At 43.6% G+C, this 128797-nt stretch overlaps 1 protein-coding gene across 3 annotated transcripts; it reads right to left on the bottom strand.

The window, feature by feature from the left end:
* Positions 1–30923: 30923 nt before the first annotated feature.
* On the bottom strand, positions 30924–106157 carry GAN (gigaxonin). 3 transcript variants are annotated; one of them, XM_002826681.5, is made up of 11 exons: positions 105795–106157; positions 69255–69369; positions 66460–66810; positions 64201–64418; positions 63862–63983; positions 59190–59302; positions 57862–58011; positions 56691–56827; positions 56324–56452; positions 44312–44421; positions 30924–44225 (listed from the first exon to the last, which is right to left on the bottom strand). In XM_002826681.5, the coding sequence occupies exons 1-11, from the start codon at positions 106154–106156 to the stop codon at positions 44044–44046; spliced, it is 1989 nt and encodes a 662-aa protein (XP_002826727.3). In that variant the 5' UTR covers position 106157; the 3' UTR covers positions 30924–44043. The 3 variants fall into 3 exon arrangements, with proteins under 3 accessions (XP_002826727.3, XP_054390166.1, XP_063573439.1); XM_054534191.2 differs by lacking the exon at positions 105795–106157 and adding an exon at positions 101576–105609; XM_063717369.1 differs by lacking the exon at positions 105795–106157 and having other exon boundaries at positions 69201–69285.
* Between the last annotated feature and the right edge of the window lie 22640 nt (positions 106158–128797).

The raw sequence follows: 128797 nt of genomic DNA, 5'->3' as shown, positions 1-128797 counted from the left end.
TCCATAACCTTGGTATAGGGAGGCATTTCTTAAACAAGATGAGCCTTGAAGCTGGAAGCATTTGACTATATTAAAATTATAGAAAAAAAAAACCTCTGAACATCAAAGGGTACCATAAACAAGTAAAAAGACAAGCTCCAGACCAGCACAAAAGTCTAGCAATGCAAATTAGTAACCAGGATTTACAAAGAAGCCCTGCAAATCGATATGCATGATCAACTCTCAACTCCAACTGCAAAATGGGCAAACATATGAATAGGGAATTCCCCAAAGCAGAAGCAATAAGATATGAAAAGATTCTCAATCTAGTCTGGGTGTGGTGAGATCACGCTTGTAATCCCAACACGCAGGAGGCTCAGACAGGAGGACTGCTTCAGCTCAGGAGTTTAAGACCAATCTGGGCAACACAGCAAGACCCTGTCTCTACAAAAACTCCTTTTTTTAATTAACTGGGCACGGTGGCACGCGCCTGTGGTCCCAGCTGCTTGGAAGGTGGAGACAGGAGGATGGCTTGAGCCTGGGAGGTCGAGGCTGCAGTGAGCCATGATTGTGCCATTGCACTCCAGCCTGGGTGACAGAGCAAGACCCTGTCTCAAAAACAAAAAATGATTCTCGATCTCACTAAAAAGTATTAGGGGGTACAAATTAAACAACAGTGATACTCCATTGCATCTTCATCAGATTGGTAGAAAATAAAAAAGTTTGACACGGCCAAAAACCGGTGAGAACATGGAGAGGCTTCACTGGCAGATGGACACTGGCAGTGGAAGTATTTGCTTCACGTGGTCTTATGGACTGAACTGTGGCCCCCAAATTCAAATGGTGGAGATCTATCCCTCGGCACCTCAGAATGAGACCATATTTGGAAATAGGGCCTTGAAGAGGTAATTAAGGTAAAATAAAGCTGTATGGGTGGGTCCTGATCCTGACATGTGTCCTAATAAGAAGAGGAATTAGGACGCAGACATATGGAGGGAAGACCACGTGAAGACAGAGGGTGAAGGGGCCATCTGCAAGCCAGGGAGAGAGGCCTCAGCAGCAGCCAACCCTGCCCACACCATATTATTATTATTATTATTTTTAAAACAAAGTCCCACGCTGTTGCCCAGGCTGGAGTGCAGTGGCGCGATCTCGGCTCACTGCAACCTCTTCCTCCCGCGTTCTAGTGATTCTTGTGCCTCAGCCTCCCGAGTAGCTGGGATTACCGGCTACTCAAGCATGCACCACAACACCTGGCTAATTTTTGTATTTTTAGTAGAGACAGGGTTTCACCATGTTGGCCAGGGTGGTCTCAACTCCTTAGCCTCATGTGATCCACCTGCCTCGGCCTCCCTAAGTGCTGAGATTACAGGTGTGAGCCACCACGCCCGGCCCCCTGCCCACACCTTCGACCAAAACTATGAGAAAAGAAATTTCTGGTGTTTAAGACACCCAGTCTGTGGTATTTTATTATGGCAGCTCTTGTCAACTAACACACCTTGTAAAGTTAACCATGTTCAAATCATCTCTGCAATTTAGCTCTTAGGTATAAATGTTAGGCCTTTGTTACTCAAAGTGTGGTCCCTGAACCGGTAGCATCCACGTCAACTGCAAGCTCCTCAGAAATGCAGAATCTTGGCCCCACACAGACCTCCTGAATTGGAGCCCACATTTTAACTTTGACTTTTTGTTTAGTTTTGTTTGTTTTTGAGACTGAGATTCACTCTTGTCACCCAGGCTGGAGTGCAATGGCACCATCTTGGTTCACTGCAACCTCCGCCTCCCAGGTTCAAGTAATTCTCTTGCCTCAGTCTCCCAAGTATCTGGATTTTACAGGTGCCCACCACCACACCCAGCTAATTTTTATATTTTTAATAGAGATGGGGTTTTGCCATGTTGGTTAGGCTGGTCTTGAACTCCTGACCTCAGGTGATCCACCTGCCTTGGCCTCCCAAAGTGCTGGGATTATAGGCGTGAGCCACCACGCACTTTTTTTTTTTTTTTTTAAGAGGTGAGGTCTTGCTGTGTAGCCCGGGCTGCCAGGCTGGAGTGCAGTGGCTATTCACAGGTGCGGTCATTGAGCTGTAAAGCCTTGATTTCCTTGGCTCCAACAATCTTCCCACCTCAACCTAACTTCGACTTTTAGCTAGTGATTCTTTTTCTCAAACTTTATTTATTTATTTATTTATTTGTTTATTTATTTATTTTTTAATTTTTTGAGATAGAGTCTCACTCTGTCACCCCGGCTAGAGTGCAATGGTGCGATCAATCTCGGCCCACTGCGACCTCCACTTCCTGCCTCAAGCCATCCTCCAGCCTCAGTCTCCCCAGGTAGCTGGGACCACAGGTGTGAGCTACCATGCCCAGTTAATTGTTGTATTTTTTATAGAGATGGGGTGTCACTATGTAGCCCAGGCTAGTCTCAAACTCCCGAGCTCAAGGTGATCAGCCCACCTTAGCCTCCTAAGGATTACAGGTGCGAGCCACCACACCAGGCCCTTTTCTCAAACTTTAACATTCACACACATCACCTGGGGGTCTTGTTAAAATGCAGATTCTGTCAAAGCACTATTCACAATAGCAAAGACATGCAATCAACCTAGATGCCCATCAACAGTGGACTAAATAAAGAAAATGTGGGCCGGGCACGGTGGCTCACACCTGTAATCCCAATACTTTGGGAGGCCGAGGCGGGCAGATCACCTGAGGTCGGGAGTTTGAGACCAGCCTGACCAACATGGAGAAACCCTGTCTCTACTAAAAATACAAAATTAGCCGGGCGTGGTGGCACATGCCTGTAATCTCAGCTATTCGAGAGGCTGAAGCAGGAGAATTGCTGGATCCTGGGAGGCAGAGGTTGCAGTGAGCCGAGACAGTGCCATTGCACTCCAGCCTGGGCAATAAGAGCGAAACTCCATCTCAAAAGAAAAAGAAAAAGAAAAAAAAAAGAAAACTTGGTACACATGCACCATGGAACACTATGCCGCCATAAAAAAACAACAAAATCAGGCCCAGCGCGGTGGCTCACGCCCGTAATCCCAGCACTTTGGGAGACCAAGGTGGGCAGATCACGAGGTCAGGAGATCGAGACCATCCTGGCTAACACGGTGAAACCCCGTCTCTACTAAAAATACAAAAAATTAGCCGGGCGTGGTGGTGGGTGCCTGTAGTCCCAGCTACTCGAGAGGCTGAGGCAGGAGAATGGCGGGAACCTTGGAGGCGGAGCTTGCAGCAAGGCGAGATCGCGCCACTGTACTCCAGCCTGGGTGACAGAGCGAGACTCGGTCTCAAAAAAAAACCAAAATCATGTCCTTTACAGCAACATGGATGGAGCTGGAGGCCATTATCCTAAGTGAATTAATGCAGAAGTAGAAAACCAAATACTGCATGTTCTTACTTATAAGTGGGAACTAACACTGAGTACATGTGGACATAAGGAAGGGAACAACAGACACCAGGGCCTACTTAAGGGTGGAGGGTGGGAGGAGGGTGAGGACTGAAAAACTATCTGTCACTTTTTATGCAAATTACCTGGGGGACAAAAATTATCTGTACACCAAACCTCCCAGACACACAATTTACCCATGTAACAAACTTGCACGTGTACCCCTTGAACCTAAAATAAAAGTTGGAAAGAAGGCTGGGCGCTGTGGCTCACACCTGTAATCCCAGCACTTTGGGAGGCTGAGGCGGGCAGATTGTCTGCAGTCAGGAGTTCAAGACCAGCCTGGCCAACATGGCGAAACTCTGTCTCTACTAAAAAATACAAAAATTAGCCATGTGTAGTGGCGCACACCTGTAGTTCCAGCTACTCAGGAGGCTGAGGTAGGAGAATCGCTTGAACCCGGGAGGCGGAGGTTGCAGTGAGCCAAGATTGCGCCACTGCACTCCAGCCTGGGCAACAGAGCAAGACTCCATCTCAAAAAAAAAAAAAAAAGTTGGAAGGAAAAAAAGAAATAAAACAAAATGCAGATTCTGGTCTGCAAGGTCTGGGGTGGGGCTGAGACTGGGCATTTCTCTCAAGCTCCTGGGGCTGCTGCTGGTCTGAGAAAACTACTTGGAGGCACAAGGAACCAAGCCACCATCCTCCACCCAGCCCTGACTGCATGCTGTGACAGAGGACTGTACCTGGGCCTCCCAAAGGCTAATTAAATGAGACTCCCCGGGTTGGGGGCTGGGCTTTGGCATTTTTTAAAAGCTCTCAGAACATTCTAAAGTGCTGCTGAGATTGGGCAGGCTGTCTTAGAGCTGTGAGTCACCTGGGAGGCCCCCAAAGCTCACAGGGGCTCGGGCACCTTGGGGCAGACTACGACATGGGCATTGTAGTTTCACCTAGTTCCCAGATGAACCCATGTGCCCTCCCCGCCGCCACAACTTTTGAGAGCCACTCTAGAGCAGTGGTTCTCAAACTTGAGCTTGCATCAGAATCCCTTGGAGGAGCCCTGAAAACACAGATTACCAGGCCCCGCCCCACAGTGTCAGCAGATCTGAGCTGGAGCCTGGCAATGTGCTTTGCTAACAAAATCCTAGCTGCTGCCGCCACCGCCACCCGGGACCACACTGTGGGAACAAGCTCTAGGATGCTGCTTGAATCAGTGCCCAAAGAGACTGTTTCAAATATTCACTGAAGCGTTTTTGAACGTTAAAAAATGAGAAATCATCCATGTGGCCATTGTTATGGGTTGAATGGTGTCCCCCCAACAAAAGATGTGGAAATCCTAAGCAGAGTATCTGTGAATGGACGCCGTGGCTCATGCTTGTAATCCCAGCACTTTGGGAGACCGAGGCAGGCAGATCACCTGAGGTCAGGAGTTTGAGAAACACACAGTGCTAGGTGGTGAAACCCCATCTCTATTAAAAAAATTAAAAAATTAGCCAAGTGTGGTGGTGCTTGCCTGTAATCCCAGCTACCCGGGAGGCTGAGGCAGGAGAATTGCTGGAACCCAGGAGGTGGAGGCTGCAGTGAGTTGAGATCCCGCCACAGCACTCCAGCTTGGGTGACAGAGGGAGATTCTGTCTCAAAAAAAAAAAAAAAAAAAAAAATTAGCCCAGCGTGGTGGCGGGTGCCTGTAATTCCAGCTACTCAGAAGGCTGAGGTATGAGAATTGCTTGAACCCAGGAGGCAGAGGTTGCAGTAGTGAGCCGAGATGGCACCACTGCACTCCAGCCTGGGCAGCAGAGTGAAACTGTGTCTCAAAACAAAAATTAAAAAAAGGCAATAGGGTATTTGGAGGTGATCAAGTTGAGTCATTAGGGTAGGCCCCAATTCAATATACCTGGTGTCCTTATGAATTGGGAAATTTTGGACACAGAGGCAAAAATGCATAGAAGGAAATGACTGACAGGCTCAGGGGGGACGCTGTTTCCAGGCCAAGGAATGACTGAGGCTACCTACTAGAACCCAGGGGAGTCGTAAAACAGATCCTCTCTCACTGCCCGCAGAAAGGACCAACGCTGCCAGCACCGGACTGCAGTCTTCAGCCTCCAGAACTGTGAGGCAGCACGCTGTTGTTGCTCGGGCCACCCAGTGTGTGGTAGTCTGTTACGGTTGCCCTGGGAAACCAACACAGCCATCTCCCAATGAATGACTCGTTCATGATGGTACAACCCACCCCATGGAATACCCTAGGAGAGTGGAAGTGACCCACAGAGGCAAGATGCAGGGTGACCCAGGCAGGATGATACCACTTACATAATGCTCTATCTGGTTACTGCAAACATGAGCGAGTATTAACAATATAAAAACACGCACACAGGGAGGGGAACATCACACACCGGAGCCTATCGGGGGGTAGGGGACTAGGGGAGGGAGAGCATTAGGAGAAATACCTAACATAGATGACAGGTTGATGCGTGCAGCAAACCACCATGGCACGTGTATACCTATGTAACAAACCTGCACGTTCTGCACAGGTACCTCAGAACTTAAAGTATAATAAAAATAAATAAATAAATAATTTAAACAAACAAAAACATGCACGGGAAGAGAAATACCAGGTTTTATCTGGAGAGCGGCGACACGTCCCTGGAGAGAGAAAACCTGGATGTAAAAGAACCCCTTGAAATCAGGGGTTTCAGCTGTATTCTATAATGTTGTATTTCTTGGAAAGGATTGAAAAGAATTAGATAGAATTCATTTGATTAACAAATACTATTTCAGTGCTGACTGAGTTGGGGCAGGGCTTAGCCCCATGCACAATTGCATCCAAGAATCCAGGGTTTTGCTCTGTTGCCCAGGCTGGAGTGTAGTCATGTGATCACAGCTCACTGCAGCCTTGACACTCCCCCACCACTTTCCCGCCCCCGCCCCACCGCCACTTCCCTGCCTCCCCCCGCCCTCCCTCCCCGCGGGCCGAGTACCTAGACTCCTGGGTTCAAATGATCCTCCTGCCTGGGTCTCCCAAAATGCGGAGATGACAGGCATAAGCAACAGTGCTGGGCCAGGAAATGCTTCTCAATTCAAGATCCCTCTTTGGGAACATACCACTGCCTTCTCCTCTCCAAACAATGTGTTTCTCCACACATAAGGTGAGTTTCAGAAAGCAGCAGTCTACTCACGTTTGCGAGCACACACACACACACACACACACACACACACTTCAAAAAGAACAACACAACAAAGGAATTTTCTCGCCACACTTTTTTTTTTTTTTTCCCATAAAGAAGCAGACAATTCAGATCCCTCTTTCACATCGTGGTAATAGAAAAGAACAAAAACACCACCAAAGAAAGAAGCCGACAGCGAGACAACCAGGCGTTTCCACCGAACAAGACATGCAAATCCCGGAACCTGCAGACCCTGAAGGCCCATGAGGAAATGCAAAGAGTAAACAAATTCATGGGAAAACATTCAATGAGTGTGGCCAGGATCCCCACCCCCACATATACCAGGAGAACCAGGGCAGGGTTGGTTCTTGGGAGCTGAAGTGGGCTCTGGGGGTCCCTGCCTGAGCTGTCAGCTCAGAAAGCCAAGAAAGAGGGAAGCCCTGGAGAAACTGCACTTGCTCTATGGAGCAAGCAACCGTCAGAGGCCAGGAGGCTGGGGTGTGGGTATGAGACCAGGCAGAAGGAGGTTGGCCAGGGGTCCCCCGTGATGGTCTCAGACACAGACTATTTGTGAGTGCCCAGCAATGAGGCAGTAGACTAGCAATGAAAGTGAGATTTAAGCACCATTTTATTCTATTTGTAATTTATTTATTTATTTCTTTTTTTTTTTTTTTGTGACAGTCTCACTCTGTTGCCTAGGCTGGAGTGCAGCGGTGCAATCTCGGCTCACTGCAACCTCCGCCTCCCAGGTCCAAGCGATTCTCCTGCCTCAGCCTCCTAAGTAGCTGGGACTACAGGCGTGCGCCACCAGACCTGGCTAATTTTTTGTATTTTTAGTAGAGACAGGGTTTCACCGTATTGCCCAGACTGGTCTCGACCTCCTAAGCTCAAGCAATCTGCCTGCCTCGGCCTCCCAAATCTATTTGCAATTTTTTGAATAACACCCAAGGCCAGGAAGATGCAGTGGAACTGGACAATGAAAGTTTACATGCAAGCAGGTGCTGAACCATCCTTTAACTCACTCAGCATCTGTTTAGTGAGCACCTACCATGCGCCAGCCCAATGCCAGGCACGAGGGAGCTGTGTGATGAAGGGCTCACATGGTGTCCATGTGTGGGGCGTTCCGGGTCTCTGGCATTTGGCAGCCTCTGATTTGCCACTTGCGTTTAGCAGCCGTGGATACAAAGTAGGGGGCCGAGAGTGTGCAGCTGCCATTTAATCCAGTCGGCTCATTTACCACGCACAGCAAGTCTCTGGGGAGAGGCAGCATTATTTGCCTTTTACTAGGAAGACCAGCTTGTTCTGATTTGCCTGGGTCTTGCCTGGTTTTAGCACAGAAAGTCCCACATCCTGGGGACCCCCTTAACCTGAGAAAACAGGGACAATTGGTCACTGTGCATTTTCCAGATGAGGGAACAAGGTTAGGGAGGTAAAGGGATTGGACCGAGGCTAATTTGCTGAGTAAGGGTTGAAAGCCAGGCCATCGGGTTTTGTAGTGGCCTAGGAGGGGAAGACAGACAAATCAAAGACCATGCGCCACCTCAAGGAAGCCCCCAGTGTGTTATTTTTGATGAAAGTAGCTGATGCTTAGTGCTGGTCAGGACAGGTGAGTGAGGCAGGACCAGGCGGCCCCTGTGTCAGTATCGAGCTGACTGTCTCCTTGGAAAAGCAATTTGGCAACTCGTATTAATGCCGTGAAATTGTTCATACTCTTTGACTGAATAAGAGTAAGCTTGGACACCTAAAGAAATTATCCTTTTCTTTCTTGTCAAAAAGCTATCAGAGGCCAGTCGTGATGGCTCACACCTGTAATCCCAGCACTTTGGGAGGCTGAGGCAGGTGGATCACTTGAGGTTAGGAGTTCGAGACCAGCCTGGCCAACATGGTGAAACCCCATCTCCACTAAAAATATAAAAAAATTGGCCAGGCACAGTGGCTCACACCTGTAATCTCAGCACTTTGGGAGGCCAAGGCGGGCGGGTCACAAGGTCAGGAGTTTGAGAGCAGCCTGGCCAATATGGTGAAACCCCGTCTCTACCAAAAATACAAAAATTAGCCGGGTGTGGTGGTGGGTGCCGGTAGTCCCAGGTACTTGGGAGGCTGAGGCAGAAGAATCACTTGAACCCAGGAAGCAGAGGTTGCAGTAAGCCGAGATTGTTCCACTGCACTCCAGCCTGGGTGACAGAGCAAGACTCAGTTTCAAAAAAAAAAATTATATGTATATATAAAAATTAGCCAGGCGTGGTAGTGTGTACCTATCATCCCAGCTACTCGGGAGGCTGAGGCGGGAGGATCACCTGAGCCCAGGAGGTAGAGGCTGCACTGAGCCGAGATGGTGCCACTGCACTCCAGCCCGGGCAACACGGCAAGACTCCGTCTGAAAAAAAATGTTCTCTGCAGAACTATCTGGAAGAGAAAAGAAATGTTAAGAGCCCAGGTAGGGCAATGGCTCCATACAGCATGAGCCCTCTGCCTCCATGGTTACACAGCTGTGAAAATGTCACTTTGATGACTGTGTAGCCACATGGAACACTCTTAGGACAGAAGCAGTATCTTATGGAACAGAATAAGAATGATGTGTGCCTTGGGTGCCTGCAACTTTGTAAAATGCTTCTGATTGAGGGCAAGGCTGGAATGGATTATGCTGAATGGGAGGTGTCGTGGGAATAAAGGAAGGTTTTTAGAAGTTATAAGTAGTGGCTGGGCCCGGTGGCTCTCACCTTTCAGCACTTTGGGAGGCTAAGGCAGGAGGATTGTTTGAACTCAGAAGTTTGAGACCAGCCTGAGCAATATAGTGAGACCTCATCTCTACAAAAAAACTCTAAAATTAGCCGGTGTGGTTGCACACACCTGTGGTAGCAGGTGCACCCTGGAGGCTGAGGCAGGAGGATCGCAGTGAGCCGTGATCGTGCCACTGCACTCCAGCCTGGGCAACAGGAGAGACCCCTTTGCCTCAATAATAATAATAATAATAATAATAATAAAATAAAATAAAACTAGTTTTACATCCCATTATACTTTCTTTTAAAAAGCATGGAAGGAAAGCTAGGAATCCTAGGCTTGTGCATGTGGACAAAGATATCATTTGTGAAACGGTCTTGGCTGCACTGGTGGAAATAGTAAATGATTGGAAGCAACCTGAATTCCATCAAGAGAAGAATGTTTAAATAAAAAACTTATTATTCCATAGAAGAGTGCTACTAAAAACAATGACACCAGGCACAGTGGCTCATGCCTGTAATCCCAGCACTTTGGGAGGCTGAGGTGTGTGGATCACCTGAGGTCAAGGGTTCAAGACCAGCCTGGCCAACATGGAGAAACCCTGTCTCTACCAAAAATACAAAAATTAGCTGAGTGTGGTGGCACGCGCCTGTAGCCCCAGTTACTCAGGAGGCTGATGCAGGAGAATCGCTTGAACCTGGGAGAGGGAGGTTGCAGTGAGCTGAGATCCTGCCACTGCACTCCAGCCTAGGTGACAGAGGGAGACTCCATCTCAAAAAAAAAAGAAAGAAAGAAAAAAAGAACATAAAAACCCACAAATTTTTACAAATTAAAAATCAAACATAAAAAATAATGGTGGGACAGCAGATTTGCCTACCAAGAGCTAGGGGAATCTCATGTTAAAAAATGCTTTGATGTGCAATGACCAAAAAAAGGCTTTTGTGTTTAGCACAAAAAAAAAAACCAAAAAACGCTGGTACACAGGAATTCCCAGGAACTTTCCAGCAGCAGTTGGGATTTTGGCAGGGATCATGCACGCCTGCCTGCCGGGGTGGGGGTGGGGATGGAGCCTGCATCCTCCATGGCTGCCACAGGCACCAACACTGACCCTGAACTTGGTTTGCTTTCAGCCTGTGCCACAATCTGCTGGGCCTGGAAGGAAGAACAGGGATGGATCCGGCAGAGAGGAAGGGGCAGAGGAAAGGCTTTTCTAGGCAAAGGGAACCACATGTGCACAGGCAGAGAAATATGGGGGAAAGAAGGTGTAGAATATCCAGAGAGTTACTGGCTGTGTCTGGGAGGGCGGCATAGTGGCAGCTGAAGAATGTGAACATCATCCTGGCCACCTGCAGAGCCCTAGCCACCCACTCACCATCTGGGTGCTCTCCCCTCTAAAAGGCAGCACTACTGTGGTCTGCCTACAACCTCGGGCAGGTGCTCGGAAGCTCAAAAGAGGTGACAGGAATGTCTTGTTAATTGCAACCCACTCCCAAAATATTTTTATTTTTATTTTTATTTTGAGACAGTCTCGCTCTGTTGCCCAGGCTGGAGTGCAATGGTGCGATCTTGGCTAATGGCAACCTCTGCCTCCTGGGTTCAAGTGATTCTCCTGCCTCTCAGCCTCCCGAGTAGCTGGGATTACAGGTGCACGCCACCACGCCCGGCTAATTTTTGTATTTTTAGTAGAGATGGGGTTTCACCATGTTGGCCATGCTGGTTTTGAACTCCTCACCTCAAGTGATCCACCTGCCTTGGCCTCCCAAAGCGCTGGAATTACAGGTGTGAGCCACCATGCCCGGCCTCAAAGGATTATTCTTGTCTGTCTGGTTCTTCAAGAGTTGAGGTCTCACTCCGTTGCCCAGGCTGGAGTGCGGTGGTTCAAGTGATCCTCCCGGCTTAGCCTCCTGAGTAGCTGGGACTACAGGTGCGTGCCACCACGACTGGCTAACTTTGTTGCTGTTGTTTGTTTGTTTTTGTAAAGACAGGGTCTCACTGTGTTGCTCAGGCTGTTCTTGAATTGCTGGACTCACACAGTCTTCCTGTATTGGCCTCCCAAAGTGCTGGAATTACAGGTATGAGCCACCATGTCTGGCCCAAAAGATTGTTTTTATTGTGATTGTTCTCGGAATCTTGTTGAGGTTTGATAAAGACACTGGATGTCATGGAGCTCATTTGATCCAAAAAACAGTTCTTTTTTTATTCATTCACTTAACAAATATTTACTGAGCGCCTACCATGTGGCAAGCCCTGCTCTATGTGCTGGGTTAAAGCTCACAGAGACACACATCAAATCAAATAGATGAAATCACAAGTATATTAGGTGTTGCTAAATACTAAGGAGAAAACTTAAATGGAAATGGAGGACTGGGAGTGAGAGGTTGTAATCTGAGATTGGACTGGCTTCCATCATCCCCAAAGGCATCTTGCCTTTGAGGCACAAAGGTGCTCAAAAACACAGTTGTTGGATGAATCCTAAAACATCAAAATCACAGGAGACCTTGAAGATCGTCTCCTTCCAAACATTCAGTTTACAGGTGGGAAACCCAGACTCAGAGAGGCTAAAGTGTGGCTTGTAGCCATTGAGTGACCCAGGAAGGAGACGCCTGGGCCCCCTGCTTCTCCCAATGGCCCCCTCTAGATCCTCATCTGTGGCAACCAATGCAGGGTGACTCCAAATCTGCTTGGAGCTAGAAAGGAGCTGAAGTCAATAGAGCCAGATTCTGTCCTGGGTGAGCTGGACCAGGGCCAGCTCGGTGGTGGCCACTGGACATGGAGTCTCTTCTGGCCTCCAGCCCTGCCAGGTGCCCATGGCCTTGGCAGCAATGGCGAGGTGAGGAAGAGGAGGGTGGCCCACATGCATCTGTGCACCCACCTGCTCTCTCTTCCCTTCTACGCATCTGTAGTTGCTCGGCTCACACGGAGCTCAGCAAATGTCGGGGGATCGGGCATGTGATCGTGGGCTACAGGCCAGGCCCTGAGCTGGGTGCCCTAGGGAGGCAGTCAGGAGTGAGGAAGGCCTGAGCCCCACCTGGGAGATGCTGATATCAAAGGCAGGGACACAGGTTCAAACATCACAGCTCGCAGAGGAGACTGGGATGGGGAGAGTGGTTTTCGATGGTGGGGGAAGAGTTAGTTGCACTGAGATAGGCCTTGCAGGACAGTTAAGGTAGAGACAGTGGGGGAAGGAGAGGTAAACGCAGGGAGGCGGCAGTGCTCAGGAATCAGGAAGCAGGTCTGCGGAAACCCAGGGGCTGTACATCCGAAAGGGCTGGATGATTGAAGAGGCCGGTGGTGGTGTTGGGGGAAGGTGTGGGGTTTGAGTCTTTTACGGAAGGTTGCTGGGAGTGTTGAGGGGGGCAGTCACAGACTCTCTAGAGAATTTGAAGTTCTAGATTGGTATCTGTGTCCCCTCTGTGACCTTGGGCATGTCACCTGACCTCTGAGCCTCAGTTTCCCCATCTGAAAAATGGGACTAAGAATAGTCCTACTTTCTGGGATGCCTGTGAGTGAGCCCAGCACAGGAAGTGGAGCCACTGCTAGGATTCATGTATTTGACATTTGCTGAGCACCTACTGAATACCAGGCACAGAGGCTGAAGTGGGAGTTGACAGTGAAGGGTCAAGGCTCCTGGCTTCCCAGGGGTAGGTGTGAGTACAAAGACGCACAAGGTAACCAGGTTCTCGGGTTCTGGAAGTAGGGTGAATGGGGCCGTGGTGGCAGGAAGGGATGTTTCCCCAGCCTGCAGGAGTCAGGGTGGGTTTTCTGGAAAAATGAATAATGCATGGAGACTTGAAGAAAGAGAAGCCTCCTGGATGAAAAGGAGAGGAAGGGTCTGGGCACCGTGGCTCACTCCTGTAATCCCAGCACTCTGGGAGGCCGAGGCGGGTGGATCACCTGAGCTCAGGAGTTCAAGACCAGCCTGGGCAACATGGTGAAACCGTGTCTCTACTAAAAATACAAAAAATTGGCTGGGCGTGGTGGCTCATGCCTGTAATCCCAGCACTTTGGGAGGGTGAGATGGATGGATCACCTGAGGTCAGGAGTTCGAGACCAGCCTGGCCAATGTGGTGAAACCCCATCTCTACTAAAAATACAAAAATTAGCCAGAGGTGGTGGTGCACACCTGTAATCCCAGCTACTGGGGAGGCTGAGGCATGAGAATTGCTTGAACCCAGGAGGCAGAGGTTACCGTGAGCCAAGATCGTGCCATTGCACTCCAGCCTGGGCAACCAGAGTGAAACTCAAGAAAGAAAGAAAGAGAGAGAGAGAAAGAGAGAAGGGGAGAGAGAGAAGGAAGGAAGGAAGGAGGGAGGGAGGGAAGGAAGAAAGGAAGGAAGGTAGGAAAGAAAGAAAGAAAGGAAGGAAGGAAGAAAGAAAGAAAGAAAGAACGAACATGTGAGGGAAGACCTGGCAGGGTGGGGGCAGGACATGACCCACTAGCCAGGTTGCTCTCCTGGGGACGGGGCTGTCCCTACTGGGGTTGGAAATTTGTCTCCATAACGTGTGAGCGTGGGAACCACTGGCATTTGGTGGCGTCAGTGGGCAGGAAAGCTAGACGGACAGCCCCCAATGACAAGAATGGGCCCTCGGCCCCCAGGTTGGGCTGCCGTCTCTCAGGACATTCACGTAGGCGAAAACCCTGTTGAAATTATCTGTGTCTGGAATCTAACTTCACTTTACATAAAAAGGCCGTTTTTTCCTGCTCAGTTTTCATAGTCCCTGCATTTCCCAGGAGCACAACCACAGCGTAAATGGAGGCAAGGTTGTTCTTTGTTTCATTTGGACGTTAATCAAGAATTGCTCACCATTTTGGAAAATCATGTCACCGAGAGCCTGCTGGCCTGTGATGTTTGAGTCACCCACAGGCACACCTGTGGCCATCTGTGCTGTGGCTGCAGCCTTCCTGGGGATTCCTGAGCAGGAGCAAGTGGCTCACTACTTCTTTATGTCTCTGGGGTAGAGGGGGGTCTAATGTCCCCACATACAATTTTATGTCAAATTAATTTCCTTTTTATCCTCCTTTGTATTGTAAATAGGCATGATATTGATGTATCTGAAAGCACATGTATAGCTAAATTATATACCTGCGAATTCGACTTCAGAATAGAAAGAAACATTCGAAATATTAGTTTTGGCCGGGTGCGGTGGCTCACGCCTATAATCCCAGCACTTTGGGAGGCCAAGGTGGAGGATGGCTTGAGGCCAGGAGTTTGAGACCAGCCTGGGCAACATAGCAAGGACCCATCTGTGCGAAAAATACAAAAATTAGCTGCATATGGTGACATGTGCCTGTAATCCCAGCTACTTGGGAGGCTGAGGCAGGAGAATTGCTTGAGCCTCGGAGTCTGAGGTTACAATGAGAGCTGTGATCGTGCCACTGCACTGCAGCCTGGGTGACAGTAACAGAGCAATATTTTATACATATATTTTGGAAAAATATTATATTTTGGCAGGATGGGGGCAGGACCCGACCCATATATATGATATATATATATTTTTTTTTTGGCCGGGTGCGGTGGCTCATGCCTGTCATCCCAGCACTTTGGGAAGCTGAGGTGGGGGGATCACGAGGTCAGGAGATTGAGACCATCCTGGCTAACACGGTGAAACCCCGTCTCTACTAAAAATACAAAAAAAGACAGGTGTGGTGGCGGGCACCTGTAGTCCCAGCTACTTAGGAGGCTGAGGCAGGAGAATGGCGTGAACTCGGGAGGCAGAGCTTGCAGTGAGCCAAGATCACACCACTGCACTCCAGCCTGGGCGACAGAGCGAGACTCTCTCAAAAAAAAAAAAAAGATATATATATATATATATACACACACATACACATACACACACACACACACATATATACACACATATATACACACATATATACACACACATATATATACACACACATATACACACACATACACACATATATGCACATATATATACACACACACATACACATATATATACACACACACATATATATGTGTGTGTGTGTGTGTGTTTATGCAAGAAGCACTGGGTCTGAACGCTCACAAGGCACTGCATCAGGAGCCCAGGAATGTGTTGTGTGAACCAGGGCTGAATAGAGCACCCAGCTTGCCTAGCAGCAGCTGGGGGCATGGCCATAAGCAGTCCAGATTCCAGGGAAATGAATCAGTAACTTGGGGATGAATCAGGAAACGGGAATTGCAAGTCATCCCACCTCCACCAGGTGGAAACTTAGCCAGCACCTTTGCCCGGCACTGACCCACCCGTATTCTCGTAAGAATGTCTGGCGGTGGAGACACTGATCCTGAGAGGAACCTCAGGCACGCAGGTTCCAACCCGGAGTTGGGCTGGAAAAGTTGAGGCTCTTCAAAGAGACTACGACTTTGAACCTGGGTCCACGTAAGCTCCAGTCATCCTTCAAGGAATGTGACTAACGTCATCCATGGATGAGGGCAGGAAAATGTCAGATAAAAGACATTTTCTGATAAGTTAACAGGTTACTTTCACAGTATGCACGTTCTAAAGCCCTTATTTTCACCCAGAGAGAGGAATACCTTTTATGTTAATAATAAAAAGTAGTTTCCCTGTTTGATAAATGTGCAAATATTTAAGGCTGTGGAGAAATAGGAACATTTTTATACTGTTGGTGGGAGTGTAAATTAGTTCAACTGTTGTGACAGTGTGGCGATTCCTCAAAGACCTAGAACCAGAAATACCATTTGACCCAGCAATCCCATTGCTGGGTATATACCCAAAGGAATATAAATCATTCTGTTATAAAGATACATACATGAGTTTGTTCATTGCAGCACTATTCACAATAGCACAGACATGGAATCAATCCAAATGTCCATCAATGACAGACTGGATAAAGCAAATGTGGTACATATACACCATGGAATACTATGCAGCCATAAAAAGGAAAGAGATCATGTCCTTTGCAGGAACATGGATGGAGCTGGATGCCATTATCCTCAGCAAACTAACACAGGAACAGAAAACCAAATACTACATGTTCTCGCTTATAAGTAGGAGCTGAACATTGAGAACACATGGACACAGGGAGGGGAACAACACACACTGGGGCCTGTCAGCAGCGGGGTGTGAGGTGAGGGAGAGCATCAGGATAAATGGCTAATGCATGTGGCGGCTCAATACCTAGGTGACGGGTTGATAAGTGCAGGAAACCACAATGGCAGACATTTACCTATGTAATAAACCTGAACATTCTGCACATGTATCCCGGAACTTAAAATAAAATAAAATATTAAAAAGTGGAATTTGGGGGTGTCACAGTTCCTGCCTGGGCCCCCCGTGGTTGGGCTCTGGCTGTCACTCAGAGGGATGAGGCTGGAGTGCCAGGCTCCAGCCAGATCAGGAAAGGCCTCAGAACTCACATTAAGAAGCTTGAATTTCATCCCGAGTTTATTGGGAAATTGTTGGTGGATGTTAAGTAGGAAGTAATGTGATCAGATTTGCATTTTAGAAAAATCAGTCTGGCTGCAGAGTGGATGGTGGAAGGGAGCGGGGCAAGGCTGGAGCCAGGGAGGCCAGTTAGGAGACTGCTGAGGCCATCAGGGTGTATGTGTGTGTTGGGGAGGGGGCAGTGGTGGTCCGAGTCATCCAGAGGGCATATTATGGTGGCATGGATCATTTGGGGGGGGTATGGTAATGGCTTGATTCATCTGGGATGGGGTGGGGTGTACGGTGGCCCCCATCTTCTGTGGGGCTGGGGGAAGAAGTAACTGTGAGGTGGATTGATAACTGGGCAGTGGGGAAAATAGCCATATACAACCCACCCTCTGTGGCCCGTGCCAGGTGCCGCTCATGTAACCCTCCTAGCAAACCTCTAGGGTAGCTCCGCTGTGATTACTGTCAGCCTTTTACAGGCAAGGGCACAGGTGCACAAAGGGCTTACCCTTGCCACGGTCACATCGGCGGGGCCCCAGCCTCAGTAGCGGGACATCAAAGTCTGAGTTCCGGCTCAGAGAGACGTCCCCGCGCTCTTTCAGAGGCAACACTGTGGGGTCTCAGGGCTGGATTTCTGGCTCGGGGGCAGGGGAACTTGTGTCTGGGTGGACTATCCATGGGCTGCCCACCCTCACATGTGGACAAAGAACTCAGGTCCTTCTGTTTAGCCCGGAGCCGCCACCTCAGACCTGCTCATGCTGCAAATGGAGGGAAGGTGGCCCTGAACTGGGTGGGTGCGGAGGGGGCGCAGCTTCCCCAAGGCAGGCACGGACCAGACCGAGTTCTGACGCTGAAGGTCATGGGCAGCCCCGAGTCAGGGCCATGAAGGGTGCGGGGGGCCCGGCCCACCATGCCTCTCCACCATCGCCAGTGTCCAGTGATCCCTTCTGCACCGGACCTGCCTGGGAGGGGAGAGGACAGCGGCCGCTACCTTCTTCCTCGCCGCGGCCCTCGTGGGTTTGGGGCGCCCTCTGCTGGACGCTTTCATGGCCTGCGGTCTGATGCCAGGACGGCCTCAGGGGTTTGGTGCCAGGACTGGGAGGAAGTCACAGGGAGAAGGTGGCCGGCCGATCCCCTGCCGTGAGAAGGAAGACACAGGGCAAACGAGCCTATGCTTTTCATCTCCCAGTTTTCGTGCCCCTTTCAATAGGGGTCTACCCCATCGGCACCCCTAAATCCCCCACCCCATCACCCACTACAGACTTTTAGTGCATTTTTTATTTAGAATTCATTGATCCCACAATAATCAATTCAAATAATATTATTTATTCAAATTATTCAAATATTATTCAAATTATTTTAATGGTTGGAAGTACTCTTCCTGCTTACGTATTGATTTATAGGCTACTATTTGGATGCACAGAACCACTCCCGCTAACAGCTCTCCCTGGAGTGGCCATGGTATGTCCCATTCTCCATCACCCAGCTTAATCTTCACTTCTATTTTTTATTTATTTATTTTTTTTGAGACAGAGTCTTGCCCTGTCACCCAGGCCGGAGTGGAATGGTATGATCTTGGCTCACTGCAACCTCTGCCTCCCGGGTTCAAGCGATTCTCCTGCCTCAGCCGCCTGAGTAGCTGGGATTACAGGCACCCACAACCATGCCCGACGAATTTTTATATTTTTAGTAGAGATAGGGTTTCTCTATGTTGGCCAGGCTGGTCTCAAACTCCTGACTTCAAGTGATCTGCCCGCCTCAGCCTCCCAAAGTGCTGGGATAACAGGTGTGAGCCACTGCACCCAGCCAAATCTATTATTAAGCCCATTATTTAGATGAGAAAACTGAAGTCCTGGCAAAGATTAAGTCCCGTGTCCAAGGCCCTCGATCAACGCTGGGCTAGATTCCGAGGTCAGTGCTCTCTCTTGCCTTGCCAGCCCTCCTGGCAGAGCTATAGCAGGCCCTGGCTAACACACAGGGATCCCCCACTTGTGCCTGCTATACTTCAGTTTCCTCCTCTGCAAAATAGAGATAACGATAACAGCACTTACCTCAGAGGGATCATGTGAAGAGGAAAAGAACTAATATTTACGTATATAACATTCTTGGCCAGGCGTGGTGGCTCACACCTGTAATCTCACCACTTTAGGAGGCCAAAGTGGGAGGATCCCTTGAGCACAAGAGTTTCAGACCAGCGTGGGCGACGTAGTGAGACCATCTCTACAAACAATTTACAAATTAGCCAGGTGTGGTTGCATGCACCTGTAGTCTCAGCTACTCAGGGGGCTGAGGGGGGAGGATCGCTGCCCGGGAGGTCAAGGCTGTAGTGAGCTATGGTTGTGCCACTGCACTCCAGCCTGGGTGACAGAGCAAGACCCTATCTCAAAAGAAAAGAATAAGCATTAAAATACTTACATATATATAAAATAAAATCCTTAAAGCCTGGCACAAGATGACTTCTCAACAAATGTGGGGGCCAGACGCGGTGGCTCACACCTGTAATCCCGGCAGTTTGGGAGACCGAGGTGGGCGGGTCATCTGAGGTCAGGAGTTAGAGACCAGCCTGGACAACATGGTGAAACCCTGTCTCTACTAAAAATACAAAAACTTAGCCAGGCGTGGTGGTGGGCACCTGTAATCCCAGCTACTCGGGAGGCTGAGGCAGGAGAGTTGCTTAAACCTGGGAAGTGGAGGTTGCAGTGAGCGGAGATTGTGCCACTGCACTCCAGCCTGGGCGACAGAGCAAGACTCTGTCTCAAAAAAAAAAAAAAAAATTAACCAAACAAAAATGTGGGGTTTTAGTATCCACCAGCCTAGTACTCTCAGCCCTGGCTGCAAATCCACCTGGGAGATTGATTTTAATTAACCAATTAGAGCAGGACCGCCTCTAATTGGTCTCAGGTGGAGCCCAAACACGGGCGTTTGTGGGAGCTCCCCAGGTGGTTCTCATGTTCAAGCAAAGGTGTGAAGTGCCAGGCCAGAGCCTCCACCGCAGGGCTGACGTCCTGGGTGCCCAGAACAGTGGGCGGCAGCTGGCAGGTGCCAGGAAATGCTGAAGGGCTGCTTCATTGCCCTTGGTGTCTACATCGCTTGTTACTCAGCATCGAGAGTTTAGATCTCATCTCCCATCAGTTAGGAGGGAGGTCACCCACTCAGACCTAGGTCATCGGCTCTGAAATAAAGATGGGCTTTGTCCCATTCTGAAATTCCCTAATCCAAACATGAAGTCATCCCAGCCCTGCCTTTGGAAGTTCCACTCAGGACTGAACCGAGAAGGAGCCCGCCTCTTTCTAAAGTCGCAGGCTGCGGGGCTCTGGATTCCTGGGATATGTCCAAAGGGGAAATTTGGGTCTAGCAAGGATATGGGGTTGAGCAGAGGTCATTGAGCTCCCTCCCGCCCGGGGCTTGGGTCCGGGCTCACCCCTGCCAAGTTTCTTGAATCCCTCTCCCGGAAAGGATGATAAATATGAGTCTTCATTTCCTCAACCGAAAATGCCCTGCAGGTTCAGGATTGGAATGATGACGCGGGGCTGGGCTGCGTGGGGTGGGGCTGCCGCACAACAGTCATGCAGGCTGGTGTGTGAGCCTCCTGGCAGCTCTTCCAGGATCAGCCGGTCCCCACTTAAAGACAGCTGTGGCTTGGAGGGGTTAAGTGCTCCAGAATCCAAGCACAATTTGTTGGAGTGTGAAGCTATCCATACCTGTTCTAGTCTGTCTATATGGCAGAATAAGATGTGGCTGAAACATCAGGCAGGAGCCCAAGATACTTTCTTAAGTTGTCTCTTTAAAATAACATGATTTCCATCCTGGGCAACAAGGCAAAAATCCGTCTCTACAAAACGTACAAAAATTATTACTAGCTAGGCACGTGCCTGTAGTCCCAGCTACTTGGGGTGCTGAGTGGGGAGAATCTCTTGAGCTTGAGAGGTCAAGGCTGCAGTGAGTCATATTCATGCCACTGCCCTCCAGCCTGGGTAACAAAGTGAGACCCTGTCTCAAAAAAAAATAGCAATAATAATAACATGATTGGCTAGGCAAGGTAGCTCATGCCAATAATCCTAGCACTTTGAGAGGCCAAGATTGGAGGATCACTTGAGGCCAGAAGATCAACACCAGCCTGGGCAATAAAACAACACCCTGTTTCTACAAATAATAAAAATAAAGTAAAATAAAATAACATGATGGAAGATGAGGAACAAGTCTGGGAAGCTATGTGTTTCCTCATGGAGAGATTGGATCACCCTCATCTCCACCTTGGTGTCTTGTGACAAGAGGATGGCACCGCAAATGTTTGTTGACCTAAACATTTATTTATTCACTCTTCGAAAGATATTTATTGAGTGCCTACTGGGCATTGTATGAGCACTGGGAACTGGAAAAGAAACAAGACTGACAAGGTCCATGGGCTGATGGAGCTGACATTCCAGTGAGTGTGTGGGAAAAGGGGTGGGCAGGGAAGAGAGACAAAAAAGTAAACAAATAAACAAAGATGATGAAAGATCATAATAAGGGCTGTGTATCAGTTATCTATTGTTGTATAACAAACACCCAAAAATGTATGGCTTAACACAACCTCCATTTATTTCCTCACAATTCTGCAATGTGGGCTGGGCTCAGCTGGGTGGTTCTTTTGCTGGTCTTGTCTGAGGTCACTCATAGCCTCAGTTGTCTGTCATCAGGTGGCTTGAGAAGGACTAGTCTGAACAATTAGACTTACTTTTTTGTTTTTTTAAGTTGAATTTACTTTAAATGCAGAAACCAAAGCATTTCACAGAAACCTCCAGCTTCTTTGGAAAAATCAGAAAGTACGGCCATCCTGAGCCCACATTTCTGCATGGCAGCAAAGCATATGCTGCACAGTGGCTGCACCCAGGAGATGGGGCATTGCTCCCCAGGTTCCCACAGCCCTGGCTTCTCTCTGGAGATTTCTAACACTGAGTCTGTGTATCCACTGCCATTAAGACCCCTCAGTGATTGTTGTTCTGACTGTACAGCTGCGAGGAAAGTGACACCTCTCTCCAACCCATGGCTCTAATCACAGTGGAAAGTGAAAATGGGCTGAGAAGAGCCTGCTTTTGGTTATTTGTATTTGTTATTTTTCCCTACCTTTGCTTCATTTTTGTAACCACTTTGCCCTTTGCAGCATTTTAACCCTTCTGATACAGAGTGGGAGGAGAGAGGCAGAGAAGTCTTCTATAAACAGGTGACTTTGATGCTGTGCCCTGAAGGATGAGAAGTTGGTAGCTGGGAATAGTGCTGGGGGAGATGCAGTACCAATGTCCTGAGAGAGCCCTGTGGCTGGAGCTGGAGGTAAGGGACTTCTTGCAGGGTCTCAGAGGGCATGTGCAAAGTTTGGGTTTCATTCTCAATGCAGTGAGACAGGAGCAGGAGGTTAAATGGTGCAGCTGCCATGGAAAACAGCTTGGTGGTTCCTCCTGCTAAACATGGAGTTACCATATGATCCAGCAATTCCACCCCTGGGTATATAGACCCAAGAGAAGTAAAAACAGGGACTCAAATACTTGTACTCAAATGCTCACAGCAATGCTATTCACATTAGCCAAAAGGGGAAGCAACCCAAATGTCCATCAATGAAGGAATGGATAAACAAAATGCAGTCTGTCCATACAATGGAATATTATTCAGCCATTATGAAGGAATGGGGTGCTGACCCATGTGACAATAGGGATAAACCTTTAAAATACCACACGAAGGGAGAGAAGACCATCACAAAAGGCTACTTACTGCGTGGCTTCATTTATATGTGTCCAGAACTGGCACATTCCTAGAGACAAACAGCAGGTTACTGGTTGCCAAAGGCTGGGGACAGGGGGAATGAGAGTGACTATTCATGGCCACGGGGTTTCCTTTGAGGGTAACAAAAATGTTTTGGAATTCAATCGATGAATGCCCAACATCATGAATGTGCAAAATGCCACTGAATTGTTCTCTCTAGAATGGCTGACATTTGGTCAATTTTACCTCAATTAAAAAGAAGAAAAAAATGAGGCCAGGTGCAGTGGCTCATGCCTGTAATCCCAGCACTTTGGGAGGCCGAGGCAGGAAGATCACTGAAAGTTGGGAGTTCGAGACCAGCTTGTCCCAGATGGTGAAACCCTGTCTCTACTAAAAATACAAAAAAAAAAAATTAGCCAAGTGTGTTGGCGTGCACCTGTAATCCCAGCTACACGGGAGGCTAAGGTGGGAGAATCACTTGAGGCAGAGGTCGCAGTGAGGTGGTGTCACGCCACTGCACTCCAGCCTGGGCAACAGAGCAAGACTCCGTCTCAAAAAAACAAAACAAAACAAAACAAACAAACAAACAAACAAAAAGGAATAGAAGATAGGGAACAAATAAGACCAACAATCAACACTCCGGTTGCTACGTTGCTGGTGATATTGAGGAAATGAGGAATCCATTTTCATACCCAAAGTGGTGTTTCCTGTAGATGACCTAGGGGTGTGAAAGACTCTGGCTGGAGAGGGGTGGGTTAGCGGCACCAGAAGGGGTCCACCCACGTGTGCACCTGCCAGCTTTCCTGGTGCCCCCCCCCACCCCATCTTGCCCCAGCATCAGGGAATTGGAGGGAACCTGGTCAGGCAAGTCTCCTATAGCCCTTAAATCCATGTTTCTGAATTGGATTCAATGGGAGGCAGCTTTCCAGTTAAAAGCCCAGGGCCTGGAGCTGCGGGGTGACAAGGTGGGCCTCCCAAAGACACCGAAGACTGAGGAACAGAACGCAGAGGCAGGGGCCAGGATTGGGCAGGCAGTTTACAGAAGGTGAGCAGGATCAGCAGGAATTGCTGGTGAAGGCAGGAGGGTGCGTCTGTCGGGACTTCTCACCCTCACTGCTGTCTAACAAGAAAGCCCGGGTAAGAAGAGGCCTCCAGCAGCTCAAGTGGGCCCAGGGACTCAGGCTGTAGCGTCTGTGGAGCAGGACATTTGAGTGGCTCAGATCTAGGGAGAACAGGACCAGCAGGCTCTGACCAAGGAAAGCCATGGCAACGTCCGGCCAACTCTGGAAGCAGATGGGTCATTTCCAAGATGTCCTGAGAAGGGTCCTATTCCCGAGTCCCTCCCCTCTGGACTCATCAGATTCTAACTTAGGGGGTGGGCTGCATCGTTTTCCTGCGGCTGCTGTAACAAAGTCCCACACACGCAGTGACCTAAAGCAACATGGATGTGTTATCTCGCCGTCCAGAAGGGCAGGTGTCCAACGCTGGTCTCGCTGGGCTAGAATCAAGGTGTTAGCACGGCTGGTTCCTCCTGGAGGCTCTTGGGAGAATCTTTTCCTTGCTCTTTGCAGCTTCTGGAGCTGCCGCAGCCTTGGCCTTCAGCCCTGTGCCCTGCTCCAGCCTCTGTGCTGCTTGTCACATTTCTCTCTGGCCCTCTTGCCTCCTTGATAAGGACCTTTGTGATTGCAGTGGGCCCTGAGAGCGTTTGGATGTCTATTCCCTCCAAATCTCATGTTGAAATGTGATCCCCAGTGTTGGAGATGGGGCTGGTGGGATGTGTATGGATCATGGAGGCAGATCCCTCATGAATGGCTTGGTGCCCTCCCCATGGTAGTTAGTTCACGCGAGAGTTGATCATTCATAGAGCCTGGCACATGGCCGGGCATGGTGGCTCACACCTGTAATCCCAGCACTTTGGGAGGCCAAGCGGGGCGGATCACTTGAGGCCAGGAGTTCGAGATCAGCCTGGCCAACATAGTGAAACCCCGTCTCTACTAAAAATACAACAATTAGTTGGGCGTGGTGGTGGGTGCCTGTAACTCCAGCTACTCAGGAGGTTGAGGCAGGAGAATCGCTTGAACCTGGGAGGTGGGGGTTGCAGTGAACTGAGATTGCATCATGAGGTCAAGAGATTGAGACCATCCTGGCCAACATGGTGAGACCCCGTCTCTACTAAAAATACAAAATTTAGCCAGGGTGGCATGCACCTGTGGTCCCAGCTACTCGGAAGGCTGAGGCAGAAGAATTGCTTGAACCTGAGAGGCAGAGGTTGCAGTGAGCCGAGATCATGCCAATGCACTCCAGCCTGGGCAACAGAGCAAGATTCCATCTCAAAAAAAAAAAAAAAAAAAAGCCTGGCACCTCCCACCTCCCCTCTTCTTGCTCCCTCTCTTGCCATGTGACACCGTGTGACGCACCTGCTCCGCCTTCACCTCTCGCCATGACTACCAGCTCCCTGAGGCTCTCAAGCTGATGCTGGTGCCATGCTTGTACGGCCTGAAGAACCGTGAGCCAAAAAACCTCTTTTCCATGTACATTACCCAGCCGCAGGTATTCCTATTTATAGCAATGCAAAACGGACTAACGCAGGCCCACTTTGAAAATCAAGAATAATTGCCTCATCTCAGAGTCCTTAATCACATCTGCAAGGCCCTTTTTGCCATGTCAGGTGACATATTCAGTGGTTGTAGGAGCAGGGTATTTGGGGAGGAGTCGATGTATTTGTGGGGGGCGGGTGGCAAAGATCAGGAATCTCAAGGTTTTTTTCCTGCAGAGGTGAGAACTCTGAGAGGGAGGCCCCTGAGTGCGGCCGGGCTCTTCTGGCTGTGTCTCTGGGGCCCACTGGAGCAGAGGAAGCTTTGTTGGTGCCGGTCTCATTGTACTGTGTCTAATGACACAGAGACGGCATAAAGGGGAAAGGACAGCCAGAGAGAGAATACAGGCCTGGGTATCACACAGATGTGGGTCCGAATCCTGGCTCTGCCTCAGACAAGCCATGAGACTTGCAGCAAGTTTGTTTTTCTTTTTTTTTGGAGATGGAGTCTTACTCTGTTGTCCAGGCTGGAGTGCAGTGGCATGATCTCGGCTCAACATGACCTCTGTCTCCCGGGTTCAAGTGATTCTCCTGCCTCAGCCTCCCAAGCTGGGATTACAGGCATGCGCCACCATGCCTGGCTCATTTTTGTATTTTAGTAGAGATGGGTTTTCATCATGTTGGCCAGGCTGGTCTTGAACTCCTGACCTCAAGTGATCTGCCCACTTCGGCCTCCCAAAGTGCTGGGATTACAGGCATGAGCCACCGTGCCCAGCCATAGAATAAGTTTCTTAATAGCTTCTGACTTTCTCATCTCATCTCATCTCAGGAATATTCTGAGTGTAATGACTAAGTTTAGCAACCCCTCCACAGGGCCTGGTAGGGGAAGCGTTTGATGAATGCTGGCCTTGGACAATCGCTGGGGAGTGCAGAGGACGGGAGACGAGGGAGACCAAGGCAAGCTGCACCTCCCTCTTCCTCTTCCGCCCTGCCCCACAGCTTTGCTGGGCACACACAGGGCGGCTGTGGCAACTGTTCTCTGGCCGTGCTGGAATTGTGAGTTTCTCCTTTCCTGGTCACAGCTGATAAGTATATCCTGCTCGATACAAATACATCCACCCTTATGGCAAGAGTCCCAGGCTGGGAAATCTCTGAGCACCCCACCTCTAGCCCAAGGGAGTGTGCACTGCCTTTCCCCATAAATAGTTCAGGAGTACACAACTGTGGATGGGTGAGGGGGTCTTCCCACCTCCTGGCTCCATGCTCTGGGATGCTGCTGGGGAATACGTAGGCTGGGCTGGCAGTGGCGACTGTGCAGAAGTGGCGACTGTGCAGAAGTAGGTAGTTTGTAGCTATCAGCACTGATGGGGCTCAGAGCTGAAGGCTTAAAGGCCAGCAGGAGGAGGTCTCTACTGCATCAGCCACTGTTCTCTGCACTACCATGCATTAAACTCACTGAGTTCTAGCACAACTCTGAGGCTGTGGGTCCTTGCCACTCACTGTCCCCAGGAAACCTGAGGCAGAGAAAGGACCCAGCTAACAAACAAGTTAGTGCTGGAGACTGGATTTGAACCCAAGTTTAGCTCCAGGACCTGAGCTTTAACTGGAAGGTTGGCTCCTACATGAATTTAATTCAGAAACATGAGTTTAGAAGGCTGTAGGAGACTTGCCTTCATAGGTTCCTTCCAATTCCCTGACGCTGGGGTGAGACGGTGGATCACTGGGGAACACTGGTTGGTGCACACGTGGGTGGGCTCCTCCTGGTGCTGTTAACCCACCCCTCTCCAGCCGGAGTCTTGGCCACCCCTGGACCATCTACAGGAAACAGCACTTTGGGTATGGTTGGGCTCTGTGTCCCCACCCAAATCTCATCTCAAATGATAATCTGAATTGTAATCCCCACATGTCAAGGGAGAAACCTGGAGGGAGGTGGCTGGATCATGGGAGCGGTTTCCCCCGTGCTGCTTTCATGCTAGAGTCCCGTGAGATCTGGTTGTCTGGTAAGTGTACGGCTCTTCCCTCTTCTCTCTCTCCTGCTGCCACGTAAGACATGCCTTACTTCTCCTTCCACCCATGACTGTAAGTTTCCTGAGGCCTCCCCAGCCAAGTGAACTGTGAGTCAATTAAACTTCTTTTCTTCATAAATTACTCATTCTCTGGTAGTTCTTTATAGCCGTGAGAAAACGGACTAATGCAGGTATAAAAGCGGACTCCTGGCCTGGTGTTGGGGCTCATCCCTGTAATCCCAGCATTTTGGGAGGCTGAGGAGGGTAGACCGCTTGAGGTCAGGAGTTCCAGACCAGCCTGGTCTTGAACATGGGGAAACCCCATCTCTACTAAAAATACAAAAATTAGGTGGGTGTGGTGGTGCATGCCTGTGATCCCAGCTACATGGCAGGCTGGGGCATGAGAATCGCTTGAACTCAGGAGGTGAACGTTGCAGTGAGTGGAGATCGCGCCACTGCACTCCAGCCTGGGCAACAGAGCAAGACCCTGTCTCAAAAAATAAAATAAAATAAAATAAAGACAGAAAAAAAGAGTGGATTCCATATTTCCTCAATATCACCAGCGACGCAGCTACCGGAATGTTAATCACTTTTCTTACTTGCCCCGTCTTCTATCCTTCTTGTTAAAAATTGAGGCAAAATTGAACAAATGTGAGCCATTTTTGAGAGAACAATCCTGTGGCATTTAGCACACTCACAATGTTGGGCATTCATCTATCCAGTTTCAAAACAGTTTTGTCACCCTCAAAGAAAACCCCGTACCCATGAATAGTCACTCTCATTCCCCCTCTCCCAGCCCTTGGCAACCAGTAACCTGCTGTTTGTCTCTAGGAATGTGCCAGTTCTGGACACTTAAATAAATGAAGCCACGCAGTAAGTAGCCTTTTGTGACAGTCTTCTCTCCCTTCCCATGGCATTTTGCAGGTTTATCCCTATTGTCACACGGGTCAGCACCCCATTCCTTCATATGGCTGAATAATATCCCATTGATGGGCAGACTGCATTTCGCTTATCCATTCATCCACTGATGCACATTTTGGTTGTGTGGGCACATTTGGGTTGTGAATAGCCCTGCTATGAGCATTTGAATACAAGTATTTGAGTCTTCACTTCTCTTGGGTCTATATGTCCAGGGGTGGAACTCCTGGGTCATATGGTAACTCCATGTTTATCATGAGGAACCACCAAGCTGTTTTCCACAGTGGCTGCACCATTTACGTTTCCACCAGCAGTGCACGAGCGTTCCTGTTTCTCCATATCCTTGCCAACATTTATTTTCTGCTTTATTAAAATTAAAAAAAATTATAGCTATCTTAGAGTAGAGAGTGTTTATTTTTATTTATTTATTTATTTTTTGAGACAGAGTCTTGCTCTATTGCCCAGGCTGAAATGCAGTGGTGTGATCATGGCTCTGTAGCCTTGACCTCCTGGCCTCAAGCAATCCTCCCACCTCAGCCTCCCAAGTAGCTGGGACTACATGCATGTGCCACCACACCTGGCTAACTTTTAAATTTGTTGTAGAGACTGCTGGGGGTCGGGGGGAGGTGGGTGGTCGCGTTCTGTCGCCCAGGCTGGTCTGGAACTCCTGGATTCAAGTGATCTTTCTGCCCCAGCCTCTCAAATGCTGGGATTTACAGGCGCGAGCCACTGTGTCTGGGCTTATCCTTCACTTTTAAAAGCAGAGCTAAGATACCACTTGGCCCCACCTCTACAGATCCAGTTGAGGAAATGGGTTTTTCAAGTCCAGTGCCCTTGGTAGAGAAGGATCATTGGTGTCAATGGACTGGGGCCGGTGGAACCAGCTGACCCAACCTTCAGAGGAAACCCAATCTTCTCCTTGGCCCAGTAACCACGGAGACAACCCCAAGCACGCCCTGCTCATACCCCAACTCCAGAGTGGGCACAATTCATGTGAATGGACTCCCTCAAGTTCTCCAGAGAGGTAGAGGTTTCTCTAAGAAAGTCACTCAAACTTGGTATTTAAGAAAAAAAAAAAATCTTGGCTTCCATCAGCTCCTATTCTAGCTGAAGGATGGTGGTCCTGACTCAGCCCCCAGCAGGATTCCCCGACCCCTTTGCCACATACTGTCTGACTTTGCACCCTCGGCTGTTCCAACAACTGAGCCAGTTTCAAAAAAGGTCTGTCCCCTCTCCGGAGAGACAGGCCGGACTATGACATCATTCATTACGGGTGTGGACGTTGGAACTGGCCTTGAATCCCAGCTCTGCCCTCTGCATTGAGCTATGAGTTTGGCAAAGTGACTTCTCAGTGCCTCAGTTTTCTGTGCTGTAAAATGGACAGAATGATACTGCCTTCTTCCTAGGGCTGTTGCAAGGATGAAGTGAGTTAACACGTGAGGTGCTGAAGATGGGCTCCGTCATGTAGTTTTTCAATATGAGATCCGTCATCACCATTGAGAGCAGTCAACAGGGTTAAGGATGGTGACAGTCAACCCCTCACCTCCCCACCTGCAAAGTGCCCTTCCCCATAGACAGAGTATCCCTCTGTCTCAGGCACTGGTTTCTGGCTGAGATTCTGTTAGCAACTCTCCCTCACCCTAAAGATAAAAGGGCTACAGGCCGGGCATGTTGGCTCATGCCTATAATCCCAGCACTTTGCGAGGCTGAGGCGAGCAGATCATTTGAGGCCAGGAGTTCAAGACCAGCATAGCCAACATGGTGAAACCCCATCTCTACTAAAAATATAAAAATTAGCCAGGCGTGGTGGCATGTGCCGGTCATCCCAGCTACTTGGGAGGCTGAAGCAGGAGAATCACTTGAACTCAGGAGGTGAAGGCTGCAGTGGGCCGAGATCGTGCCACTGCACTCCAGCCTGGGCAAGACAGCCAGACCCTGTCTCAAAATGAAATTAAAATTTAAAGGGCTACAGGTCACTGGACCATATGACCTCGTTATGAAAGGTGGAAAAAAATTTAAACCCACTTGCCACACCTACGTTATGCCATGCTGTGTGACCGAAGATGAATATACTGCCTCTTTTCATGTGATTTCAGGAGGGAGTCTGCAGACGGCCCGTGCACTTGCCTGTCCTTACCTAACCTGGACCTTATGGTAGAGTTGCTAAGCTCTTTACCCCTTGCCTTCAGTGGAGATCTGTATTTGAATTATCTTTTTCAAGTGCTACCAATCTTTGTAGGTTTATTGTCTCTGGACAGCGCAGTAAGAGGGAACTAGAGAAATCTGCTTTCTGTAGATGGAATTCTGCCTCATATTACCAAGCCCTTAATATCTAGGTCCTCTAGTCCTCTGAAATCTATTTTCTTTCTGTCTTCTGAGGAAAGCCAGTTTGAAACCATTTTTCAGGGAAGACAGCAAGGAGACTTATGCTGACGGCGATGGAGAGACTCAGGCAGTCAGCGATGGAGAGACTCAGGCAGTCAGCGATGGAGAGACTCAGGCAGTCAGCGATGGAGAGACTCAGGCAGTCAGCGATGGAGAGGCTCAGGCAGTCAGCCATGGAGAGGCTCAGGCAGTCAGCCATGGAGAGGCTCAGGCAGTCAGCCATGGAGAGGCTCAGGCAGTCAGCGATGGAGAGACTCAGGCAGTCAGCCATGGAGAGGCTCAGGCAGTCAGCGATGGAAGAGGCTCAGGCAGTCAGCGATGGAGAGACTCAGGCAGTCAGCGATGGAGAGACTCAGGCAGTCAGAGATGGAAGAGGCTCAGGCAGTCAGCCATGGAGAGACTCAGGCAGTCAGCGATGGAGAGACTCAGGCAGTCAGAGATGGAGAGACTCAGGCAGTCAGCCATGGAGAGGCTCAGGCAGTCAGCGATGGAGAGACTCAGGCAGTCAGCGATGGAGAGACTCTGGCAGTGACTGGGGTGTGGCTGCCAAGGGACAGATCTAACATCACAAGCCACGGTCTAGGAGCTGACACCCACACCATGTAAATGACAGAAACGACAACGTTTCATTCTTAAATCAAATCAAGCTGTATTGATAACGCTGATTTAGCAGGAACCACTCTAAAAATCAGAAACAATTAGAATGCCTTCCCCATCAAATTATTTTATTAGGTTAATTAAACAGCTTAAAGATGATTCATTTTGTGTGGTACCCTTCTAGAAAATATTTCAAGTTTTTAAGTGAACTTCCAATACATAAAACAAAATTACTTTAGCATACACAAATTTCAGATCAAAATACAACACTCTGTTTCTGTTTTCTTACAGTTATAAAATCCAGTCAATACAAACGACATAAAAAAGATAAAACACTTTCACTGATCCTTGGTACAAGAGAACAGCATGATGGCAAAATGTTCCCCAAGCACAGGTCCTGGGTTCGTGAGAAGGGACCAACCCCACAATATACTGAAGCATGTAAACAAAGTGCGTGCTACTTAATTTAGGTTAACAAATCCTTTTTGCATCAGTATTACTTGTAAACCATAAAGCAACTTTTTAAAAGAAAGGTTATTAATTAAAAATTACTTCTGACTGCTAGATTTCTTACCAGCAAGTGAACAGAAAATTATCCCACAAAACAAACTAATACCTTTGGACTACAGGATGTGAGACGTGACAGTTCAATGAAATCAACTTAGCACAACTTCTCTACTATCCTACTGAACTTGGGGAGTACAATTTTACAAGTTGCAGCCTTCTAGCACTTCCAATATTTTGAACTTTCTCAGCCTGTCTTTCATTTAGCTATTATTTTCATTGCAAATCCCTGTTTTTCAGTAGTAGGACTTTATTAAAGATAGGATATCACACACAATACAATCTTAACTGAATATGTGTCTAAGCAGACCTACTTGGAATTCTACTAGATAATAAAGTTGCAGGATTTAAAAGAAATACTATTCTGCAGGTCCCATGTCAGAAAACACAGATATGTTCAACAGGTTTGTGTCGAACAGGATGAGTTTTGGTGTGGTATTTATATGGTATTCATGGCATTTTCCTTACAGCATTCAAAGCAGCAAAATGACGAATCAAGACTGCTAAAAACCAGTCTTGGACAAGGGTGACAGTCACATATTCGAGGGTCCAGCACAACACCGGCATGAGCCAACAGGAGCCACGCTGGCCACCTGCTGGGCCAGGGACCACTGCGAACAGCAGCCCTGAATTTGGGAGGGTCAAATCGAATTTATAAATCTCGTTTTCAGGAATTTCCTTGATAGTTCTCTTTCATGGCAGAAGACCTATACCAGTGATGGAAAACAAAAGAATGTACACACTTCTAGTGTGTCATGAATGGGTCTCACTCACAGACAGGTACAGACATCACTGTCACTAGTAACACACAATGAAGTCTGCCTACGCCTACCTGAGGAGCATCTGTGATACCGTTTCTGATGAGGACAGGACTGTGCGGAGGTGGGCAAAGCAGGGGGTGCTTTCGTCAGCTCTGCTGATCACTTCCAGGCTGCTGGTACACACCCCAACAGTGGCTGCAAAGATTGTTCAAAACTTCTGCTGAAGCCACAATGATTACTGGATGGTTGTCACAATTCACAAAAGGTATGATACAAAAAACAAAGGGGTATCACCATTATGTCGCCGGCGAACTGAAGGGGTACAAGACCAAGGAACCAAACACAAGCTGAATTCAAAACGAAAAGAACCCCAGTGGCAGAAAAAGCCACGAATTATTTAATTAAGCAAGTTGTGCTAATAAACAGCCTGTGCTTTTCTTAACTAAAGGCCACTCGATACATTTCCCAACATACAATTTTTATTCAGATTATCTTTGTTTTCATGGAGAGCTTGAATTGTGAGGTATGATCTAGGAAAAAGATGTTATCACCCACACAAATGGAAGGCTTACTTCTTTATTTCTTAAGCCGATGACACCCTTTTGCCCGCCCCATGTACCAGATCCTACATGATTTTTAAAAATAAAACATAAGTCAATTTCAATGAGCATATGCTAGACTAACAATAAATTTATTTTCTGAAGTTTCTTTTGAAGCACAAATTCCTTTTAAAAAAAATATGAAAAGGTGGTCTCTCTCATAAACAAGCAGTTCTAGTTTCTGATCCCACCACGATTTGGAACACAGTGTGTTTTTAAGTCAGAGCTGAAGAGGAGAGAAGGAAACAAGGGCTGCGCTCCCCTCTGGCGAATGCGAGCTGGAAAGGGACAGAGGAGGACCCACACGAAGGCTCCCCACCCGGCTCTGCGGACGGACGGACGGACGTGGCAGAGGGCCTGTCACAAGAGACCACCAGGGCCGAGCACATCCGGGAGCGCGGGGCTGCACTGGGTGCTGAGGTAGTGCGCGGGACCTGTGCCTGCCTGCCCTCCCGGCTTGGAGGGGAGCCCTGAGGGCCTCTGGGGCTGGCCTGGAAGGTGTCATTCTAGCCTACAGGTGCCTAAGGGGCTGGGATGTGTCCTTGGCGGTGCCTCAGAAGGCACCTGGGCCCGAGTTCTGACCTGGAGCCTTGGGGACAGATCTGACTCTCACAGCCAGGGCCAGCTGGTTGTGGAAAGTGCTAGGATGAAGGTCTGCTCAGGGATCTCTGAGGCTCATGCTCTGGCCATTATGTGGTCTGAAGAACCAGAAGAGCTATTCTCCTCGCCCCCAACAACCCGCCCAACTGCACCTTTCTTTTCCTTTTTATTTTGGATACATAATTCAAGCAGTTAAAAAACCAGGCTGGAAGAGGGTTGGGATAGAGGAGCAGAGGGCAGGGTGAAAAAGCTATCCTAAGAAGAGTGAGTACAAATGACGACTCGAAACACGGCCAAAATACCCTTCCTCCACCTTGACGGCAATCCCTAAGCTGGCAGAGAAAGATGCGCCGACTGCGAAGTGCCTGTTTTCTCGGAGATTCCACCTAGCAGTGTCCATGGGGAGCCACGGTGGAATATGGAGAGAAAAACCAATGCTGCTTCCAACGAAAGGTTATTCACCAGTGAAAGAAACGGGGAGAAGACACAGCCGGCTAGCTCTGAAGACGTGGTGTGCACCCCGGCCTATAAATCTCTTATGATCACGATCCCGTGTTTCCCCTATTTCTGAGGAGATCTTTTTTTTAAATTTTTTATTTTTTTATTTTTGTGAGACAGAGTCCCCCTCTGTCGCCCAGGCTGGAGTGCAGTGGCACAATCCTGGCTCACTAGAACCTCTGCCTCATGGGGTCAAGTGATTCTCCTCCCTCAACCTCCCGAGTAGCTGGGATTACAGGGGTCCACCAACACACTTGGCTAATTTTTGTATTTTTAGTAGAGACGGGGTTTCACCATGTTGGCCGGGCTAGTCTTGAATTCCTGACCTCGAGTGATCCACTGCACCCGGCCTGAGCAGATCTTTTAGAAGGCAAGAGGGGTCAGGACACACAGGCAGAGGCTCGTTCCCTCTCCCTCCAGAGCTGAGAGTAAAACTCCAGTAGACTTTCACCAGGGAGGAGGACAAGACAAAACCACGACAACAATCAGGTCCCTTGGTGACGACGTAAACCATCAGCAAGGCTACCCACCTAGAGAGGGGGAAGGTTGCCGCGCCAACCTCCCCTAGGGCAGGAGAAACAGCTGGCTTACGTTCAAATGATCAATATCCCACCCACCCCAACAAAACTTTTTTCTGCAATTTCATACAGCAACATTCTTTCTTGAACCGAGACGTAAGACTTTACATTTAGCCATTACACTGTGAAGAGTATTGCAGATCTAACACCCAACACATCTTGCCCAGCACTCTTTTTTGCCTTCTATATTTTTATTCAAGTTACGGATAAAAATGTCAAACAGGATGCTGCTAGAGTAGCTCACCTTAAGCGATCTTGCCAAAGATCCGTTCTTACCAACACTATCTGAACCTGGCTATTCAACCGACTTCTCGGTCCTTTGTTAAATCCTAGTTCTACTTCCCTTTCTTTTTTTTCTTTTGAGATGGAGTTTCGCCCTTATTGCCCAGGCTGGAGTGCATGGCACCACCTCGGCTCACCACAACCTCTGCCTCCTGGGTTCAAGAGATTCTCCTGCCTCAGCCTCCTGAGTAGCTGGGATTACAGGCATGTGCCACCATGCCCGGATAATTTTGTATTTTTAGTAGAGACGGGGTTTCTCCACGTTGGTCAGGCTGGTCTTAAACTCCCGACCTCAGGTGATCTGCCCGCCTTGGCCTCCCAAAGTGCTGGGATTACAGGCGTGAGCCACTGTGCCCGGCTGTTCTATTTCCTTTTCACATTCACGAGATCAAGAATGACTTTATCAAATGTCTTATTGAAATCAAGACAAGCTGAGCATATCATATACTCCTACCTCTGCCAGTCTCATAACCTAACCAGGAAAAGAAGTGTATGATATGATAGAAGGATTAAGTAGTTCACTTTTTGTACCACTTTGTTAAATAACCTTCTTTATGCAAAGGTACGAAAGTTCCACACACACAGACACATGCACAAACACACACACACGTACACACAAGTACTTGTAACACATATCTGTTTGTTTTTAAGTTTCATGTAACATCCAAGTTAAGAAAGCATAGTTAGGTCTACTGATCTAAAACAGAGATCTAGGAATTATCTAGTTTCTTTGACCAATATAGATTACTACCTTTGCTATTTCAATGAAAAAAAGAAAAATTCAACTTTAGGAAAGAGTTTTAAGTATTATTAGAGAATTTTACTGGGCAAATTCTAAACAGAGGGTTTTTATAACAAACTCTATATATCCTAAACACGTATTTTGGGCTGTTTCAGCTATCTAGAATTGTCTTGAATTTAAATATTAGAGATGTAGAAGGAGAGAGGTGGCATGGGTCTAGAAAGCAAATCATTTTCTGGCTGGATGCTCACACCTGTAATCCCAGCACTTTGGGAGGCTGAGGCAGGTGGATTGCCTGAGCTCAGGAGCTCGAGACCAGCCTGGGCAACATGGTGAAACCACATCTGTTCTAAAAATACAAAAAATTAGCTGGGCATAGTGGTGTGCACCTGTAGTCCCAGCTACTTGGGAGGCCGAGGCAGGAGGATCCCTTGAGCCTGGGAGATGGCGCCACTGCACTCCAGCCTGGGTGACGGAGCGAGACTCTGTCTCAAAAAAAAAAAAAAGTATTTTATGAACACCACCTTCTAATACATTTACTTGTATATCATGTGGCAGCAGATGTGAGAATGTGGAAAGCTATAAGGCCTGAGACACTCAGTGCAGGCAGCCTTGGCCTCATCCACAGGGCCTCCCACCACCCCATGTTGAGAGGTGACATAATCATGGTGGCAGCAACAGTGGACACTGCATGCAAGGCACTCTCCCAGCTGCTTACAGTCATCACCCAGTTAATCCTCACAACAACCCACAGAGGTAAGTCCTCCTGCTATTCTTCTTCCATATAAGAAATGGAGCCTTGGGAGCGTTAAGAGTTTCCTAAGTCACAGAGTGTTAAGTGTGGCAGAAGCCTCCAAGCCCAGATGCACCTGCCGCCAAGGCCTACGCTCTCAAGCACTGGGTTTGTAAGGAAAGTATATAAAGATGATTGCCTGAAAAGAATTAAAATAACAAAGTCTGGGCTTTAAGTTCAAGGAATAAGCCTTTGTTCTCATGGAAATCACTTCCAGGAAATGTCTCATGTCCTGAGCTAAGTCAACAGGGTGCCAACAGATTGTCAGTGGAGGAGAAGCTTTGTCATTCTACTATTGAAAGCAAGCCCTTTACTCTGAAAAGCACAAGCATAAAAATTAAATCTTACTAATGCATAAGGACAGTTAAACTTGGCTATACTTGGTACAACTTAAGCACCAGATTTTACCTGGTGCTTAAGTTATACCAAGTATGCCAGGCTTTTAGAAATGGGCTTAACTCTTTTGGCCATGGCATCACGGAACTCCTCCATTTAAGTAGGATGTGTATGACTGTGCCCTGAAACTGGGCCATTATTACAAGATCTCCCGGGAGGAAGAGTCTTGCCTACAACTGGTGAGCCTCCTCAGCTTCTTCCTCCTGACTTGGTGACCAGGCAAGCTGACAGACGCTAGGGAGGATGGAGGCGACCATGTGCGGAGTGCAGAAGGCGCATACTGGAGGAAGGTGAAGGATGTTCCACAGACACATGGAACAAATCACATCATTCATGATTTTCAGTATCATCCAACTCTATATAGTTCTGCCAACCTCAACTCTGCACTTAGGAAACACTTTGAGTGAGGAGGAACTTAGCAATGAGTAGATTTTCATCAAAATTAAAGATTTCTGGGAAACAATAGCACCTTAGGAAATGAAAAAAATAGTATCCTCAAGCACCCAAATCCCAAATACTGGGTCAGATGACAGACACATTTTCTTGTCTGATGCTAACAAGAATGGAAATCGAGCCCCCTGTTTTACATAGCAGTGGCGTTTAAATAGACTACTTTTCTGCATTATGAAAACAGCCTTCTAAAGACTCTTTAAAGTTCAAGTTGAGTTTCAAGTAATCACTTTGCAGCAACTCTAGGAGAATTATTATTCCTCCCGGTTGTAAGTGCTTTTTTTTTTTTTTTTTTTTTTTAAGTAGTAAAATGGAAAACAGGCCTTAGAGAATTGTATTCCTCAAGGCCTCTGACTGCCTGCTTCCAAGCTTTTGTTAAAGAACAGAATGTGTTGAATTCTTCTCAATTGGCAGGGGATCAAGCACAACACTACATAATGAGGTAGCTGAGAACAGAGTTTTTCCTATAAACACAAAGAACAAGTGAATAAGTGCATGTAATTCTCATCCAATTAAACAGGAAACATGATAAAGCAAGTTACTACAGTTGTATTTAAACCAAGTTGACCGGTATAACTTCAAAAAATTTAACCCAAGGTTCTCAGGTATGCCTTATTCATAACTGATGAGTAAAAACAATAAAAATAAGGTACCCAAACCTACTATTTGTAATGAAATGCTAAAAATAAGATCCTAATAAATATAATTCACCAACCAGAAGACAGATGAACCTATGTTTGGGATGTGAATGATTTGAAATGGCCGTTCATTTACGTGGATCCTATTCAGTGTCTACTCATTCACTTCATCTTAAGGCAGCGTGTCCCCCGGACTCTGTGGGTTGCCATCCTTTTCCACCTGTTCCTTCTCTAACTCATATCATGAATGTACAGTTTCTGGTTTTCTTTCAATGTGTGCACAGAAGGAAGCTCAACAACTTTGCTGAGCCAGGAAGAAATTACTATCAACATTTATAATCAGGCCAAATTTCAGTTGAGTAGTGACTTTAAAAGAATTAGTTTTAATCTCAAAATAAAAAAAAAAGAGGCCAGGCGAGGTGGCTCACACCTGTAATCCAGCACTTTGGGAGGCTGAGGTGGGCGGATCATGAGGTTTAGGAGATCGAGACCATGCTGGCTAACATGGTGAAACCCCGTCTCTACTAAAAACACAAAAAATTCGCCGAGCGTGGTAATAAGCGCCTGTAATCCCAGGTACTGGGGAGGCTGAGGCAGGATGATTGCTTGAACCCAGGAGGCGGAGGTTGCAGTGAGCCGAGATCGCGCCATTGCACTCTAGCCTGGGCAACAGAACGAGACTCTGTCTCAAAAAAAAAAAAGAGAGGGAAACAGTCATTTCTGACTAAATAATTACATAATGTAGTTTTATTTATTAGATGTTTAATTTCATGAAAAGGGGAAGGGGTTTAAAAATCCAATCACTTAGAGAATTTCAGTGACAGAACTGAAAAAGAACCAACTTTCTACTGAGCGTGGCGGCTCATGCCTGTAGTCCCAGCTGGGTCTCCACATCTGAGGCCAGGAGTTTGAGATCAGCCTGGGCAACAGAGCAAAACCCTGTTTCTAAAAGAAACTTAAAAAAATAAAATAAAAGAAAAAAGAAAAAACTTTCCTAAACTGTATGCATTAGACCAACCCATTTGGAAGTATGATTTAATTCCTTAGATGTCACATAAATGGAACTACCGCAATGAGACAATATTGAAATATGTTTAAAATGGAAATAATAATAGGGTTACTTCTGAAAAACACAAAACCTTAGCAAGTTTTACCAGCTAACTTGCAAAAAATATAGAAAATGCCTAGCAGTCAATACCAGTGAGACTTAACTGCCAGCAGGCATGACAGACACTCAATCCAAGTTTGTGTTATCAAATATGGGCAAATGGGCCCCTTCTCATTCTTATACTATGAATTTCTGTAATTTCTCAAAACGACACAAAGAGTACCTCAAGAATTATTAAAAGCTATCAAAATACTTTCCTCAACATTCTAAGACATAGTTTATTTTCCCTCACTAATTACATGGAATAAGAGAGGGAAGCACACATGAAGCTCTTTGAAATAAAAGAAGTTTCTCTTTCAAACAAACTTTCTTCTGTTCTTACGACCTTAGTAAATAAATTCTTAACCTTCCTATAGCTAACTAACAAAGAAAATCAAAGATCTTTCAGCTTATGCCTGTGCAACTAGCAAAGGACATGTTTGGGAGCGTAAATTGTATTAATACTAAAAATGATTATTCTATTATTAAAAATACTTGTATGCCTAGAAAAATCAACTTCCAGCCTCACTGGCTGACTGGTGAGCTGATAATCCAATGACCTGGCTTCTGCTTTTGGTCCTTGCTCCTCCCTAAAGTGAGAAATGAAGCCGTATCTATCAGGCCTCCAAGATTACCCTGGTACAATGGGGAGAGTGCCCTGCCTATTCCAGAGATGTGAGGATCAAAGGGGTATGTCCTGGAAAGATTTTGACACCCATATAAAAAGCAGTCAATAAAGCCCAATACTAAACATGATCAACATTATAAGCTGTGCTGAGTCTATAGAGGGTCTCAAAAAACCTACAGAACACGTGGAGACCACAGGATTGTACATCATGTACATCAGGCACTTGGCATCGTTTATGCTATACTAGTTTCAGCTCCATATAGGAGGCCAGCCCATGCTAGTTTCAGCTCTGTATAGGAGGCCGGCCCATCTGGGTACAAAGTTTCTCACTGAAAACCCAGTAAAATCAGTCACTCTTGGAGTGCCCTTTTCAACAGAAGAACATTACTTTGATCACAAGAATCTTATACTTATTTGTCAAATGTTTATTGACTACCTACTCTGTGCAAGCACTGAGACTGGCAGATGACAAAGACGGGGCCCTTGCCCGTTCCATAGTGGGTTTATGACCTTGAGTAGGAGAGTGGTGTGACATCTGCCTCACTGTTCGGCTCCCAGGATGGCAAGCACAGTTCCTAGTGGGTGCTCATCAGACATGTGTTGGCTGACCCAAGGTGGGTTTTGCTACACTCAGCTGGTCTCTTCTCACTGACTTCCTGGACTCCAGTGCTCAGCGAGCAGCCAGTGGAAAAGGGCCGCCTCACCTTTCCCCTCCACAAGGTGTTTTTCATGGGGTTCTGGCATCTTTAAATTGATACAGTCAAAGCGCCATGTCATTCTTCCCCCATTTAACCAAAGGTCTTCATCTGACCACGGGAGGCCTCTTGAATCATGAACGCCAACATTCTGGAAGGGGATACTGCGGTGTTTCTAGCATTCCTTGGAAGGTTTTTGGAATCCCTGGTTTGGTACACTAATGGAACTCCATTTGTACCAAATGGAACTCTAATGGACCACAGTAGCTAAGACATTTCTCTAGAAATGAAACTTAACTACCCATGAGTAACTTAGGTGCCATAGCAAAGCCAGTCCTGTCTTTACCATGTTTGTACAAAGAATGTATTTCCTATGCATTGACTAGGGAATCCCCCCAACTCATAAATTATAAAAATGACACTTCCAAACTATCAATGAAGAAAGTGTCATCATTAAAGTGGTAGTGCAATATAACAAAGTGTTTACAAACAAAACACCATCCAACATACCCCCAAATGCTCTTTTTTGGTTGTTATACAGTTTGAAAAAAGCCTATGGTTAGCTATCAATTCCTTACAGCAATGAAGTACTAAGCTAAACAACGAATTTAGAAATTTCTTAGGCCAAATCTTGACAGTATACCAACTACGAGTTGGTAAACACTATTTTTAATCCTGCTAAAGAAGAGAAATGCGAACACCAAGTAAAACTTACTATAAACTACAAATATTTCAATATTTACACTCAATATGAGTTTGACACAGTAGTATAAACTGAAGGTCAACAGGCTCAAGAATTTATCTGAAGCACCAGGAGACAGTAATATATGTAGTTTAGAACTACAATTCAAAAAGTAAACACATACAAATACATTTATCAGGTCAAATAGCATCACACACACACGTACACTCACTCATCTCTCACACTTTTTCTTCTCACAGGATATAAGCACTATCAAAAACAAAACAAAAAACATTTTAAATAAACACTTAAATCTTTGAAAAATCTAAATTTGGATATGCTAAACAAAGAAACAAACTACCTATTTTAGACTGCAGCCTAGGAGAGATTCTTTAAATATTTACTTATTCTAACCTGAGACAACTTTCCTTCTGAAAATAAATTGCACTTCCCCCAAAGATATTTGTATTTAAAATTTAAGACCTATCCTGAGCCACCAATTCCAACACACACCTGGTAAAAGTGCCTTATAAAGAAAGAAGTATCAAAAAGTTATCAAGAAATGATGTTTCAAGGCATAAGTGGAATGCTAAAACACAAACCTGCATGAAATGAGTCAAAATTTATTTTACAATACTGAAATAACTGTAATTTACAAAAGAGTCATGATTAATTTTGGAGCATAGTAAAATTAAACACATCCCTACACTTCAACACAATATTTTAATATTTATATACAGTAAAATAACAGTTTGGCACTTAGCAGCTTTGTTGGTTATTGCATCCCATATTATGTGGCAAATTTATTTTATAAAACATTAATTTCTGCAGTTATAGTGTCAATGAACTGAAATTAAAAAAAAAAACCACTATTTTTATAAAATGAATTTACCAAGTCATGCAGGTACTGATAATATTGCAAGAGGAACACATTCACTCCTAAATAATGAACTGTCTCCTTGGAGAGGCCTGGTGTAGGCTGGAAAAAAAACTTTAAATGTCAGAAATTAAAAAAGGAGAATTGCTGACGATCGTGGCTTTAACTGGATGTCAGTTACTGTTTTAATGTTCCCCAATTGCAGCTGCTGAATGCCAAGGTACTGTTCTGTACAGGATATTTCACCAAAGCAAATTTAGTTTTTTAGCTATTTGCTTCCTCTAAAACTAATATCTAGTTGTAAAAAGAAAAATCTTCCTTCTTTGCAGAGGCCACATAGTTTGCTTTCATTAAAAGATCTCCACACTGTCACTATAAAAATGTGCAGACAACAGCTGACTGGTACACAAAACAATTCTGAATTTGGTTTTGACTGACATATTAAACATGATAGAATTACATGACTGTGTGGCATATCTGGCCTGGTGCCTCTGGTATATAAGATAAAAACCTTACACCTTCTCTTATCAGGTATCTTCTGGCTAAAATGGAGAGGTAATGTACCACACTCAACACTCTCTAGAACCCCATAGGCAAAGCATCTTTCAGCAACTTTTGTAGCATTGTACTGACTTCCAGCAGGTATAAGAAAAAAAAATCACAGTTAGGTCACCCTTTTTTATGTCTATGGGTGGGAGAACGTAAGTGATGTTTTTCATATGCATGTTAATTGCATACAAACATTCCATACAGGAAGTTTCTAGAAGAAATTCCTGTTCTCGACTTAAAACCAAAGGATACCTTTATACATGTGTTAATAAGACAAAATGCTGCTTCTTACAGCCATATTCAAAAAGGAAAAAAAAGCTATTTTTTTTTTAGAAAACAATTAAAAATGAAGTATATTAAATTGATTAGAAATTTGACAGTGCATAAAATTCAATTTAGGAAGTAATCAAGCACTTTGAAGTCCCCGATTTCACACTAGGGTGCTGTAATTCAAGTGGAAAACTAAATATCTTACAAGATACGTTTCACGAACGAAAGACATTTTTCCCCCAATGAGAAGTGGGGTAAAGTGAGTTGAGGTGGGAATGAGAGATAGGAAAGGAGGGAAGGAGGAAAAGATTAATTTGCTCTACTATGAACAGAATGAAATTAAGTTGAGGTAGTTTATTCTACCAGCCAAACTTTACTCATAACATAATTTGTCTAAAACTCTCACTAGTGAATGCCACTGGGAAACTTCTATTACAAAGACTAGATTCTTAACACAGATTCGCATTCTAAGACAAGTTTTCAAACCCTAAACAGTAGTAAACAAGACTTTGTGTGCTTTCAGACAGGTTATATGAAAAAGTTTCTGATCCCTATATATTTTGCCTGGATAGCTTTTTTGTTTTTGTTTTTTTAGCCATAGCAGACCTTTATTATTTGTCTGACTCAGGTCTTTCTTTTATAAAATCTCCTACTCACTAATATCCTCACACTTAGAAAATGGTTTTGTTCATTGAGAAGGCAGAATGGCACTGCAGGAGACCCTTCCCAGCTCCACAGGTACTACCCCAAAAAGGATGCGTGACGTGTCTTGATCTAAGTCAACACAGAAGCGAGCAACTTCTTTCAGTTCACGTGAGGGCTGCAACGTGACTCATCAATTTACTAAATCTTTACATTACTAAGATAAAGTTATAAAAGAGCAATTTTATCTTCATTTCAATTCATCATGATATAGTTTTAAAAAGGTTCTTAGGACAGAGTACTAGGAATAAATGGAGACTAACTGGCATACAGTCCAATCTAACATTTTAGGCACAAACCTTAATTTGTTGGGCAGGGTTAGGCATAATATATCCTTCCAAGTGCAGTGGAAAAGCAGTCTTGGCATGTTTGGATATGTTGATTTGCATATACGGATTTTGTTACCAAAGCTACGTATTTGAACACAGCAGTCAGACATGAGTTCCCTTCAGGGAAAATGCACCTTAATATTTTAACTTTGATATTTTACATGATACCAATTCCCACTCCCTTTTCCTTTTGATATTTACTAGCCTCCATCGTCTACGGCCACATCTAACTGGAGGAACTCACTCCTCCCAGGTAGTTTTTCAACAGTTATGTGTTCTCCCAAACAAGAGCTGAAGCTCAAGTTTGTAAGCATCGTAAAACCACTAAAGAGTTACCATACCAAAGCCCAGCACAGAGTGAGTTTCAGCTGCCATTTCTGCTCTCCCTTTCGTAGCTATGTTATGGTGCTCTTGGGTCAGGATCTTGCACTCTGCTCTGCTTCCTCCTCAAGGGGAATGAACACGAATACGGAATAAGCCTTGCTGAAGCTGCAGGCGGAAAAGCTTGCAATTCGCAATGCGTAAGGCTGCGCACCCTGTGCGGCGAAGGTCGGATGGAAGGAGTGGTTTAGTGTGGTGCCAGGTTCCTGTGCTTCTTTTAAACTCACGCACGTAGTCGTAATTGGTACCTAAGCCACAGAAATAAGCAAGGGTGAGAAAATGTACCCAGAATCACCAGGAAACAGTTCCAAGAAAATCACTGTAACACTCTTACCTGTATCAAGATCTCCAATAACATAAATACTGGCTCCTATAGGTACAGCTCCATAAACAAAAGAGGAACTGGCGGGGATGCATAAATTCTGGTCATTAAGATAGATCCATCTGAAAACAAAGCCCGTGCACAAAATTAAGGAAATCAAAAGGATGACAACAACATCTAGGAAGACTGACACAGCAAGCTTCGTGAGTCATCAGCAGTATCAGGCACTGTGCCAATCTCAACCCCACGTTCCACTGCCAGGTAACCACCGACATGCTGCCAGTCGCTACAGATAGGAGTTTTGTCTGTGCTAAAATGAAACATGTATTGAGTCATAAACAGCATGTGCTTTCCAACCTGCTTCTGCTCAGTACAAGGTTTCTGAGATTCATCCACACTGTTGTTTGCATCTGTCACTCATTTCTGTTTATTTCTAAGCAGTATTCCATCATACGGATATACCAGAATTTGTTGGTTTTTCAGACAGGGCCTCCCGAGTGCAGTGGAGCAATTACGGTTCACTGCAGCCTCAACCTACCAGTTCAGGTGATCCTCCCACCCCAGCCTTCCAAGTAGCTGAGATTACAGGTGTGCATCACCACATTCAGCTAATTCCTGTGTGTGTGTGTGTGTGTATATATATATGTATATATGTGTATATATATACACATATACATATATGTATACATATGTATCTATATACACATATACATATATGTATACATCTGTATCTATATACACATATACATATATGTATACATCTGTGTACATATACACATATACATATATGTATACACGTGTGTATATATACGTATACATATATGTATACACGTGTGTATATATACGTATACATATATGTATACACGTGTGTATATATACGTATACATATATGTATACACGTGTGTATATATATGTATACATATATGTATACACATGTGTATATATACGTATACATATATGTATACATGTGTGTATATATATACACACACACAGACACACACACACACACACATATGTATGTATAAAGACGGGATTTTGCCATGTTGCCCAGGCTGGTCTTGAGCTCCTGGGCTCAGGTGATCTGCCCACCTCAGCCTCCTAAAATGCTGCATTACAGGCATTAGGCCACAGAGCCCAGCCCCAGAGTTTGTTATTCATTCACCTGCTGATGTTCCAGTTTTTGGCTATTATGAATAAGGCTGTCAGGAACAATAGAGAGCAAGTCTTTTTTGTGGACTTATGAAATTGCTGGGCTATATGGTAAGGGTATTGCCTACTGGAAAAAAAAAAAGTGCCCCACTGCTTTCCAAAGTGTTGTGCCATAATTTTGCATTCCAATTAGCAATGTGTGAGAATTCCAACTGCTCAGTATTACTGTGAGATCTAAGTATTATATTTTTAATGTTGGCTATTTTAATGGCGTACACTTCCCTGAAGACTAATGATGTTGAGCATCTTTGCATGTGCTTATTGGTCATTTTATGGAATTTTTTTTTTTTTTTTTTGAGACAGGGTCTCACTCTGTCACTCATCCAGGCTGGAGTGCAGTGGTGCAATCACAGCTCACTACAGTCTCAACCTCTTGGGCTCTAGTGATGCTCCCACCCCACCCTCCCAAGTAGTTGGGACCACAGGTGCACACCACCACCCCAGCTAATGAAATTTTTTTTTTTTTCATAGAGATGAGGTCTCACCATGATACCCAGGCTGATCTCAGGTTCCAGGGCTCAAGTGATCCTTCTGCCTTGGCCTCTTAAAGTACTGGGATTGCAGGTGTGAGCCACCATACCCAGCCCCATTTTATGTTCCTTTATAAAATGTCTGTTTAAAGGTTTGCTCATTTTAAAACTGGGGGCCAGGTGTGGTGGCTCAAGCCTGCAATCCCAATACTTTGGGAGGTTGAGGCAGGTGGATCACTTGAGCCCAGGAGTTCAAGACCAGCTGGGCAACATGGCGAAACCTTGCCTTTACAAAAAATACAAAAATTAGCCAAGTGTGGTGGCATCTGTCCCAGCTACTAAGGCTGAGGTGGGAGGATTGCTTGAGTCAAGGAGGTCAAGGCTGCAATGAGTTGAGATCACGCCACTGCACTCCAGCCTGGGCAAAAGTGAGATCCTGTCTCAAAAAAAAAAAAAAAAAAAAAAAGGACGTAGCAAGACTGTCTCTAAATTTTTTTTTAATTGGGTTTACTGTCTTCTCATTGAATTGTCAGATTCCTTATATCCTGTGGATACAGATACTTTGTTAGATACATGGATTACGAATATTTTTTCCCAGCATGTAGGTTGCCTTTTCATTTTCCTAACGGAATCTTTTGAAGAACAGAAATTTTTAATTTTGATGAATTCCAATATATCCTTTTCTTCTTTTACAGTCACAGTTTCTGTGTCATTCTAAAAAATCTCTGCCTACCCCAATACGAAGATTTTTCTCCTTTGCTCTCTTCTGGAAATTTTACAGTTTTATCTTTTACATTTAGGTCTATGATACATTTCAAGTTAATTTTTTGGGTTTGACATGAATCACAGTTCACTTTCTTCCATACAGACAGCTAGCTCTTCCAGCACCATTTGCTAAAGGCTTTTCTTTCCCCCACTAAATTGCCTTGGCACCTCTGTCGAAAATCAATTTAATAACCACTAAAGGATTTGAGGCTCTATGAAGAAGTGGTTGATCCCAGAGCTGAGGCAGAGAAAATACAAGTGGGGCCTGGGGCATCCTGTCGTGCCAGATAGGAAGTGCTTAAAAAAGGATGGGGGTGTGTCAAAGGACACGGAAGCCACAGTGAAGCAGCTACTGACAGCCAAGGCTGGAACTATGTGAGCAAGAAAATCAATAATGATGGTGCTGGATTTATAACTCGGGAAATAAAATAAATATCCATGAATCCATATACTATAAATAAATGGAAAACATTAACAGGAAAAAGGGGCAGGTTTCCTTTACCGAAAAATTCCAATTAATAAATGCAGAAGGAATGACGGAAACAAAATCATCATCAGGCAAACACCACAGTAATGACTTCTGCAGGCTAGGTCTACCAGTGGATGCTCAAATGAGTGCTTGAGAGTTTCAGGAGAAAATGGTTTTGCAAATTCTCAAATTATCTCCACCAAAGTATTTATTAATTACAACAAGAAAATCAGTTAACTTTCCAGGGGAGAAATCTAACAGATACCACCTTAACAAAGTCATCAAGGTTAACGTCACCAGCAATAAGGCACATCAACGTGTTCTCCCTGATATGATGCAGAGAAGTGCGTAATATGACTTCTGTGGTATTGCCAAACTGCATAACCTCAGTCTAATTGCAAGAAATCATCAGATCAATCCACATTAAGAGATCCTACAAAAAAATAACGAACCAATAACCTTCAAGAGGATGAAGGTCATGAGAGTCAAGGAAAGAATGAACCACCTGCTGGGTGCGGTGGCTCACGCCTGTAATCCCAGCACTTTAGGAGGCCCAGGCGGGTGGATCACGAGGTCAAGAGATCGAGACCATCCTGGCCAACATGGTGAAACCTCGTCTCTACTAAAGATACAAAAATTAGCTGGGCGTGGTGGCATGCGCCTGTAGTCCCAGCTACTTGGGAGGCTGAGGCAGGAGAATCACTTGAACCCAAGGGGCAGAGGTTGCAGTGAGCTGAGATCATGCCATTGCACTCCAGTCTGGTGACAGAGCAAGACTCTGTCTCAAAAAAAAAGAATGAAGAACTATCACAGATTAAAGGAGTCTAAGCAAACACAGTATCTGAATGCAATGTAGAATCCAGGATTGGATCTGGAAACCAAGAAAAAAGACATTATAGGAAAAGCTGGTGAAACTCCAGTAAGTCTGTAGTTTACTTAATAATTTTGGACAACATAAATATCCTGGTTTTGATGCTTGTACTACAGTCATGTAAGATGTTAACACTAGGAGAAGCTGACTGAATGGCTTATGGAAATGGGAACTCTTTATTTCTGCAACTTTTCTACAAGTCTATAACATTATTCCAAAATAAAAGTTTTTTATTTCTTTTTCTTAGAGAGTAAATCTAGACCCTGCTATGTAATAATAATGTTCCCTCAGGGTAATGTAAATGAACATTTGTCTGTTAATAGCTAACAGGCAGAGCCAGGTCACAGTGGACTTAAGGAGGCCCTTGGGAACGCATCTAAATGGTCTTAAGAGTTACCAAGGTCCAGGCCTACCCTCACTGGAGCACACAGTCATATGGTCATCACTCCATCATCTCTACTGTATGCTGTGAAGCAGCCAGGGCATCTCAATGTCAAATAGAAATGTACAATTATTTCCCGAAGAACACCACTTTTATTTCAATGAATACTCTTCCTAGACTCTTCTAAAGCAGGTAGCTTCCACATTTAGAATTCCAATAAACACAAAAGCCGAATGATCACAGAACAACTCAGAAACAAAGATAAGCACCATGTTTCTAAAGCCGTTCATCTAACATTTGATTCAACTAACAACTGAATATTGATGGGTGTCAGGTAGTCTGCTGGGACTGGGATACAGATTTTGGCCCCTGCCTCCCAAATGCCTCCAATAAAATGGAAAAGGGAAAAATCTAAAAGCTTGTGCTGAAAGTGAAAATGGAGGCCCTGAACACACCTTTGAAAGAAAATGTTTGAAAAACATCAAACTACAATACTGGTTTATTCACATTTCACATCTTTAGGCCTAAACATAAATAACTACACCTCGGCATTTAAGTTCTTCCCAGATTCTGAATGAAACCAACACAGTTCATCCCTGGATTGACCGTATTAACCTAAGAAACTGGACTACATAGATGATCTACCAGGTTTTTGTCCCAAGCACATCAATGATTCAGTTCCTGGGTTTCAGAAAAATAAGTGTAGGTGATCTATTTTAGGTAAAGACAAGGCTTCAAATTCAACAGAACTAATTTTAAAATTTAATTGAATCACGTCTTCAGGTGTTGCTGCTTACAAAACAGGTATAAAAGGCCATGAAGTTTTACATGTCATTTATCATCTCACCGACCCTGAACAATTTAGCTATCCTAGCCTGCTTCCTCATCTGTTGAGTGAGATACCAGATACCAACCACCAACCTCAAACGATTGTTGTGAGGATGAAATGAAATACCAATGTAAAGTATTTTGCATAGTTTCTAGTACTTAGAAGGTATCATTAAACGAGAGTAATTTTTGCAATGAACAAGGCAATATCATGTCTTCAGTTATAATGTTTTCAAACATGGGCTTGTCAGTACTTGGGGGCTATAATGATACACCCTCTGGTAACTCAGAATTAAGACTGCTCTGAGACTGAAGCTTTAAAATACAGCATGGATTACAACAGTGAACTTCAGAGACAGGGAAGTAGAAGGGGAATGATAGGAAAGGAGAGAGGAAAAGAGCTATAGAGGAAAAGAGGGCAATCAATTGAGGAGAAAGGAGAGGAGGAAAGAAAAAGAAAGCTGTAGTGAGGCATCTGCTTCCAGTACGGCAGAAGAAACTCTTAACAAATGGCTCCTCAGTTGCTGCAAGTGTCAGCTGTAAACTCTGGACAAAATACAACTACCTGAGTGCTCTGGAAACTGAAGAAAAGCAGGTAGATTCTGGAAAGAAATGGAAAGTTAATTGAGCAAGCAACCCATATGGACTAAGTTTCCTGTTTCTTGCTAGCTTTCTCTGAAGGCAGCCTCACGGGGGCAGCTCTGGGTAGCTAAAGCCCTAGAGAAAAGTTGGCCGTCTTTCTGGCTACAGGACTCAGCAGTCAGGAAAAGGGGTCTTGGGGCAACCAGGGTCTCCAAAGTGTGACTGGAGAACCTGAGAAAGAAAAGAGGTAGAGAAGCACCCCTCAATTTGTGCGCATCCACTCATCTCAAGTCTTCAACTAACCCTGGAACCATGTATGCTTATGACCGAGGCTAAGAGAACTGGACTGAGATTTCAGCTGCCACCCATGGCAGGTGGCACGGCTTGCAATTTAAGTCTAACCAAGTCAATTGCTGACTAAAACTCAGAGCAACACTCTAAAGCAATATAAGAAAATTCAAAGCTTCAACAACATAATAGTAACCACATCCAGGATTCAGTCCAGAATTCCTCAACAAAAGAAGAGCCAGAAAAATGAGAACCCATTTCTCAAGGGAGCAAACAATCAATAGACACCAACTCTTGAGATGACTCAGATACTGGAATTAACAGGCAAGGACTTGAACACAACGACCACAGTGATGCTCAGTAAGGGAAAGGAAAATATGCTTGTGATAGAAAGATAGGAAATCTCAGCATAGAAAATTTAAAAACCTAAAAACAAAGTACACAAACATTTTAGAATTACTAACATAAATAAATAACATAAATTTGAAATAAAAAAATTCACTGGATAGAGATAACAAAAGAAAGCAGCAGCAAAGAAGACAGAGCAACAGAAACAATCCAATCTGAAGAAGGAAAAATGATACTGCAGACTGAATGGTCATGAAAAGAAAACATATCAGCATGTCCAGCTAGAGTGATGCTCTGTGGAAAGTTGAAGGCTTTCACTGTGTGCCTTAGAAAAGCAAAAGATCTACCATAAGTAATCTAGAATTCTACCTGAGGAAGCTAGAAAAGAGTAAAAGAAACCCAAAGTAAGTAAAAGGATGGAAGTACTATAGATGAGTGTAGGAATCAATGAAACAGAAAACACTATGGAGAAATTAACCCAGTGTAGAAGCTGGTCTTTTGTCCACAGAGGGTGCAGACTGTGGCAAGGCCGGGGGTGAAAGGGCCGGCTGCTCTGCCACTGTCGGCTGCCTTCTTCTCACTCCTGTGCTTGCTTCTACCAGCATGCAGGAGACCAGGCGTGCACACTCTCCAGCTTGTTTCTCTGGCCCCTGGCACCCTGGTGCTCTGCTCTCCAGTGGCCTCAGCACACACACTTCCAATGGGATGAATCTCAGCCCTGTGGGGTGGGGAAAATACTTCCTAATTTGTTCCTTCCTCGGGTGTTTTCCCTCTGCCCTAAAGGTAGCAGCTGTGCTTCCTACATTAGCTATTTCTACAGTTTTCAGAGTCCTCTTTCCCCACTTTTAGTAGCTGTCTCTTACTAGTGGTAATTACATATATTACATTTTCCCTGTTCAAATGACTGGTGTGGTTTTTGCCTCTTGACTGGACCATGACTGAAATAGATGTGGTTGGGGGTGGGGTTCATCTCTTATCCTCTAGTTCACACGTCCTACTAAGGCATCTGAAAGTACCTGTTTCTTCCTAACCATAAGATACAAACAGCACAATGTGGTCAGTGGGGAACACCATGATGATTAAAATCTCTGTGGACTAATATACAGCAGACATTAGCCCATTATATATTAGTTGACACAGCCCTGAGGCAAGGCTGTACAGGTGTACTGTTGCCCCTGACGAGTAAAAGCAAACTACTTCTGGTGACTCTTGCAAATTGGTATGAAGAAAATACATTAGCTATGTCAACGGCTGCCATACTAAGGCTGGGAACTGTGCCTCATAAAGATACAACATTTGTGTGAGGATATTACGTCTGGGAAAGAATCTGGGATCAGTATGATCACCCGATTAAGTTTATGAAAACTTTTGCTGTGTGCATTAAAAAAGCAAAAGATTGGCCAGGTGCGGTGGTTCATGCCTGTAATCCCAGCACTTTGGGAGGCCGAGGCAGGCGGATCACAAGGTCAGGAGATCGAGACCATGGTGAAACCCTGTCTCTAATAAAAATACAAAAAATTAGCTTGGCACGGTGGCGGGCGTCTGTAGTCCCCGCTACTCAGGAGGCTGAGGCAGAAGAATGGTGTGAACCCGGAAGGTGGAGCTTGCAGTGAGCCGAGATCACGCCACTGCACTCCAGCCTGGGTGACAGAGCGAGACTCCGTCTCAAAAAAAAGCAAAAGATCTACCATGAGTAATCTAGAATTCTACCTAAAGAAGCTAGAGAAGAGTAAAAGAAACCCAAAGTAAAAGGAAAACCTAAAAACAAGCTACACAAACATTTTAAAATTGATAACATAATGTTTGAAATAAAAATTTTCCAAGATTTTCCGACATCCATTTTACTTTTCTACTTTTTCTAGGTGAATTAAGTGGGGATGTGATAGGCATCGCCTCTCCTGCATTTTCTAGTCTTTGATGGTGGCACAATTTTTGCAGATTCACCCAGGATGCAGTATTGCTTCTGGTTTTCTATGTTGGTAGGGAAGCAAAGTTCCAGGGACTTCTACTTAGCCCTTTTGTCATAGTGGCCCCCAATCCATGTGTCAGAGAACCAGTATGGTGATTTTGCCAGTTGTCAAGTATGTCTATTCTAGTTATATATTCAGGAATCAAAAGAGGAAACTGACAGATCTCAACTTCAAAGAACAGTTAATATAACTTACATACTGTAAAAAACGAAAGTAGAAGGGCATCTAGGCTAAGCGAATGCACAGAGGCAGTAAAACACAAGAGGGTTTAAAAAGTGGGCTGGAGTATAGGACATGAGAAAGAAAGATACTAAAAAAGGGTGAAACTTTTTCTTAACCTCAAATCATGGAGAACCCTGAGTAGGTGGCTAAGTACTATTATCTTTATTTAGTAAGCAATGGGAAACAGTCAAGAATTTTGAGAAGGGCAATCAAAAACTCTGAGCAAAAAGGCGCGTGCCACTATGCCTGGCTAACTTTTGTCAGGTTCGTCTTTCAAAACCACAAATAAGTAACTGCACTGGCAAGGCTGGCCAGAGGCTAATGACACTACACAGATGCAGGAGTAACTGTGAGGGTAGCAGCGGGGCAGGGAAGTTGGAAATGTGAAAAATGCTACCGAGATTTAGAAAAGGACCAGACCTGGCAACTGATGAGTTGCAAAGCACAAGACAGAATTCAAGATGACTCCCTTTTCTGAGACAGGGTCTTGCTCTGGCACTCAGGTTGGAGTGTAGTGGCACGATCATGGTCCACTGCAGCTTCCACCACTTTCCAGGCTCAAGTGATCCTTCTGCCTCAGCCTTCCGAGTAGCTGGGACCACAGGCGTGGGACCACCATGTTCAACTCATTTTTGAATTTTTTGTAGAGACAAGGTCTCACTATGTTACTCAGGGTTGTCTTGAACTCCTGGGCTCAAGGGATCCTACCACCTGGGTCTCCCAGAGTTCTGGGACTATAGGTGTCAGCCACTGTGCCCAGCCAAGATGACCCTTTTTTGAACATGGATGACTGGGAGGATAGTAGTGTTACTAACAGAATAGGGACACAAGGAACAGAAATAGAGAAACTGTCATTCTGGGTATATGAAGCTGTTGCTCTGGCTTGGTAATCCTTTATGACAATTTCTTTGCTTTCCTTTCAAGCAGTTTTGCTTTTATTCAGAAAAACAGAAAAGAATAAGATATGGCTTTTTTCCCAGAAAGTTTTAACCTAAAAATAGGAAACAAAGACAGGAAAGACAAGAGATTACTTAAAAACAATCGACGTGGTCTCCAATTGAATACGTACTGCTCATCCGGCAACTACAATTTCCACACTATGCCAATATAACATATTTGCATCTGATCTTTTAAGAAATAAACTACTCCTACATGCTATTTTGTTCTATCGATAGTTATAGGAAAGCCTACATTTTTAAGTCAATCTAGTGTGGTAGTTGAAAAGGTGGACTCTGGAGCCAGAACGCCTCAGTTCAGATCCCACCTCAGCTCCTTGCTCCTTGTGTGTCTGTGGGCACATCACTCACCCTTTCCTCACATGGAAAACAGGAATAGTAACAGTACCTACACGCACTTCAGAGTGCCGTTTTGAAGATTAAATAAATACATGGCATTTGGTATTATATGTGTGTTTAATGTTATCTAAACATGTTGGAATCTTATATTGATAAGATAAATTAACAGCTTTCTTCATTCTATTTACAAACATCAGAGAGCTTAGAAATAAGGAACTGAACATACATGAATTTTATTTGGAAGTGCTTTTACTTATTTAGAGACAGGGTCTCACTTTGTTGCCCAGGCTGGAGTGCAGTGGCACAATCTCGGCTCACTGCACCCTCCACCTCCTGGGTTCAACCAATTCTCATGCCTCAGCCTTCTGAATAGCCAGGACTACAGACACGTGCCACTATGCCTGGCTAATTTTTTTTTTTTGTACATTTAGTAGAGACAGGGTTTCACCATGTTGGCCAGGCTGGTTTTGAACTCCTGGCCTCAAGTGATCCGCCCATGTCGGCCTCCCAAAGTGTTGGGATTATAGGCTGGAGCCACTGCACCTGGCCAGGAAGCGCTTTTAAATAGCAAAGAAGGAACAACAGTCTTATGTTTAATTATCATGAACTTAAAGCAAGTGATAGTTATATTAAAAGCTTATCCACTACAAATATGTAACAACCTGATAGGCCAGGTGCGGTGGCTCATGCCTGTAATCCCAGCACTTTCAGAGGCTGAGGCGGGCGGATCATGAGGTAAGGAGTTCGAGACCAACCTGGACAACATAGTGAAACCCTATCTCTACTAAAAATACAAAAATTAGCCAGGCATGGTGGCGTGCGCCTGCAGTCCCAGCTACTTGGGAGACCGAGGTGGGAGAATCGCTTGAACCCGGGAGGCAGATGGTGCAGTAAGCCGAGATCATGCCACTGCACTCTACCCCGGGCAACAGAGCGAGACTGTCTCAAAAAAAAAAAAAGAAGAAAAAAAAAAAAAGAAGAAAAAAAAAAAAAGACTTCATCCCTTGGGCAATCGGCCCTCCCAGTCATGTATCAACGAAGGAAAAATGTAGAGAAGTCTGAAAATCTGCCCCTACCACAGCAAGTATCCTCTAAGCTGCTCTCTAATAAATTTTCCTAAGATAGTCTATTCCTGTAATTAGAAAAGAAGGCTATGCAAATATCCTAAATTTAAAATACAAGTTAGGTAGCATTTACATGCATTTGCAGCATCTTTGTAACTGCTCACTGTCTGCCCTGATCTAAAACAGCAAGAAATTAAACCTTATGTTATGGCACCCTCTTCTGGTAACACGACTGAACTACTCTAATAAAATTACGTTTAGCATAGCAATTTCCCCTTAGGATTTAAACATACTACTGCAATAAAAATACTGTTCAGTGGTTACAATAAAATGTGTGAGGAAAGAGAGAAGACATCGAGAAGGATGTTATCTACTCTACAAGACATACGTGGCACTTGTCAAAGGTTTTAAGAATCTCGGACATCAAGCCTCAGCCACTTAATCAACATTTTACTAAGCATCTGATACAGACAGGTAGGATGTTGGAAGCCAGGATACAGAGCTGACGAAGGTGGACCTTGCCCTGAAGTTGCTTGCAGTTAACAGTTACAACCCCAGAGAGACTTGTCTGGAGTGCATGGAATCATAGATGAAGGGATTAAAAATCAGACTAGGAGGCGTGAGGCTTTCTCTAGGTTTTGATAACTAAGCAGTTTTGAAAAAGGCCAAGCTAACTGGATGGACACCGGGAAGGGAGCTTTTAGGCAAGAAGTAGCATACGAACACAGAGCTGAGACAACCATACATGTTTGCAGGGGAAAGTGGCTCAGTATAAAGTATCTGGGTCAGTAGCAGAAAAAGCAAAGGCCATATCACAAAAGGCCATATATGCTAAGTTAAGGAGTTTATTTATTTTTCTTTGGAGAACAGGATCTTGTTATGTGGCCCAGGCAAATCTCTAACTCCTGGGCTCAAGCAATCTTCAGTTTCTACCTCCCTAAATGTTGAGATTACAGGTGTGAGCCACCATGCCCAACAAGTTAAGGAGTTTTAAATTTTTTCTAAAAGCTATAGGGAGCCAATAAATGATTTTAAGCAACTGTCAAGATCTGATCTACATATTAGAGATATTTTCTATTTAGAGACATTTTAAGTTACTAGCACTTGTGAAGTCACTGAATAAATATCTAGTATGCATTAGACGTATCTCCTAAATCCATAATTTAATAAAGTGACTGAAAACAAAACTAAACAAAGCTAAAATACAACTGAAAGCACAAAGAAAAAGTTGCAATAGCTACGTGAAACCATTCTTAGTTACCTTTTAAACTCATCATGGTAGAACTCGGACTTGCAAGTTACCATCTCGCTACCCTGGGCGTCCTCACGACTTCGGACTCCCCCAAACACATACAGCTCCATAGCAACTCCACAGGCCACCGCTCCAAACCTGAAAGGCCACACACAGCATATGAGGCACAAGCTGTACAACATGGGATCTCACTCCCGCGTTCCTCTTATGCTGGTTTAACTCTGCAGCATTACTACGTGGGCCTTCCTTTCTCAGGAAATGCCAAGTCAAAGAAAAGGTTACTCTGAAAGAAAAGAACAAAAGCCAGGCAGGGTAAGGGGCTCCAAACCCAAAGAACAGCAAGGGAATCTACAAAGTCCACCCCACAGCCATGTACCTCCTCTCTTTTAGTGGACATATGGCAGTCCACTGCTGGGTCCTGGGATCATAACATTCCACAGACTCAAAAAGCTTTCCATAGGAGCCTCCACCCATGGCGTAGATTTTCTTTTTCATAGCTGCATAGCAGCCGATCTGAAAGCAGAAAACAATGGTGGGGGAGAGGCAACATTTCTCATTCCAGGTCAGGTGAATAGATATTAACCTGTTCGGGGCATACTTAAAGAGATTTAGGAAGGGGTTTGATTTCAAACAGTAAAACGATGGTGCTTTTCAGTATTACAACAGTGGACTTTAAAATGAGAAGAGAAAGTAAGACACATATTGTTAATCTTCAGAAAAGGAGCTCTTACTCCATCTGATACTATTTCACTAAGTGAAAGAAGTTCAAAAGCCTCATTTTTATTTATTTATTTATTAGAGACAGGGTCTCATTCAGCTGCCTTGGCTGGAGTGCAGCGGTGCCATCATAGTTCACTGCAGCCTCAAACTCCTGGGCTCAACAGATCCTTCCGCCTCAGCCTCCTGGGTAGCTGGGACTACAGGTGCACACCACTGTGCTTGACTAACTTTATTTAAAACTTTTTTGTAGAGATGGGGGATTGCTTCAGCCTAAGAGTTCAAGAGTTCAATGTGGTGAAACCCTATCTCTACTTAAAAAGACAAAAATTAGCTGGGTGTGGTGGTGCACACCTGTAGTCCCAACTATTCAGTAGGCTGAGGTGGGAGGATTGCTTGAGGCAGAAAGAGGTTGCAGTGAGCCAAGATGGCGCCAATGCACTCTAACCTGGGCAACAGAGTGAGACCCCCTCTCTCAAGAAAAAAAGGAAAGAGAGAGAAAGAGAGAGAGTAAGAGAGGGAAAGACAGAAAGAAAATAGGTTGGGAAGATGTGGCTGCTGCACCATTTGTGCACTCAAATGTGGAGCTTGGCACACAGCAGTGCTGCACAGGGGCCCACAACCAGGGTAAACTCTCACACACGCTCACTTTCCTATCTTGGTCTGTGGCTGATGACAGTAAAGGCAAACTACCAATAAAGACAGAATTCTATAAAGTTAATTCTTTTAACACTATCAGTTATATTAAAGGTTTATTCAGGATATGAAGACACATTAAGTTTAAAATCCAATGTGTACACAAACTAGTTACCACAAAATGCAGTCCTCACCTTTCTGACCATGGTCAAATCAGGTTGCTTTGTCCAGGTTTTAGAATAAATATCGTAACACTCCATGGAAATCAGCTCCTTTTCACCATCCTCTCCTCCCAAAATGTACAGCATCCCATCTATCTCCACAATTCCGAAGTTATGTCTTGCCTGAAATGACATCAGCCATCTCTGAACACACAAGGCCAATGATCATATTGAAAGCTGATATTCATATACTTAATAAAAATTAGAGAGACATAAAGATGGCAACAACAGACACTGGGGACTCCTACAGCAGGGAGACAGGGAGGGGAGCAAGGGCTGAAAAACTAACTATTGGGTACGATGCTCAGTACCTGGGAGACTGGATTAATCTTACTGCAAACCTCAGCAATGTGCAATATACACACATAACAAACCTGCACATGTACCCCCGAGTCTAAAATAAAAGTTGAAACTATTTTTAAAAATTAGAGAAATCTTTTTTCCCAGTGTTCCAGCATGGAAGTATCACGTTCAAAACCATTTCTCCAGTAATGCTTCTTAAAGATTTCTGGCTTCCCTAGCAGCCCACTCTTCCAGCACAACAGCCAGAGAGGCCAAAGCCATTTCTCAAAACAAGGTTATGAAATACATGATGAGTTCATCAGAAAATCCTCACTTTTTAACCCATAATAGCTCACAACAAGAAAATGAACTGTTACCTCTGGTTCAATACAATTATTTTTGCATAGTAATGGGCAGTGTTTTCAAGTTGACGTGGGAAAGGCTAGTATAAACCACGGCAGAAAGGGCTGTGGAGGACAGGGTCAGGCCAAGGCTATTTGGGATCACAGAAGCCCTAGGTGTTTCATGTCCATTTGTCAATGAATATTTACGTAGTGAACCCTATGTGCCAAGCATGATTCTAGTCCTGAAAATGAAATACTGACCAGAACACACGTAATTCTCTGCCATCAAAGAGCTTATGTGAAAAACTTTAAATGCCTGGTCCGTGAGATGGTGAGACGTCGTATGAAGACGGGGACAGGAAAGCTAAGAGGCAGGAGGGAGGCCTGCTGAGAAGGTGCTGCGAGGAGGGGGCAGGCCACACTGGCATCTGCACAGGGCAGGACAAATGCGAAGGCTGGGGCAAGGGCATTCCTGAAAGATTTCAGGAACTCACGGAAGCCAGAATGAGTGAGGACCAGGAAGGGGAGGAGAGCCGGGCACTAGAAGGAGAGGTTGGAGCCAATGAGGCAGGGGGCTTGACAGGGCTGCCGTTTCTTCCCTGAACTCAGACACAAAACAAACAGAAGCGCTAAGGGGAAAGAGAACACATCAAACAAACCAAACCAGTGTTTTACCTCGTTCATAGGTGGCAATGCTGTCCATGTATTTGCATCTGGATCATACTTTTCTCCTGAGCTAAGAGTCTGCTTATTTTCATCTTGGCCCCCGAATACAAACAAAAATCCTTCTGCAAAGATCAAAGGAAACACAAATATGAAATGTGAGTCTTCAACAGCCATAAATGCCATAGCATATATAGAAACAACATCTGAAGAAACTCCCTGACGACAACAATGTTCTCTCTGGATTCAGGACTTTTATCACATCCCATTGGATCCTTGGTGATGAAGCCAAACCTGTGACTCACTTTGACCATTTTGCTTTACTCATTACTGTCTTTGAGTGGATTTCCAACACCCTACAATGAAAAAGGAAGCCTGGCGTCACCTGCTCAGACACCAGGCAACTCTGGGCCATCTCAGTTCATCTCTTCTATTCCCTCTCAGCCTCTGGGATTCTCATACAACTTCTGCACCACAGCGCACATCTGTTCATTCAAGACCCCAGGAATACCCAGATCTGAGGCATCTATGTGCACTTTCTATTCAAAACAGGATCTAAGAGCAACTGAACTTCCAGTTTCATGTAATGGTGTATTAGGTTATTCTTCTGCAAAAAAACACTTAATTTGCTGGATAAAATGTTTAAAAAATAATCTTAGCCGGGTCGGGTGGCTCACATCTGTAATCTCAGCACTTTTGGAAGCCAAGGTACAAGGACTGCTTGAGCCCAGGAGGTTCATAGGAGGCAACATAGCAAGACCTCATCTCTACAAAAAATAATGAAATTAGCCGGGCATTGTGGTATTTACCTGTAGTCTCAACTACTCAGGAGGCTGAAATGAGAAGATCGCTTGAGCCCAGGAGTGTGAAGCTGAAGTGGGCTGTGATCATGCCATTGCACTCCAGCCTGGGCAACAGAGTGAGATCTTGTCTCAAAAATAACAACAATAATAGTCTTCTTAGAAGAGGAGAAGCCAACAGGATAACAAGGCAAAACTGAAGGGAAAATTAGGACCTACAGAGGTTATCAAGCATGAAAACCATTTTACACTGAGGGCATTTCCAATCTAGGAAAATTTAAACCTTTTGTCCTGGGGATGAAAAAGACAGAAGTTTAAGCTCCAGGTCCACAGAAAATGTGGCTTCTGGCAGGAGATCCTCTCTAAAGTTCTACACTGTCAGGATGAAGGCCAACCAGAATTTGTACTCAGATTTAAATCTCCTTGCTATCTGGGAAATCATAAGCCTTGAACTTAATTTACAGTTAATACCAAATTAGTAGTGTTTTCAGGCAACTGGCAGAAACAAATGTAAAACTTCTGTAGAAGGACCTTAATCTAAGCCTTAGATTCTAACATCCCAGGACATCTAAGGCAGAAAGTTATTGCTACAAATAATTTTTTTCGACTTTTTTTTTTTTTTTTTTTTAAGACAGTCTCACTCTGTCGCCCAGGCTGGAGGGCAGTGGTGCAATCACAGATCACTGCAACTTCTGCCTCCTGGGTTCAAGCGATTCTCCTGAGTCACCCTCCTGAATATCTGGGATTACAGGCACATGCCATCATACACCCAGCTACTTTTTGTACTTTTAGTAGAGACAGGGTTTCACCATGTTGGCCAGTTGATTTCAAACTCCTGACCTCAAATGATCCACCCGCCTCAGCCTCCAAAAGTGCTGGGATCATAGGTGTGAGCCACTGCGCCCGGCTGCTACAAATAATGTTTAATAAACGAGCAGCATCCAGCCACAGATATCAGACATACCAAAAATTAGACTCTAAGAAAAGACCAGCAGAAGCAGATCATAGGAAATAGTCTTGCAAAGATTTCAAATATTATAGTAACCAGAAAGATGATTTTTTTCAAATTGGGTGATGAAGAATAAAGTCTAAAATTTATTTAAAAAAGAAAGAGAATTTAAACAAATGCTTATCATGTTTAAAAAATAAAAGTTAACTGGAAGATAACTCCAGGTAACAGGGAACTATAGAAATAAGAGAGAATTTGAAGGTAATGGTGGATTAAGTTATTCTCCAGTAAAAAGACAAGAATTTGTAGAAATTTAAAAAAAATCAATGGATAAATTTAATAGCAGATTAATCAGAGTTAAGGAGAAAAGATAAATCAAAAGACAATAATCAAGAGAACAGCACAGTAAGACAAAAAGATGGAAAGCAATAAGAAAATTTTAAATACACACCAGAGAAAAGATTTTTTAGACTCGCCACTGACTTAACAACAATGGAAGCCAGAAGTCAGTGGAATGACTTCAATGTGCTGAAAAATAATAAATATCAAGCTAAAATGCTATACTCAGCAAAAATATCCTTTATGAATGAAGACAAAATAATGACATTTGCAGGCAATCAAATCTGAGAGTTGTCCACCAAAAGACCCATATTAAAGGAAATTCAAAAGGACGAAGTTCAGAGAGAAGGGAGATGATCCTAGGTGGAAAGTCTGAGGAGTTAAGAAGGAGGAACGAAAGTGGCAATCTAAATGAACACTATCTACCTACCTACCTGCCTACCTGTCTATCAATCATCTATCTACCTGTCTGTCTGTCCATCCATCCGTCTATCTATCCATCCATCCATCCATCCATCCATCCAACATATATCAAAAAAAGACATATTGTGTATATAGTAGCTACCCCTTATCTGAAGTTTTGTTTTCTGTGGTTTTATCACCCATTGTCAACTGCAATCCGAAAATAGGTGAGTTCAGTAAAGCAAGATATTTTGGAAGAGAACACATTCACACAACTTTTATTACAGTATATTGTTATTGTTGTTTTATTATTATTGTCGTTAATCTTTTACTGTGCCGAACTTAAACTTTATCATGGGTATGTATGTATAGTAAAAACACACAGTATGTACAGGGTTCAGCACTATCTGTGGCCTCAGGCATCCACTCGGGGGTCTTGGAATGCATCCCTCATGGATAAGGGGGATCTACTATACATATTTATTAGTGATAATGCATTTTAATACCGTAAGAATGTGGAACATGGAAAATGAAGAAAAACTCTCCTGAAGAGAACACAAGTACAGACTAACTTTGGACTTTGCTAACTTAAGACAGGCTGTAATTTCTAAGGTAATCTTCCTAAAGGACTATTAACAAGAATTTAAGTTCCAAACTGGTAGAGAAGAAAAATTGAATGACAAAAAAGTCAAAATCAATTTTTAAAAAGGCAAAAAAAAAAAAAAGAAACAACGCAGGCTGCACAAATGGAAGGACCTCTTCATTCACTCACTTCCGTTTCCGTCAATTCCACTGTACACAGTTGCTCCTTCCATTGCTGGGTTTCTGAAACACCAATCCCTCTAGCAAGCTTTCAACTATTAGTGATATAGAAGCCTTTGTGACAGATGTGTATGTGTGAAAATTAGGAATATGTGTATATATTTTGGGGGGAAATGTAAGGGAGCTAATTCTGAGAGATGCAACAGGGAAGCTAGACCTACATCCTGCAGGCTATACTACTCTGTCCAGCAATTCATTACAGACAATAACTAATAATTTTGGAACTCATAAAGTGACTCCACTTCTATACTATGGTAGAGCCTTGGCCATCTGTGTGATACACTGTGGTACAGCATAGCTTTAAAAATGTTATAGCCTGGGCAACATAGCAAGATCCCATCTCTAAAAAGAAAAATAAAATAAAAAATAAAATTTTAAAGATAATGTTGCTGGGCAAGCAAACACAATTAAATAAGGACTGCAGGAGGGTTGCTGACCACAATTAGAATGACGTGAGATGACACTTATCAGGTGGACAAGGGGGCAGGACCACAGCGAAAAGAAAGGCAGCCAGCAAAGGCAATGCCTCAATGGCTATCTTTTCTATCAGCTCCTTAAGGGAGAGCTTTGGATAAAGTAGAGCAGTTTTCAAACTTGTAAAGGTCAAGTAAAGCATTTTCCATAGTAAATAACTTTAAGCCATTGCCTATATAAGTAGCATTTCCTAAAGTCTCATAACTTCTTTTTTTTTTTTGAGACAGGGTCTCACTCTGTCACCCAGGCTGGAATGCAGTGGTGTGATCACGGCTCACAGCAGTCTCGATCTCCTGGGCTCAAGAGATTCTCCCACCTCAGCCTCCCAAGTAGCTGGGACAACAAGTGCATACCACTATGCCTGGCTAATTTTTTTGATTTTTAGTAAAGACAGTTGTCTCTCCTACATTGTCCAGGCTGGTCTTGAACTCCTAGGCTCCTCTCACTTTAGCCTCCTAAACTGCTGGGATTACAGGTGTGAGCCACCACACCTGGCCTTATATAACATATTTTATATAATTACATATTGTAATTCTAAGCTGCATGAATTTCAAAGATGGGACTACCATGGTGCAAAGAAACGCTGTGTTCCAGGTGTGGCCCTACAGCTACTTAGTGGTAAGCATCACTGAAGTTTGCTCTCCTGACATTAAGTCATCAAGTAATTGCTTCTCCAGTAGTTCTTAGAAGCAGCTATGTGTTGAAGATATGGGGATAATAAGGACTGACAGAAAATACGGTTTTCCTAACCACGGTCTCAGAAGCTAGAACTACACTAAAAATGTCATGTAGAGATAATAAAATTGTATCTTTAAAAGGCTCTGAGTCATTCTGTAAAACCTTGAGATTACACATTACTTGATCTGGTGTTTAAGGAAAATTTGCCACAGAACGGTACCTGCTGAGAGAACTCCGTGGTTAATTCTCGGCATGCTTAAAGGGGCCAGTTCGATCCAAAGCTGCCTGTTAGGGTCATAGAGAGGGCACATGCATCGCATCGCTGCTGTGGGTTTCCGTGAACTAAGGAAGTAAATAATTGATCAGTAGTTAATGTGCTTCATACAGTTCTTTTTATAAGTAACCATCACTAGTTTTAGTTTACTAAAGAATATTTAAAACATTTTAAAAATCGAATGTAATTATGCTTTAGATACTGAAAAGCATTATGAATTCTTGTTTACATGGAACTACCTCTTCCCATATACCACTTTTCAAAGAACTCCCACCTCATACTTACACTCTCTCTTCTCCACCAACAGTCACGATGCACTCGGAGTAGCCCCGGGGTTTGAAGTTGGCCAGCATCGCCTCTCCTTGCTGCGGCTGGCTGAGCGGTATATTGCTACACTCTTTGACAATTTCTCGTACTAATGGTTCATTCAGCATCTGTTCCCGTAAATAACTGGAGTCCAACCCTGAAACCCACAGAGCTGACATAACATCCTTCATGTGGACCTGCAGAAGAGGGAAGAAAGATGGGGCGAAAACAATGGAAAATGCAATACATCATTTTTAGAATCTACATTTTCCACCTCATGGAAAACAAACTGTTAACACTCAGGTTATTACCAGGCAAGTGAGACACACTGGTGCTGCTTGAATATCTTCTGCTGGCCCTAACTGTCTACTTCCCAGAGTCTTGATAAGTAAAAGTTTAATTTTTAAAAATGATCAGTTTATTTGAGGTATCACTGTAAAGTTTCAAGCAGCTTCCTTTACACCTTAAAGGATTCCCATTTCAATAGGAAAAGACAGGAAAAGAACCAGCTATAATTTGCTTTATTTCACACATTTGGATGTGCCATGAGTTAAATCATGTTTATACAAATATTATATACAGTAATAGCTCAATACAATATGGTAAACTTAGACATCAACATTAATAATACAAGAAAAATATACAAAAGCCAAAGTTTAAAAAAAAACCTGTGTACTACATAATCATTTCTGCAGTAATTACTGTTCAAAAATATCTAACACGACTAATATGAATTATATACTTTTACTGCTCAATCACTAAATTTGAACCAACTGATGAAAGTATTTTATAAATGTAAAATAAAACTGTGAGTTTTAAAAATCAACTGTCTTTACAGCATGAAGTTTAAACTGACCAAAGGAAAAAGAACTGCCTCGTTTTCCCAGCAACCAGCCAACCTTAAGCATCTCCCTTGCTTTAAGGCAAGAAAAGGGCAGGACGGAAGCTGGCGAGGAGCAGCATGTCCCACTGTGGTCTTGGTGAGTGGGAGCACATAGGAAATTTTTCTCATTTTTCTATCTCCTTTACCAATTTCCCCAACTAACATGGAAAGCAGAACACTACCTGTCCTTACCTGTCCCAATTAAAACCAATACTACAAATATGGTTTCTAAACAGACATACTTCCGGGCTTACAGAATTCAAAAAATTATAAGATAATCATCAAAATTTAATAGTCCAGTTTTAACTTACAAGAACAATTAACAGTACAATTATACATTTTGAGATCCACTCTCTAACACCTATTTCTTATTTTGAAAACAGTAATTGCAGCTAGTGTCTTATTTATAATAATCAGACTTAAAAATAAAGTCCTGGCTGGGCATGGTGGTTCACACTTGTAATCCCAGCACTTTGGGAAGCTAGAGTGGGAGGATTGCTTGAGCACAGGAGTTTGAGACCAGCCTGGGCAACACAGCGAGACCCTGTCTCTACAAAAATCAAACAATTAGCTAGGCATGGTGGCACACGCCTGTGGTCCTAGCTACTCGGAGGCTGAGGTGGGAAGATCACTTCAGCCAGGAAGGTTGGGACTGCAGTGAGCTATGATCATGCCACTCTGGCTACTGCCCTTCAGCCTGGGAGACAGACTGAGACTCTCTGCCCCCTCAAAACCCTCAAGTCCTGTGATTTTGCTCCTTCCTCCAAGGTATTCACAATTTGGATCTAGAGGCTGATATTCTTTAAGACCTTCTTTCCAGGCTGTCACTCCCAGAACCTTCCCTCTTGAAACCGCACTGCCACACAAACTCCACAGCCTGCCTGCTTTCTCCTGCATGGTGTCAATCACACCTGAAGCTCCTCAGGCCCATGCCCCTCCACCCCTGCCAGTGATCCACGTGCCAGCCCCCTGCCTGCTGCAGGCACCTGAGGCCTGGCAGAGGTTAGCCTAGTGATGTAGTAGGTCAGGATGCGGAGAGCAAGGGTGAGGATACTGCGTTTCTATAATCTCCAGCTTAAGCTTGAAATGCATTTTCCCATTAAAAACAACATACAAAGGATATTACGCTCCTTACAAGGGTTAATATTTTCACTGATATATTGTGTGGCATGGGCTTTTGCAGACTGGTCTGAAAAACCAACTGCTTTCATGATATAGGGGAACATGTTTTATAGGTATCTTTTAGATTGCTGCTTCGTAAGTCTTTCATGTTGAAGAAGAAAAATAAAACAACTAAAATTTGAATTAAAAAGAAATAAAAAGGCAAATTTGACCATGTTATAAATGACAGGTACCTTTCTTATTTCTGTGTCATGTGCTATCCATCGAATTACTGCTTCAAAGACATATCTTTCATTGCCAACGTTTAACTTCTCAAGAGAAATCACTTCTTTAAGCTTTTGAGGACTCAGCTCTAAGAATTCTTCTGTGCTGCTGACGTCTCGGAAATGAGTCTCCAGGTATTCTGTGGCAAGGTAATGAACGTGATGGAGGCAGTAATGTAGTGCAAAGTCACGGATACCAATACAGTTCTCAGCAGCAATGCAGCCTTCCAAAAACTCACAGCACAGGGTTTTAAGGTCCGTCAGTAGTAGCAGGTCAGCTGCCTGAACAACATCTTGGATTGTATCTTCATTTAGCCTGATCTAAAAAAGTAGCATAATTATCTTATATTTGAATGTGTACATTTAAAACCCAAACCACTAATCTATTAGTTTGGGCCACATGCAATTTCCATTTATTTTAGATCAAAGACAATCGAATATTGGCAATTTCATATGGTTTAACCCAGCATTTTTTTTTTTTCCAAGAGTTGGAAGGCACCAACATAAGCAAATGTGTGCTTGGTTAACTTTTCCCAGCTCTGCCCTTGCTGTACCAATGTCAACCACCAATAACCCTTCTAGGGTGAACTGTCCACGTTGCTCACTTCTGTAATTCAGAGAAAAACCTTAATGACTCAAATGCTTGGGAAATGGAAAGTTCTGCATTCTATGGTAAATTCAACATGATTAAGTACCAGCATCAGAACTGATGAAAATCTTGCCTCCCAACCTATGAAGTTCACTCTTCTGCTAAATGGCATGCCAGCCTGAATGCTAACCCCTTGAGGGGAGACGGGTTTCCAGTGTTTCAGAAGCCTCATTCCACATCCCAGAACACTGTATGCAGTGCAATTTGGTTCACAGACAGATACACTTAGGTCTCAAAACTACTTTTTGGAATAAATCCCTAATACAAGGGTGTTTTTTTTTTTTTCTCATTATGAACATCTACTTTTCCTTAATTTTCTTCAATTTTCTGACTAATGCTTCTTTCTCCACCCACTTCACAGTGCTCCGAAGCATCAGGAAAGAAACAGTTCTCTAAAATATCGCCACAGTCCTAAGTGGACGACCCCAAAGCATGGGCACTTCACCCACATTCGCAAATGCAACGGAGACTTCATGAAGAGTATAGCAAGAAACATTTTTACATTTTACACTTTTTGTACCACAGATTTTTAAAAAAGTATAATTGCCAATCGTCTTAGAAACTGAGCAACAAAAATGTGGAAAGTAGTATGGTGAGTAAGCCACAAGTAGGGGAAAATGTTCCATTTATATGACATTACATTTAGCCACAAGACAGCAGGCAGCTGTAGACTCTTCAAATATAGGCACGTGAAAAAAACACTCAACTGCATTTCAATAAAACAAAACTGCCAATTCAGGAGTTTGTTATAACTTACATTCCAACTATCGTTTTAAATTTAAATTGGGAACAAATCACAGAAGTCAATCTGTAAATAATGTTTCAACTTTCAAATCCAAGCCTGAACATGAATAGGCTCTTACTGGCTTATAACTTGTTATACTAATAACTGCTGCTGGATTGACTTTACAAGTTGGATGAGAGGTTGGTCTTAGCCCTGGTTTTGTGATGCTACAGAGTATCTCTGGGCTGTCCCCAAATTAACTTAAATTCATTTACTTTAACAATCATAATTCATTTACTTTAACAATCATACATGTACACACCTCTAGTGTTGAGAGAAGAGAGAAAGCATGGAATCAAACCAAAACCTTCAAAAAGGATGAGAATCACTGCATTTAACTCTGGACAGAATGAATATATTTATACAAAGAAAGCAATACATTCAGAATACTTAGAAAATATGTAAGAGAAACAGCCCCTACAGAAAGGAAAACAAGAGGGATAAAGAAAGAATAAAGGAGAGAGTAGGGAACAAGATCTCAGAAAGAATAAAGATGAAATGCGTTCTCACACAGCCAAAGGTAAGTAAGATGCACTGACCTCTTCCTTCTGTTAAAAAAACAAAACAAAACAAAACAAAAAACTAGCCCTGATTCACATGGAAGATTTTTCTTGAGTCCTCATGCTTTGCTTGAAATCACATCACGGGGAATGGGTAGTTGGAGGAGGGCAAAGGAAAAGAAAGAAGTCTGATCGCTTATCATTCTCCTCCCTGGGTATCACAAAGTCCCCAGAAGTTCAAGTGGACATGGAGAGGAAAGGGACATCAGGAAGAGAGAATGAGGGTGGGGCAGGGATGTGGGTACTACTGAGGCAACAGGACCAGGGCATCGTGAATAAGGTGCTTGTCATGTCTGTCAGTCATCTTTCTCTGGGAATGATCTACAAGGAACTCTCTATTTCTACCAAACAATCCACAATGCCCCAGGAAGTTCCTATTTCCATGCTATGGAGACAAAACAAGTTTTGTATCCCCAGTCATATGGATACAAAGCAAGAATGGAATCGGGATTCCAAAGCAAAAACCAAAAAGACAGCAGTCAGGGCAGCATCCCATGTTCTTTAATATCTCATATGAGAAGGTGGAGCTCAGAATGGTAGCAACAAACTGAGATTTGGGTCTAAGATCTTACTTCCTCTGCTTCTCTAGGAGCAGAACCATGGAAGAACACACATGGGGTGCCATTACCAGTAGGAGATGTCAGTCAATGCACACAGTGACAGAAGATGAAGATGACAGTGCTACTTTGTCATATAATGGATGAAAGGAGACCCTCACCCTGAGCTTGAGAAGCCTCTACTTAGGTCTTCCTTCCTTTGTTTCTCATCATACCTGCCCACTGAAGATGTAATCCAGGATCTCTCTCATAACCATTACCGATATCCCTTCAAGTTCAATCTTATAAGTTGATCCATCATCTTTTGGAGGATTATAGTTTAACTTTGTCCTAAGAAAGGGAAAAAAATGTAAAATTTCTATGAAAGAACAGAAATAGCTATAAATATTTATGTACTCAAAACTCTATAACGTATAAGATACTTATCAGTATATGAATCCCCACCTAGAAAATTTAGTTCGTTAACTTCATGTTTATGTATTTTTGTAAGTTTCAACTACAAAACATTGTCCCAGGATCCCAAATGCTACTTCTTAAAAAACAAAAACAGATGACCAAAGAACTAAGATCCACATGACCATGAATCTGTATTTCACCTTGGAAATCCACGTCCCTTTAGGCTTATTTTCTAATGTATTGAATTATCTAATTAATCTTCAATAACGTAACAAGGACTCCACAAACCTGCCATCCAAAACAAAAGCTAAGACCTTGTCAATAGCCCGCTTCTAACCAGATGGTCTTCCCCACCAATCCACTCCTCTGCTTCCACCATCTGAAGTAACCATTATCCCAAATCCTATGCTCATTTTTTCCTTGCTTTATTACTGCATCCTTGAAATATATATTTTAAATTTTAAGTTGTTTTATAATTAATCATCCATTTTGTATTACTGTTTTATATAAATGACTTAAAATTTTATAGAGGTGTGCATATCACACTGGTTCTTTTGTTCTTTCTGCTGTGCAATATCCCATTTTCCTGTTGATGGGCATCTGGGGTTGTCTCCAGGTTTTCGATATTGTGAACTGTGATGCTATGACTATTATTGCATACGACTCTTTTGTACTATGTTAAATAATTTTTCGGCTGGGTGCAGTGGCTCACGCCGGTAATCCCAGCACTTTGGGAGGCCGAGGTGGGTGGCTCACTTGAGGCCAGGAGTTCGAGGCCAGCCTGGACAACATGGTGAAACTCCATCTCTACTAAAAATGCAAACATCGACTGGGAGTGGTGGTGGCATACGCCTGCAATCCCAGCAACTCAGGAGGCTGAGGCACAAAAATAGCTCGAACCTGGGAGATGGAGGTTGCAGTAAGCTGAGATAACACCACTGCACTCCAGCCTAGGTGACAGAGCGAGACTCTACCTCAAAAAAAAAAAAAGAAAAGAAAAAAGAAAAAAAAATTAAATAAATAAATAAATGAACAAAAATTTCCCTTGGGTCTACTCGTGGGAGTAGAATTATGCTACTTATTCTCCATAGTAGGTGGCGCTGTTTACAGCCTCATATACCATGTATGTGTAAGGGCATCTGTGGATTCATCAACTCTGCGACATTTGAATCTGTCACACTTCTTAAGTTTTTCAATTGAATAAGTGAAATGTGGTATCTCACTGTGGTTGTCACCTGCATTCTCTTACTACCCTGGTGCTGAACGTCTCTTTGATGTTTGTAGCCACATGTTTCCCCTTTTGCAAAACGTTTGTTCATGTCTCTCGTTCATTTTTCACTAATTGTCCTTCTCATATTGAGGTGTAGGAGTTCTTTACATATTTGTGATACTAATCATTTAACAGACATGAACTTTTTAAAAGTTGCCTTATAAAAAACTTTTTTAAAAAGAGCCTTTTAAAAAACTTAAAAAAAAAGACTTCTTAAACAAACTGATGAAGAATTTGAAGAACAATTTTTCGGTCAATGCTTTTTGTTTTAAGAACTTATATCTAGATATTCCTGATATTTTTTACTAAGAAAATTTAAGGTTTTAAAAAAAATTCAAGTGAAATTTAAAAACAGCTTTGAAACATGCTGTTGGCATGAATTATAACTCTGTTAAATCTCAAGATTGACACTGTGTTACCTGCTACCTAATAACCATGTTTTCTAAGAAAAGAAAAGCACACCTTCAAATACTGGTAATCCAAATAGTGAGTTACAGGGAGAACTTCTTAGAAACAAATATTTAAACTCATTATTTGCATTCAGACTTCTATCATAAAGTCAACAAAGAATCAGACTTTTGGTAGACTGAATACAAACAGAACAGGAAATAATATTAACAAAATTTCTTTTAGTTTTGTTTTTGAGACAGGGTCTCACTCTGTCACCCAGTCTGGAGTGCAGTGGCGCAATCACGGCTCACTACAACCTCCTCCTCCTGGGTTCAAGTGATTCTCCTGCCTCAGCCCCCCAAGTAGCCGGGACTACAGGCACACACCACCACACCCAGCTAATTTTTGTACTTTTTGTAGAGACGGGGTTTCACCATCTTGCCCGGGCTGGTTTCGAACTCCTAAACTGATCTGCCCACCTCAGCCTCCCAAAGTGCTGCGATTATAGGCATGAGCCACCGCACCCAGTCAATGAAATTTCATATGCTAGAAAACAGACAAGGGTAACTGGAGTATCTGAGGAAGCTTAATCCTAATTTAGCAATAAGCAAAGCCGAGACTCAACCTGAATTGGACTGAAGACTTCCCAAAGGCTCCGGGAACTGGTAGTACAGGGTAGGTGAGGACGGGGTCAGGGTGGGGCAGGGGGTGAAAGATAAGCTAAAAACAGAACTGTTAACAAAGTCTTAGGAAACAGCTGAATTTCCAGATTCTCCTTCCATGTGGATACACATCTTCCCTGTAGAGCTCAGTAAGACTCTCCCTAGCTCCAGTGGAAGACAAATGACTTCTATTTTGAAGAGTATACAACTGAGGGTCTCTGGACAGGGGAGCACCAGGCACATTTGAGGGTAGGTGTATTGTAACTGAGAGGGTTAAAAGAATGTTTACATACTGAATGCTGGACCATTAGTCTTTTTCTCTCAACTCTGCTCCTAAAATACTGAAAGCCAGAACATATCTTCCAAGCAAGAAACAAAGACTCTTTTGAAGGACTTGATCAGCCCAAGGGTACAGACCCAAGGGCATGGACATCAATCTGCCCTAAGAAAATGACCCAGTTTGATCACACAACAGCAAAACCTGTGTTCAACAAGTCTAACCTATAGGGCTCTAAGCTTCCTGCACATTTTGAAGCAGTACTTCTAAAACTTTCTCATGTCACATCACACACAGAAAACGTAGTATTACTCTGGGCTAAACAGAGGCGGCCTGTAGGCTCATGGCTGGACAGAGTCCCCAGCATCTGGAGATGCTGCTCAGCTACTCTGAAGACTGATACCATCAGTATCTTCACATACTTGCAACATGTTTTTTTGGCACATTGGTTAAGAAACTGTTTTAGAGCACTGCTCTTAAAATGGAGCAAACAGGACTCATTAGATATTTAACAAAGATAAAAGACAGGAACAAAACTGATATGAAAAAAGGTAACTTAAAGGAAGTAAAGATTGTGCTAAAATGAAAAGTTCAAGGAAAAAAGAAAAATTCATCTTAGTCTTCCCAGAGGGAAAAGACAGGATATTGTGTACATAAAACAAGAGTACAATGATATAAAAAGAAACATTCATAAGCCAGCAAAAAATGTTAATGATTGAAAAAAAATTTTTTTTAATGTAGGGTCAAGATAAAAAGTTGAGGAAATCTCCTAGAAAAAGAGAACAAAAAGACAAAGGCAGAAAATATGAGAGATGGCTAAGCACATGGCTCATGCCTATAACACCAGCACTTTGGAAGGACTGCTTGAGCCCAGGTGTTCAAGACCAGACTGGGCAACACAGCGACACCCCACCTCTATTTTTTTTTAATTTATTAAATAATTTTTTAAAAAAGAAAATAGGAGATAAGAAAACTGGAAGATCAGTCCAGAAGGTTCAACATCTGAAAAAGAGTAATGTCCCCCAACCAAAAAAGACTATTAAGGAAGTACTCTCAACAACGGATGAAAATAGACCCACTCCAGAGCACATCATCATCATAATTCAGCATACGAGAAATAAAGAAAAAAGTCTTACAAGCTTTCAGAAATAAAAATAGGCTATATGGAAAGGATCAAGAATCAGAATGGCTTCATACTTGTAAATGAAAGTTAAATAATAAAGAAGAAATTACTTTAAAATTCTGAAAGAAAATTATTTCAGACCTAGATTTTTATAACCAGCCAAACTATCAATCGAGTGGCAGGAGGGAACAAAGACATTTTCAGATATATGAAGTCACAAAACAATTTACTTCCCATGCAACCTTTCTCGGGATGGTGTTAGAAAATGTGCCCCAACAAAACAAAGGAATATATCAAGAAAGTGGAAGATTCTGGATACTAACAAGATACAATCCAAACAGGAAGGAAATGAAACGAATGCACAATAATGGTGAAGAATGATCCTGGAATGACAGCTATGTACCAGCAGAAGGAAGCCAGTCCATTCTGGTGACAGTAGAAGGCGCTTGTAGATCTTTAACATCAAATATATAATGTGTATGACAGTATACAGAGGATATTTAGACAACTTTCTTTCCTCCCTGTATTTCCTATCTACTATTCCTGCCTGTACAGTTTCCAGTGAAGTAATGGTTTTACTCAAAAGGTACTTCATTGCCACTGGCTGTTGTCTAGGTGTATCTATTTGCCTGATGCTTTTATTAAAAGCGAAGGAAAGAATTTGAGTCAATTCTCCGTCAAGAAAGAAAACAGTGTAAGAATAAAATACCAAAATATCTGGCTTTGAAATGCATCATATAATCTTTTTTGGCAGCAGACATGTCTTCACTTAGGATGTCACGACTATTTGTATTTCTCAGTCACTGTGCTGGTTATCAGCATACATAGCCTCTCAACTCCAAATTCACCCTTTTTTGCTCGCTTTGGAAAAATGGATCTGATCCTTTTAAATCATTTTCGTTTGTCAAATGGCATGATGTTAAGCTTCAGTTAAAGGCACTGGAGAGCCACTGGAGGAGGTGAGAGTTTTGCTTGCTGGTTCTGGTGAAGAGACCTGCCTCCTGCCAGGCAGTCTTCTCTCCCAGCACCAGGCTCCCACAGTGCACAGCTGTAACCACACCCTGAAGTTTTCCCCAGAGCCTCCTTCAAGTACCTTCCCATGAATAGTTTTCTCAGGCATCTTAGAGCAGCAGTCCCCAGCCTTTTTGGCACCAGGGACTGGTTTCGTGGAAGACAATTTTTCCACAGACGGGAGTTGTGGGGATGGTTTCAGGGTAAAACTGTTCCACCTCAGATCATCAGGCATTAGATTCTCACAAGGAACATGCAACCTAGATCCCTCACATGCCCAGTTCACAATAGGGTTCGCACTTCTATGAGAATCTGATGCCACCACTGATCTGACAGGAGGCGGAGCTCAGGCAGGAAAGCTCCACCACCAGGGCCTCACCTCCCACTGTGTGGCCCAGTCCTAAGGCCTTAGAAGACAGATTTCCAGCAAGTTCCACAATGTGGCTTTTCTGCCATGCAGTGAGCCATGGGTGTGTCCTAGTAAGTCAGCTTTGGGGTAGCAGATGCTCCATATATCTATTCCTGTATTTTTTAGTTTTTTTTTTTACTTCTTACTGGCCAGTCCCTCATTACTCCAATCTCGTGTTGTAGTTAATAATTCTTTATATTAAATTTTCTTTGTTCAAACTGTTCTGTGGTTTCTCTCCTGACTAGACCCAGATGGACACTAACAGCCACTAAAAAATTTAGAGGAGGTATCTCCAAAACATGTTCAGATAGAGGAGCTTCAGGATAGAATTAGAGTTCTTATTTTAAAGTAACCCAGGTTCAACCAACAGCTAGCTGTACTTGCTTGCGTATGTGGCACTAGATTCTCATAGGAGCATGAACCCTATTGTGAACTGGGCATGTGAAGGATCCAGGTTGCATGTTCCTTGTGAGAATCTAATGCCTGATGATCTGAGGTGGAACAGTTACACCCTGAAACCATCCCCAGAACTCTTGTCTGTGGAAAACTTGCATGCGTCTTGCAGACACTGGTAGGATGGGGGAAACTAGGCTATCAGGGAAAAGGATACAAGAAGCCCCTTTTTAAAATTATTATTATACTTTAAGCTCTGGGTTACATGTGCAGAACGTGCAATTTTGTTACATAGGTATACATGTGCCATGGTGGTTTGCTGAACCCATTAACCCGTCACCTACATTAGATATTTCTCCTAATGTTATCCCTCCCCTAGGCCCCCACCCCCAACAGGCCCCAGTGTGTGATGTTCCCCTCCCTGTGTCCATGTGTTCTCATTCAACCTCCACTTATGAGTGAGAACATGCATTGTTTGGTTTTCTGATCTTGTGACAGTTTGCTGAGAATGATGGTTTCCAGCTTCATCCATGTCCCTGCAAAAAATATGAACTTATCCTTTTTTATGGCTGCATAGTATTCCATGGTGTATATGTGCCACATTTTCTTAGCTTATCATTGATGGACATTTCAGTTGGTTCCAAGTCTTTGCTATTGTGAATAGTGCCGCACCAAACATACGTGTGCATGTGTCTTTACAGTAGAATGATTTACAATCCTTTGGGTATATGCCCAGAAATGGGATTGCTGGGTCAAATGTTATTTCTAGTTCTAGATCCTTGAGGAATCACCACACTGTCTTCCACAATGGTTGAACTAATTTACACTCCCACCAACAGTGTAAAAGTGTTCCTATTTTTCCGCAACTTGTCCAGCATCTGTTGTTTCCTGACTTTTTAATGATCGCCATTCTAACTGGTGTGAGATGGTATCTCATTGTGGTTTTGATTTGCATTTCTCTAATGGCCAGTTATGACGAGCATTTTTTCATGTCTGTTGGTTGCATAAATGTCTTCTTTTGAGAAGTGACTGTTCATATCCTTTGCCCATTTTTTGATGGGGTTGTTTGCTTTTTTCTTGTAAATTTGTTTAAGTTCTTTGTAGATTCTGGATATTAGCCCTTTGTCAGATGGATAGATTGCAAAAATGTTCTCCCATTCTGTAGGTTGCCTGTTCACTCTGAGGGTAGTTTCTTTTGCTGTGCAGAAGTTCTTTAATTAGATCCCATTTGTCGTTTTTGGCTTTTTTACCATTGCTTTTGGTGTTTCAGACATGAAGTCTTTGCCCATGCCTTTGTCTTGAATGGTATTGCTCAGGTTTTCTTCTAGGATTTTTATGGTCCTAGGTCTTACGTTTAAGTCTTTGATCCATCTTAAGTTGATTTTTGTATAAGATGTAAGAAGGTCCAGTTTCAGTTTTCTGCATATGGCTAGCCAGTTTTCCCAGCATGATTTATTAAATAAGGACTCTTTTCCCCATTGCTTGTGTGTGTCAGGTTTGTCAAACATCAGATGGTGGTAGATGTGTGGCGTCATTTCTGAGGCCTCCGTTCTGTTCCATTGGTCTATATATCTGTTTGGTACCAGTACCATGCTGTTTCGGTTACTGCAGCCTTGTAGTAAAGTTTGAAGTCAGGTAGCGTGATGCCTCCTGACTTTGTTCTTTGTTCTTCTTGCCCAGGGTTGTCTTGGCTATGCGGGCTCTTTTTTCGTTCCATATGAAGTTTAAAGTAGTTTTTTCCAATTCTGTGAAGAAAGTCAGTGGTAGCTTGATGGGGATAGCGTTAAATCTATAAATTACTTTGGGCAGTAAGGCCATTTTCACAATATTGATTCTTCCTATCCATGAGCATGGAATGTTTTTCCATTGTTTGTGTCCTCTCTTATTTGCTTGAGCAGTGGTTTGTAGTTTTCCTTGAAGAGGTCCTTCACATCCCTTGTAAGTTGTATTCCAATGTATTTTATTCTCTTAGTAACAATTGTGAATGGGAGTTCACTCATGATTTGGCTGTTGTCTGTTATTGGTGTATAGGAATGCTTGTGATTTTGCACATTCATTTTCTATCCTGAGACTTTGCTGAGGTTTCTTATCAGCTTAAGGAGATTTTGGGCTCAGACGATGGGGTTTTCTAAATATACAATCATGTCATCCGCTAACAGAGACAATTTGACTTCCTCTCTTCCTATTTCAATACCCTTTATTGCTTTCTCTTGCCTGATTGCCCTGGCCAGAACTTCCAATACTATGTTGAATAGGAATGGTGAGAGAGGGCATCCTTGTCTTGTGTCAGTTTTCAAAGAGATTCCAATTTTTGCCCATTCAGGATGATATTGGCTCTGGGTTTGTCATAAATAGGTCTTCTTATGTTGAGATATGTTCCATCAATACCTAGTTTATTGAGAGTTTTTACCATGAAAGGCTGCCAAATTTTGTCAAAGGCCTCTTCTACATCTGTTGAGATAATCATGTAGTTTTTGTCGTTGGTTCTGTTTATGTGATGGACTATGTTTATTGATTTGCATATGTTGAACCAGCCTTGCATCCCAGGGATGAAGCCAACTTGATCGTGGTGGATAAGCTTTCTGATGTGCTGCTGGATTCGGCTTGCCAGTATTTTATTGAGGATTTTCACATCAATGTTCATCAGGGATATTGGCCTAAAATTCTCTTTTTTTGTTGTGTCTCTCCCAGACTTTGGTATCAGGATGATGCTGGCCTCATACAATGAGTTAGCGAGGATTCCCTCTTTTTCTACTGATCGGAATAGTTACAGAAGGAATGGTACCAGCTCCTCTTTATACCTCTGGCAGAACTCGGCTGTGAATCCGTCTGGTCCTGAACTTTTTGGTTGGTAGGCTATTAATTATTGCCTCAATTTCAGAACTTGTTATTGGTCTATTCAGAGATTCAACTTCTTCCTGGTTTAGTTTTGGGAGGGTGTATGTGTCCAGGAATTTATCCATTTCTTCTAGATGTTCTAGTTTATTTCTGTAGAGGTGTTTATAGTATTCCCTGATGGTAGTTTGTATTTCTGTGGGATCAGTGGTGATATCCCCTTTATCATTTTTTATTCCGTCTATTTGATTCTTCTCTCTTTTCTTATTAGTCTTGCTAGCAGTCTAACCATTTTGTTGATCTTTTCAAAAAACCAGTTCCTGGATTCATTGATTTTTTGAAGGACTGTCTCTCTATCTCCTTCAGTTCTGCTCTGATCTTAGTTATTTCTTGTCTTCTGCTAGCTTTTGAATGTGTTTGCTCTTGCTTTTCTAGTTCTTTTAATTGTGATGCTAGGGTGTGGATTTTAGATCTCTCCTGCTTTCTCTTGTGGGCATTTCATGCTATAAATTTCCCTCTACACACTACCTGAAATGTGTCCCAAAGATTCTGGTATGTTGTGTCTTTGTTCTCATTGGTTTCAAAGAAAATCTTTATTTCTGCCTTCATTTCGTTATTTACCCAGTAATCATTCAGGAGCAGATTGTTCAGTTTCCATGTAGTTGTGTGGTTTGGAGTGAGATTCTTAATCCTGAATTCTAATTTGATTGCACTGTGGTCTGAGACAGTTTGTTGTGATTTCTGTTCTTTTACATTTGCCAAGGAGTGCTTTACTTCCAATTATGTGGTCAATTTTAGAATAAGTGCAATGTGGTGCTGAGAAGAATGTATATTCTGTTGATGTCGGGTGGAGAGTTCTGTAGATGTCTATTTGGTCTGCTTGGTCCAGAGCTGAGTTCAAGTCCTGCACACCCTTGTTAATTTTCTGTCTCATTGATCTGTCTAATATTGACAGTGGGGTGTTAAAGTCTCCCATTATTATTGTGTGGGAGTCTAAGTCTCTTTGTAGGTCTCTAAGAACTTGCTTTATGAATCTGGGTGCTCCTGTATTGGGTGCAAATATATTCAGGATAGTTAGCTCTTCTTGTTGAATTGATCCCTTTACCATTATGTAATGGCCTTCTTGGTCTCTTTTGACCTTTGTTGGTTTAAAGTCTGTTTTTTCAGAGATGAGGATTGCAATCCCTGCTTTTTCTGCTTTCCATTTGCTTGGTAGATCTTCCTCCATCCCTTTATTTTGAGCCTATGTGTGTCTTTGCATGTGAGATGGGTCTCCTGAATGCAGCACACTGATGGGTCTTGGCTCTTTATCCAATTTGCCAAGCTGTGTCTTTCAATTGGGGTATTTAGCCTATTTACATTTAAGGTTAATATTGTTATGTGTGAATTTGATCCTGTCATTATGATGCTAGCTGGTTATTTCACCTGTTAATTGATGCAGTTACTTCACAGCATCGATGGTCTTTACAATTTGGCATGTTTTTGCGGTGGCTGGTACCGGTTGTTCCTATCCATGTTTAGTGCTTCCTTTAGGAGCTCTTGTAAGGCAGGCCTGGTGGTGACAAAATCTCTCAGCATTTGCTTGTCTGTAAAGTATTTTATTTCTCCTTCACTTATGAAGCTTAGTTTGGCTGGATATGAAATTCTGGGTTGAAAATTATTTTCTTTAAGAATGTTGAATATTGGCCCCCACTCTCTTCTGGCTTGTAGGGTTTCTGCAGACAGATCCACTGTTAGTCTGATGGGTTCCCTTTGTGGGTAACCCGACCTTTCTCTCTGGCTGCCCTTAACATTTTTTCCTTCATTTCAAACTTGGTGAATCTATGTGTCTTGGGGTTGCTCTTCTCGAGGAGTATCTTTGTGGCGTTCTCCATATTTCCTGAATTTGAATGTTGGCCTGCCTCGCTAGGTTGGGGAAGTTCTCCTGGATAATATCCTGAAGAGTTTTCCAACTTGGTTCCATTCTCCCCATCACTTTCAGGTACACCAAACAAATGTAGATTTGGTCTTTTCACATAGTCCCATATTTCTTGAAGGCTTTCTTCATTTCTTTTCACTCTTTTTTTCTCTAAACTTGTCTTCTTGCTTTATTTCATTAATTTGATCTTCAATCACTGATATCCTTTCTTCCGCTTGATCGAATCAGCTATTGAAGCTTGTGTATGCTTCATGAAGTTCTCATACTGTGGTTTTCAGCTCCATCCGGTCATTTAAGGTCTTCTCTACACTGGTTATTCTAGTTAGCCATTCGTCTAACCTTTTTTGAAGGTTTTTCGATTCCTTGTGATGGGTTAGAACATGCTCCTTTAGCTTGGAGAAGTTTGTTATTACTGACCTTCTGAAGCCTACTTCTATCAACTCGTCAAATTTATTCTCCGTCCAGTTTTGTTCCCTTGCTGGCAAGGAGTTGTATACCTTTGGAGGAGAAGAGGCGTTCTCTTCTCCAAAGAATTTTCAGCCTTTCTGCTCTGGTTTCTCCCCATCTTTGTGGTTTTATCTACCTTTGGTCTTTGATGTTGGCGACCTATGGGTGGGATTTTGGTGTGGATGTCCTTTTTGTTGATGTTGATGCTATTCCTTTCTGTTTGTTAGTTTTCCTTCTAACAGAGAGGCCCCTCCGCTGCAGGTCTGTGGGGGTTTGCTGGAGGTCCACTCCAGACCCTGTTTGCCTGGGTATCACCAGTGGAGGCTGCAGAATAGCAAATATTGCTGCCTGATCCTTCCTCTGGAAGCTTCGTCCCAGAGGGGCACCTGCCTGTATGAGGTGTGTGTTGGACAAGGAGCCCTTTTATTGTTTTCTTTTATTTTTATTTTTGACTCACGTGACTGGATGGGTTTTATTTATTTTTTTTTTTAAGGATTATTCTACTGTCATATGTTTCCACAATGAAAGAGGATCATTTTTAAAGAGTACAGGTTTTGGCTGGGCACAGTGGCTCATGCCTCTAATCCGGGCACTTTGTAAGGCTGAGGTGAGAGGACTGCTTGAGCTCAGGAGTTCAAGACCATTCTGGGCAACACAGCGAGACCTCATCTCTATTTAAAACAAGGAAACGAACAAATATAAAGAATATAGGTTTTTCTCAGCAGGTGGCAGAGGATACACAATGGCTAAGAGGAAAGAAAAAGAGACTTCCTGAAATATGAGCATGGACCATTTCAGACTTCCATAAAATGTGATCCTTTCCAAAGCCCATGAAAAAATGAATTGCTGTACACCTGAAGTCTCCAAACACCTGAAGGTTAAGTACCAAAACTTTAATTATGGCTTAAATTCACATCCTTACATCTGCCCCTGACACCTTCCCATCATCCTATCCTGCCCTTAACCTCCCCCAATACCATTTGTGCCTGCCCAATTCCCACCCGTCTTTGAAAGATCAGTTCTAATGCCAGCTGTTCTACAGATTTTTCCTAGATCACTCCATCCTGCCACAGGCTGCACCTCTGCCCTTACCTCTTTGTAAGTAAAAACAGATTCCTGTTATGAATTTCCCCAGCACTTTATCAGTAACTTTATTATGACATATTATGGGATGATCAAGTTCTGGCCTATATTATGGTATTTCTGTATTTCCTTTAGTAAACTCCAAGTTCCTTGAGGCTGGAGCCCTCTTTATCACTGTATGCTGACAACCTAGCCCAGCAGTTTACAAAGTGAAGATGATGCTTGACGATCACATGTACAATAAACTTGAAGCTGACAGTGGTCTTTAAATACTCAAGTCTTTAAATGTGAAGTGTCACTTATGATTTTTTCTGATGACCCCAGGTACAACAAAGCTGAACCAGATCAAAAACAAGGAAGAACGTTTAATAATTGTAACTGTACAACGCTGAAAGGATTAAGGCCCAGTGCTTCTCAAACTTTAATGCTCATACAATTCAACTGGGAACTGTTCAAAACAAGGTTTTTCTGATTCAGAAGGCTGGCAATGCGGCCTGAGTGTTTGTCTTTGTAATGAGCTCTTGGGTGATGTGGATTCTGTAGGTCTCCAGACCACTCTTTGAGTAGCAAGGGGTTAAATGGTGCTTCTTCAATTATCTGTGCTATGTTTTTTGTATTTCCAATTAATCCCAGATGAATATTTTGTAAAATATAATGACTTAATTCATAAATAAATTCAACAGACATAAATTACTGTGTCAAACTGCTAAAAGAGTTTCTAAACTCTTGTGCTTCTATGATCATGGGCAGGTAACAATGTACAGACCACCACCAGCCTGCACATGACATCTTAGTAGCATCGGGCTGGATGATCATCTGTCTGTCTGCCAAGAATGAAGTGAAAAGTTGGAAATCAGAGCCTCTCAAAGGGCCTCCCTTCCAGTCTTGGACTGTAAGCGTCACTCAAATCTATCGGGAAGCAGTCTTGCTCCACAGCCTTCTGCCATTCACAGCCACTTCCCTCCCACATTTCTGGGACAGTCACCATTCCTTTCTAATTTAGTAACTACACAAACTTGTCTTATTCTCCCTTACTGTCTTCACTTTCCCCCCAACTTCGCAACTGAAATCTCTATATACCTTTAGTTTTATTCCATTCTGTTTTGCATTTCTTTACTTCCATATACTTTCATTTTACTAATACCTACCAAAACATTTTCGCCTTAGATTTCCCTTTTTTATCTAGAATTTTCTCATCTTGCACTTTGTTTTTATCTCTGCCACATATAACTGAGAAGTCAATGGACTGTACTGAATGAGTAATGAATAATAATCATTTAAAAAGAGCTAAGCTAAAGGGTTAATAACTGATCATTTTTTCCTTGAGTGAGCCTATAAATCAATAGGCCTTTTCTATGTTCTCTGTCCCCACCTCAGGAGGCTACAGGATCATACATGTAAATTTGTTGGAAGTCTTAATATTCTTTTTTATTATTACATGATGTCAATTTACAAACTCTCCTAGAAAATGCAGCAACCTTAAAATATCACCTTGACAATTTTATAACACTCTTAAAAAAATGAGAAACAATAGAAAGTATTATAAAAATGGATCTCAGGTGTTCAAATATAAATACCATGCATGTCACATTGTTGCCCGTTTTCTGTTTCTAGGGCAAGACATTTCCCCTCTCTGTCCTGTCTGCTGATCTGTAAACAGAAGAGATTAAGGTGATTTGCAATCTATTCCATCCCTGAACATTTCTTGACTGAGCTGCTGAAACCAGCTACATAGAATTACTGCAGAGACTCAGCCCTGAGACCCACCCTAGTGAGTTCTAGAGGCTTAACTCTGGCCAAATCAATCAGTACTTGAGGATTTATAATATACTTCTTGCATATCATGTGGTCTAAGTTTATTTTTCTCCCAAGCACCCATCCTTTGGCCAAACTTTTTAAAAAAATTTTCTGTTCTTCTGTTCTATTAAAGTAGAGCAGGAAGTAGAACAATATTCATTTTACTTTTTCTTGACAATATGGAAAAAAGGACGTAAGAAAAGTCGTTCGCTACTAGCTAATAAAGAAGTTGGTATTATTCAAAGTTTTACATCCATGAAAGGGGTCTACAACTTGTAAGTAACTAAAATTGAGCCAAAGTCATCCACTGGGTACATACAGTCCCCTTCTTGCTTCCAAATTGCTGGAAAAGTTCAGTGTGTCTAAATGCCACAACAAACCACCCAGGTAATAGGCCTGGTCATCGTCTTCCAAGAATCATTTTAGACGTGACTGAATGGGGCTTGACGTAACAGTGATAGAGAATAAGTCTAAGTGACTTTTCTTCCCCTCTGATGTAAAAGCTTGTCTCCAATAAAAGCAAGGAAACATATTTAAATAGAATGCAAGAGAATGTAATGTTCACGAAGTCGAGATTTGCAGAAATTTGGGGGTGATTCATGGGCATTACTCATGATTTCAAATGAATCATGTCATCATGTCACCTTGGATTGTGTAGCTACCAGGAACGGACTGAGATATTTGAAGAGGGGCCTGTGTAGCCTCTTCATTTACCTGCTTATGCCAAACTAATAATTCACATTCCTGTAGGGAATTTGTTTCACAGATGCCCTCCAACTGCTTTTTTGTCTTCAGGAGCTCCTGAAAGCACATCAAAAACAGCCCTTCAGGGAAGAGGATTTTTAGGGCAATGAAACTACTCTGGGTGATACTGTAATAGTGGATCCATGTCATGACACATTTGTCCAAACCCACAGAAGGAACACCACCAAGAGTGAACCCTGATGTCAACTACAATCTTTGAGTGACAACGATGTGCCAATGTAGGTTCAGGAATTGTAACAAATGTATACCACCCTCGTGTGGTATACTGATAATGGGGGAGGCTGTGCATGGGTAGGGATGGGGGGACAGGGGATATATTTGTACCTGCCTCTCAGTTTTGCTGTGAATGTAAAGTTGCTCTAAAAAATAAAGCTTCTGGCATGGTTGCTCACACCTACAATCCCAACACTTTTGGAGGCTGAGGTGGGAGAATCACTTGAGCCCAGGAGTTTGAGACCAGCCTGGACAACAGAGTGAGACCTCCTCTCTACAAAGAAAAAAAAAAAAAAAAAAAAAAAAATTAGCCAACTGGGGTGGTGTGCACACCTGTGGTCCCAGCTACTTAAGAGGCTAAGGTGGGAGGATCACTTGAGCCCAGTAGGTCGAGGCTACAGTGAGCTGTGCTCATGCCACTGCACTTCAGCCTGGGCAACAGAGTGAGACCCTAACTCAAAATAAATAAATACATAAAAATAAAAAATAAAAGGATCTTTTTAGTACCCATTCAACTTGAATGAAATATCAATTTGCAGTTAATGTTTCCATCAACAGATGGCCTTGTCTCACACAAGCCTTTTACAGCCCACTTTTGTGGGTGGAAAAATACCAACCCCTCTATCTCACAGTTCCTGCCATCCAAGAATTCCATCTACATGGAAGAAGAGCATTTTCACAGATGTCTGAGACACAACCAGAGGTCTCAGAGGGAAACCCAAGGAAGCCTCTCAGCAGGCAGTGGGGTGTGGACTGAGTGCCAGGGGCCTACCGGTGAGCTGCCCTCCGTACAGCTCCATGAGCTACACAGGCTAACACCAAGGCGCTCTTCCTACAAGATTTGTCCTGTCGGAACGGAAGCCATGTTAGAGGAGTGCTGAGGGGAGGCGACAGCAACAAGACACAGGATGGTCTTCGTGACCTGCCTGGGAACCACCATCAGCCTCACACTGGTGCACTGAGAGCAAAGGGGATAAGGCAGGGGAAGGGCAGGAACCTGCATGGGGTACCCACCTCCTCTCACTGAGCTCACAGCTGGACTCTTCACTATTTCCTTTTAATTTATCTCTATTCATTTCTCCCTGCCACCAATTCTTTTTACCTAGATTATGGTTTTTACTCACCAAAAAAACTTTTTTCCTCACACAGATCTTAGAATGACTCATCATTTGAATGGATTTTTTTTTTTTTTTTTTTGAGACAGAGTCTCATTCTGTTGCCCAGGCTGGAATGCAGTGTCGTGATCTTGGCTGACTGCAATCTCTGCCTCCCGGGTTCAAGTGATTCTCCTGCCTCAGCCTCCTGAGTAGCTGGGATTGCAAGTGTGTGCCACCACACCCAGTTAATTTTTGTATTTTTAGTAGAGATGGGGTTTCACTACGTTGGCCAGGCTGGTCTCGAATTCCTGACCTCAAGTGATCCGCCCACCTTGGTCTCCCAAAGTGCTGGGATTACAGGCATGAGCCACCATGCCCGGCTATGTATTTTTAGTAGACACGGGGTTTCACCATGTTGCCCCAGGCTTGAACTCCTGACCTCAGGTGATGTGCCCGCCTCAGCCTCCAAAAGTGCTGGGATTACAGGTGTGAGCCACTGTGCCCAGCCATTCGAATGGATTTTAAGAGTAGTTCCCCAGTCAGCCTTCTCAGAATGTTCAGGACAGCTTTATAAAAAAACAGATTCCTAGGTTCCAAACTAGGCCAATTAAATCCAGTCCAAGCATATGCATATTAAAAAAGTTCCCAGCTTGTCCTGACCTTCTCCCTGCCTGGAACACCCCTCCCCCCACCCCATATTCACACAGTTTAATCCTTCCCTAGATCCAGTTCTCTGCTCCAATAACAGCTCCAAAGAGCAGCCAAGGTACCCACCACGTCTAAAACAACAAGCCTCCAACCCCCTTCCCTTGCTTTATTTTTCCATACAATTTATCACCATCTAATAAGATGCATTTGTTTAATGTCAATATCCATGAAAACAGTGACTTTGTTTGTTTCCTGCTCTATCCCCATACCAAATAAAATGGTACTGAACGGGCACTTGATAAATATGAATTGACTTGATAAATGAGCACACAGCCAGGTTAGAGAACCAGTGGATTTTAATATTGCGATGTTGGTGACTGAAGTCAAATTGCGATGTGGTTCTGAAGTCAAATGACCACACTGTTTAGAATGGCATCATGAACTGGCTGAGTGATTGTGAGCTTTTCCACACTCCATCCCACTGGTTTGTCCTCAAATGAGAAGGGGATACTTTCTCTCCATATCAACCCAGGGTGTGCTGGACAGTCAGCAGTTCAATTCAATGCTCAAATGTTCCACTATCCACAGCTGCCTGAATGTCCCCAGCACAATAATCCGAATGGCAACCTGACTCTAGCGCTGGCCATAGGAGGAGGCTTTCATTTGGGAATAAACCTAGTTGCATGTCATCTCAGTCCGCTTCTCTGCTCTCTACTCAACATCACACGTGCCCTGCCTGGGAAGATTCGGAGATGCAATGTAGTGAAAAGTCAGGAAAGATTTCAGGAAAATCGAGGGTTACTGTCCAGCTGTCTTCATCCCACCAACCAACAACACAGTAATGAAGGTGACAGAGACCCACCTTCACAACCGAGGTGCAGAAGCAACTCCCAGGAGGCCACAGCCACAGTCCTATCCTTCCCCGACAGCCTCCCTTCCCCCAACTATGCAACACAGGCAGATCCACAGAAACCTTTTCCATTCTCCTCTTGATATCACATCATCCACTTTGAAGAGGAAATATAATGTAGCATTTTGTAATTAGCTTTGCTCTGCATAACCATGTCCAATTACATCTGTATCTGGAAGAAATATGAGAATAGCAATTATGTATCTTTGAGACTCATGTGATTTGAAGAAAGGAGAAATTCATCTCAAAGAAGGTTATGTTTTCTGAAAAGAGAACATGACAAGTGTGAATTACAAATGAAACAGGAAGACAGTACAATGAAACTTCTGCAGAGTGTGCATGTGTTTGGGGGACATGAAGCAGGGAAGACAGCACACACACAGCACCCCAGGATTGTGGACGTGCACAACTATAAGTAACAACCGGACGAGGCAGGAACGCAGCCATCCCTAGAGGGAGAGCTACAAAGTGTAACCAAACCAGTGAAAACTGGATTGGTGGATAGGTGGTTTTGTTTTGTGTAGCTAGCCTCTCACCGCACCAGGTGAGATATTAGGTACTAAGTATGGATTCAGAAATAAGATCTCAACTAGTTGGTAGTCTCCACCCTTGAAGAACTGACAAACTTTTACTTCTAACCATAGACTTAATGCCAACAAAATGAAATGCTATGAATCATTTCTATTTGGATTTTAATCCAGTCATGTGAGCCTCTAGCATTATGTTTCATGATAGAAAGTATCCACTGTGTTCCATAAATCCTTTTCCCCCCCAGGCTGCACATAGCCTATTCCTCCCAAGTTGTCCCTAACTAGTAAACGGTACTATTTTCTACCCACCTGCTTAAGTCTAAAATTTCAGAGTCCACCTAATAAATACAGAAGGATTCACCGGGTTATAAAATAGAAGTGGATACTAAAACTGGCGAATGCAGGGTAGTGAGGAATGGGATATTTACATAATCTCAAAGTGTTGCTCCCACAAATTATTAATTATAAAGAGAAAAACAGATTAACCTAGTGGATTCCTCCTTTTTTTTTTTTTTTTTTTTTTTGAGACGGAGTCTCACTCTGTTGCCCAGGCTGGAGTGGAGTGGCGTGATCTCGGCTCACTGCAGCCTCCACCTCCTGGGTTCAAGCGATTCTCCTGCCTCAGCCTCCCAAGTAGCTGAGACTACAGGTGCGTGCCACCTACCTGGCTAATTTTTATTTTGTATTTTTGGTAGAGATGGGGTTTCACCGTGCTAGCCAGGATGATCTCGAGCTCCTGACCTTGTGATCTGCCCACCTCAGCCTCCCAAAGTGCTGGGATTACAGGCATGAGCCACTGCGCTTGGCCCTAAACCTAGTGGATACCTCTTAAATAACGTGATCAAACTGGACAATACCAATGCTGGGACAAACTAACATCACGGCCTCCTGATATGATGCACTGAAGAAGACATGATATCACTTCCATGGGGTTCTTGCCAAAAATGCATCCCTCCCATCCAATCTGATCGTTAAGAAACCAAACAAACCCAAGACAAGGGATATTCTATAAAATAACTGACCAGTACTCACCAGAAGAGCTATTGTCATGAAAAACAAGGAAAGACTGAGGAACCACCACAGATTGGAAACTAAGGAGACATGACAGTTGCAAGCACTGCGGGGCAGGCATGTGCAATGTACAAGGGAAGGCAGAATCAGCTCTTGGGAGAGAGTGGTCACAGGAGGCTTCACAGAGGTGGCACCTGACTCAGGTTGGCTGAGCATTTGCAGGCATACTTGGAGGGAGAGCAAGTACACCAAGGAAGGAGGACAGCAAAAGCATTAGAGTAAAAGACTACACCCCAGGTGTGAAAGTTGATCATACAAACTGGGTCATTCTAGTCACACCCAGTTAAATTTGAGTCAAGGACCAGTATAAAAAGCACTTAGGGCACATAGCTCCTGCTGCAAGAACTAACTTTTCCACAAGCCCAGCTGCTGAAACTGCCTGCTGCAACCCCACAGCCAGTCTGACTGGTAGCTTGCTGAAATGACCTGTCACGTCTCCGACAGGTTTACCCACCACCATTGCTTGCCAATTCCTGAAAGCTTCTCTGGCATCCATGAGCTTCCTTTTTTTCTCTTTTTTTTTTTTTTTTTTTGAGACAGATTTTCCCTCTCGTTGCCCAGGCTGAAGTGCAATGGGATCATCTCGGCTCACCGCAACCTCTGCCTCCCAGGTTCAAGCGATTCTTCTGCCTCAGCCTTCCAAGTCGCTGGGATCACAGGCATGCGCCACCATGCCCGGCTAATTTTGTATTTTTAGTAGAGACAGGTTTCTCCATGTTGGTCAGGCTGGTCTCAAACTCCAGACCTCAGGTGATCCGCCCGCCTTGACTTCCCAAAGTGCTGGGATTACAGGCATGAGCCACCACGCCCGGCCTTCCAAGAGCTTTCTTTCACAGTACGTCCCAGCCTTCTCTTTGTTCTTCTGACATACTGAAGACCACCCAGTCTGGGCGTATGGCCCAAAATGTAATTCTTGCTTCCCAAATAAACCGTTTTAAATTTAGAGATTTGCTCTATATTGCACACGACTTCAACAAAGAAATGAGAGAATGCAAGGAGTTTGGCAAAGCTAGAGAGCGGAATGCCGCCATGTGTATGAGGGGACAGGGTGGGACGTGGGGAAGAGCCATTCCTGAAGGACTTCCCACAAGAAAACTTGGACTTCGCCTTGAGGGAAATGGAGACGCTCCTTAGGAATTTGGTTTTCTTTTTTTCACCTACTGATTTTGAAACAATTTTAGATTTTAAAAAAAGTTTTTAAAAATTGTACTGAGTTCCTTTGCACCCTGCAATTATTCAAACTCAGAAATTAATATTGTTACAGAACTACTAATTAAACTACATGCTTTATTCAAGTATCACCACTTTTCCCCCGCAGTGTCCTTTCTCTGTTCTAGGATCCAATCTAGTCCCAACCTGCAGTTAGTTGTCACATCTCTAATCGGTGACAGTTTGTCCTTCCTTCCTTGTCTTTCATGACCTTAACACTGTGATGTGCACCGGTCAATTACTTCGCATCTCGTTCCTCAACTTGGATTTGTCTTTTTTCTTTTTTTGAGACATGGTCTCTGTTGCCCAGGGTAGAGTGCAGTGGTGCGAGCACAGATCACTGCAGCCTCAAACTTCCAGGCTCAAGTGATCCTCCTCCCTCAGCCTTCTGAGTGGCTGGAACTACACGTGTGCGCCACCATGCCTGGCTAATTTTAAAAGTTTTTGTAAAGATGGGGTCATGCTATGTTACCCAGGTTGGTCTAGACTCCTGGGCTTAAGCAATCCTCCTGCTTTAGCCTCACACCTGCCAGGATTACAGGCGTGAGCCACCATGCTTGCCTGTTTAATTTCATATAATTCCACTGAAGTTATGTATTTTCAGCAGATACACTACGGAAATGATCTTGTACCACTGTCTGTATCATATCAGGCAGAACATGATATTGTTGTCTTGTTACTAATGTATGTTGACCTTGGTCACCTGGTTAAGGTGGTACCTCTTGGGTTTCTCCACTGTTAAGTTATAATTTTTCCCTTTGTAATTAGTAAGTATATTCAAGGAGATAATTTGAGAATATATAAATACCTTTTTCTACTCAAAATCTCACCCTTTTTGTAGCCATCAGTAGATATTGTCTGCAACAATAACTGGTATTTCAATGATTATTTCTATCCTCTATTCTTTCTACATATATGAATTGAAATTCCTTTATAAGAAAGACCTGTCTCCTTTCCTCCATTTATTAGTTTATTCATCCATTCATTCACTTATCCATGCACAGACACATGGGTGTTTATCTTATTCTCTGGAGTAGAATCCAATGTTATATTGTGATTTATTTTCTTGCTCACATTGCTGAAGTACTGGCCTCTGGGAGTCCCTTCTGGGTGGCTCCTGCGCCCTGCACAAAGCCTGTCTTCTGAGTTCCTCAGTGCTTTCTGGCACAAAATGCTCCAGTCTCCTGGTGTCTTTTTCCTACCCCAGCACTGAATCAGCCACGTCTCTGGAGATATTAGAGTTTTAAACATTATCCAATTACATTCTAGAAACCTCACTCTGGTGGCAGCAGTGTGGAGACTGACGGGGGCTGAGCAGGGAGGCAGACAGACCAGTGAGAGGTCCTGCCATAAGTCAGAACTGATGGAAGCTGGCACTTGAGGAGGGGCAGGGCCACTGGCAATGGTGAAGAGAAGACAGATTCCAGAGATCTGAGAGGTAGAAACGAGAGGTCTGGGCATCAATTAGATGCTGAGAGTGAGGAAGGTGGTGGTATCTCTGCTGCCTCCTAGATTTCTCCTGGGGAGTCTGGCAGTATACTAACTCACACAGTCAACAGAGGACAGCCCACTGGCCGGGGGAGGGAGCTAGGGTGACTGGGTTTAAGGTGGCCATATAGCAGGCTTGGTATCAGTGGGTCTGGGGCTGAGGAGAGAGGTCAAGGCAGTAGCATCTCCGGGGTAGATGAGATCACCATGGAAGAGAGTACAGGGTGACAATGGAATCTTATGCCTAATCAAGGTATAGGGACAGATGGGGAGGAGAGCCAGAAAAGCAGGCTGTGGGGAACATGGGACTGAAGGTGCCACAGAAGCCTGGAGAGACTGAGTATTAACAAAATATATCAACAAAATGATCTAACAGTGATAAATACAGCAGACAGGTCAAGATAAACACTTAAGTTTTCACTTGATTTGGCAATTATACATTGCAATTTTTTAAAGAACAGTTTTGATGGAGTGGTAAGACATGAGCCTAACTGCAGACTGAACAAAAACCAGGAGCCGAGATTGTGCACAAGATAAAGAGATACTTTTCTTTCAAGAAGACTGGTTGCAAAGTCAGGGAAATTATGCACTTGTTAGAAGAGGATGCAGAGTCTGTTTGCTTTTTTTCTTTTTTTCCAATATAAGTAGAGTTTATTTGGCCACATTTGAGGGCGGCAACCCAGGAACACTGATTCCAGTTGCCCTGAATGAATCTATGCTTCCTCTATTTGTTTTTAACAGATGCGTTTGTTCAACATTTGCACATCTCCTACATGCCAGGCATTGGAAAAGATGAGCAGACTTTTCTGCTGGGACAAAGAAGCCAGGAGAGAAGGAAAAAAAAATAGAGGAGAAGGAAGAGAATAAACAACAGGAGAAAAAGGGTGGGGGAACAGGAGATGAGAGAGTCAGAGAGGATAGGCCTTGACTATCAATCTTTGCTCTACAGAAGATTGGCACGTAAATCATCATTACGTCTAATTAGCATTTTAAACATGATCTTCAGAGTTAAAAGATTTTATGCCCAGATTTTTAAACATCTAATACTGTAGATGAAAGGGTGACAAATTACAACCTGCTGCCTGTTTAGCCACGGAGATAGAAATGGTTGTTATATTTTTAAAAGGTTGTTAAAACAAAAACAAAGAAGAATATGTGACTGAGACCACATGTGGCTTGCAAAGCACAAAATTATTTCTAACCCTTCAGAGAAAAAGTCTGCCAATCCCTGCTCTGAATATTTTTACAATAGCAAACACACAACATTTTAAAATCCAGTCTAACAGATACATGAAGTAACAATTTTTGAGAAATCATTTCCAAAAGTGATGAAGGAATGGTGATAGATGTAAAAAAAATGGTGATAGATCTAAAAAAAAAAAAATAAGTAAGATACACACTGGTAGGGTCTTTACATGATAAGACAGTTTTCCTGGACAGCAACCTGGCTTCATATAACAAATAACAAATCTGTTTCTATCTTCAGACCTGGGATATAGTCTCCAAAGCAGGTTTACCTGTAGTCACAAAAAATACAAAAAGAACCCAAACTCTTTTTCTGGTTTGTTTATGGTGTCATCATTCAGAAGAAAAAAACCCTGCAAATTAAATGGCAAACAGAATGACATTTCTGAAGCACAGAATATGAAATAGTAATATGATGTAATAGCAGCTATTAAAAATGACAACTATGGGCATTACATTGAGATACGAGAGAGATGTGAAATGAATTCAAGTAAAAAGATGAACTGTAAATAATATGTAAATATAGATTTCAACTACTTCAACTGTAACTATACATTAAGTACACTGTTCAGAACCAGACATTGAGGGCAACATAAATTAAGCTCCAATGTAATTTCCCAATTTTTTGTGTGTATAGATTTTTAAAATTTAAATCTAGTTCACGAAATTTTGAAAGTAAAGCAGTCAATAGAATTTATCTCTTAAAAGACAAGGTTTGAAAATGCATGTTAAAATTTTAAGAGTTCAAAGACGATTAAAATGATGATGCAGCAACTTGTGAAGCCAAGAAATTCTGCTTCAGTGAAACAAGTCTGATTCCTTGTTCTGGTCACACCCTGACCTTTTGGAAAGGTACATAAAAGAAAGGCATTCGTGCCACAACCTGTCAAACAGTTCTAGATTTTCTACTTTGGTATTCTATTTCAGAGGCTATTAAAAGGCTCTTTCTATATAACCTTAAGACCCCCATGCAAATGAGCATCTCAAGAATAAGCCCCTTCACTTTGGGGAGCACTCTTACAAGTTTCCCCTGCCTAATTAAAAACTGGCTTATCTGGTTCTTTTTTGCTACAGTACACAAGCAGCACTTTAAATACTATAGGAGCTCCATATTTCAGAAGCAAGTTCATGTTTCTACTCACTTTCCATTTTCTCTTTCCCAATGTAGAGAGTTACAAGGAATATTTTATGCCTTTTCAAAGAAAGTAGGCCTCCTAAATAAATCCACAATGAAAGCAGGAATTTATGTGAATTTATTATTGTCTTTGTACTTGTCTTTTTTGTGTAGTTCAAACCAAAGCATTAAGTGAACTTTAAGAGACTGCCCCCTTTCTCCTTTTTTAGGAAAGGAGATAGTGGAGTAGGGGAAACAAAAACTACAGCCTCCAGCACACCCCTCCAGTTCCCTTTAATAAATGAGAGGCAGCTCCAGGATGAACTTCCCGTTAGCATCTTTAAGCTCTGTCTGAAAACCACCTTTTTGCTTCTGGCGCCTCCTTAATTTATAATCCACTGCTATAAACTTCTCCAAACAACTTGAAGCTGAAAATGCCTTCCAAAATGTTGTCAAGGAAATGAATGCTTCTCAATTAATTCTTTAGTCATGTTGGGACAAAACGCTCTCTCATCAGAGCTACTCTTTCTGAATAAAGAATTCGGTCTCTTCTTCTCTCAGCTTTCTTGGCATCAGAAATGGAATTCGTGGGAGCTGACCATGCCATCTAAAACAGTTCAAAATCAAGACTCTAAACTCTGTTGCAAAATGGTTTATTCTGTCCCTTTGCCCTACCCTACAAACGTATTCAGCTACATAGTAAAATGCTATGGCAGAAAGTTCAACCTTACTTGGAAGTAGTATATTCAGCATCCTGAACTCTGACCTTTTACTTTTTTGGCAGGACAGTCATGTAACTGTCCTGTCAGCAGGTAAAGACATTTCAGTCCGTGATGGACAGCATATACAACAGGGGTCCCGTAAGATTATCATACCATATGTTTGCTGTGGCTTTTGTATGTTTAGATACACATACACTTACCGCTGTGTTGTAACTGCCTACAGTGTTCAGTACAGTCACATGCTGTATAGGTCTGTGGCCTAGGAGCAACAGACTACACCAGCTAGTCTAGGTGGGTAGTACGTTATGCCCTCTAGGTTTGTACACTCTGTGATTTTCGAACAATGACAAAATGCCCAATGATGTATTTCTCAGAACGTACTGGTGTCATTAAGCAATGCTGACTGTACATGCATATCACAGACAACTCAATTATCTTTTTTTTTTTTTTGAGACTGAGTTTCACTCTTGTTGCCCAGGCTAGAGTGCAATGGTGCGATCTCGTCTCCTTGCAACCTCTGCCACCCGGGTTCAAACAATTCTCCTGCCTCAGCCACCCAGGTAGCTGGGATTACAGGCATGTGCCGCCACGTCCGGCTAATTTTTTTTTTTTTTTTTTTTTTTTAGTAGAGATGGTGTTTCTCAACGTTGGTCAGGCTAGTCTCGAATTCCCGACCTCAGGTGATCTGCCCGCTTCAGCCTCCCAAAGTGCTGAGACTACAGGCTTGAGCCACGGCACCCAGCCAACTCAATTATCTTACGTATGAACGTTCTACTTACGGACTGAGTGCCCCTGGCCCTGGACAAAAAAGATGATGGGCTTTAAAATCACCCAGTCCATATGTCTACTGGTTTTCCACACTAAATGAGGCGATGATGCACTCCTTGCTGAAGGCACACACCATGAACTAAAGGAGTCTGCTGGAGGGAGTGATTATTTGGCAGAGTCGGAAAAATCTTACAGAGGAAGGGATACTTGAATCAGGCCTTGAAGGATGAATATGAAATTAACTGCCAGGCAAGAGCAGGAAGTCAAGAAAGGCAGGGAGACAAGAAACACATGCAGAAAGCAAAACATATTCACAGACAGGTGAAGTACTCTGCAGAGCTGTCAAGGACTAGAAGAATATAATTAAGGTGTTTAAACAGCAATGTTAATTCAAATTCAACACATTTAAGACAGACTGTTGTCATCCCCACTTGCCCTAGGCAGCCAGGCTCAAAACTGTTATCTCTTCTTTTTTCTTCATTCTTGTTCTCATGTTCAATTAGCATCCAGTTGATTTCCTCCCTAATTTTGGAGACCCACCGCCACCTTGGTGCCTAGGACACTGTCCCAGTGCGCTGCTCTCAATTGGTCTAGTAGCTTCATGTTCATTCCTTCCTGGTCCTGTAGATACACAGCAACTAAATACCTTCTTAAAGTAGGGCTTCAGCATAGTGCTAGTCTTTAATGATTAGCAACTGATGATAAAGTAAAAATCTAAACCAATAACCCGACATGCTAGAATCTGTCTTACCTTCCTCTCAGCCACTGTTCCTATTCACTACCCCGAACACATGCCTGATGTTCCTGCATTTATCCTTTGTTCTGCCTCAATGGCCCTGCTGTCCCCTTTCACCCACCCAACTCCTACTCATCCTCTCCAAGGCTTTGTTCAAATACCATTTCCTCCATATGTGATCGCCCAAGGAGTTCTTCCCTTCGCAATTCCTACAGCTAGAAGTATCTGTAAAATTAAAATAGCTTTTGTTCTATACTTCGTTTTTTCACAACTAAGCTGTAAAACTTGAGAGTAAGCTCTGTATTTCACTAATCTTTCTAAACTGTCCTGACTTTAATGCCCACTGTAAGTATGATGAACATCATCTGTTGGTGACGATGAAGAAGCCGACAGCATGCCTGGGAGCCATCCCTGCCTGGGAGCCATCCCTGGCTGCGAGTCATCCCTGGTCTGCCCTTTTCCTCATCAACATGTCCTGGTGCCAAATGTCTGTAATCCAGCTGCTATGTCCGCCTCCACTGCCAAACCCTGGCCCAGGGCATCCCACTTTCCATCTGAACAACTGCAGTGCCAGCTGAAATGGCTGCTGGTTCCACTCTTGGCTTTTATAGAGCACACCCAGCAGCACTGCATTGGAGTGACTTTAAAACAATATACAAACAAGATGCTATATTCCTCTTTTAAAATACATCACTGCCCATCTATAACCCCTAAGATACAGCCTAAACTCTCTATCAGACTCAACTATGCCATAAATTGCTTTTTTGTCCCTTTCTCATACCCTATCACCTCCCCAGCCAGCTCTCAATACACAACATGGCAGCAGAAGTTTCATCTTCTTTGGAAGCAGTCTAAATGCCAGCTCTAACTCAGGGACCACAGGCCTTCCCAGCCTCTAATCTGTTGTCGATGCCATCCCACCCTTTGCTCACCATCTCCAGGTATGTGGTGTTCTGTTCCCAGAGAGGCCTGACCTAGTCCTGGTGCCACCCCTGGTCCTGGTGCCTCCCCCTGCTCTTCTCCTGCCTAGGTCTCCTCCTCCCTCAGATCTCAGTTTCAATGGCACCACCTCGGAGCAGGGATCCCGTCACCCAGGCCACAGCAGCAGCCAAGCCCATCCTCTGTGGACTTCTTTCGGCAAACTCATATGGCTCTGTAATTAGACCTCTTTACTGCTCACCTCCCCAGGTAGCCCCCATGGATGCTGGCACCCCATCTAGGAAGGTCAATGAACAAACGAGCATATTAGAGAGGCTTAGCCAAGAACGGATGTTCTCTACTTAAAGAAAGTCATTTCTGTAAATGTGATTAATTGGGGTAACACTATAATAATAAATGGTCAAATCAGCCAATTAAATTCTTTTAGGTTAGACTATCAGAAGTTTCTACTCTGATAAACACAGCAAATCTATTCTCTGCTCATTCTTGAGATTCTGAAACTACCCATAACACAAGGATGTTATAAAAAAAATGAAGTGAAATCAAAAGTAATCTTTAAATCTTTAGTTTTATGTTTATTTCCTTCTCCAGCCCCACAGAGATAGAAAAATAAATAGACTGACATAGGTCTCCACATACTGGGTTAGTTTTGATACTCTTTGTGGGAGACCACTGAATACAATGCTCCAATGGCAGGCAGCACAAGAGGATGGAGTCCCAGAGGGCACAATCCTCTTTAAATGACTGAAATGGAGGCTCCAGGAGGACAGGGGCCTTGCCAGTTGGTTGCCACCATCTTGCTAGTACATAGACGCTACTGAGATGTCTTGAGTTATCTCCTGTGTATGTGTTGAATGACTAAACCTGTAATCTACTCCCTAAACAACACCCTAATTATATAGAAGGTCCCTTTACTGTGAAATATATCTATGAAGAAACAATACACAGTATATCTTAATAACTTTAGACAATGCTAATTCTTGAACTGTAATCTATTATTGGTAAACACAACCCCACAGCATATGGGTTAAGGCAGTGATGACATTTCTTAAGGATGTCCCAAGACTTATGATGACGGTGAATATTTTCATAACCCCTTTTCTGATCACTATGAAAGAAGCCTGTAAATAAAGGAAATGGTAACCTCTTTTGCTCACGCACCCCACTCAGGGGGTGATAAAAATGAGATGTCTATTCCTTTCCCACCAACAGGAGGCGTTGTAATTTTTAGGCGGGGAACAAAGTTGATAGCTTTGGTCGCACAAGACAGTAGCTGTTAAGGAGGCCAAGCAGGAGAACAAACAAACCCACCAAAAATCGGGAGAGAAGTCTCTTACCTGTTATAGTAAGTGTCAAATCCCTGTACCAACTTTCATGTAAGGAAGAGAAGCTAGAAGTTGTGGGAAACTATTCCCTTGACTAACCAAATGGAAGACTATACAATTAACCAATGGGTCCTGCTGGCCTCTAGCTCCATCACTGAAGTAGACTGGGGGCTGTGGCATGGAGAGGAGAATGGCAAACACGAATATCAGGGACCTTTCTAAGGATTTTCATTGTCCTTCAAAATCCCACTGTCCTTAAACTTCTGGCTTCATTTCTAGTGAATGTTCTCTGTGGGTTAGAAAAGACTCATATCAAACTCACAGCCTAAATGTGAGGTTTCAGTATGAAGTTTCTTACAATTCAGGGACTGATCAATATAAACAATTTAAGTGACAAAAGTGCAAATATTTTGAGCTCAGTAATACTAAACCATTTACTATTATTCAGAGGTGTAGGCAATTGGTTACTGATGAATGCTAATAGGACCATAAAACTATGTTTCAAAATATATCTACTCATATTAATATGTTACCATAAAAATCACAAGCATCAAATGGTCTTTAAAATTGTTCTTAAAAACATAAACACTTTGTAGTTGAGAGAACCACAAAATATCGACGAGCAAAAATATACATTTAAGTTTCTATAAAAACTCAAATCCAAAAAAACCCCAAAGATATTTAATTGGTCTATATTCCATTATTCAACAGTCAACTTTTAAAAACTAGTCCTCCTATCTTCCATTTATGATACGCATTGGCCCTCTAGGCCTTACTCTACTGAAATGGAGGCTCCAGAAGGGCAAAGGCCTTGCCAGTTGGTTGCCACCATCTTGCTAGTAACTAGCCGCCGCTGAGATGTCTTATCTCCTGTGCATGTGGTGAACACTGGAGATAACTAACAAAATATTTCACCAAGATCTTATTTTCCCTAAGTATTCCATTTTTCTAACTTATTTGAACAGAGGAAAAGTCCAAATCCCTTCACTATAATAGCAAATGGCAAAGTACTATGTATTTCTATTTTGCAGTATTTCTGTAATAATTTTATGAGAAATTAGGGCATTCACCATTTATTCCCAGAGAGAAATGAATGCAGCAAACATCTGACCATCATTCTATGGCTGTCACTCTTTGGCCCTAAGTACTTAGGAAGATGATTTAACTCTGCTCTTCCAAGCACCAGAATCAGGAACTCTGGCAGAGTGTCAGGGCATCTAGATGGACATAGAATCTTTATCCTCCAGAGCCAGAGCTGCCACCTTTACCTGAGCCTTTGATTTCCTTCCTTCTTTGGATTCATTGTGGCTTAGGAGGAAGAGAACCCATGCGAAGCGCTCAAATGCAAGGTTGCAACCATAGCCTGCCACTTGTCACATCCCACACCCCCGTATCTCCACCCTTAACCCAGAATTCAAACTCACAAATCATTCATTTATATTACAGCTTCAGTACACAAAATGATAGTCTTGTATCTTTCAGAAGGATGATGCAACCCTGTGAAGAACTTACTGCATGGCACTCATAGACCAAATGAATCCTTATTTGTCCTAATTATGTTTTCCTTACAAATTATAAATAGATTTTAAGTCCCACTTTGATATCATAAGAACTCGTTAACACTTTAAACAATGGATAAGGCGGTTTTGAAAACTGGATGCTTAGTCTATATCATCCAAATATAAATCCTAAGGAACTAGAGTTTCTATGTGGAAGAGCATTTTACTTCAATCCTAAATTATATAACAAAAACTAATTTAAGAACATTGAAGGAGACGTCACAGGAGAAAATGCAAACTATAAGAAGAGGCAGAAGTAAAAACAGTATAGGTAAAAGAGTGAGGACTTATCCACTAGAGAAATTAACGAGAGCTAGGTTTTACTCCTATCACATTACTATTACTCATAGTAACAATCCTCGGGAAAGTTCTACGATAAATCTGAACAACCCACACTTCCCTCTATGCTAGAGTCACTAGTCTAACAAGAATTTTATTGATTTGTTTCATCATTTGAAACCTTCCAAAAACCTCTCCAGAATTAGAACATCTACTGCTACTAATAGTGGCAACCACTGTGTTATATAAAATAAACAAATATCTTTAAACTGACATGAGTAATCTGTGTTAAACTGAAATTTACAAGTGCTTAGTTTCCTTGGAAGCCTGGATAAAATACGTCTTTGATCTTCTGAAACTGAACATAGTTATTATCACTTTTGAAAAACTCAGTAAGAATAGGGTTTAATCAAACAAGGTTGTGATTACAAAAAAGAAAAAAGGAAAAAAAAAAAAGAAAAGGAAAATCACTGAGAACCATTTAACTATCAAGACCTTCTGGACAAATTTCATCTTCTGAGCAGTTGTTAGGAACGTCTTATAGTAAGTAGATAAAAACAAAGTCTAGATCCCTTAAAAAAGACTCAGGCCCAGCTTATTTTCCATCACGATAAGAGTACAAGGAATAGGTAATGTCAATTTTAAGTGTGCTCAGGATTTGAAAAGATACTCGGAAACTGGAGCTTCTAACTGAACCCCTGAGCACTAAGAAACTCCACAGGCTACAATCACTATTCAAGATCCTTATGACAATCATTTGGGAGCTGCTATGGAAGACTATAAACTCGAAACACAAGTGGAGAAAAGATTATGAAAATATTGTAAAGAAAGCAAAACATTATTAACTGAGCATTACTGTGAAATCACTTTGCTTCACAGCCAGACTCTCACTACCAGGGAACACTTAGTGGATGATGCTGCCTCGGGAGTGTATTCTCAGCATTAACAGGGAAGCAAAGAATCTAATAAGAGGCTATGCAGTTATTCACATAAATTAATCAAGAAAAGTAAACTGGGGATGAAAAGCAGGCTCTGCACACACCACATAGTACTCACGGACTTTCGTGCCCATGTGACATTAAACTACAGTGTATGTTTCAGATATTCAAAAAATAATGTCTATGTTACTATGAAACTTGGACCTCTTACAGAGATTCTATTAGTCTCCTTAAGTAGTTTCATCAGTATCATCTGTGAGTCAAACTTTATATTTAAATGGCAAAACAGGCTCATCAATAATTAGGCCTTGGAACATACCCAGATTAACAGCATAAAATAAATGCTTGTTGCGATACAACTCTACAGGCCTGGATTTATACAACAGAATACCCAATAAAGTCCTGTATGACAGGGGAATGGAAATGCTTTAACATTAACATAAAACAAAACTTTAAATGATACAATAAAGCTATAAAAACAGAAACAGGTCCTCCTCCTCACAACACATACACACGAGGCAAAACAAAAATAGCACAGAGCTACATAACTTAGACTTAAAGGGGATTTGCTGTCCATGTAGCCCAACCACCTCACTTCACAGATAAGGAAGCTAGAGACCAGAAAAGTTGCTCATGATGACCTAGGCTGGATTTGAGGCCCTATGTCTCGTTCTATCCTCACTAGACCTGCCTTCTTTCAAAAAATAAGGCGGGGGTGGGGGGAAGCCACTTACATTCTTAGCTGACTCATCAAAGGATCTAAAAATCTTACGAATCTTTTTTTCATTTTCTCTCCAGGACTGAGAGCTAAACAAACTTTTGTTGCAATAGGTCTCTAGAAAATCCTAAATTTTACAAGTGATCACAGTACTGGAAACCTGTACAGGAAACCTGTACAGAGCCACCATAATGTCACTGCAGAAGCACATAGCAGTTCATTTTCAAATCCTTTTCACATACATTACTCACCAAGAACCACAGCTCAGGAGAGAAATGGGTCTGAACTTTGCATCAGATCAATGGGACTGTGCCAGAATCGGAAGAGACTCAGACATGAAGCAGAGCAAACTGTAATATTCAAAAGAAAAATAAATTTCCTGCAAGCCCCAGGGAGCTTTCCCCAGAAGGTCTCAGAGTTGATGAGAAAGAAAAGGCTCTGTGGGTGCTTATGACTATGAATTCAGTTTTGCCCTTCTTATAAAGGTTGTTAGATATATATATATATATATATTTTTTTTTTTTTAAATTTAAGAGACAGGGTCTCGGTCTGTCGCCCAGGCAGGCTGCAGTGCAGTGGCAGTCATAGCTCACTGCATCCTGGAACTCCCAGGGTCAAGGGATCCTCCTGCCTCAGCCTCCCGAAGTGCTATAATTACAGCCATGAGCCACTGGTCCCAGCCTGTCAACTACTTTTAGGTTTAGTTTCCCCAACAAACCAAAGAGAAAATCTCACCCAGGAACCAAAAGGAGGAAAAGCTTTGGGAAAGGAGCATGCTGGGAAAGGGGCATACATGCCATTTACTGAGCTGAGGGACCACAGGAGGTCCTCCCTCCTTCCTGGAGCAGCTGCACCCTAGGGCTGCATGACACATGCTCTCTCCACATAACCCAGGAATGCCAGTCCTCTTTGAGCTGATCATGAGGGTGTGCTGCCAAAGTTGAGTTTTCTGGCTTTTTTCTTTCATATTTAAAATCTTTCTAATATGGTATGATTGCTAAGGGTGTCAGCAGGAAAAACAAGAGCTAGACCAAAGATAAAGCAAAATAAAAGATTAAACCAATAAGTCAAAAGACTTTTCTATATTAAGTAGAAAGTATGCCAAACAAGTTACTTTAATTCCCAGTGTGACAGAGTTGGACTGGCTTCCTTTGTTAGGCACATAGTAAGCAAAAGACAATACTGCTCCTATTTTTTATATACATGATTATTGTACAGACTGGGTCTCACTATGTTGCCCAGGCTAGTCTCGAACTCCTGGCCTCAAATGATCCTCCCACCTCCACCTCTCACAGTGCTAGGATTACAGGTGTGAGCTACCATGCCAGGCCATACCATTGCTTCTGAACCACAAAATCACACAACCACTTATGACAGTTACCAACAGTAGGCCAAACACAGACATTAAACAAAACCAGAATTTTATAAAACTTCAGAGATTACCAAACTTTTGAACATCCAATTCACAGATTAATGACATCACAGATCTAAATGCTTAAGTTTCAAAAGGGAAAGATAAGAAACATCAAGTTCTAGAATACATAAATACATTTTGTTTCAATATAATTCTCTAAAGTGCTATTCAAACAAAACAAATACATTATAAAAGCCCAATATTATTGGTATTAACATTACCAGTAAAAATAAAAAATTAACAAATTTCTTTCTAGTTAGTGATACAGATTCATCAAATTACTTTGAAACAGCTTTGAAATTGATAATTTTTAAAAAAATCCCAAGACATTCTATCACTTCGATAGCCAAATAAACTTAAAGCAATTAATCTGTCAATGATGAAACACATATTGACTGATTAATGTTTATCCACAAAACAAAACAAAAAAATCTGCCTTGCCTTTAAAGATGATTGAAAATGGAAACCAAAATGACACAGTATGTAAAAGTGCTTGATAAACATTTTAATTATAAGATATTGTAAGCCAGCTAACAGTAGAGTTTACACAAAAAGTGAAATACAAGTAATGCTCTAACGTGGTAGGGCAAGAGTAGGAAGGAGGTTAGGCATAATTAATTTGGAGTCTAATCCTAGTTCAACCATTAAGTACTAATAACCTCATAACACAAGTCACTAATGTCCACTGAGCTCCTATTTTCTTATTTAGAAAGTGAAAGAACCGGACTAGAGATATTTCCTAACTCAATGGGTACTACCTTTGAAGACATGGGAACAGACCTATGAGGTGTCAACACTATTACATATTTCTTCACAGGTATGATTAAATGAGAAGACTCATTTTTATCCCTCATTCTTCAGATTAGTGAGGTGAAGGCTTGTCATCTACCAGCAACTCACAGCTAATATGAGTAAAAGCTGGAAGCACAAAGCCGGTCTTCAAACTCTGAATCCAGTGCGTTTCTCAATTAGGTATAACTGAGTCTACTATATCAGGTATAACTGAGTCTACCGTTATACCTACTCAATTAGGTATAACTGTCTACTATGAAAATGTAATGGAGTCAATTTTCTAATGTACAAATTTGCTGTGGTAGAAAGAAAGGCAGTCATTCATTCAATACATTAACTGATAGGCACAGTTCTTTCTGGGTGCAAAGAGTAAAGCAGTGAATAAAAGAAAACACCGCCGGGTGCCATGGCTCACGCCTGTAATCCCAGCACTTTGGGAGGCCGAGGTGGGCGAATCACGAGGTCAGGTGTTTGAGACCAGCCTGGCCAACATGGTAAAACCCCGTCTCTACTAAAAATACAAAAATCATCCGGGCGTGGTGGCGGGCGCTTGTAATCCCAGCTACTTGGGAGGCTGAGGCAGGAGAATCGCTTGGAACTGGAAGGCAGAGGTTGCAGCGGGCGGAGATCACGCCACTGCACTCCAGCCTGAGCTAAAGAGTGAAACTCCGTCTCAAAAAACAAAACAAAACACCACGACCTCATTGAGCTCACACTGTGGTTGGGAAAGACCACCAAAGTAAATGTGTAAAATATGGGGTACATCATAGTGGTAAGTGCTATGGAGAAAAATGAACAAGGATAGCAAGCAAGGATGCGGCAATTTGCAATTTACTTCTTTTAAGCCAAACGGATGCCATTTAAAGAAATATAACAATAATGCATCTAAAGTAGTTTTCTTCAGCATTTTCCCAAACAGGGAAGACTTTGGTCTGCTGACTCCAATTTGAGATGGGTTGCTCAAACCTCGGAACTGCCAGCTAGAAGCTGTCTGTCACATTAGCAATCCAAATTCTGTACTAATGATGATACCCCAGCCCCTACTGCCGCCCCGCTCCCCCACCCCTCCAAACACCCCACCGCCAAAGAGCGCAAATGGATTTACAAAACAAATCCAGGAGAAACCAGAAGTTACAAGAGCACTTGAACTGCTTCTAAGTTTAGCACAAATGTCTCCCCAATGCAAAGGTTAAAGTGTAGCGTGTGTGGTGGTTTTGCTGGGACAAAGCGCTAAGAATACACATCATTTTGCTTTTTCTGACCAGTCAATTGTACTGATATTCTCTACCACTAGCTTATATTTAACCAGCTTACTGGGCAGTTTCTCCAGTTTTTAGCATTCCCCCTTCCCTTTTATTAAAACAGCAACCTAGTTTGCAAGAAGGTTGCTAAAAGAAAAGATAGTCTCCTGCAAGACCTGATACACTTGTATAAGCACTGTCTTATCAACCTTTTAATTAACCTGGTTAGTTGAGTTGGCAAATCAGGTTAAGCTTTGCTTTACTAAAGTATTAAAATGCCCTTAGTCGCAAGGCTCTCACGGTCCTCGGGTTGTAACAGCATCCTGAGAATTCGCTACAGTTTACTTCAACGTGTAACTCTTAAACAGTTACCAGAATGGAGCGGAAAAGACACGTTTGGCTAGGAGAATTTCGCCCGGAGATTCGGACTACCAACCCAAGGAGAACATCGAGAGGGTTTTCTCTGCCCGCACCCAGCGAGGCGCTGTCTGTCCGGCCTCCCAGCGGGCAGGGCGCTCCCCGCCGGGTTGGCGGCGTCGGCCCAGCCCCCGCGCGTGTATTCAGAGGCGAGCGGTTGGCGAACTTCAGCGGGGACCGCAGGCCCGGCCTGGGCGAGGGGGCGACTCTTCCCCGGCGCGGCCTCGCCCAGCCCGCAGGTGCGGGTCCCGGCCGGCCCAGGACGGCGTCTGGGGGCCTCAGGGTCTCCGAGGCCGGGCGCTCGCCGCGGCGGTGGGAACCGGGAGGGACAAGGCGGCGGATCGCGGCCCGGGTCCGGGGACAACTCCAAGGAGCGCGGGGGTTCCGTGGGGAGCGCGGGCCTGGAAGCCACAGCGGCCGCCCGGGGGACGCGGCCAGCGGGGCCGGGTTCCGGCGCTTGCCGGGAGGGACGCCGCGCCAACGGTGACGCGGGGACCCCGGCGCCGGGGACAGGGGACAGGGTCTGGGGGCCACACCCGGCCCGGCCGCCCCGCCTCCGGCTCCAGGCAGCACCGCCGCGCCCGCCCGCCGTAGCCCCCTCCCCACCTGATGTAGGGGCTGGCCGCCGCCAGGATGTTCTTCTGCACCGGGATCTCCTCCCCGTCGAGGACCAGGTGCGCGTCGCAGAAGCGAGACTCCTCGCGGAAAGAGCTGAGCGCTCGCAGCAGACGCGCGGCGTGCTGAGGGTCAGACACGGCACTGCCCTCAGCCATCGCGGCGCCCGCCTCTCTGCCGACGGGTCCGGCTCCCGACACCGCCCGGCCGGACCCCTCGAGCCGCCCCAGTCCTGCGCGCGCGCCCGCCCGCCCGGCCCGGCTCTCCGCGTTCCGAGCAGAAGCTGGAGCCTCCGGAACGCGCCTGTGCCATCCGCGGCGCGCTGGGCCGGCGCCTTTAAGAAGCCGCGTCATGAAGTCATTTCTCCGCGACGCCCCCGCACCGTCGCTCCCCGCCCTCTCGCCTCCGCTGCTGGAGGCGGCCAATCAGAAGCCTCCTTCCTCCGCCCGCCTGACCAGCTCCCGCTGGATGCAGCGGAAGGTGTATACGGATGAGATAGGTCGCTGCCGAGATGGAGGGATGTGCGGGCGGGCTAGGATTCTGTGGTTAAGCCTGTGGCCTCTGGAGCCGCGAGTTTGAATCCTGGTTGCAGCTCTTCCGCTTACTAGCTGCGTGGCCATGGGTAAGGTGCCCATCCTCAGTTTCTCCGTCTGCAAAATGAAAGCGAATTCTTAGTGTTGTTGTGGACTCATGAGATGATGCACGGAAGCAAAGGCGAAGTCGCTGTAGCTTTCTTTATTTATGAGAGAAAAGGAGCTGCCCAGGTGAGAGCACAAAAACCCGAGAAAACAGACCCGGAAAAGATGGTTTTGGTTGCGGGCTAGGAAGGAGACGTAGCAGATGAAGCTGGAGAAGTCCGAAGGAGGCCTTAAATTTTGCAGGGCCTCCTTGGTGTGGGAAGGAGTTTGGTTTCTGCAGGGGTGAAGAACCATGGAAGTACCGTATTTAGTAGGGGGTTTTGTACGGATCACTCAGCTACTGCGTGGAGAATAAGGCGGGGATAGATGTGCTAAAGACAGGTCGATGCTTAGGTATTGCGGGACTAGAGAGAAGGGAATGGGCACCTGGATGAAAGGGTGATGGTGGGGGGTGGACAAAAGTGGATTGTTTTAAAAGAAATTGTGAGGGAGAGGGAGTTAAGGATAAATATTCTGGTTGAGTAACTGCATGTATGTTTGTACCTTTCAGGGAGAGCTAGGAAATGCTGAAGGAGTGGGCAGTAGAGAGGCAGATGTTTAGATTCAGACAGGCTCCCAACCCAGTGAAGATCAAAGCTGTGACAAAGGATCGCTGGGTTAGCTCAGCTGGCAGGCCAAGCCCCACGGTATCTGAAGTTTCCCTGGAGGTTGCTCAGGGCACATGGGAGTGTGGAATGTAGCTACCATTTTGTGCAAACGTTAGGTACTCCATAAGCCTCTAAAAAATTAGCAATTTTATGAGGACCCCGGACCAGAAGAATGTGGCTAGCATTCCAGTCAAGACAGGATGGAATTTTCACTGTCCTTCAACCAATTGAAAGGCTCCAATAAAGTCTTGGGTATTTACCCTGAACCAGCCAAGGCTTTGGAGTTACTGGCAGGAATCCGAGTATCTAACTGTTTTCAGGGTAGAAGAATAGATGGGGAGGGGACGGCTGTGGAAGACATATGCATTTCCACTTCCTTCTGTAAATGCAGCTCAGTGTTCCCGGATGCAATGATAAAGATGTCTAGGATTTGCTTCAAAACAAAACAAAGGGATGGGGAAGCAGATGGGAGTGTAGATGAGTCAAAAGTGGCCACAAGTTACTAATTGTTAAAGCCATGTAATGGGGATGTGGAGATTCGTTGTACTGTCTCTGTATTGTTGTGGATGTTTAATGGGGATGTGGAGATTCGTTGTACTGTTTCTATATTTTTGTGGATGTTGAAAAATATTTTTTTCTTTTCTTTTTTTTTTGAGATGGAGTCTCGCTCTATTGCCCAGGCTGGAGTGCAGTGGTGCAATCTCTGTTCACTGCAACCTCCGCCTCCCGGGTTCAAGTGGTTCTCCTGCCTCAGCCTCCCAAGTAGCTGGGACTACAGGCGTGTGCCACCATGCCTGGCTAATTTTTGCATCTTTAGTAGAGATGGGGTTTTTCCATGTTGGCCAGGCTGGTATCGAACTCCTGACCTTGTGATCCGCCCACCTTGGCTTCCCAAAGTGCTGGAATTACAGGCGTGAGCCACCACACCCGGCCGAAAAATATATTTAAAAAGGTAAGAAATGCACAAGACAAGCAGCTCGGACTTATCTTCTCCATGATACCTGCCCAGTATCCCTGTGAGCAGCTGACATTCCTTTCTCCAAGCAGTTGCTGTATTTTGAACATTGCTCCAGCAAGAAACTTTTTATAATGGGTTTATTTATCCATGTCACCTGCTATACTATGTTTATTGTAGCTCAGCATGATTTCCAGGTACCAAGCACAGTACTTGGTGTGTAATAGTGCTAACTGAATGTTGGATGGATGGAGGGATTAAAAAAAAAGAGAAACATCTGAATATCAGACACTTAATAAATGTTTCTTGGGAGGCCAAGATGGGTGGATCACGAGGTCAGAAGTTCGAGACCAGCCTGGCCAACATGGTAAAACGCCGTCTCTACTAAAAATACAAAAATTAGCTAGGCGTGGTGGCAGGCACCTGTAATCCCCACTACTCAGGAGGCTGAGGCAGGAGAATCGCTTGAGCCCGGGAGCAGAGGTTGCAGTGAACCGAGATCGCGCCATTGCACTCCAGCCTGGGTGACAGAGCAAGACTCTGTCTCAAAAAAATAAAAAATAAAATAAATAAATGTTTCCTGAACTGTATTCTCTGTCTGTTCTTAGTTAATTTGTGTTTGCCATTTTTAAGGTCAAAAACCAGGGAGAGTTCTCTACACAATGTAGATATTTGATAAGTACTTATTAATTGCTTGGTGTGCTAGTCTATTCTTTAAATATCAGAGGTTCCAAAACAAAGAGCTCCAATAGTAGGATCACAGTCAGGTAACCAATTATCCAGGTAGGAAGGTTGCCTTAGTTGAAGTAACTGGAGGTAAATGGGGATTTGTCAGGCAGGCTCTTCCAGGTAAAGGTGAACCTTCCCTGTTATTTTGATAGAAGGAGGAAATGGAATGACCATCAAGAGAAAGGTAGTTGCTGGCTTGAGAGGATCATCTGTGCAACAGGCAGTTAAGCAGAAGAAGACCTTATATATATTTTTAATACCACCCACACTGTTCCTAGTATTCCCCACCACTCCATCGGCCTGGTGAACTCTTATTCATCCTTCAAAACCCAGCTTAAACATGGCCTTCAGGAAATCTTCAGCTGGCTTCCCAGGACAGAGTGGGTCAGCCCTCTGCAAGCTCCTGCTGCTGTGCTGGACTCACCGTACTGTACTGTAATTTACTGGTTTGTAAGTCATTTCCACTGCTGGGTTGTGAGCTCCTCCAAGGCAGGAGCTTTGCCTTATCAGCCTATGTTCCCAGGACTTACACAGTGCCTGATGTGTAGTAGGTACCCCATGAATGTTTTACATAATTAGCAGGAGCTTATCAGGTAAATTAGCAAAGCAAACTGTGGGATGTGGGATGTCAGACAATAGGAGTAGGTGGGCTTATGGGAGCTGAAGAGCACATGCTCTTCAGCTCTGATTGCTCTGTGCGATAGGGGCCCAGTGGTGGTGGATCTAACAACTTTTTAAGAGATTCTGAAAATTCAGACTTACATGTTGAATATTCCGGATTTTGAGCATTAGCAACTAATTCCATTTGGAGGAAAAAACGTAGCATGGGTCTACAGACAAGATCTGGCTGTAATTCATGTTCAGAGGTAATCAGGAAACGATTAGCTTACTGAAAATGTAGTTGACAATCAAATGGATGCTAGATTGCCAATAAAATGTGTTGAGTGGAATTCACGTGCCCCAGAAAGCTTCTCCTGGTGCTGTGGGCAAGGAAGAGGGCCCAAGTGTGGGAAGAAGGATTCAGGAGGCAGAGCCAACTCTCCCACTGCTGCCGGAGCCACTCTTGCTTGAGCTGAAGTACTGTGGATTGTTTTGCAGCCTTCTTGATATTGCTCAAACTGAACCACCCTTGATATTGTGCCTATCAGAATGATGGATTAAATGTTATTGTTTCCTTATATTCCATAGGCATCAGATATCAACTGTCATGGTGAAACATATTACAGTGTAAGAGATTTGATATTGTCCTAACAGTTTTAGTCTCTGGTAGCTTTACTGAGCTCTTCTGGTTTAGAGGTGAAACAACCCAGAGAAAAGATTATCTATGTATTCGTTTTTGGTCTGAAGACCAAAAAGGATGTTTGCAAGATATTAACAGTAATCATTCATTCAACAACTGTTTTTAAAGCACCTGCTGTATGATACCTGCTACAGATACAGTGATGGTGAAAGCATAGTTGTCTCAGTGTTATTATAGAAGCTTTTACTCTGTATTTTCCTCGATTTCTGTTTTCTGTACTGATCATGCATAATTTTTTACAATCATTAAAAAAACAAGAAAGCAATTTCTTTTCGCAAAAAGGGAAAAAAAAGCTTTCTTTTGCTTTGAAAAATGAGTCCTCAAGAGAGGAATCTACTTGGGGGTTTGGGCTTTTATTTCCTAAAAACTACCTAGAGAGTCCAGTAAGAGAAATAATGCAAAGAAAATATTAACAGTTTGAAAATTCTTTAGCAAATATCAAGTCCAACGGATTTATCTTATTGAAGAGAAAACCAAAGTACAGATGAGCAGATGACTCAGTCAAGGTTATAGGTGTGACCCAGTCAGGGCAGAACAGACTAAGGTCTAGATCTTCTGCTTTCCAGCCCTGTAAGCTTTTCCATTACACCAAGTCGACTTGTCATAAACATTCATTTGTTTGAGACAGTCTCTTCTGATTCATTTTAAGGTAGTCTTCAGATATTTTATTGGGTAAATCTTTCATTTGTCCAATCTATATATAGCTGTTTTCTTTCCAAAAAAAAGTCTACGCTCTTCCAAATTGCTGAGTCAGAGAACATCTCAGTATTTATAATGCTTCGGAGTTGGTTCTATGTATTTACACAGTACTCAGAGAAGTGTCTCAGAAACCGGTGAACTAATTAAATTGTAATGAAACTCCATGAAGGTAGTAACTGTTCCTATCCAAATTCATCGTGTACCCTACCCCAGCACCCAGTACAGTGCCTGACACACAGTAGGTGCCCGATAAATATTTGCTGAAGGAATGAATTCTAATAGAATTGAGATTTTTCTGTTTACAAGGGGTTACTTCACATGTTATTTTTCATATTTCCCCAATGAACTCAAAACGGAAATATTCACCAGCCTGCTTGACATTGCCATTTGAATAATAGAAACCTAGAATTTAACACCTCAGAAAGTAAGCTTCTACTTAAAAAAAAAAAATTAGCTGGGTGTGGTGACACCTACCTTTAGTCCCAGCTACTTGGGAGGCTGAGGTGGGAGGATCACTTGAGCCCAAGAGGTCGAGGCTGCAGGGAGCCATGATCATGCCACTGCACTCCAGCCTGGGAGACAGAGTAAGGCCCTGTTTCGGAAAAAAAAAGTCCTGATTTTACCCCTAAACCTAATCATTTTCCAAGTAAATGGCAGCACCATTCATTTACCTAGGGACAGAAACTTACGGTCATTCTTGACTTCTGTCTCTCATACCCTTCATGCAATTCTCCAGTGAATCCTGCACCTCTTCCTGCAGACTACTTTTCTTTTCTTTTTTCCTTTCTTTTTTTTTTTTTGAGACAGAGTCTTGCTCTGTCACCCAGGCTGGAGTGTAGTGGCTAACTGCAACCTCCACCTCTGAGATTCAAGTGATTCTCCTTCCTCAGGCTCCCAAGTAGCTGGGATTACAGGTGCCCACCACCACACCCAGCTAATTTTTGTATTTTTAGTAGAGACAGCATTTCACCATGTTGGTCAGGCTGGTCTCGAACTCCTGACCTCAGGTGATCTGCTCACCTCGGCCTCCCAAAGTGCTGGGATTACAGATATGAGCCACCATGCCCGGCCCTGCAGGCTATCTTCTGAATCCAGCCACTTCTCCCCACTTCCACCAAGACCACGCTGATCCAGGTACCATTCGGCTCTCCTGCAACAGCCTCCTAACTGCTCCCCCTGCTTTCTCTCTTGCCCCCTTATGAACTGTTTCTCCTCCTAAGGTAATCAGATCAAGTCACTTCCCAGTTCAAAGCTCTCCCATGGCTTTCCTTCAAACTTAGGAAAAAAACCCAAAGCATTTACTGTGGTCTAAAAAGACCTACGTGATCTGGCCTACCCCATGGCCTCATTTCCTGCCATTCTCCCCTCCTCAGTGTGCACCAACCACACTGGCCTTCTTGCTCTTTCTTGAACAAGCCTAGTGTATTCCCACCTCAGGGCTTTTGCAGTGGCTAATTGCTCAGCCTGGAACTCTCTTTCCTCAAATTCTCATAGCTTGCTCTTTCATTCTTAAATCAGAGCTGCAATGTCAGCTCCTCAGAAAGGCTTTGGCTCACACTCCTGCATAAATGCCTCCCCTTAACTGGCTTCATCTTTCTTCACTGCATGTAATCACTACCTAAAATTATATATGTTTATTAGTGTATTATGTGTCTCTTCTGATTATAAGGTTTCATGAGGCCTGGTAAGGATTCTTATTTTATCACTGTATTCCTAGCCTCTAAAGCAATGCCTGGCATATAGTATGTGCTCAATACATGTTTACTTATTGAATGAATGAATGAATATTTTCCTAGACCTTTTCATCTCTTGCTGCCTAACCTAACATTGCCAACTTGGAGGAAGATGAATTATCAAAAGTGATTCAAAGGACCTGAAATAAAAGTTCCAAACCTTAGAAGGTCACAAGATAGCAGCTCTGGGCATAGGTTGCCCCAATAACTTCTTTCAAGCTAGGTCCAGTGCAAGAACCTTATTCTCCCCTGTCAAGGTACATCACTTTGCACTTTTCACCCTTTAAATTTAGTTTGTGTATTGTATGTTGTTTATACACCTGAAAGCATATAAAAGGTGCTTGTCTTCTCCATAGAATTCTAGCCAGGGTACTGCTGGGTGTACGATGAGCTGGATTATTCTGCAGAATTTACATCAGATAAGTAATTTGCCTGTGCCTTAGATCTGTTTAAATATCTGTGAAGTCATTTAAATTCATTTAACTCAAGGAATTTCCTAACAACCTCCCTCTTGGTCTGTTCTCCCAGACTTAGAAGTTGCTTCTTCAGTTTCTCCCTCTGTAAAATTGGGGCAATCGTAGCAGTTCTCACAGAGCAGTTATGAGGATTAAATGAGACGGCAGTGATGAAGTGCTGACAAGAAGATCCGGCCCGTAGCAGGTGTTCAGTGAATGCTAAGAGCTGTTACATGTATCGTTACTACCACCACCATCATTCTTGTTTTCAATGGCGTCCTTGCCCAGCTCAAAAGTGATTAGCTTCTAGTTGACTTTCAAGTCAATTAGTCTCTTCACCTCCCAGTCAGGGCCCTCCAGCGATACCTCCTCCAGTTCTGGTTGACAGTCTCATTGCTTGTTTTTCTCTAACATTAATGCTGGGTTTTTGGTGAATTTCATCTATTTTCTAACTCCACCTGACATCTTCGTTTTCTACTCCAGGGCTTTAAACATCCCATTCTACACCTTTTATTGCATGTTCCTTGCCTTTAATTTATTTTTTTAATGTTTAAATCCATCCTTATGTTTTCTGAAATATGTCAGACCTCTTCTTTAACCAGTAAGTTTTGAAACTAATTAATACTTTAATACATTTAGCTTTTAAAAATGTCTTTCTTGAGGTATAATGCACAGTAAAGTGCACTAATCTTAAGTGCACGGCTGAATGAATGTTTTCATGTGAAATGGAAGCATTTCACACGTGTGAAATCCCCAGCCACATCAAAATATAGAACATTTCCAGCAACCCAGAGGCTCCCTAAGGCCTGTTTCCAGTCGGTGCTACCCAAAAGAAACTGGCTGGGCGCGGTGGCTCACGTCTGTAATCCCAACACTTTGGGAGGCCGAGGCAGGCGGATCACAAGGTCAGGAGTTCAAGACCAGCCTGGCCAACATGGTGAAACACCGTCTGTACTAAAAATACAAAAAAAAAAAAAAAAAAAAAAAAAATTAGCCAGGCTGGTGGAGGGTGCCTGTAATCCAAGCAACTCGGGAGGCTGAGGTAGGAGAATCACTTGAAAGCAGAAGCCGGAAGGCAGAGGTTGCAGTGAGCCAAGATCACACCACTTCACTCCAGCCTGGGCAACGAGAATGAAACTCTTGTCTCAAAAGAAAAAAAAAAAAAAAAAGAAAAGAAACCACTGTTATGGCTTCTATCACTATTGATTTGTTTTTCCTGTTCTTGAACTTTTGCATTTGGTTTCTTTCACTCAATTTGATATCTTCAAAATTCTTTCGTTTTGTTGCTTGTGGCAATAGTTAGTTCTTTATTGCTGTGAGTATACCATTGTGTGACTACTCCACAATATATTTGTCCATTTTCCTATCGATGGATAGATAATTATTTCCATTTCAGGGCTATTCTAATAAAACTGTTATGAACATTTAAAATATGTGGTTGGCACTTTGGGAGGCCGAGGTGGGCACATCACTTGAGGCCAGGAGTTTGAGACCAGGCTGGCCAACATAGCGTCTCTCCTAAAAATACAAAAATTAGCCATATGTGGTGGCGGGCACCTGTAATCCCAGCTACTCGGAAGGCTGAGGCAGGAAAATCCTTTGAACCCGGGAGGCGGAGGTTGCAATGAGCCGAGATCGCACCACTGCACTCCAGCCTGGGCAACAGAGCGAGACTCCATCTCAAATAAATAAATAAATCTCCAATAAATAAATAAAATAAAAATACATGGTTGAATTTATGCACTTTTTTCCACAGAAGGATATGGCCAAGAGTTTAGCTGCTGGGTTGTAGGGTTGGCACATATGTTCAGCTTGAGCTGCCAGTTTTCCAAAGTGGTTGTACCAAATTATACTCCCACAGTAATGTCTGAGAGTTCCAGTAGCTTCACATGCTCCAGTAATTGGTGGTATCAGTCTTTTAATTATGCCTGTCCTGGTGGTTGTGTAGGTGTCCTGGTAGGTGTCTTATTTTAATTCGTATTTCTCTAATGAATAATGATGTTGAGCACCTTTCTGTATGCAATTTGATCACTTGGTGATTTTTTGGGGTTAGGTGATTACTGAAGTTTTCTCTCATTTTTAACTGTTGGTTTTTTTTTTTTTTTTTTTGAGATGGAGTTTCGCTCTTGTTTTCTAGGCTAGAGTGCAATGGTGCAATTTCAGCCCACCACAACCTCGGCTCACTGCAGCCTCCACCTCCGGGTTCAAGCGATTCTCCTGCCTCAGCCTCCCGAGTAGCTGGGATTACAGGCGTGCACCACCACGCCCGGCTAATTTTGTATTTTTAGTAGAGACAGGGTTTCACCATGTTGGTCAGGCTGGTCTCAAACTCCCAACCTGAGGTGATCTGCCCGCCTCAGCCTCCCAAAGTGCTGGGATTACAGGCATGAGCCACCGCGCCCAGCCAACAGTTGGATTTTTAAATTAACATTGAGGTGTTCTTTATTATATATATATAATAATATATAAATAAAGACAGATTTCTTCTCCCAGTCTGTGGCTTGCCTTTCTACCCTGTAAATGGTATCTTTGATGAACAGATATTCTTAGTTTTCATGAAGTTCAATGTATCAATATTTTCTTTTATGGCTGGTGCTTTTCATAATCTGTTCAAGAAATCTCGGCAATCATGAGATTCTCCTGTGCTTTCTTCTAGAAGCTTTTTTGTTTTCCTTTTCACAATTAGGTCTATGATCCACCTCAAATACATGCATTTTCTTGAATCCAGCTCAAAATCTATCTTTTTTCAGAGACTCATAGACCTAAATGTAAATTCACACATGCTTTTAATCACTCATTCATTAAAAAAAAAAAAAATTAAGCACTACCATATGCCAGGCACTTAGGGGAAACCAAAAGCAATAAGAATCAACATTTAATTTAAGAAACATATTGGCTAGCAGGGGAGGGAGTGAGACTTACACGTGAACAATATCTAAAAAGTAGTCATTTAGTTGGAAAACCTGATGTGCCCTGATCATTCAAACATGCTGCGTGGAGTCACCTCCTTTATAACATAGGCAGGTGGAATCCATTCTCTAAACACCAGTGATCGTGTCTTCAACACCCTTTACTAGTACCCCTTTACTCCGGTGAAAGTCCAGGTCTTTGTGCCTGGTGCTTGAGGTGTCCACCATCTGGCCCCTCCCTCCTTCCTCAACCTCATTTTCTGAATGCTTATTATCCTTCATGCAAACCCTCCACATAGACTCATCTGAATTCCTGAACAGAGTCAGCTGATTCATCCGGCCAGTTCTTTGTCTCTGCTTTTCCCTCCTGCCTGAACTTCTCTCCTATGACTTTGATGCCTGAAAAACCTCTTGCCTCTACTGCATTACCTCTGTGAAGCCTCTTCCGGCTTGCTTGCGCATTGAAATCTACCTCAGGAGGCAGACTGCAAGGTGCAAATCCAGCTTCTATCACTTTCCAGCTCTGCAACCCCGGGCATGTTACTTAAGCTGCCCAAGCCTCAGGTTCCTCATTGGGAATAATTGCAATTCCTGCTCTATGTGGTTTTGCACAGAATGAACATGTGTGCCCAGGTGTGGTGGCTCACGCCTGTAGTCCTTGCACTTTGGGAGGCTGAGGCAGGCAGATCACCTGAGGTCAGGAGTTTGAAACTGGCCTGGCCAATGTGGTGAAACCCCGTCTCTACTAAAAATACACAAATTAGCTGGGCATGGTGGCAGGTGCCTGTAATCACAGCTACTCGGGAGGCTGAGGCAGGAGAATCGCTTGAACCCAGGAGGCAGAGGTTGCAGTGAGCCAAGATTGCGCCACTGCACTCCAGCCTGGACGACAGAGCGAGACGCTGTCAAAAAAAAAAAAAAAGTGAACAAGTTTATCCAGATACAGTTGGGTAGCGCAGCATCTGGTACATAGTAAATTCTCAGTAAGTGTTAGTCTAAAAAAAAATAGTCACACCCATCACACTAATGACATTTATTTGTTAACATTTTGGTCCTTACACCAGACTGGAAGTTTCTTTCTTTTTTCTTTTTTTTTTTTTTTTAACATTTACTTATTATTTGTTTGTTTTTTAAATTCAAGATAGGATCTCACCATTTTGCCCAGGCTAGACTCCTGGGCTCAAACAATCCTCCCACCTCAGCCTGGGAGTTTCTTGAAATCAGAGCTCTTTTTCTTAATTCTTCTGTGATTCTAGTGCCCCTTTGTGAAGTCTTTATTCAGTGCAATTCCCTGTGCAGGGAGCTTTTGTTTATTACCCTCAATGAATCCTTGCAACCGCCTACAAGATAAGAATTAGGGTCTCCATGTTATGGTTTAAAAGATGGAGGCTTGCTTGGTATGGTGGTTCACACCTGTAATCCCAGCACTTTGGGAGGCTGAGGTGAGCAGATCACCTGAGGTCAGGAGTTCAAGACTAGCCTGGCTAACACGGTGAAACCCCATCTCTACTAAAATACAAAAATTAGCCAGGTGTGGTGGTGCATGCCTGTAATCCCAGCTACTTGGGAGGCTGAGGCAGAAATGCTTGAACCCAGGAGGTAGAGGTTGCAATGAGCCGAAATCACACCACTGCACTGCAGCCTGAGTGACAGAGTGAGATTCTGTCTCAAAAACAAAAAGACAGAGGCTCAGAGAGGTGAACCCCTATCCTATGCTAATGTCAACTAATTCATGGTATAGCCAGGGTTTTGAATCTTTGCTTCATTGCAGAGTGTATGAGCCATTCATCATATATCACTGCCTCTCTGTGCATCCCCCGCACCTACACAGTGAACTCGGAAATATTTGATGAATGGAATTGAATTTGATGAGCCCAGAGTCCACCCAGTGTTTCAAACTGTATCATGGGTTCATTTGAGCTGCTAAAGGTCTCAGTGTGACCCTCAAAGCCTAATCAATCCAAGACTGAGAACCTCTGGCAAAGCAGATAGCATCTAGCGCAGCTGACTGTGTTTTCCACTTTTCCCTCTTGGGAAACAGTGGTTTCAACATCATTAATTTGTACTTTGCGACTTCAAGGTGTGCTCTTTAATTGACACAATGCTGCCTTTCCAGAGGAACAGGTTGTCACTTTTCACAAAATTTGTCCTATTTAATGGAACTTTGTCTGGTGTCTAATTACCTACTGTTTCTTCTCTTGCTTTATGACAGTTCTAAGCTTTTAAAATTGTGTGCGAAGAGTCTTGGGAAGACCCTTTTCACTTCTGGAAGCTTGGCCTCCCTAGCTCAATTGTAAATGTCTTGAGAGCAGGGACCACATTGTAACCATCTGACTCAGGCAGGGATGAAATAAGTCTTTGCCACATTCATTATCTGTGTACTTGTTTCATGCTGGACACTGGGCTGGGTCTTGGGAAGGAGAAAGGAGGAATCTGAGATCTTGTCCTCTAGGAGCCTCCAATCCAACAGGACAGAAGACTGAAACACAAAAGTCTGACTTGGAAAAATGGCGTGTGTGGTGGGGAGTGTGGCTGAGAGCTACGCTAGGCTACAACCATTCTCAAAAGCATCACTTGTACTTAAAGATTGGTGGGAAATTCTTTGATATGAAAACAAGCGTGGGTCTAATACGGAGTACACTGCACCCCTGCATGCATTTTAAGGTAAAACACAGATTCGAAGATGCTATATTAGATAGACTCTTCCCTCCATTTCCCTCGTAGGTGACTTCCCTTAGGAATATTTTGGTGGGTGATATTAACAGACCTTGCCATTGGCATCAGATAGAATTAGATTTTCAGTTCAAAGTCTGCACTGTCACTTCCCAGCTGTATTGTGTGACTTTGAGCAAGTGGCCTGGGTTCTCTGAACCTCAGTTTATTCATGATTTTTGTGAGAATAAGTTTTCTTTTTTAAATTTTAATTTTAGAGATGGGGTCTCACTGTGTTGCCCAGACTGATCTTGAACTCCTGTCCTCAAGCAGTTCTCCCACCTAAGCCTCCCAAAATGCTGGGATTACAGGGGCATGCCACTGTACCCCGCCAGGATAAGTGTCTCATATAAAGCTTTGGTCACACACATGGTAGCTTTCATACTTACTGTGAGGAAATGAATGTTTACAGAGTGCGTGGGTGGATGGATGGATGGATGGATGGATGGAGTTGGGAACAAGACAGTCTGTTGCCACATAACAAAAAAAGGCATATATTCCCTTTATCATTAATTCTTTGCAATTCTATAGTATTTTATACCCTCAAAGTACTTTTATATTTACACAAAAAATAAAGAAATTAGAAGTATCCCTATTTCACCTGTGAGAAAAATAGAGGCCCCAAGAAATGCCCACAATCTTATAAAAATTGAGATTAGTCCACTTGAGATTTGGACCAGCACCTGGTTTGGCATCTTTAACACAATTGGTTAGTCTGGGGGTAGGAACAAGGAGAAGGTACACACCTTTCACACGACTGCCTTTCCTTTCTGAGCTGTGTGCGGCCTGTGAATTTCAGCCATATATCACCGGTCACAGAATTACCGAATCCTCAGAGCTGGGGCAGTGCAGAAGTGCTTCACTTCCCTATTGAGAATCTGAGGCAAGCTGTGGATTCTACTGTCCTTGAGAACACATGTGCACACAGAAAGTCACGTGCAGTTTCAAGAAGCCAATGGAGCACCCTGAAGCCCCTCCACCACACCTCCTCAGGTACTCATGACCCCTCTACAGTGAACAAACTGAGACCAACCAACCCCAGAAACCACAAACTCACTTTACCTCCAGGCACACTGGTGGAAACAGTAACACCCAACATCACAGACTCTGGCAACTTCAGCCAGGGACAAGTCACTATCTCAAGTCTGCAATCATTTTAATTCTAAAACATTTATCCTTCAGTAACTATTCAAAGTCAAACCATTGATTTCCCTCCCAGACTTTCGCAAGTCTTGGTGGAGATGAGAATTGAGGTTATCTGTGTTTTAGAGATCAAAATTGCCAGTGTGTTAATGGAATGGGGTGGAGCCCAGTGAACAGGATAATCCATAGGTTACTCAACAATCAATTGGCTTCACAACAGGCCATGGCTTCATCGCCATGAAAGCCAAGATTGGCCACCGTAGATAAAGAACCAGATTTGCAGCTGAATGAGGCTTCGGGAGGCTATTCAGTTCACACGTTAATTCCACAACACGTGTACTGAGTACCTGCCATGTGCCAGACACTGTTCCAGATGCTTAGAAAACATCTGAGACTAAAACATGGAAACTCATTGCCCCACGAAACTTACATCCTAGTGAGAAAGGTGGACAAATACCAACAAACATAGTAAGTAAATTATACAATATATTAAACGACAAAAAGCTATGGGAAAGAAGAAAACAAGTAGGGTAAGGGAATGGTGAGTGTGTGTGATGGAGGGGCAAGCTGTGATGTTAAATTAGGGTCAGGGAATCCTCACTGAAGAGATTCGAACAAACTCGATGGAAGGGAAAACACACATTCCTGAAAGGACTGAGCCAAGAGGCTGCCAACAACGATGCTAAACAGTTAAAATTCATTCATGCACTCAACAAATATTTATTGAGTGCATTAAGAGCTGGGTGCTTGTGGTCATCTAAGTAGTGGACCCCAAAGATACCCAGGTCCTAATCCCTGGAACCTGTGAATGTTGCTTTATATGGCAAAAGGGACTTTGCAGATGTAGTCAAGGTAAGGATCTTGATATGGGAAGAGTCTCCTGGATTATCTGGGTGTGGCCATGGAAGCAGAGGAGAGAGAGTGAAGGAATGGGGCCACAAGCTAAAAACTGAGGCAGCTGGAAAAGTCAAGGAAATGGATTCACCTATAGAGGCTCCAGAAGAAATAGCCCTGCTAAGACCTGGGTTTTCATCCTTGTGAGACTCATTTTGGATTTCTGACCCCCGGAAGTGTAAGAAAATCAATTGATGTTGTTTTAAGGCATTACCAAGTTTGCAGTAATTTTTTTGCATCAACAGGAAACTTGTGTTCATGTGAGAAGCGCTGAAGCATAGTGCTCAGGCCAGCATGAGTTGTCAATAGACTTTAGCAGTTATTGGTGTTGTAATTATTATAATAAACAAGCTCAATTCCTGCCCTTACCTAGAGAGGATGCACAAACAACATGGACATCACTGTCCCTCTTACACTAATTCCAATGTTAATGCAAATAACCCTGAACTAGACCACGGCTTCTTGCTTTCCCCAACCAAATGGCAGACTGAAGACAAAGTCACAACGCCAAGATGACCTTTAGGCAATCCAGTCCTTCCACCAGTCCCAAAGCCACCCCCCAGCTTTCCCACTTACTCCAGGACATCAGTCCCCTTCAGTCCTCCTGGGACACAGTGGATATACACACCTAAAGAAAATACTGGTTAATCCCACTAGGACGTGTGACTCTGAATGGAGCACAGATATGCTGGACTAACCTGAACCTCACCAGGACCCCGCGATGAAGACAGAGGAAGTCATTTAAATCTCCACTGCAGAAAGAGCCGTGGGACCCACTGCTGACAGGCATCCATCTGGGTTTCCTGGTCTTGAACTAAGCCTTGCTGGGGCCAGCAGAGAGCTGCCCTACAACTGCTTCTCTTGGAATGAAGGAAAAATCTAGGAAATGTTGGAGGGAAAGGGGCAACTTTTTTTTTTGCCCTATCTGGAAGGTGTATCAACCCCAAATGGTGACTTTTTTGTTGGCACAACTAGATACCCATGTATAAAAGAACAAAGTTGGACCCCTGCCTCACACTGCATACAAAGATTAACTCAAAATGAATTGTAGACATAAATGTAAGTGCCAAAATGGTAAAATTATGTGAAGAAAACATAGGAGTAATTCTTTATGACCGTTTCCTAGATGCGACACCAGAAGTGCAAGTGATCAAAGAAAAATTAGATAAATTGCACTTCATCAAAACTTAAAAACTGGCCAGGCGCGGTGGCTCACGCCTGTAATCCCAGCACTTTGGGAGGCTGAGGCAGACGGATCACCTGAGGTCAGGAGTTCGAGACCAGCCTGACCAACATGGAGAAACCCCATCTCTACTAAAAATACAAAATTAGCCAGGCGTGGTGGTACGTGCCTGTAATCCTAGCTACTTGGGAGGCTGAGGCAGGAGAATCGCTTGAACCTGGGAGGTGGAGGTTGCAGTGAGCTGAGATCATTGCGCCATTGCACTCCAGCATGGGCAACAAGAGCAAAACTCTGTCTCAAAAAAAAAAAAAAAAAACAAAAACTTTTGTACTTCAGGGAGCATCATCAAGAAAGTGAAAAGACTAGCTACAGAACGGGAGAAGATATTTGAAAATCATATGTTTGATAGAAGGTTTACATCTCAGATATAAAGAACTCTTGCAACTCAACAATACAATGACAAGCACCCCAATTAAAAAAGGATTTGAGGCCGGGTGCAGTGGCTCACGCCTGTAATCCCAACACTTTGGGAGGGTGAGGTGGATGGATCACTTGAGATCAGGAGTTCAAGACCAGCCTGGGCAACATGGCGAAATTTCTACTAAAATATAAAAATTAGCCAGGTGTGGTGGCGCATACCTGTAGTCCCAGCTACTCAGGAGGCTGAGGGAGGAGAATCACTTGAACCCAGGAGGTGGAGGTTGCAGTGAGCTGAGATTGCACCACTGCACTACAGACTGAGGGACAAAGCGAGATTCCATCTCAAAAAAAAAAAAAAAAAAAAAAAGGATTTGAGTAGACATTTCTCCAAAGAAGATATACAAATGGCCAATAAACACATGCAAAGAGGCTCAACGTCATTAGTCATGAGGGAAGAGCAAATCAAAACCACAGTGAGATGCCACTCCAGTCCCACTACGCTGGCTAAACTAGGAAAAGCAGACAATGCCAAATGTTAGGGAGAATGTGGACATATTGAACTCTCATACATTGCTGGTGGGATTGTAAAAATGCCACAACCACTTTGCAAAACAGTTAGGCAGTTCCTCAAAGTGTTAAAAATAGAGTCATCATGTGACCCAGCAATTCCACTCCTGGGCATACACTTAAGAGAATGAAAACATGTCCACACAACAACTTGTACATAAATGTTCATAGCAGCACTATTTGTGACAGCCAAAAAGAAGAAACAGCCGGGCACGGTGGCTCACACCTGTATTCCCAGCACTTTGGGAGGCTGAGATGGGAGGATCGCTTGAGCCCAGGTGTTTGAGACCACCCTGGGCAACATAGTGAGACCCTGTCTCTACCAAAATAAAAAAAAATTGGCCAGACATGGTGGGTGCCTGTAGTCCCAGCTACTTCGGAGGCTGAGGCAGGAGTATTCCAACAGCCCGGGGAGAGGAGGTTGCAGTGAGCCAAGATTGTGCCTCCGCACTCCAGCCTGGGTGACAGAGTGAGACCCTGTCTCAAAAAAAAAAAAAAAAAAAAAGAAAAGAAGAAACAACCTAAATGCTTACCAACTGATAAATGGATAAGCAAACTGTGGTATATTTGTGCAATGAATGTTATTCAGCAGCACAAAGAAGTCGCAATTTGTGCAACAACATAGATGAAACTGCAAACAGAAATAGTGAAAGGAGGGTCACAAAAACCCCATATATTACATAATTCCATTTATATGAAATGTCCGGAATAAGCAAATCCACAGACACAGAAAGTAGATTTGTGGTTGCCTAGGACTGGGGGGTGCAGAATGAGGAGTAATTCTAATGAGTACAGGGGTTTTTTTGGAGTGATAAAAATGTTCTAAAATTAGGTAGTAGTGATGGTTACACAACTCTCAATATACTAAACTAAAATCATTATATATGTATGCCCGGCTGGTCTCGAACTCCTGGGCTCAAGCAATACTCCCAGCTTGGCCTCCCAAAGTGCTGGGATTACAGATATGAGCCACCACGCCCAGCTGAGTTGTACATTTTAAGTGGGTGAGTTTTTTGGTATGTGACTTAGATCTCAAAAAAGCTACACATATATATATTTTTTAAAATATGTATTATATATTTTAAAAATACATATTTTACATATATATTAAAAATATATATGTATATTTTAATGAATGTCAGTCCTTGATTGTCCTTGAAGCCACCTTTGGAGAATTCTCTTTAGTTAATGCCAGTTTCATTTCTGACCTGAGTGCAGATAAAGTGGGGGTCTGCTTGAAGGTGTCTTTTGCTGTGGCCCCCGCCTTCTGCCCAGCAGTTCAGGTTTTCCAGATTCCCATATGCTTCCCTGACTCCAGGGCTAGGCACACACCCCTTTTTAAATCTGGATCACCTGTTTCACCTTGCCAACTGCTACCATCCTTCCCCTTGCCGCCGTCCCTGGCTAAGGTTGCAGAGGGTACGCCCACTTTTCACCTCCATTCCATTGTATTGTGTTGGTTTTTCACAAAGCCATAAACTCCCTGAGGACAGTGAGGCACTGGTTTTTTCCAGCACTATATGCGAGCACAGTCTTGATTATCACTGAATGAGTGAATGAATGTGTGAATGTATGCCTGAAAAAGAATATGTATTTGTGGCCAGGCCCGGTGGCTCACGCCTGTAATCCCAGGACTTTGGGAGGCAAAGGCAGGTGGATCACCTGAGGTCAGGAGTTCGGGACCAGCCTGGCCAACATGGTGAAACTCCATCTCTACTAAAAATACAAAAAAATTAGCTGGGCATGGTGGCGCATGCCTGTAGTCCCAGCAATTTGGTAGGCTGAGGCAGGAGAATTGCTTGAACCCAGGAGGCGGAGGTTGCAGTGAGCCGAGATCATGCCACTGCACTCCAGCCTGGGTGACAAAGCAAGACTCCATCTCAAAAACCAACCAACCAAACAAAAACCATGCATTTGTATGGAGTGGAAGAGTATGGAGAAGTGGAAAGACTAGGGAAAAGGAAGGAAGGAGAATTTGAACTAAAATGATATTACCATGTACCCATGTTTTTTCAGTTTCCTCAGAAATGTGTTTTCTCAGCCCTAACACCATTTTGACCATTTGACCCTCAAATATCCAAGATTGTCTTCTCGGTTTCGGTCTTATGAATCAAGCCAAACCTTTGGCCTTTCAAGAAAACACCCATTACCTTGTTTTTCTACTCTTTGGCTCAGAAATTTTGAATGGGGAATCTAGCTGAAGATAATAACAGTAACAGTCACCCAAATACAGGGTAGGGGATGAACTCTAGAATTTTATGCAGGACGTTACTTATCAGGGCCTTATCTATAATAGTCAAAAATTGGAAATAACCTAAATGTCCAACAGTAGGGTGGTCTACATTACTTCATGCCCCCAAGAAGGAATAATATGCACCATTAAGAGAATTTAATGACCTGGGAAAATGCTTGCATCATATGTGAAGTGAAAAAGAGTAGATTATAAACTGGTGATCAATAATATGTAAACGCTGCCCACACACACACACTCAAAAACACCTGGAGAAAAACATTTCAAAATGATTTCAGTGGTTTCCTTTTGGTAATGTAACTGTGGTATCCTTCTCATATATTTCTTTAACTTATCCAGGTGTTCTACAATGAATAGATAAGACTTAACACAGGAAAAAAACAAAAAACAAAAAGCCCTAAGCCTGACTCTTTCCACTGCTCTTTCTTGGGAAATTCTCTCTGCACCTGCTTTGTTCAGGCAACCACATCTGTCTCCAAATCCTTGCCCTGCACTCCCAGCCTGGCAGGACCAGCCCCTTGCCGGTTCCCTCTGGCCACTCAGGCAGGTCCTCAAGTCCCAGCCCTCCAGGAAGCCTTTATTTTTCTTTTTTTTTTTTTTTGTTTGAGACGTTGTCTCACTCTGTCGCCCAGCCTGGAGTGCAGTGGCGCGATCTCGGCTCGCTGCAAGTTCTGCCTCCCGGGTTCACGCCATTCTCCTGCCTCAGCCTCCCAAGTAGCTGAGATTACAGGCACCCGCCACCATGCCCGGCTAATTTTTTGTATTTTTAGTAGAGACGGGGTTTCACCGTGTTAGCCAGGATGGTCTCGATCTCCTGACCTCAAGTGATCCGCCCGCCTCGGCCTCCCAAAGTGCTGGGATTACAGGCATGAGCCACCGCGCCTGGCCTTGGGAAAGCTTTTCTTAATTATGAGAAAGAAACTGTCCTCTTCCCCACCCTGGCTGAATACAGTGCCGCCACATCTCTGTTTGCTGGTTGTGTCCAAGAAAATCTGCCTCTTAGCTGGGGCTGGACCTCAAAGGATGCTATTTGATGTGGCACAGGAGCTGGGGCAGTCGGTGCTGTGTTTTTCTGTGCAGGGTCTCTGACTCTAAACTCCCAGGAAGAAGTTCAAATGTTGAGGCCACACATCTCATCACTGTTGGATGTTGAGAACGGTGGTGATGACTTTTTGGTCTGCATGTCCTGATTTGTCATGAGAAAGACATCTCCTGGCCATTTAAAAACCACCCAAACAGTCTTTAAACAGTTTTTAAGAAGCCATCAAAGGTGTTTATACTTAACCTGGACCAGCAACCTTCTTAAAGGAATCAGGCTGAACTTTGGTCAGGAGGAAGTGTTTGAGCAAATATTGTAGATGTCGCGCCAACACACTTAGATTTTTCATGAGTTGATTGCCCAAGTGTCTATCCAGCTTATTCCTGAATTGGGATTAAATTAGAGAAAGCTTTGGTGGAAAAAGTTAGTGGGTCAGCAAACATTTGGGTTTCTTAGCGTGTTCCTGATGCTTGTAGCATAGAGCACTTGAGAAATGCTGTGGCTTTATCAAAGCAATAAACAAATCCTGCAGAACTTCCTGGTCATATACTCCACCCACATGAAACATAACAAGGAAGGCTCAGAGGGTAAGATGGAGTGTCTTATGGGTCCTTCAAGAATGGAGCATGCATCATAGCTCTTGTGGAGTTTTGAGCTAATTACCCTGGCCTGTGTATGAAATGTGTCAGAATTAAGGACCCAGATAAACTGAATATCTTGGCATCAACTTTGGTGTTTTTGAAACTGAGAAAGAAAGATATGCCGTGCCAGCCTCCCTCATCAGTCTGGTATTCTACCTGTCATCTTCAACAAGATAAACAAACCACGGACATATTTTTCTTCCCCGCAGAACTGCACCCTTTTTCATGACTAGTTCTGGGTACTGTTAGGCAATAGGAATCGAGTAGAGTGGAGGTGGGGAAGCATTTTTTAATTCTACCCTCTTCTCAAATATTTAAAGTAGAAGAATGAGTGGGTGAGGGCCTGTCACATTTTTCAATTCTTTTCCATTCCTGCTACCCAAACGTAGCCCTTAATCGTGCTTTTCTTAGGCCACTAGAGTTTGGCATTTCCCTTATGTCTATTTTATTTTATTTTGTTTTGTTTTGTTTTATTTTGAGACAGAGTCTCACTCTGTCACCCAGGCTGGAGTGCAGTGGCGTGATCTCAGCTCACTGCAACCTCCACCCCCTGGGTTCATGTGATTCTCCTGCCTCAGCCTCCTGAGTAGCTGGGTTTACAGGAGCCCACCACCACACCTGGCTAATTTTTGTATTTTTAGTAGAGATGAGGTTTCACCATGTTGGCCAGACTGGTCTTGAACTCCTGACCTCGTGATCTGCCTGCCTTGGCCTCCCAAAGTGCTGGGATTACAGATGTGGGCCACCACGCCCGGTCCCCCTTCGTCCATTTTATCAAGGCTGGAGGTACTGAGGTTCCCAAAGACGATTCTGAGGAAGAACAGATGGTCTTTGTCCTGCCATTTCCATGGCTTGCATTTTTGTTGAACAGGGTATGTAAGCTTAGGGCAAAAATGAAAATGCTGAGAATGATAGGAGGGGTTTTGAGGGACCAACAGGGAGGAGAAGAGAAAGGGGATGATCAGGGATAGCAGGAGTGAGGAACCTTAGCAGGGAATTGTGTGTGTTGTCATTGGGCTCCATGTGGACTCGCTTCTCCATCTCCCAGGAGCTCTCCAGTAAGACATCCATTTCTTGTTGATGCATTGACCAGTTGAATCTGTTGGGAGAACTGGTGCATTTGTTCATTCAACAAGTATGTATTGAGTGCCTACATTACACGAGGCAGTGTTACAAGTGTTGAGGATAAAGTAGTGAGTCAGACACATCCAATGCCTAATGACTTGGATGAATACCCACCATGACTGGATGAATCTTCAAGGAATTCTGCTGTGTGAGAAAAGCCAATCCCAAAAGGTTAATACTGCATCATCCCATTTACACAACATTTTTGAAATGACACCATTTTATGGTGTCATTCCCAAGGGTTAGGGATGGGAAGTGAGGAGGGCGGGAGGTAGGTTTGGTGATTAAAAAAAAAGTGACATGAGGGATCCTCGTGCTGACATGCTATTTGGTATCTTGCCTGTGATGGTGGATGCAGTCTAGAATTTGTCTAGAACTATACACACATACACACAAATGAGTACAAGTAAAACTGGGAAATCTAAATAAGATTGGTGGATAATATCAATATCCTGGTTGTGATATTATACTATATCATTCTGCAAAATGTTACAAATGGGGGGAAACTGGGTAAAGTCTGCATGAGATCTTTCTGTATAATTTCTCAACACTCCATGTGCATGTACAATTATCTCAATAAAAACTTCAACTGAGAAAAAAAAAAAAAGGCTTGGCTGGCCATGGTGGCTCACGCCTGTAATCCCAGAACTTTGGGAGGCTGAGGTGGTGGCAGATCACCTAAGGTCAGGAGTTCAAGACCAGCCTGGCCAACATGGTGAAATCCCATCTTTACTATCTTTACTAAAAAAAAAAAAAAAAAAAAAAACACAAAGATTACCGGGCATGGTGGCATGTGTTTGTAGTCCCAGCTACTGGGGAGGCTGAAGCAGGAGAATAGCTTGAACCTGGGAGACGGTTGTAGTGAGCCGAGATCGCGCCTCTGTACTCCAGCCTGGGCGACAGAGTGAGACTCTGTCTCAAAAAAAAAAAGAGAGAAAAGAAAAAAAAAGACTG

This window comes from Pongo abelii, chromosome 18, assembly GCF_028885655.2.
Source record: "Pongo abelii isolate AG06213 chromosome 18, NHGRI_mPonAbe1-v2.0_pri, whole genome shotgun sequence".
Classification (NCBI taxonomy): Eukaryota; Metazoa; Chordata; class Mammalia; order Primates; family Hominidae; genus Pongo; species Pongo abelii.
Note: the sequence above shows the minus strand (reverse complement) of the source record. Positions and strands in the feature narration are given on the sequence as shown.

Excerpts from the sequence above, each read along its gene's own strand:
- GAN (XM_002826681.5), bottom strand. The coding sequence starts at position 106,156 with ATGACGCGGCTTCTTAAAGGCGCCGGCCCAGCGCGCCGCGGATGGCAC. Across the intron at positions 69,370-105,794 it reads GCGGCCAGCCCCTACATCAG|GACAAAGTTAAACTATAATC; the intron begins GTGGGGAGGGGG and ends TCCCTTTCTTAG. Across the intron at positions 66,811-69,254 it reads ATTACATCTTCAGTGGGCAG|ATCAGGCTAAATGAAGATAC; the intron begins GTATGATGAGAA and ends CTACTTTTTTAG.